The sequence below is a fragment of the Notolepis coatsorum genome, assembly GCF_963971535.1.
Source record: "Notolepis coatsorum genome assembly, chromosome: 1".
In the NCBI taxonomy this organism is placed as follows: Eukaryota; Metazoa; Chordata; class Actinopteri; order Aulopiformes; family Paralepididae; genus Notolepis; species Notolepis coatsorum.
Window position 1 is genome coordinate 246,317,386 of NC_140165.1, and position 144,179 is coordinate 246,461,564.

Below are 144,179 nucleotides of genomic sequence, written 5' to 3' on the forward strand. Positions count from 1 at the left end.
ACTTTAGCCTAAATTAGCATGTGGCATATGATCCCACGTGCTGGGATGAGACAGCCTACTTTAGCTTAGCATAGCTAAAAGTAGCCTGATGGATTATTCATTCTGAAAGCAATGAAAAGATGATGAAGCGATAAAAGATGGTAAATAGCTTTTATTTTCTGAATGCCTGCTCACAAGCAGGCCAGATTTTTCTAGCACCCTGTTCCACCCTGGGAGCCGTTCCAGGAGTCCAGACCACCTATCACCACGTGTGCCCACGAGGGGACGAGGCGGTGTGCCGGACGATGCAAGATGGCGAGCCAACCCACTGAACCTCTGATATAGCTCAAGGCTAATGCCAGCCTGATTCGAATACCCCTGTTGCCCAACTCCTGTTACCTCAACAGTCCGGTAGGATTGATCTGACTGAACTTGAATCATAAGAACTTCCACGGATTGAACTGACCTGAACACAAGTCCAAGGGCTTCGACCCTGTTCACCTTTTGTTAATTTGATATTGTATTTTGTATTTGATTTAATTTGATATATGGGTATTGATATTCTCCTATAAGAAGGGAGACTTAAAGGGTAATTACACCCAGTAAGATACTTGAACCACTGATGTTCTCCTACAAGAAGGGAGACTTAAAGGGTAAATACACCCAGTAAGTTATCTGAACTACTGATGTTCTCTTGTAAAGAGGATGAGTTAATGGGATTCTAGTGTACCCATTGATGACATTGATTATAGTTGAATCACTGATGGTTTTCCTGTAAAGAAAGAAGGTTTAAAGGGTAATTTCACCTAATAAGGTATTTGCATTCCCATAACCTAGAATATTCCATTTGGTACTTTTGTTGTGTTACACCTTCAAAGGAAGAGTTTAAAGGAGCATTTCACCTAGTAAGGTATTTGCGTTCCCTGCACATTTAAAGGTTTAAATTAATATGTTTAGACATTAGGAGCGGTTAGGTGGCGTAGCGGAGATTGCGTTCGTCACCAACCCCGGAGCTGTGAGCTGGATTCGCCTGTTCGAATCCAGCTCACAGCTCCGGGGTTGTCACCAGCTTGGCTGGCCGTTCACACGAATACAATTGGTTGTATTAGAGGGTGGGAGAAGCTGGTGGGGTGGGTCCGGGTCGTTGTAAACAGCGACTCCTACAGTTCGGTCGGGGCGCCTGCTAAGCGCGGATAGGACCTGAGTGGGATAGTGTGATCCTTCCACATGCTACGCCCTCTCAGGGAGGATCCGCGCTGCCAGGTGAAAAGAAGCGGTTGATTGGCTGGACGTGTGTCGGAGGAAGCACGTGATAGCCTCCACTCTCCCAGATGATCTGACTGTGGGGGGTAAGTGCGCAGCGACCAGGAAGGGGATTGGGAATTGGCATACGACTGGCATTGGGATGGGAGAAAATCGGAGGAAAAATGGAGGGGGAAAAAGATCAATACAAAAAAAATATATATATATATATGTTTAGACATTTACCCATTGAAATGATAAACTGAAATAGAGTTTACTGATGATAAAAGGATACATCCAATATCCAATCTTGAATCTAGCTTTTAGCTAGAGATAACCTCAGAGACGTCTGAACCAAACCTAATGTGTTGATCTAATCAATCTAGGACTTGATATCGAACTAACCCTCCTTAAAGGAGAGGTTATTGAAAGAACCTAAAAGGGATACTTCACCACTACCGTTTACGTCTGTATGTCTGTATGTCTAGCTAGCGCGCATTGAATAAACACTGGTTATTGTTATAATTCTGTCTCTGGTCCACTATTCTTAAATTGTGCATATTACTATTAGAGGAGGAAGAAGTCGCATGGAGCAGGAGCTCCGGAGATCCAGCATGCGGGATATAAACCCAGTTACAAGGCGGGTTATTTATAGAATATGCGATAGCTTGGCTTTCAGTTAGTGCTAAAGAGACTGTGTGAACGAAGAGGGAGACTGCTACTGCCGAGGAGTGCGGTCGATGTTGCACACGTTGCATTTATCTGAAGTATAGGACGTCAGAACAGGGGGTCGCCGTAGCCCGCAGCTTAGCTTCAGTTAGGCCTAGGGCACAGTAAAGAACACGCGTGTTGCTTCACCTCTCCAGCCGTGCAGTGGACTACCCAACGGACGTCACGGCACGACACGCACCTCCAGCAGTCACCTGTCCCACGTCTACCCAGCCCCGCCGCTTACTACCACGGGACCTCTCGACAGCCGTCTCACCACACGGACGGTCGGTGGTGGGAGCGGGCTGAGCTGTGGTTAAGTACTCTCCAGCCTGTTACCGTGAGCGCGCAGAGTGCTGGAACTGTATTGGTAGACTTTCTCTTCGTGCGGTGCGGGCCCTCTAAGGGCGAAGAGAAGCAGTACGTTGAACTGACGCTGGTAACAGTGTCTAGGGGCGCCCAGACGTTTATTATTTTGGGGAGCCGGCTATAGATAGGACTTTTGTTTTCAACGTGAGCCCACTGTCTTTTGGTTAACTGTGTATTGAAATGTGTTGTGTGATAGCCCAGCATTTCAACCCTTAAAGGGGAGCTAACAGGGTAGCTAAAGAGGCTAACAGGGGAGCTAACAGGGGAGCTAACAGCAGAAGCTAAAGAAGCTAACAGGGGAGCTAACGGCAGCAGCTAAAGAAGCTAACAGGGGAGCTAACGGCAGCAGCTAAAGAAGCTAACAGTGGAGCTAACAGCAGCAGCTAAAGAAGCTAACAGGGTAGCTAAAGAGGCTAACAGGGGAGCTAACAGGGGAGCTAACAGCAGAAGCTAAAGAAGCTAACAGGGGAGCTAACGGCAGCAGCTAAAGAAGCTAACAGGGGAGCTAACGGCAGCAGCTAAAGAAGCTAACAGGGGAGCTAACAGCAGCAGCTAAAGAAGCTAACAGGGGAGCTAACGGCAGCAGCTAAAGAAGCTAACAGGGGAGCTAACGGCAGCAGCTAAAGAAGCTAACAGGGGAGCTAACAGCAGCAGCTAAAGAAGCTAACAGGGGAGCTAACAGCAGCAGCTAAATAGGCTAACAGGGGAGCTAACAGCAGCAGCTAAAGAAGCTAACAGGGGAGCTAACAGCAGCAGCTAAAGAGGCTAACAGGGGAGCGGGAAGAGCTTTGGTTCTCTACCGTGGAGTGAGAGCACTAGGTGCCTGGCATTTCAACCCTTAAAGGGACAAGTTCCATTACTGTGTATTGACCGGTGTGGGAAGAGCTATGTTTATTGGGTTGTGTAAGCGGGAAGAGCTTTGCTCATTGTGTCTTGTGATAACAATATAATAGTTGTAGTTGTGTTAAGAACCATATTATTTCTTCAGTAAAGAACACTGAACACACAGACTGTGTGTGTCTGTTACTGAGTCTGTCGTATTAACCCCTTTCTGCCCGGGTAATGCATTTTATTGTTTAACCCTTTCCCCACCCCCTGCCTAGGCATCATTGGGACAGGTCTCTGCTCATCAGCAAGGAAAGGTACTGCTTTGGGGAGAAAGTATATCATCTATCACTACTGCCACCGGGTGTGGGAGGGTGCGGGTAGTATTAGGAGAAGTGTGGGTGTGTGGGGAATTACTGCGAGTCGCCCTGGAGGGCAAGAAGGACCAGCACACTAGTGTTGTCACGATACTGGAATTTCGACGTCGATACGATACCTTGAAAAGTATCGATACTTTCGATACTTTCAATACCAAAAAAAATAAATTATAATAATTTTTCTTTTATTATTATAATTTTTTTTTTTTTTTTTACAAATTTTGTTTTTGTTGCTGGTTGATTCTCCTCAGCTTCTCTCTGGTACTATACGAGAAGATAAATACACTTTTAAAACCCTTTGTTTATCTTTAGATCAGAGAGAGAAAGAGAGAGTGGCTGCTGGAGATTTTAGGTCTACTGAGCGCACCTTTCTAGTTATGACCGGAAAACAAGGGTACGAGAGAGAGAGAGAGAGAGAGAGAGAGAGAGAGAGAGAGAGAGAGAGAGAGAGAGAGAGAGAGAGAGATTTCTCCGGAGCTATGCTCGGAGCATTTATTAATGTTACATTTTCAACAACATTGCTGCTAATTGGACACTTCATGGAGGCGGGGTAACGTTGTGTCGGGTTCATGTGTGTACTGGTGTAGGATGGGCTCCGGCTCCGCTAGACCTAACGTTGGAAACGGGGTAGTTGTGTCGAGTTCATGCGTGTACTGGTGTAGTGGGCTCGGCTTGACGTTACTCCGTTTCCATGAAGTAATAGGTGGCCAGCTAGCTAGCATTAAGCTAACATTAGCTAACGTTAGCTAATAATAGCGTTGTTTACAAACTGAAGACAGGGCTGCGCTGCCCGGCTGTGGGAGGAGGCTGCAGCAGCTTGTGTCTGTTACTCTGAGCGAGGAGGAGGAGGAGGAGGCGGAAGGGCTAGGCTCTGGCAGCGCGTCTGTCTGTCAACAACTTGCGGGAGCAAGCCAGCTGGTACCGATACTGCAGAAAGTATCGGTACTTCGGGAAATGAGTATTGAAGCCGTTTTAAATATTCAGTATCGATATGTATCGATACTTCGATATTTTTGACAACACTACAGCACACTACCCCTAGGTTAGTAAATCCTAGGCCCCATCCACTCCCTCTGCTAAAGTTCCACTCTAATACTCGTCGGGATTCAGTTGGACTCAGATCTGCTGCGTTCCCACTACCTGGTGACAGTGTACATCTACTCTCATAAAGTACGGATAATCCACACTGCTACATTTGGCGTCACGAACAGGATCAACATCCTAACCTACTTCCTTGAACTTGACCAGTAAAGAGACCCAGGATGTCAGAGGAACAGACCCGCACCGCGCAGGAAATGGCGGCGAAATATGGGGCGCTTCAGGAGGAGTGCCAGGCCCAGGCGGCACTACTGAAGCAACAAACCGAAGCGATGAGAGACTTGACCGAGCAGACGCTCCAAGAGAGGTGCAATGCCCAGGCCGCCCTACGGGAGCAACAAAGAGCCCAGCACGCCTCCGCCGAGATCAAAGAGGAAGAAACCGAAGCGATGAAAAACCTGACCGCACAGGTGGAGGCTCTGGCGAACCGGGTCCACGACCATGCAGGCCTCCTGGACCGACAGGCGGCGGCCATAGAACAGGCCCAGGCCGTCCTCGACAGGAACGCCCGTGAACCCCGCACGACCCCCTCGACTGTGTACGTCCAACGGGACCGAAAATGCAGCGAGTTCGGGGGGGGGGGGGGGGGGGGGGGGGGGAAGGGAGGGGAGAGCCGCCAGTGGAGGATTGGATCCGGGAAATGAAGGCGCACTTCCGAACCAGCCAAGTGCCAGCCGAAGATCAGGCGGAGGCTTTACAACAACACCTGAAAGGCGAGGCTAAACGGACGGTGCGATTCGTGATGGAAGAGGCCTTCTCGGACCCGGACGCCATGTTCCGGGTGCTGGAAGAGACGTACGGAGACAAAACCCCGGTCAGTGTCCGTCTGAGGGAGTTCTGTGACCGCCGACAAACAGACGGCGAGACCGTGAGACAGTTTGCCTATGACTTACAAGAGAGGATTCAGCGTCTACAGCGTCGGGCACCCACCCGGGTCCCAGACATCGCCACCCTGCTGCAGGAGCAGTTCGCTCTAGGCCTAAGGGACGAAACGCTGCAACGGGAGATGAGAAAATATATAAGGGAGGACGGGACGCGGACGTTCCTCGAATTAATGCGGGCAGCGATCAACTGGTCCGAAGAGGAGCTGACACTGCCCACCGCTAGGATTTCCGCCCCGGGGCACGATACACGCTGTCGCCGCGGAGGGAAGCGAACCCCCTCTTAGCGTGGCCGCACTACAGGAGTCCATCTGACAGCTGGTCGTGGGCCAAGCACAGTTCCTCCAGGCCCTGCAGCAAGAGCGAGACGTGCCCCAAAGACGCTTCGCCGGAAGCCGACTTAGGGGAGACATGCCCTCTACCCCGCATAGACTCCCCTGCCGGAGCGAGGACGGGAGACTGATCTGTTACGCCTGTCAACAGCCCGGGCATATCGGTCGCAAGTGCCCATACGCGATGGGAGAATCGCGCCTGACGGAAGCACCGGGCCCCGAGGCTTCTCTCACGCAAGTACAGGGCGCCACCCACACAGCAGCCGGCGGGTTGCCCGACCGGGCGACCACCGGACGAAGGGCTGAGGTTGGCGGGGACAGGTCTCTGCTCATCAGCAAGGAAAGGTACTGCTTTGGGGAGAAAGTATATCATCTATCACTACTGCCACCGAGTGTGGGAGGGTGCGGGTAGTATTAGGAGTGTGGGTGTGTGGGGAATTACTGCGAGTCGCCCTGGAGGGCAAGAAGGACCAGCGCACTACCCCTAGGTTAGTAAATCCTAGGCCCCATCCACTCCCTCTGCTAAAGCTCCACTCTAATACTCCTGCACTAAAGTCGGGGATTCAGTTGGACTCAGATCTGCTGCATTCCCACTACCTGGTGACAGTGTACATCTACTCTCATAAAGTAGGGATAATCCACCCTGCTACACATATATTTAGCATTTAGCATTTTAGCATTTAGTTTTCTTTTTTCAGATTATATACTAGATTAGATTTAGATTATTGGACTATTAGATTATATATTGTAACTTTTTATTGTAGGGCAAATATAACTGACAACACCCTCATCTCGCACCTTGTTGCCCATATGCACATGTCCAGAGTTAATTATATTGTTTACACTGCTTTTTTACTACCTGTACCCCCCCCACCCCCCCTCTGGCTGCTATGATGCCTGAATTTCCCCAAGGGGATCAATAAAAGAATATCTTATCTTATACATATTGGTAGGTGTGAAACGGCTGCTATTACTATTAATGATGACTAATGATGTGGACGACAACGATGATATTATTATTATTATTATTATTATTATTATTATTATTATTATTATTAAAAGTATAATAATTATAATAATAATATCAATGACAATGTAATGTAAGGATGATGCATTAAGTAAACACTTAAACCAAATTTCACAGGGTAATAATAAATGACCCTGATGCAGTCTCTATGACCATGTGTTTGGTCTCATGGTGTCAAACAAACAGTCCATCGTGTAATGGAAAAATACAAGGCTGATCAAACACTGCTTCTCTCTCTCTCTATATATATATTTCTTTTTTAAGTTAGGTCACTCCAAAATTCGGACAACTTTCTCTCTCTCTCTCTCTCTCTCTCTCTCTCTCTCTCTCTCTCTCTCTCTCTCTCTCTCTCACTCCAAAATTCGGACAACTTTGATCTGGTATGAACAGACAACACAGTTGAGGTCCACTTGTAAGCATATCTCTCTCTCTCCCTGTCTCTCTCTCTTTCCCTCCATCCCTCTCTCTCTTTCTCTCTCTCTCTCTCTCTCTCTCTCTCTCTCTCTCTCTCTCTCTCTCTCTCTCTCTCTCTCTCTCTCTCTCTCTCTCTCTCTCTCTCTCTCTCTCTCTCTCTCTCTCTCTCTCTCTCTCTCTCTCTCTCTCTCTCTCTCTCTCTCTCTCTCTCTCTCTCTCTCTCTCTCTCTCTCCCTCCCTCCCTCCCTGTCGGTCTTATCTTCGATGTCCTCCATGCTTATCTGGCCTGCGTTGGCCACTGAGGCTGTATACCTTCTGTGTACACTTGTCCCCTTGCTCTGTCTGAGTAAAAGCAGAATGACTGGTGGAGAGAAGTCTTTATGACATCTGTCTGAACTACTACAATACAGGCATATATTTTCTTCTAACTAATTATATTTATCATATTTTCAACAATCATAAAAACCTCTATGTCTGTGGTCAAATAGCATTGCAGTGTTAATAGTAAGCCAGTGAATGAATACAGGTGCATTAAAAAGGTTAGGCCACAGTCCCTGTTCCGGCCGAAAGCTGTGTGAAAAACGCCACCTGTACTGGACACAAATGAGACACCTCAGACAACCGGCATGACCCCACTGGCTGTGCTGACAGTGAGGGACTATTAAACCTAGTGAATGCACCTACACAGAATTATACATTATCTCTTAAACATACCAAGCAGTTGATTATCACAACGTTGCAATAGACATTAGAACTCTGTTTTTGTGTACGTGCGTGTGTTTGTGTGTGTAAACCCAAATATTAGTACACTATTGATATTTACATTTACATTTAGTCATTTAGCTGACGCTTTTATCCAAAGCGACTTACAAGTTCTGTACGACAAGACAGCAAGAAGGGTACAACTCTATCAGCTGAGTAACAATGTTGTTTATCAAAGTGTTGCGTGTTACAGTGTAGGTTAGTTTATTAGGACAAGTGCATGACAGTAAGGTTAGTCAGGGTTATATTATATATATATATTTTTTTTTTATTTTTTTTTTATTATCATTCCAGATAATGGTTGAAGAAGGGAGTCTTTAGTCGACGGCGAAAGATTGGACGGGATTCGGCTGTCCTAACTGGGATGGGTAGTTCATTCCACCATTGTGGGGCAAGGACTGAGAATAGGCGGCTTCTCTTTGATGACCCTCCGGGAGCTTGGATAGGAGTAGGTCTGAGGCGGCCAGAAGATGCAGAGCGTAGGGGTCTTGAGGGTGTGTAGTTAGAGATCATTGACCGGAGGTAGGCGGGAGCGGTTCCCTTTGCCGCACGGTATGCTAGGTCGAGGGCCTTGAAGCGGATACGTGCAGCAATGGGGAGCCAGTGCAGGTCCCTAAAGTGGGGTGACATGGGCCGACTTTGGTAGGTTTGAGATCAGGCGGGCCGCTGCGTTTTGAATGAGTTGAAGAGGCTTGGTGGCAGTGGCCGGGAGGCCAGCTAGCAGTGCGTTGCAGTAGTCGAGGCGGGAGATGACTGTTGATTGGACGAGTAGTTGGGTGGCTTCTTTTGTCAGGAAGGGGTGTATCCTTCTGATGTTGCTCAGGAGGAATCTGCAGGTTCTGGATATGTCCATAATGTATTCATTTTCATTATGCATGGGGTATATTGTTTCAGATATCCTATCCTATACGTACTATACTGTAGTTGAGTGTATTTAAGTACCTTGCTTGTCTCAAAGGCTATATTCAGACTGCAGATGAAAGTGGCCCAAATCGGATTTCTTTGCTCATGTGACGAACACAAATCACATGAAAAATGATCTTTTCAATTTCGATTTAGGCCACTTCCATATAATAATAATAATAATAATAACTTTATTTGTATAGCACTTTTCATACAGAGGTTGCAGTTCAAAGTGCTTCACAACAGTAAAAAATACAGGCATAAAAAGATAGACAGGTAGAATCACAGTGTTTCACATTAGGATCTAGCATCCCAATAGGCTCTCCGCTTACAGTTTTCAGTAACACAAATAGTAGTTTAAAAATAGTAAAATAAAAATAAAATAAAATAAAATAAAAATTATAAAATAGAACGGACATAAAAAATACAGGCATGAGCGAGCATAGCAAGATATGGCAAGTGACAACAATGCATAACGTTTACAGACAATCCATGCTGATTGATCTGCCATAAGCAAGTGAAAGTTTACAGACAATCCATGCTGATTGATCTGCCATAAGCAAGTGAAGATTACAGTCTGTTCTAACAAACCAAACTGCCATGTATTAAAGTTTACAGACAATCCATGCTGATTGATCTGCCATAAGCATAAGATTACAGTCTGTTCTAACAAACCAAACTGCTACAGCCAGGACACAGTTAACCTAGTTCTACTAACAGCCAGGACACAGTTAACCTGGTTCTACTACAGCCAGGACACAGTTAACCTGGTTCTACAACAGCCAGGACACAGTTAACCTGGTTCTACTACAGCCAGGACACAGTTAACCTGGTTCTACTACAGCCAGGACACAGTTAACCTGGTTCTACAACAGCCAGGACACAGTTAACCTGGTTCTACTACAGCCAGGACACAGTTAACCTGGTTCTACAATGCTACAGCCAGGACACAGTTAACCTGGTTCTACTACTACAGCCAGGACACAGTTAACCTGGTTCTACTAACAGCATAGTGTTTCACATTAGGATCTAGCATCCTAATAGGCTCTCTATTCAGTAATTAAAAAGTGCACTAACCGACGGACATAAAAAAAAAATACAGACATGAGCGAGCATAGCAAATAATAAGAATAGTTTAAAATGATTCAGTTTAAAAATAGTCATCAGTAAGAAGTAAAAAGTGCAATAACCGACACATGAATTTGATAGGCAGTGTAAAAGAGTAGGCAGGGTAAGAATAAATACAAGTTGTGTCAGGATATCCCTGATGTTTCCTCTTGCCACTAGGTGGTAGCAGATATCTATCAGTGAAATGCCTGAGCAAAGAGATAGGTTTTAAGCTGTCTTTTAAAGATGTCTAGCGAGTTGGCTTCCCTGATGTTTTGGGGTAGTTTGTTCCATAGTTTTGGGGCATAGTTGATAAAGGCTGCATTACCGATCCTCTTTTGACTGCTTCTGGGAGCCTCTAGTAGTCCAGCAGCTGATGATCGCAGTGTTCTTGCTGCGATGTGACCAGGCATGGGCTTTGGGTACTTGTTGCATTTTTATTTTGAATAGGATTTCAAAGTAGGCCTACAGGTTCATACCTTTGAATTAACCTCTTAACAAGCGGACACATTTTTTAGAAAACGCCTGAAAATTGCATACCCAAAGTAATCTGAAATGTATTATACGTTATACTTATAGCACATGCATAAGTCTGGTTTCTTTTTAAATGAAATATTCAGAATTTTCACCCACAACAGGAATAATCACTGAGTGCTTTTTTAAAGTTTTATTTTCTTTTTTACTTCCATTTGAATTATCTTGCAAACAGAGGCCTCTTAAATCAAATCAAATCAAATCAAATTTATTTATAGGGCCCGACAACACACGTTAATGTCCCCATGGGCCGTACAGGTCTTCTTTAAACAAGTCAAGAAGAAAACATAACAATAAGTTAAGAACAGAACAAGAACACCTGTGAGGATTGGTTCTTTCCCCACCACAGGCTTCCTAAAGTACTGTGAGGTTTGGTCCGCTCCCCACCCACTCGCTCCGTTCCTTTAAGGTATTTTGTTAATTAATTGCATTCCCCGCCTCACGCTTCTTTCCTGTAAGATGCCGTGTTGATTGGTGCTCTCCCCACCACACGCTTCTGGAGCAATGATCAATTTCATCCCGCAGCTGTCACAGCTTGTCATTAGCGCCCCGTGGCTTTATATACCCTGATCTCCCTAATATCGATGTTGGATCGTTTTGAATATTCCCTGCATCTGCCTTTCTTTCCCGTCGCTGTCTGTTGCTCCCCAGGACTCTCGTGAAGTATCCCTGTTGGAGAACCTGATTCCCCGTACGAAGCTACGCCTCGTTTATCTGCCCGCTTTACGCGTTGCGCTCTGGTGAGTTTTTGGAAACAGTTCTTTTTGGATCACTCGTTTTTTGTGTGTTTGTGAAACATCGAAGAGATCCCGTTTTTGTAATACTGTTCTCACCTATTTTTTGTTGTTGGATTTACACCTTGGATTACCGTATTGTTTTTTCTCTGGACTCTGCTAACTGTGTGTATCACACCGAAGATCAAGTCACTTGGATATTTGTTTGGATCAGTCACCTCTCTGTTTCTGTTGTGCGCTGAGCTAACTGGGATTTCTCTCTCTCCCTCCGTTTCCACCTGGAGTGTATGCTGGGGGGATCTGCAGAGCGGCTCAGACGTCACAAGCAAACTCCTCACCATCACCTTCTGGGAGAATCTGCAGAGCCGCAAACATTCTTCACATGCCAGATTCCCCGTTTGTTCTGTTCTCCACCTAATTCAATCTTGTGACTCTGAGAATAAAGACGCCCTTGTTTTTGGCTAACTCTGAAACAACTCTCTCTGTGCCGTTGCGTTTGGGGTCGGTTACAAACCATAACAACACCATAAGGTCCAAACATTTTTAGATGAATGCAAATAAATGAAAGAATGCAAGCACTCCCAGACATACCCCACGCGAAGGTAAGGAAAAACTCACTAAAACCTAACAATAGGGAAAAAAGCTCCACAGGCAGTGTGGAGGAGAGAAACCTTAGAAGGGCCATTCAAGGGGGGATCTCCCTTCTTAGATGTTGGTGATAGTAGTGTTGCAGACGGACAGTTGATAAGCATGCACTCAAGTGTGTGGTGAAACACAGATGAGTGCATGCAATAGCAACTGTACATTTTGAAAAATTAAAGATAGAGCTAATAACGATAGCAACTGAACATTTTGAAAGATTAAAGATAGAGTTGATAGCGGATCTATTTGAGGCACAGGGGCGGCGCAAAGAGGGTCACGTCCTCCCCGTCTTAGTCACGGGACATTCAACACTCCGGTCGTTGCTCAGGGACAGCCGGAGACAGGGAGATAGGGGGTGGCGCAGAGAGGGTCGCGAACTCCCCGACATCATCGCGGGACATCCGGCACTCCGGTCACCACTACGAGACCTCCGGAGACAGGGGGGCACGTAGAGGGGGTCGCAATCTCCCGGCCTTCGTCACGGGACGTCCAACACTCCGGGACAGCAAGTCATAGGGAGACAGGGAGACGGGACAGGCGTTAGACAGCTCATGAGATTGTAGTAGGCGGACATAGCAATAGATACAAGTGGTAGGCATATATGTGAATGGAGTAGATATATGAAGTAAGCGTATTATGTGAATAGAATAGAAGTACTTAACCCAGCAATGAAACCGCGTTGACTGTTAATCTGTTAACAGTCTGTTAATACTGTTAATCAGTTGACAGGACCACGGACAGACGGCGGTGAATAACTGATCCAAGGCCTCTTACAGGTTCCAGCTGATAGGTATGACCTGGAAAACACAATGGGTCCATAGCCTAAAGCAGGGGTCAGGAACCTTTTTGACTGGGAGAGCCATAAAAGCCAAATATTTCTAAATATATTTCATTGAGAGCCATATAGTATTTTTAACGTATAATAAATTAAATATGTCTTACTTTTAATGCGACTTCTGGTGCTGCATGGTTTTGCTGATGGCCTTGTAATCTGGTTCATACGTGCTGAGGTTGAGCTTCATGCAGGCGTTGAGGCTTCCATCAGTTAAACGTGAGCGTAGGTTGGTCTTAATGTTCCTCATATGCGAGAATGACTGCCCATATGCATATGTAGAGCCAAACATGGTCAATACGGCAATACTCACGCTGCATTGTGTGGTATGTCACAGGAAGCTCGTTCCAAGTTTTAAGAATCAGCTGGTCTTCAGGTTGAAGATTTTTAATTTCTGTACACTTGTGTTCCCTCGCCAGCTCTGCTCGCTATATCTTCAGCTACAGATACTATTAGCTGTATCTTCAAAACTAATTTCTGTTTACTTTAAAATGACACAGTATTATTAAGAAATATCACAAGTATTAAAAAAACGAAAAAAGAAAAAAAAATGTTTTTTTTTTTTTTTTTTTTACTCAAAAATGTCTGGGAGCCATATGCTGTCACCAGAAGAGCCATATATGGCTCGCGAGCCATAGGTTCCCGACCCCTGGCCTAAAGCCTTATCTAGTACAGGTCAAAAGTTGATAATAATACCACAGAAAATGAGTGTTTTACACAACTTTTTATAATGGTATGTCTATGCGTTTTTCCAAAATGGCCATTTGGAGACCCTATGTCTCCAAGCGCTATAACTCTTGAACGCTTCAACTACAGTCAAAATCTTGGGCTCTAATGAAAGGTTACACATAGAGCTATCTTCAGATTCACTCTCAATATTACTGAAACAGAGTAAGTGAAGCATAAACATATTATGCTGCATTTTTTCATTGTACAAATCGGGCAGATACCGTTCAATCTATGCTTTATTAACCATGATAACCACAATAGCTCGTGTTGAGCCACATACCTTCAGAGACGTGGAGCTGTTTGCTGTCTTAACGAATAACTGCGTGTAGGACTACTTTATGTGGTCCTAAATCAGATACAGGTCAGATTATCTTCAGACCTCCGTCTGAATAGTGATTTGTACGTCACTCTAGATTGATGTTTGTCACACAATGCTTTTATTTATTGTTCATTTGCGCATGTGGGTCAGTTCAGGAACAGTGACCAGTTCACACTGGAATAATCTGATGTCGGCCACATAAAAAAAAGAAAAAGAAATGTGACCAGCCAAACAAAAAAGAATCAGATCTGAGAAATAAATTGAAATTGAGCACTACATTTATTTGTTGATTTGTATTTATTGTAAATAAAAGAAAATAGAAAAGAGACAGATGGTACATACATCACAGAAGTAAGGGAAATAATTAAAACACACATCAAACAAACAACCAAATTAAATTACAAAGGGGCATACATGAAGCAGAACAGACAAACCACAGTTAAAAGGCTGGGTGACAGTTGCAGGTGTGTGTGTAAACAACTTTGAGCTAGAGTCGTTAGGGGAATCAATTAGCTAAAGCTCACAGTGTGAACGCAGCCTAAGAAAAGTAACCCCCACATCTGACCTAACAGGCTTTGTTGTTGTTCTTGTTGTCAAGGAAGATGCTCTAAGAACAGACAGATGAAATACATACTGTATGTACAGTAGACATATGTTTAAAGAAACATATCACGCTGTGTCATATGTGGCTGATTGATATATTATAGGCCTTTCACTGATTCCATAGACTCGCGGCGTAGCGTGTGCACACACACACACACACACACTCACACACACACACACACACACACACACACACACACACACACACACACACACACACACACACACACACATGAACACAGACCCACCTGCATAGCTGCAAGCCGACATAATGTGAAAAAGGCGACAGACACAAAACCCCTCAGAAAGCACTCACTTTAAGTGCCCTAATTTGGGATGAAATAGGTGACTTAAAAGTGAGTAGTGTGCAGGTATGCACCTGAGATGCAGCCTACACATGGCTCCCCCCACGCAGACTTGACGTGTCACCCAACCACAGATAGAGGCAGCAGGGGTGACGGAGGTGGTATATAAGCCAGGGTCTGTTCAGGGCACACAGGACGGTACGACACCAGGTGAGGACACACACAAACACACGCGCACACACACACACACACACACACACACACACACACACACACACACACACACACACACACACACACACACACACACACACACACACACACACACACACACACACACACACACACACACACACACACACACACACACACACACACACACACACACACACACAGTGGGCAGGGACCGCTGCCAGCAGCTGGAGAACTAACGGCAGCAGAACTCGAGAACTAATAGGAACGTCTGATCACTAAGTTGTGTCTGACTCTCACCCAGTGGCGGCTCGTACTATCTTCTGTTGGTGGGTCGCAGACTCGCAGGGGGTTCACGTTAGGTCGAGTTGAAAATGTAACGTTAATAAATGCTCTGGAGCAATCTCTCTCTCTGTCTCTCGGATCAATCCAATAAAATAATTAACACATGTATATGTTGTCATTTTAAACAACTCACCATTCATTCATTCATTCATACATTATGCATCAGCAGCAGCAAAATTAATGTTATAGTTCACAACACAGCAGCGCGTTTCGAAGTGCTATTATCATCTCAGCAAGGCAGCACCGTCAATACTTTCCGTAGCCGCATTTCTCGGAGACACAGGATTGTGAGAGAGAGAGAGAGAGAGAGAGAGAGAGAGAGAGAGAGAGCGAGAGAGAGAGAGAGAGAGAGAGAGAGAGAGAGAGAGAGAGAGAGAGAGACCGAATTAACTCACTGTTTACGTGGTCGAGCAGGAGGGCTTGATAAAGTGTATAATGTCCACTGTTGTCCCCAGACTGTCTGCTAGAGAGAGAGAGCGAGAGCGAGAGCGAGAGAGAGAGAGAGAGAGAGAGAGAGAGAGAGAGAGAGACCGAATTAACTCACTGTTTACGTGGTCGAGCAGGAGGGCTTGATAAAGTGTATAATGTCCACTGTTGTCCCCAGACTGTCTGCTAGAGAGAGAGAGCGAGAGCGAGAGAGAGAGAGAGAGAGAGAGAGAGAGAGAGAGAGAGAGAGAGAGAGGGAGAGAGAGAGAGCGAGAGAGAGAGAGAGAGAGAGAGAGAGAGAGAGAGAGAGAGAGAGAGAGAGAGAGAGAGACCGAATTAACTCACTGTTTACGTGGTCGAGCAGGAGGGCTTGATAAAGTGTATAATGTCCACTGTTGTCCCCAGACTGTTGATGTATATCCAGTTATCCACTCTGTCCAGACTGCATCCAGATTAGCTTGTTAGCACAACACAACAGTACTGTGATGAATTCAATGAACGAGCTGTGTCTTTGCCCATTTCCGCGTCGAACAGCCTGCAAACTACCTGGCGTTCTATCACCATGCTCTAAAGGCCTCTGCATGCTACAGAAACTTCAGAGCAACTGCAACACAACATCGGCGCGATTTCAGCGCGGTTGTTTTAGAGGGTCTTGTAGACTGTGTTGCTTGGACGTTGCGTACATGTCCCTCAAATCTAACCTAAACAACCGTTGCGTTGATATTGCGTAGCAGTGATTGGTTGGTTAGCGAATGGGGGCGGGGCTGTCATAGAATAATATTAGTCCCGCAGAGAATCATCCTCCATTGTTGTTTCCAGCGTTGACGCTAAATAATTAGCGTCACATAGCTCGCCTTTTTCTGAAAACCCAAGCACATATTGTTCCATAGCATACGCCTTCAGTTGATCATGATAAATCCTCTCTTACCTTGACGATTAAAAAGCCTCCATAATTTAGTAAATAAAGCTGTAGCCAGCCAGCTAGCATTGGGTCTATTCAAAATGCTATCCACATTAGCTACATAGATAACCAACTAAATACAATGGTATCCTGAGGTAACGTTAAATACAACGTTTGCTAGTCGAAATGACTGGACACACACAGGGACAAGTTAAACATCAATCAATTAATTTATTCCAATAGGTAGTTTGAGCTGCATGTGAGCCGAGGTCCTCTCCATTGGAAACTAATGATGTTACGGTAACGTTAGCTCGAAAAGCACAGACAGTTAAGCTGCTAGCAACAGACACTATAACACTTCCGGTCGGGGGTTTTCAAAATAAAAGAGCGACGTCTAAAATCACCGGAAATACGTTTATTTTGTACATTATCTAATGTTAACACGAACCTAAACTAACTTTAGTTAAACTAACTTTGCGCATCGATGTTGCAGAAGCATAAAGGCAGAGTGTCTAAAACACTGTTGCTTTGTCGATGTTGTGTTGCAGTTGCTTTGAAGTTTCTGTAGCATGCAGAGGCCTTAAGACAAACTCTAACCTTAACCAACTTTGAAAGAGTGCCTAAGCTTAACCATTGAAAGAACTTGCCGTCACGCTCTAAGACAAACTCTAACGCTACCTCCTTAACCTACTTCGAAAGCTTAACCAGTGTAAACACTGGCGTCGGCCAATCAGAGAGCGTCTCCGCGAAATGCGGCTACGGAAAAAAAAACTGACGTCGGCCAATCAGAGAGTGTCTCCGCAAAATGCGGCTACGGAAATTCTAGACGGAAATTCTAAATGCTTGCCTAGACCGCTTCAAATCGCGCCCGGCTTCCATCATAAACATCATATTTCAATGCACAGCGCGTTACGCACTGATTGGCTGCGACGGATACAGCGATGAAACAGTGACGCGCACTCAGAGCGCGATTGCGTCTAGCCCGGGCCGAGAAATACGGCTAGGAGAAATGCGGCAGGAGAAATGCGGCAGGAGTGAGTCACTTCCTGTTCAGGAAAACTATTATTTTTTTATTTGATATATTAACGTTATATTGTGCATTGGAAACACAAACATACTTAAAATGAGTAAATATTATTCATTTTAAACATGTTTATATTATTTATAGGGCTATAAAACAAAAAACAAAAAAAATATGTCTTGTTCTTCTCTCATTTTAACCAGGGTTCATCAGGGGGGTCGGCGCCCGAGCGCCCCTAGTGGCGAGCCGCCACTGCTCTCACCTTAACTGCACGGACTACAACGTATAACGTATGACATATATAGGGATGGGTACCGAATCCGGTACTTTTAAGGGTATCGACCGAATCACCTATGAAGTGTGCCGCACGTTCACGTGACACACACAATACACGCTTACCCAGGATTTGACTTGATTCAACAACAAAGCAGTCGGGGCAATGGCAAGCCGAAAAACGGTCGCAAGTGTGGTTACACTTTACAAAGCTAGATGCAGACAACACTCGCTGCAATATTATATATTACATATATATATATTAACAAATTGTTCTAAATAAATAAAGATAATAAATCATTTGAAGTTTGGACACATTTTTTACAACTGAGATTAGATAGGTAGATTACATTTTTTGAGACTAAAGTACAGAAAAAATGTACCGTTGGGTACCGGTATCGATTCACAGGTACCGGTACCGGTATCGGTTCAAATGTGAACGGTACCCAACCCTAGTAGACGTATATCATGCCAGTTAGGGTACCTTATGTATACTGCATCTGTGTATACTGTATACTTTACTTACTCATAGTGTTGTGAAGGGCCAGATTAAACCGAATATATATATTTATTTATATATATATATTTAATTGTATTTGTATATTCTCTAATATTCCCTGATATCCCTTGTATATTCCTTGTACAATATGCATTGAATATCCATGCTAGCCTACTGAACATCCCATAATAGTCTCCATTCTACTATTGGTCGAGACCTTGGTGCCAGGCTGCCATACCCCTCAGACCCAGTTCAAACGTATCTGGATTCAGGTTCACCTGCCGCATCTCAAGCCATTACTTGTATGCTGCTGCTATAGACCACCCAATTCCGACGCTGCATATTTTGAAAAAATCTGTACAATGCTTCAAAATGTTTCGGACACTGACAGAGAAATTTATTTTGTAGGTGACCTAAACATAGACTGGCTATCTAATACCTGCTCTATGAGAAGAAAGCTTAATGACATAGCCACGGTATGCAACTTGTCCCAAATGGTAAACCTACCGACTAGAATAAACTTCAACAAATCAGGTGTATTATCCTCAACTTGTATAGATCATATTTTTACTAATTCAGCAGATAAATGTTCAAAAGTTGTTTCAGTGCCAATTGGATTCAGTGATCATAACATGATTGCTATGGCAAGAAAAGTCAAAGTCCCCAAAGCAGGTCCTAAAATCATACATAAAAGAATCTATAAACATTTCTGTGAGAATTTATTTATTCAAGACGTGCACAACATAAAGTGGGACAGTGTATTTGAGTGTATTCATACTGAAGAAGCCCTAGGAGAATTTATGAAGTTATTTTCCTCGGTCTGTGACAAGCATGTGCCCATAAAAAAACGTACTGTAAGATCTATCAAAGCACCTTGGCTAGACACTGACCTAAGGAGCAACATGAAAGAAAGAGATAGACTGAAAATAATCGCTCTAAATTCACGGAATTCAGAAGATTGGTTAGCATATCGCTCTTTAAGAAATAAAGCGACAAAATTAAATAAACTGAAAAAAAGGCTATACTACCAATCCAGAATTGAAGAAACAAAATATGATGGTAAAAAACTATGGAGTACTCTGAATCAAATCATGGGTAGAGACAAAATGGGTAAAATACCATCATTTATTGAATCAGGGGATGGTTTCATCACTAAGCCCTTGGATATTGCAAATTATTTCAATGACTATTTCACAAATAAAGTAAATACTATAAGAGACAACATGCCACCTGTAAAGGGTAACTTATCAGATTCAATTATAAAAAGTCAGATCATGAAGGACAAAGAATGTGAATGTGAATTTTTGGTCACAAATCTTTCAGAAATTGAAAAGTTATTGTCTGAATTGAAATGTGACAAACCCTCTGGTCACGACAATCTGGACAGTAGACTTGTGAAGCTATCAGCTGGAAGTATTGCTGGTCCGATATGTCATATATTCAATTTGAGTCTTAAGGAAGGAATTTATCCGCAAATATGGAAGGTAGCTAAGGTCACTCCTCTACCAAAAAATAGAAAAGAATCATTCACTGGACCAAATAGTAGGCCAATCAGTATTTTACCTGTTTTAGGTATACTTATGGAAAGAATTGCATTCAAACAAATTCAAAATTATTTCTCCCTTAATAACATAAATTCTGACTTTCAACATGCTTACAAACCAGGCTATTCAACATGCACAGCACTTACACAATTGGCTGATGATTGGCTAAGAAATATTGACTGTAAATTATTAGTTGGTACAGTACTGTTAGATTTTAGCGCAGCTTTTGATCTCATTGATCATGAACTGCTGCTTACAAAACTAGCTGATTATGGTTTCAAACACTCAGCTACTAACTGGATGAAAAGTTATTTATTCATGAGACAACAATGTGTCCTGTTTAATGGAACTTTATCAAGCTTTAAAACGCTACAATGTGGCATTCCTCAAGGAAGTTGCCTTGGACCATTATTATATTCAATATTTGTAAATGATATGCCACAAAGTTTAAGAAATGCAAGCAGTTCCATTTATGCAGATGACACTACAATATATGCTTCGGCAAGCAATGCCAAAGACCTCAGCAGTCTTCTTCAAAGCGAGTTAATGCAGATTTCTGAATGGGTCACGGTAAATAAGCTGAAACTAAATGCATCCAAAACAAAATGTCTAATTATTTGTTCAAAGCATGCTCAGAGAGAGAATCACAGATTAAATATTTCTTTGCAGGGTGCAGATATTGAGCAAGTTAAGGAGGCCAGATTGCTTGGAGTTATAATAGATGAAACACTCTCTTGGTCAACTCACATTAACAATATTGTAACAAAAATGAGCAGAAGTATTTCAATTATTAGACGGAATGCCTATTTTTTAACAGACACAGCTACCAAGCAAGTCATACAATCACTAGTTTTGTCACATCTGGACTACTGTCCAGCAATCTGGTCAAATGCATCCAAACAAGATTTAAATAAAATACAGCTTACTCAAAATAGAGCTGCAAGACTTGCATTGCATAGCTCAATTAGAAACAGTGTTGAGAAAATGCACAAGGAACTGTCATGGATGAGAGTCAATGAGAGACTAGTGTGTAGTCTTATTTTGTTTATGAGAAATATTTATACTTTGCATAAACCTGTGTGCCTCTTTTTGCAGCTGGTGCTTATTAGTGATGGTCATGGCTATGGCACTAGACAAGCCTTGAAGGGTAGGTTCGCCCTGCCGAGACCCAGAACTGAAGCCTTAAAGAAAACTGTAATGTACAGGGCAATGTCCTACTGGAATAGACTTCCACAATATTTGGTTTCAATTACCAGTAAGGTGGGATTCAAGAGGAGACTACGAGTGGCTGTAATGCAGAAAGAGGTTGATTTTGGTTAGGTCTAATCTGTGTCTAATGAATGGGTTCTTGTGTTGGGTTATGTGTTGTTTTGGAATGTGTTTGTCTAGTGGTTATGAGTATTAGAGTATGAGTGTATGGAATGTTGTGCTGTTTTTGAGCACATTTTAGTTTGCTCTGAGATGTCTTTGTTGTTTTATTGATATTTGTTGTTTTATTGATATTTGTTATTGTTGTCTTTGTTGTCTTTGTTGTTTTATTGATATTTGTTGTTTTATTGATATTTGTTTTTGTTCTATATTAGAAAATTTGGCATACATATTTGGTTGTTTGTATATTTTATTGGTGTTTTATTGATATTTGTTTTGTTTTTATGTTGTTTATTGATTATTCTTGTTTAATTTTATATGTTTGGATCCAGACCCCAGGAAGAATAGTTGCTGCTGAGGCAGTGACTAATGGGGATCTGAAATAAAGAAATAAAGAAATAAAGTACCGCTCGACATGTACGAACAAGTCCTAGTTCCGCGTAGGAATTTGGCTACCGCACCACTAATGGGACTATTTGTTCATAGTGCGTATATATACTGCGCTACTAAAGTAGGACTTTCTTTTTCAGTCCAGTTTCTTACCCTCCAATAGAGTCACAGACGTAAAGCCTCCCCGCGACGCCACGTGTGGGAGTAAGGCCAAGTTCGCCTACCATCGGTATTGAGACATCGTGTATATTAATATTTGAATAGTCATATTTGGCACTATATCGTCGAGTTGGACGTAGTCTATTAAGCTAATAATAGTCTGTTAATATATAGTGCTTCGTGCGGTGAGAATACTACCGTGGTCAGTACCCCATCGTTTCGGGCAGAGAACTGGCTGCTTACCCAGGGTGGTTGACCCTATGTGAAGCTGCACCCGAGGAGCCCCAGAGCCGACGAGCGAGTGGACCTGTATAACGGATTATTCTACCGACGACAGCCCGCCTTCCCAGGCACGGATTATGCTTTGGATACTTTGATTATTCCATGGATAAAGACCCCCGACACTGCCGTGTGTTGGAACCCCCCCCCCCTGGAGAGGACGCAAGGTGAGGAGACGCTCTGCAAGACGAGGTCTCTTCACGTCTCTCCCCCGTGGACCGGAGAGAGCCGGCCCACAAAGAGTCCACCTGCTTTCATCTGTGGTCCAAGGATCGCCGGCGCATTGAACGGCACTACAGTGGGTTCACCTGGGATACCCTTGGCCGGACGAGGCAGCCGGATTCTACCCCCCCCCCCCCTCCTACTCCTGTCGGCTTACAAGCGACCGGATTAACCCCCTCTAGTGTATCTAGTATAATCATTAAAGTATCATTGCTGTTATTCCTTAACTATTCCAGGTCGTATATTTACCACCTGCGCCTTCAGAGATTGGACATTCTCTATTGATATACCGACGAATACTCCTTGCCATAAAAGTGCATACTATTTCAATTCATAAATGTAATTAAGTGATTAAGTGCTTATTCTACACACCATCGCTGTGTAGGAAATAAAGACCTGTTTCTAATTCGTACATTTGTGTTGGATCCGTTTCATCTACGTGAGAGTGTTCATGATAATATATTTATGCCGTGTACTGGGTGGCCGAATATTAAGTACAAAGGTAGTGGTAGTAAGTATCATATCTAGTAATACAGTCAGGGAATTGTACCCCTCAGTTACAATTGGTCCTTCGAGCCGGAGGGTAATCAGTGTAATATTAATATAGTGTTATTAATATTGAAATGGCCTATGATGAACACTCCACGAAACGATCCTCCTAACCAACGCCCGCAGCGCGAACGACGGCTCCCTCAGTACTTAGAGGCTTACGCTGTCAGTCAACAACCTAGTCTTCTACTAACAGTAAACGCGGTAAAACTAGAAAGTAAAAGTATGTCTAACCCCAACGCCCAGACTACCCCGACCATAGAGGCCCCTACGGGCTCTAATGTAACTGACCAAGTTCACGGTGGGGACCAGTGGGAACCAGACATGACTTCACACCCCGCCAGTACTGAAGAAGTAGTCCCCGATGAGTCCCGGGAGGAATACAACGCTACCGAGAGAGAACTCGGCACGGAAGAAGACGGGGAGAGCACCGTGGAGATAGAACTCCAAGGCTCCGCAAGGAGTACCCCGAGGGAAGGCTCCCCTATACAACCGCCTTCTCCCAGCGAGGCAGAGAGGACACTACAGCAGGCATTCCTCGTCAGCCTGAAAGCCTCTACTGAACGCGATAGACTCCAGGGTGAACGCAATCGATTGCAGATACAGCAACGGAGCGAAGAAGAGCACATACGCCTGGAAATAAGACGCATTCAGATGGAAGAGAATGTGGCCCGAGACCGAGCAGACAGCCAGCGAGCAACTGCTGGTGCTCTACGGGACGCAGAGCGCGACAGACAGCAAGCGCAACTAATAGAACAGCTGATCAGACGGACAACACCCTCTCCCTCCGCCAGAGGCTCCAGGAACTCGTCTAGACACACCTCCAGGGCGGCATCCCCTAGCCGAGTAAACAACCCTGAACTTGACCAACAGACGAGGTCTATACCCCCCACAGACCACCTCCCCCCACCGGTCCAAGCGAGACCTAGCAACCGGGAAGGAGCAGCATATCCTGTGGAGAGGCTAAACCAGAGACTACAAGCACTGGATGACCTAACTGAAGACGAAGAGGAAGAGGAGGAGAACCACGCCCGAAGACAGCACAGTACTCTACCGGACCAGGAGGTCCGGTACAGCCCAGGCTATACTCCCGCGGAGCTGCGCTACAGACCCCCGACTCTATACACGGGTGAGCACGACGCACGACCCGCACCGAGGAACAGCACCTGGACAAGCGGGCCATGGTACACTGCCGGTACCAGCCCATACCAAGGAGCGGGAGGAGACTCGCCTAGGAGGCCTCTCCCCCAACGCTCGCCGATGTATCCACAGTCAGCGTCATACATTGGCACGCCTATGGTACCCGACTTCACCCAAGAGAACCGGGCCCAGTATACAGAACTCCGCATGTGTCTGGAGACCATGTTGGTGGATGTATTGGATGAACGCCACAAATACGCCATCCTACTGCAGCACTTAAAGGTGCCCCGCGCACATAATATAGCGCTCGCCTACGCGACTTCCACCACCCCATACACAGCAGCGCTGGTAGCACTGGACCAGAGGTATGGGCGCATATGGGATTACGTGATCCAGGAGATCCGACACATCGACCGCTTACCCCCAGCAATAGACAATCGAGCACTGGACGACCTGTCCATCAGAGTGCAGTCCCTGGTAGGGATGTTGGGAGCGCAAAGAGAGAAGGGGAGGCATGAACTTTACGCCAACTCAAATGTGGAAAGGATTCTGGAGAAGCTGCCGCCGGCTCGTCAGGAGCGCTTTAGGCGGCAGAGGGACCACAGAGACCCGAATGGCCCCGAACCGAACCTCCTCGATCTAGCAGACTTCCTGGCGAGAGAAGTCAGCAGCCTACGGCTAGATACATTCGGACGGAGCACCCCTGGCTCCAGAGAAGGAACCAGACGACTAAATGATGGAAGAAGATCGGTGACTGTGATGCACCAATCGGAGTCAGTACCGAGCAGCAGGAGCCACAGTACCCCCTCCAGAACGGAGAAGTGGAAGATAGTGTGCCCCTACTGTGAGAAAGAACACTGGCTAGCGCAATGTGACTCCTTCCCCAAGCTGAACGCGGAGGAAGCAGGTCAATGGATAAAGTCCAACAAGCGCTGTTTTCGCTGTGCGCGCTCACACATGGCAGCCGAATGCCGCTTAAAGAAAAGGTGCACCAAGTGCGATGGAGCCCATCTGGACATACTTCACGACAGTAACAGACGGCGCCCTTCACCTGCACCATCCAGCCGCAAAGCGAGCGCCATGTACATCGATCCCGCCAGCAGCAGTGGAGCCCGAGTACTCCTAAAAGTAGTGCGTGTGACACTAAGCTACCAGAATAAAGTCCTGGACACTTACGCCGTCCTCGATGACGGGTCAGAGAAGACCCTGCTGCTCGCCTCCGCTGCGGCCCAGCTAGGGCTGCGGGGAAGCGAAACCCAAATGACAATTCGGACAATAAGACGAGATTTGAAGACGATAAAGGGCGAGAATGTCTCATTCTCTATCGCAGCAAGCGGCCAGCCTGAGCGACGGTACCAGATTGCAGACGCTTTCACCAGCCAAGAAATAGGACTGTCGCGGTACACATACCCCGTCGCCAAGCTGATGGAGAAATATGCACATCTGCGCAAGTTACCGATCCCGCTCATAGACAATGCTATGCCGACCCTGTTGATAGGCTCCGACCATGCAGACCTCATTGTCCCGATAGACCGGGTTCATACCGGACCCCGAGGCTGTCCTGCAGCAGTCGAGACCCGTTTGGGATGGACTCTCCAAGGCCCGCTCGCCAAATCTCTCAACCGAAGTACAGCCACTAGATGTCTCCACTCCCGAGTCACAGAGGGAGAAACCGCACTCCTGCAACACGTAGAGCGGCTATGGACCCTGGAACAAATGCCCTTTAAGAACGGAAAGAAAGACATTCGCTCTAAAGATGACATTTACGCCATTCACCTCCTCGAGACAGGGACCAAGAGAGTCCCGGTCAACGGCGTGTTGAGATACGCCACGCCACTCCTGCGGCGAGAAGGAATGCCTACCTTCCACGCCAAGACAGACGCCACAGAACGGTACCTGCTGAACACGGAGCGGCGCTTAGCCAAGAACCCCGCCCAAGAGAGTGTATACCGCGCTGAGATTGAGAAGCTCATCACAGCGGGACACGTCACAAAGATGGACATTAAAGAGGCTGACCAGACCACTGAATCGTGGTACGTGCCCCACCACAAGGTCCATCACAACGGTAAAGACCGCATAGTATTTAACTGCAGCTACCAGATCGGATCCCAAAATCTGAATAAAGAGTTACTGCCCGGTCCCACACTCGGCCCCTCCCTACTCGGCGTTCTACTCCGCTTCCGCCAGGAAAAGGTGGCCATCAGCGGGGACATTAAAGGAATGTTCCTGCAGGTGAGATTAGTAGAGGCGGACAAGCCCCTGTTACGGTTCCTATGGAGAGAGAAGCCAGGAGATGAGCACCCAGCCATCTACCAATGGGAAGTCCTCCCCTTCGGAACGACGTGCAGCCCCTGCTGTGCGACATTTGCACTACAGAAACATGTAGCAGAGGACCCAGCAGCGGACGAAGAGGTCCGACACAGCGTAAAGAACAGCTTCTACGTAGACAACTGTCTACAAAGCCTTTCAACCCAGGAAGAAGCCGAGGCTCTCCTGATTAAACTCCGCGCCTCATTGATCAAAGGCGGCTTTGATCTCAGGCAGTGGGCCAGCAGCGATCCGCAAGTACTGCGCAGCCTCTCCTCCGAGGACAAGGCAGCCAGCAGCGAGACCTGGATGGCTACAATCCCGGGAGAAGCCCAGGAGATGACCCTGGGATTGGTGTGGCGATTCAAAACAGATTCGCTTCACTACAGACACAAGCCCCTGACTACGGAGCAGGGAAGGCCGGCGGCGGCGCCGACCACCAGACGGAGTGTGTACACAACACTCGCCCGACAATATGACCCGCTAGGATGTATTCTACCGTACACTACCAGGGCAAAAATGATTGTACGAGCATTGTGGGACAAGGACCAGGGCTGGGACGACCCCATTCCCGCACACCTTGCATCCACCTGGAGAGAGTGGGAGATGGAGCTCCACTCACTCCCAGGCGTTAATATGCGCCGAAGCTACTTCCCACCCACGGTGAGGCCAGAGACATGTAAAATGGACTTACACGTCTTCAGTGACGCCTCAGAGGTCGCATACGGATCAGTAGCCTACTTGCGGGCCCAAGACCAGGGGGGAGAGATCTACACAGCATTTGTCCTCGCCCGCTCGAGAATAGCCCCACGCAAGCAACAATCTATCCCACGTCTAGAGCTCTGCGCAGCCCTAGCCGGAGCGCACCTAGCCACGCTCATCCAACGTGAGCTCACCATACCGGTGTCTAGAACAATCCTGTGGTCAGATTCCACGACGGTACTCGCCTGGATCAAATCGGACTGCAAGTACAAAGTCTTCGTGGGAGTCAGAGTCACCGAGATTCAAGACTTAACCGAAGAGTTAACCGGAGAAACAGAGTGGCGCTACGTTGATACAAAACAGAACCCTGCTGACGTCATCACCCGGGGGATGCCCCTGGATGACCTCACCCGTCGCAATGTCTACGGTGACGGCCCCGCATTCCTAAGACTCCCGGAAGGACAGTGGCCCATGCCTATCCCGAGGGAAGCAAGTCCAGAGGAGGTGGAAATTAAGAAGTCTGTGTTCTGTGGATTGAGCACCGTAGCCTCCACCGACCCTAACATAGACGATTGCACGTCCATAGAGAGTGCACAACAAAGAACATTCCTGCGGTACCACCCGGAGTGCAAGTCCCCCGCTGATATGTCAGCAGCTAACTACGAGGAAGCAGAATTGCTTCTACTGCAGCGAGCCCAGAGAGACTCGTTCCCCGATGAATTGGCCTGTCTACAGGGAGGAAAGCCCGTCCCATCCGACAGCAGATTAATTCACCTGGCCCCCGAGAGCGACGCTCATACCCTCATCAGAGTGGGTGGTCGCCTACGCAGAGCCCCCAATCTACCGGATGACATTAAATACCCGATCGTATTGAACTCTAAGCCCCTCGGATATGTCTCCAGTGATGTGGCGGATATCGACCCAGTTACCCCCAACACACTCCTGATGGGGCGGCTAGATCCTGCATTACCCCAGACAATGTACCGGCCTGAAGAAGCGAACGGCCGACGAATGTGGAGGTACAGCCAAGTATTAGCCGACAAGTTTTGGAACAGTTTCCTACTGCACTACCTACCGTCTCTACAGACCCGCCAGAAGTGGGTAAAGGAGAGAGACAATTTGACAGAAGGAACAGTCGTCATGATTATTGATCAATCACTGCCCAGAGCTATGTGGCCGGCCGGCCGCGTAAGCAAAGTGATCACCGGTGCCGACGGCAAGGTCCGAGCAGCTGAAGTGCTCGTCCAGGGTCGCACTTACACCCGTCCCGTGGCAAGGCTCATAGAACTGCCTCGACTCCCAGACACAATCGATGATGACCATGACCCTACAACCCTATGACTTTGTGAAGTTGACTGACCCCTACAGCAAACCCTTATGTGTAAATAGACAACGCGATTAATCTGTCTCTGTTTAACTGATTAGGTCTGGGACCTATTCAGGGGGTGGCTGTTGTGAAGGGCCAGATTAAACCGAATATATATATTTATTTATATATATATATTTAATTGTATTTGTATATTCTCTAATATTCCCTGATATCCCTTGTATATTCCTTGTACAATATGCATTGAATATCCATGCTAGCCTACTGAACATCCCATAATAGTCTCCATTCTACTATTGGTCGAGACCTTGGTGCCAGGCTGCCATACCCCTCAGACCCAGTTCAAACGTACCGCTCGACATGTACGAACAAGTCCTAGTTCCGCGTAGGAATTTGGCTACCGCACCACTAATGGGACTATTTGTTCATAGTGCGTATATATACTGCGCTACTAAAGTAGGACTTTCTTTTTCAGTCCAGTTTCTTACCCTCCAATAGAGTCACAGACGTAAAGCCTCCCCGCGACGCCACGTGTGGGAGTAAGGCCAAGTTCGCCTACCATCGGTATTGAGACATCGTGTATATTAATATTTGAATAGTCATATTTGGCACTATATCGTCGAGTTGGACGTAGTCTATTAAGCTAATAATAGTCTGTTAATATATAGTGCTTCGTGCGGTGAGAATACTACCGTGGTCAGTACCCCATCGTTTCGGGCAGAGAACTGGCTGCTTACCCAGGGTGGTTGACCCTATGTGAAGCTGCACCCGAGGAGCCCCAGAGCCGACGAGCGAGTGGACCTGTATAACGGATTATTCTACCGACGACAGCCCGCCTTCCCAGGCACGGATTATGCTTTGGATACTTTGATTATTCCATGGATAAAGACCCCCGACACTGCCGTGTGTTGGAACCCCCCCCCCCTGGAGAGGACGCAAGGTGAGGAGACGCTCTGCAAGACGAGGTCTCTTCACGTCTCTCCCCCGTGGACCGGAGAGAGCCGGCCCACAAAGAGTCCACCTGCTTTCATCTGTGGTCCAAGGATCGCCGGCGCATTGAACGGCACTACAGTGGGTTCACCTGGGATACCCTTGGCCGGACGAGGCAGCCGGATTCTACCCCCCCCCCCTCCTACTCCTGTCGGCTTACAAGCGACCAGATTAACCCCCTCTAGTGTATCTAGTATAATCATTAAAGTATCATTGCTGTTATTCCTTAACTATTCCAGGTCGTATATTTACCACCTGCGCCTTCAGAGATTGGACATTCTCTATTGATATACCGACGAATACTCCTTGCCATAAAAGTGCATACTATTTCAATTCATAAATGTAATTAAGTGATTAAGTGCTTATTCTACACACCATCGCTGTGTAGGAAATAAAGACCTGTTTCTAATTCGTACATTTGTGTTGGATCCGTTTCATCTACGTGAGAGTGTTCATGATAATATATTTATGCCGTGTACTGGGTGGCCGAATATTAAGTACAAAGGTAGTGGTAGTAAGTATCATATCTAGTAATACAGTCAGGGAATTGTACCCCTCAGTTACACATAGTATATATTCAGATTCTAAGTGTTTATTGCCCATATTTATTGTAACGTATAATATAACCGATAGGGCATACAGACCCCCTGCACCTGCTCATTATTCATATATTCAGAGTTAATTATATTGTTTACACTGCTTATTTTTATCTTAATATTGTTGTATTGCCTGTATGTCCTCTACTGCTACTACCATGCCCGTACCTGTACCTCCCCTCCCCCTCCCCCGTGCTTCTATGATGCCCAAATTTCCCCCAAGGGGATCGATAAAGGAATATCTTATCTTATCCCGGCTACCTAGATCTCCCGTCAAGATGAAGAGCTCCGCGGTCCTGTGCGCTCTCCTCCTCTCCCTCGTCACTCGGGCTCTTGCCGACGTCGTGGCCAACTTCCAGGTCGGTGCCTTTTCCGTCAATCGATCTCAAACTTGCATCAGTCATCAATACTCAGAGACGCCGAGCGTTGAACGCTGCGCCTGAAGCAGGTGGTCAGCCTCCTCTCCTCCCGGGGGCGACACTCATCACGTAGCCGGCGTTGTGTTCTGTTTCTCCAGGACGTACCAGAGTGCATGGAGTACTTCTACCAGGGCAAGGTGCCAGTGTGGGGGGAAGCCACGCCCGGCGCTGCCCGTCTCTGCCAGCGCTTCCGCAACAGGTACCGCCTCTTCCTCTTGGGATGCGGCAGGCAGGGTATTTTTCTTTTTTTTTTTTTTTTTTTTTTTACTTACATTTTTATTAACATTTATAGACAAACAACACTTACACAAAAATGTAACTAACAACACAATAAGAAAGAATGCAGTGCACATAAATGGTTACATGGTTAGCATGGTTAGTTACCTGGTTCCACTTCAGTTGTTTTTCAAATCAAATCAAATCAAATTTATTTATAGGGCCCGACAACACACGTTAATGTCCCCATGGGCCGTACAGATCTTCTTTAAACAAGTCAAGAAGAAAACATAACAATAAGTCAAGAACAGAACAAGAACACCATAAGGTCCAAACATTTTTAGATGAATGCAAATAAATGAAAGAATGCAAGCACTCCCAGACATACCCCACGCGAAGGTAAGGAAAAACTCACTAAAACCTAACAATAGGGAAAAAAGAGAGAGAGGAGAGAAACCTTAGAAGGGCCATTCAAGGGGGGATCTCCCTTCTTAGATGTTGGTGATAGTAGTGTTGCAGACGGACAGTTGGTAAGCATGCACTCATGTGTGTAGTGGAACACAGATGAGTGCATGCAATAGCAACTGTACATTTTGAAAAATTAAAGATAGAGCTAATAGCGATAGCAACTGAACATTTTGAAAGATAGAGCTGATAGCGAATCTATTGATAGCGAATCGCAAAGAGGGTCACGTCCACCCCGTCTTAGTCAAGGGACATTGAACACTCCGGTCGTTGCTCAGGGACAGCCGGAGACAGGGAGATAGGGGTGGCGCAGAGAGGGTCGCGAACTCCCCGACATCATCGCGGGACATCCGGCACTCCGGTCACCACTACGAGACCTCCGGAGACAGGGGGGCACGCAGAGGGGGTCGCAACCTCCCGGCCTTCGTCACGGGACGTCCAACACTCCGGTCAACACTCCAGGACAGCAAGTCATAGGGAGACAGGGAGACGGGACAGGCGTTAGACAGCTCATGAGATTGTAGTAGGCGGACATAGCAATAGATACAAGTGGTAGGCATATATGTGAATGGAGTAGATATATGAAGTAGGCGTATTATGTGAATAGAATAGAAGTACTTAACCCAGCAATGAAACCGCATTGACTGTTAATCTGTTAACAGTCTGTTAATACTGTTAATCAGTTGACAGGACCACGGACAGACGGCGGTGAATAACTGATCCAAGGCCTCGGAGGTGCATGTAGAGCAGTCACTACAATCTTGGCCAAGACCCCGAGGCATCCATCACCTTAGTCAGCGCCAGGAGACGGGCACTCAGAGAGAAGGGGGAGGGGGGGGGGGGAAGGGGGGGGGGAGAGGGGGGGGGGAAGAGTTAGAGAGTTCCCATGTTTGTGGTGCTGCAAAGGAGCAGACATGTAGTACCCTGTAGTGCCATGTAGTACCATGTAGTACCCCGTAGTGCCATGTAGTACCCTATAGTACCCTGTAGTGCCATGTAGTACCCTGTAGTACCCTGTAGTACCCTGTAGTGTCATGTAGTACCCTGTAGTGCCCTGTGGTACCCTGTAGTGCCATGTAGTGCCACGTAGAGCCATGTAGAGCCATGTAGTACCCTGTAGTGCCATGTAGTACCATGTAGTACCATGTAGTACCCTGTACCCTAACTAAACTACCCTGTAGTAAACTACCCAGTGGTACCATGTAGTACCCTGTACCATAACTAAACTACACAGATTAATCTAAAGGTCAGTCCCCGACCAGGTGAGATCAGGGTAGGTTGAAGGAGAGAGAGAAAAGATGAGTCTTAAGCAGGGATTTAAAAGCTTCGACAGAGCAGGCGCCCCTGATGACGGCAGGTAATTTGTTCCACAGGTAGGGACCGCGGTAGACAAAGGCTCTGTGGCCGGCGGATTTCTTTTTAACCCTAGGGGTCGATAGAAGCCCCGCATTTTGTGAGCGCAGAGCACGAGCGGGCGAGTATCGGGAGATGAGATCGGATAGATAGAGCGGTGCAAGCCCATTTAAAATTTTGTAGGTGAGGAGTAGCACTTTAAAGTCAGAACGGGCTTGGATAGGAAGCCAGTGTAGGGCGGACAAAACTGGTGTGATGTGATCAAATTTTCTAGTTCTAGTTAGTATCCGTGCAGCCGCATTTTGCATGAGTTGAAGATTTTTGATGCTTGAATTAGGTAGGCCTGAAAAAAGTGCATTACAGTAGTCCAGACGTGATGAGACAAAAGCATGAATCAGGGTTTCAGCATCAGCCAGAGTTAAAATGGGGCGTATTTTTGCGATATTACGAAGATGGAAGAATGCAATTTTGGTGAAATTTTTTATATGTGCATTAAATGAGAGGGAGGAATCAAAAATGACTCAGAGGTTTTTTATGGTGGAGCTCTGGGATACATGACAGGTATCAAAGTTGAGGGAGATGTCCTGAAACAGGCCTCTGTGGTTTGGGGGGCCAACAATTAACATCTCAGTTTTATCTGCATTAAGGAGTAGAAAGTTTTGCGACATCCATTTTTTGACGGCAAGCAAGCAGGCCTCAAGGTTTTGTAGTTGGGAGGAATCGTTTGGCTTAATAGGTATATATAATTGGGTGTCATCAGCGTAAAAATGAAAGTTTATGCCAAATTTGCGTATGATATCGCCGAGGGGTAGCATGTAAATCGAAAATAGCAAAGGGCCCAGGACAGAGCCTTGTGGGACACCACATTGCACTGGGAGGGTCTCAGATGTTAAATCATTATAGACCACGCAGTGTGTTCTATCAGTTAAATAGGATTTAAACCAAGCTAGTGCGAGACCCCGAATGCCAACATGATTCTCAAGCCGACCTAGAAGAATCGAGTGATCGATAGTGTCAAAGGCTGCACTGAGATCAAGCAATAAGAGCACAGAAGTGAGGTTTGAGTCAAGAGAGAGCAGTAAGTCATTTGTGACTTTGGTAACCGCCGTTTCGGTGGAGTGTAAGGCTCTAAAGCCAGATTGAAATGATTCATTAAGATTATTGTTTGATAAATGGTCAGTAAGTTGCGTTGCGACGATCCGTTCTAACACTTTGGATAGGAATGGAAGATTGGAGATAGGTCTGTAATTTTTCAAGATTAGAGGGTCGAGGTTCGGTTTTTTAAGTAGTGGTTTAATGACTGCTGATTTAAAGGCCAGGGGCACCACGCCAGTAGACAAAGAGGTGTTGAAGATATTGAGTAGGGCAGGGCCTAGAGTTGGGAAGAGTTTTTTGATGAGAGTTGCTGGGAGAGGGTCAAACAGACAGGTTGAAGGTTTAGCCGCGCCAACCAGTTTAGAGAGGGCACTAAGTGAGACGTTTTCAAGGCAGCATAGCGTATGACTGGAATCAAAGTCAGGGGGAATGCCCGTCAAAGGTTGGGAGGGACTCTGATTGTTGAGTAAAGCAACAATTTCATCTCTAATGAGGTCAATTTTCTTGGTAAAAAATTTCATGAATTCGTTAGCCGAGAACGCATGGTTTAGGGCACTTGGTTGTTTCTGCGTAAGTTTTGCAACTGTGTCAAACAGAAACTTTGAGTTGTTTTTGTTTTCATTTATGAGCCTGGAAAAATAAGAGGTTTTGGCAAGTGAGAGTGCCTTTTTGTAGTTACGTAAACTATCATTCCAGGCGAGGCGGAATACTTCGAGTTTGGTCGAAGTTTGCGACAAGCCTTTTTAAAGGAGCGCGTTTCCTCCGTAAACCAGGGAGTTAGTTTTTGCGGAGCACGTTTAATTTTAGGTTTAAGGGGAGCGACAATGTCGAGCGTGCTACGAAGGGCGGCATTAAGTTTGTCTGTAAAGAGATCAAGGGGGCCAGAGTAAGAGAGGAAGGGAGAGAGGGTGTCTGGTAGGCAGTTAACTAGAATTGGGACAGTTGAGGCGTTAATACGACGGCTCATGTAGGATTCTACACTGTCTGGGCGAGAAACCGTCAGATCAATTTGAAATTTGATGAGGTAGTGGTCTGAGAGAGCAGGAACATAGGGGGAGACGGTCAAATTTGACACAGTGAGACCGCGGGCTAGGACTAGGTCAAGGGTGTTCCCACCACTGTGAGTGGGTTGGTCAACGATTTGAATGAGACCGACAGAGTCAATGATGTCGGTAAAAGCCTTATTTAGGGGATCTAGAGTTTTATTGGAATGAATGTTAAAATCACCAACAATTAAAATGTTATCTGAGCGCATAACAAGCTCAGAGATGAAAGTTGAAAATTCATCTAGGAAGAGGGTGTAAGGGCCTGGGGGGCGGTATAGGACAGCCATTACAAAGGATGCAGTGGAGGTAGGAATCAGACCGCCACACTTTCTGTTGGGTGGAGAGGGATGCAACAGGAGCACCTCAAACGAGGAAAACTTACAGTTTGCGTCGGATGTAAAGTTGTGCTTAGAGTCATAAATTAGAGCAACTCCGCCTCCTTTCTTGGAGGTGCGTGCGATGTGGGAGCTACTAAAATTAGGGGGTGAGGCCTCGTTTAAGGGCAGAAAGTAATTAGGTTTAAGCCAGGTACTTAATACAAAGACTGATTGTGTACCGCCCTTAAACAGGTATACAAATATAATACCTACTCAAAAAAATAAATACTGACTAAGGCATACATGTGTGATATGGGTCCAGAGACCCACCTTGAACTTCTTTCTTCCCTTATCCTTCGCCTTTTTTTTTTTTATTAAATTTCTCTTTGCCTTTTGATTCACCCATATACAAACCACATCATCCATGAGTATTAATACAACACTGTTAAACAGACATAAATAATAAAGTACAAAAAACATAAAACAATTGTAATACCCAAATTAAATTAGAAAATACTAACTAAAGCAAAAGTGTGTGACATGGGTTCAGAGACCCTTCTTGAACTTCTTTCCTCCTTTACCCTTCGCCCTCTTGTGTTGCATTTGGTTCTTCCTCTGTGATGTCGTTTTCGTTCCCTTTATAATCCTCCCACTTTACCCATCTTTCCCCAAATTTCTCTTCCTGTAGCCTCAGCATGTTTGTTATCCTCTCCATATCCTGTATCTCCTCTACTATTCCTACCCATTGTGCTATTGTCGGTGGGTCTTCCTTGTACCACAGTCTCGTTATTGCTTTTCTGGCCGGTATCAACATTATCTTGATTAAATACTTGTCCCCCCCCTGTATTCCCTCGTGTGTCAGGTCCCCTAAGTAAAGCACCAGTCCCGTTTGTGGTAATCCGTATCCTAATATTCTGATCATTGCCTCCCCTATCTCCTCCCAATACCCCTTCAGCTTCTGACATCCCCAGAATATGTGCGTGTGATTTGCCCCCTCCTTCCCACACATCCTCCAGCATGCTCTTTGTGTTGGTGCATATTTTCCCTTCAACTCTGGGGTTATAAAGAATCTGATTATGTTTTTCCATCCAAACTCTTTCCATATCCTCGATCCTGTTGTTGAATGTTGCACCTCGCATATGTTACCCCATTCCTTCCCTGTTATTCCTATCTCTAGTTCTCTCTCCCATTTCTCCCTTATGTAGTCTGTCGTGTGTCCCTTGCTGGTCATTATAGCCCGGTACAGTGCTGATATTACCCTTCCTTTCCCTCCTTCGTATGCCCTTACTATCATCCTAATTATTCCATTCTGTTCTTCGTCCTTGTCCCCTCTTATTTCTTTATTATAGTAATCTCTAATCTGTAGATATCTGAAGTGGTCCCTGTTTTCTAGTCCAAATTTCTCCTTTAGTTTTTGTAACGTTTGCATTTCCCCCTTCTCTATCATTTTGCATATCGCTGTTGCCCCCCCCCCCCCCCCCCCTCTCCCACCTCCTGAATCCGTGGTCCAACCTCCCTGGCTTGAATCTCTTGTCATGTGCTACCCATCTCAGAACCCCTGTCTGTTTCTCCAATTTGTGTGTTTTTACTACTCTGTTCCATATGGTCAAGGTGCATTTGGTGATTGGATCTAACAGTCCCTCCTTTTCTTTGAATAGTTCCCTATCTCCCACCAGAGCTTGTATCTTGTATCCCTCCCCTTCTTTTTCAATGTCTTTCCATCTTGCCTCATATCTGTCGTTACACCAGCACGTCACTGCTCTCAGTTGTGCTGCATAATAATAATCTTGTAGGCTGGGTACTGCCATCCCTCCCTCTTCCTTTGGTAGTTGTAGTGTTTTATATCTGACCCGTGGTCTTCTCCCCGCCCATATGAACCTCGATATCAGTCTGTCCCACTCCCTGAATTGATTCTATGGTATTTGTATCGGTAGCGACTGGAACAGGTACAGTAATCTTGATAGTATGTTCATTTTAATGACCTCTATTCTTGAATTGAAGTCCAAGGGCATTACTGTCCATCTCTCTAAGTCTCTCTTGATGTTCTGATTTATCTGTGTATAGTTCGCCTCAAACAGTTTCCCCACCCCTCTCGTGATGTTCACCCCTAAGTATTTAATCTTGTCCATGTCCCATCTTATCCCGTACTGTTCCCTAATTTCCGTCGTTGGGGTATAGTTCCATGCTAAGGTCTGTGTCTTTGTCACGTTTAGTTTGTATCCTGAGTAGTGGCCATATTCCTTCAGTAGATCCATCAGTGCCGGGAAGCTCTTGTCTGGTTGTCTCATGTATACTATCACGTCGTCCGCAAATAGGCCTAGTTTATATTCCGTTCCCTTTATCCTTACTCCCTTGATGTCCTCGTTCTGTCTGATCAGTTGTGCCAGTGGTTCTATGAAAACTGCGAAGAGCGTTGGTGATAGACAACATCCCTGTCTGGTAGCCCTCTCTAATCTGATTCTATCCGTCAGGCTGCCATTCACCTTAACCCTCGCTGTCGGTTCTTGATATAGCGCCTTGATCATCTTCATTGCCCTCCCATTCAGTCCGAATCTCATCAATGTTTTATATAAAAATGTCCAACTCACACTGTCGAATGCTTTTTCTGCATCTAGGCTAATCAATACCGCACTACCTCCTTGTTTTTGTATCTCCTCCACTATGTGTAATGTCTTTCTCACGTTGTCCTGTGTCTGTCTCCCTTTAATAAATCCAGTTTGATCTTCATCTATAATGTCTGGCATAAACGTCTCGAATCTTTTTGATATTATTGATGTATACATCTTGTAATCCACATTGAGTATGGACACAGGTCTGAAACTACTACATAATTCTCTATCCTTCCCTTCCTTCGGTATCGTGGTGATTATGGCTTCCTTCCACGAGGGGGGCATTTTGCCCTCTTCCATCGTGTGTCTGAATGCCGCCCCTAATATGGGTGCTAATTCTGTTTTAAATGTCTTGTAGAATTCCGATGGGAATCCGTCGCTCCCTGGAGATTTGTTGTTTTTAGCTCTACTAATTGCCTCTTCCATTTCTCGTTCCGTAATTATTTTATTTAATTCTTCATTCTGTTCTTTCCCTATCGATGGTAACTCTAGCTTCTCCAGATAAGCTTCTATTTCCTCTTCTCCCGCTGCCTTTGGCTGTGTGTATAGCTTCTCATAGTATTCTCTAAATGTCCTCTCTATTTCAGCTGGGTCCCTCAATACTTCATTAGTCTTTGTATCCCTTATTGTGTGTATCGTGTTTAGCTTCTGTTGCGTCCTAATTCTCCTAGCCAACAGTCTGGTCGCTTTTGGTCCCCCTTCATAGTACATTTGTTTCATGAACCTCGCTTTCTTTTCTATTTCCGTCAATAATTCCCTATTTATCCTGGCCTTTACTTCCTTGATTTCTCCGAGCGTTTCTTGTTCTTTTGATATCTGGTGTCTCCTCTCTAGATCCTTCAGCTTCCCTATCAGATTGTGATATGTCTCCGTTCTGGCCTTCTTCAGCATTGCTGTCTTCTCCATCAATTTCCCCCTTATCACCACCTTCAGTGTGTCCCATAGAATGTTCGGGTCTACCTCCCCGTTGTCATTTTCCTCCTTATACCTGGCTATCTCCTCCTTGATCTGACTCACCACCCCCTTGTTATTTAGTATTCCTACAGATCGTGTTCCTCCGTCTCCCTTCTAGATCTACTGTCAGATATATGGCACTGTGATCCGATATGTCCGCTACTCCTATTCTATTCTCCCGTACCCTATAACTGTCCCCCGTCGTCATCAAAAAATTGTCTATTCTCGCATATGTCACGTGTGGGTGTGAGTAATGTGTGTATTCCCTGTCCATGGCGTGCATCCCCCTCCAAACGTCCGTAATTCCCATTTCTGTCATTTGAATATTCATATATCTGCTGATTTGTGTCCGTCTCTTGTTAGTACTCGTGGTGTCTATGTCGTGATTCAGTACCACATTAAAATCTCCCGCGCATATCAATATCCCTTCTAGTTCCATCACTATCATATCAAAAATTTTCTCATATAGCTCCCTCTCACTCTCCGGTGGTGCATACACATTCACTAACGTTACCATTTGACCCTCCATTTTCCCCTTCACCAGAACAAATCTTCCCTCCTTGTCTCTTACTTCCTTGATCAATTCAAATTTGACTGTGTTTTTGATTAACGTAATTACTCCTCTCCTCAGGGTCCGTTTAAAGGAACTATAGTATGCATTTTCATATCCAAATCTTTTCAGTTTCTCATGATCCTGTGTTATCAAATGTGTCTCCTGCAAAAAAATCACTTCCATCTCACTTTTTTTTACACTTCAACATCACTTTGCCCCTCTTTATCGTATTATTCATTCCATTAACGTTTAACGACATCATTTTTATCCCTTTAACCTTTGTCATCTTTCTTCTTCTTTCGTCTGTTAGTCCCCCCCATGTCACAGTTATTCCCCCCTCCGGTTGTAGCCTCCGCTCTCTTCACCGAATACATATAATGATTAACATAAATAAAAAACATAAACTTTACATAAAGTGCTCCCAAGGCGTTCGGGGGGGTCCCTTTGTCCCCCCCTGTCCCCTGCTGGTGGGTGAGGAGTAACTGCTCTCCTAGTGAGAGGCCTCCTCCTGACGGCTTGGGGGTCTGAAACCCTTGCCCCCATCCGCTCGTCATATTTGTCCAGCCTTCTTACTGTTTTTAGTGCTGTCGAGCTCCTGGTCAAAAGCGCTCTGTCTTTCATTCTGTTCAAAGATCCCCATTTCCTAGGTCCCTCTCAATGTGGCTCATATGTTCCAATGTCTCTCCTTCCTCCTAAACACGTGTGTGGTGTCCTCTGTGTACCCCTCTTACTTTCTTTTCCTCCCCTCTATTTTCTATGTGATGTTTATTTATCCCCTTAATTCCTTCCAACTGTGTCACTCGCAGCGTGTGTCTATGTATTTGTTTCAATATGTTCTGCGTTCCGTCTATTATACCTAATTATATTTCCATTTATTTCCTTCATCAGTATGTGTATTATGTGTCCATGTTTATGTTATGTTTGTTCCTATATCCTGCCTCTACCTGGGAATGTGTGTTCATGTATATGTTATTTCAGTTTCTATATTTTGTCTCTATTTGGATAGTTTTTTCAATCTCTTGTGCGTGTACTCATCCGTTCGTCTCCTCCCGCCTCCTCTCCCCTCCTTCTCCGTCTCTGGCCTCCTCGTCTGTCTCCGCCTTCGGTCTGTCACGTCTCACCTCGGCCTTCTCCTCTCTCCTCCCTCCTCTCCCGGGTTTCGGTCTCCTACTCTGGACCACCTGCGTGCTTTCTCCAATCTCTGCTGCAGGCTCAGCATCTGGTCCTCCTGTCTCCTTCCTTCTCCGTCCTCCGCCATCTGCATCCCCCGTCGCCTCATCTCCCCCGCCGCCTCCCGCGCCGTCGCGTATGTCACCGTCCCTTCCTTCCAGTGAATCCTTAGCGAGGTCATGGGTGATTGGAATTTCATTCCGTTTTCTTTCAGAATTCTCTTCAGTCCCGCGTAAGATCTGCGTGTTATTGCCACCGCTGTCGAGTAATCGTGGTCAAACGACAGTCTTTTCCCCTCGATTTCTATCTTCTTGGTCCACGCGGTTCTGAGTACCAATTCCTTAACCTCGAATCTCAGAAAGTTAATAATCACCGCCCTCGGTGGTCTGTCCGGTTGTGGTCTCGGAGCCAACGCCCTGTGGGCCCTCTGTATCTCCATTTTTTCCAGTCCCGTCTCCTTCAGTTGTTCTTTGATAAGCTTTTCCACATATTGGGTCACCGATTCCCCTTCGACTCCTTCTTTCAATCCCCATATTCTGATGTTATTTCTCCGTGACCTCCCCTCCATGTCCGACATCTTTGTCTCCATCTTTTCTTGTTGTTGAATCGCACTTGTTAATACCTCGTGTATCTCTGTGTTCCATTCTTCTGCTTGCGCCATTCTTGTTTGTAACTCGGTTACGTTTCTGTCCTGCTCCGCCATCTTCCCCTCCACCATTTTGAGTTCTGCATTTATTTCACCTCTGAAGTCCTCCTGTTCCTTCCTCAATTCCTCCCGTAACTTCCCAATATTGTTCCTTATCGTGTCCGTGTTCAGTTTTATGGTCGCTGTTATGGTCGCCAATATCCCGGCCTGCATGACCACGGCCCATCCTGGCATTCCCGTGTTTGTCCCAGCCGACCCTCCTCCTTCCTCCGCCTGTCCCTTCTCGGTCTCGCTTCGGGGGCTCTGCTCCATCAAACTCTCCTCTTCCCGTGAGTCTTCCATTTCTCTCTCCTTCACAATTGTTTTTTCCTCCTTCCTTCTCGTTTGCATCTTCATTTTTATTCACTTTTCGGGTCCCTTTTTATCCGTTTTTCACTCTTTTGACCAGGAGCTCCACCGCATGCGTGTTACCCGTCTGCTCTCATACCGGAAGTCTTTTATTTATTTTTTTAAGGGATTTTTGGTTCTGTGGAATGTGTGCAATGGAGAAGGACAGAGCATGTGGGAGGACGGAGAGATAGAGGAATGTATGTGTGTGTGTGTGTGTGTGTGCGTGCGTGCGTGCGTGCGTGTGTGTGTGTGTGTGTGTGTGTGTGTTGGGAGGAGGGGGGGGGGGTGTAGTAAGTATAAAGTAAGTATACTATAGTTATGATCTATAGTATGCATATGTGGTACATGCATGTATCCTTGAGCAACTGTTATACAGCATGAGCACCCAGTGACCTGAACTGTCTGTGACCTGAACTGTCTGTGACCTGACCTGTCTGTGACCTGAACTGTCTGTGACCTGACCTGTCTGTGACCTGACCTGTCTGTGACCTGAACTGTCTGTGACCTGAACTGTCTGTGACCTGAACTGTCTGTGACCTGAACTGTCTGTGACCTGACCTGTCTGTGACCTGACCTGTCTGTGACCTGACCTGTCTGTGACTTGAACTGTCTGTGACCTGACCTGTCTGTGACTTGAACTGTCTGTGACCTGACCTGTCTGTGACTTGAACTGTCTGTGACCTGACCTGTCTGTGACTTGAACTGTCTGTGACCTGACCTGTCTGTGACCTGAACTGTCTGTGACCTGACCTGTCTGTGACCTGAACTGTCTGTGACCTGACCTGTCTGTGACTTGAACTGTCTGTGACCTGAACTGTCTGTGACTTGAACTGTCTGTGACCTGAACTGTCTGTGACCTGACCTGTCTGTGACTCTACCTGTCTGTGTGTTGAACTGTCCCAGTGTGTTGAACTGTCCCAGTGTGTTGAACTGTCCCAGGCTGCAGGAAGGGGGAAATAAACTGGAGTTACTGTTTACACCAGTTTATTCTAGTACATGGACTGTAGATACATTATGACTACAGAATGTGTTCAGTCATTTGAATAATGTAGCTAAACCTGACCTGTGACCATCTTTCTTTTTTACAATCTATACAACTTTCTGCAAAATGTGTACATAAATTATCCAGTGCAATAACTTGTGCAATAATGAATTTGTGGATAAGAGCAACGTGCTAATCTACTGTACAATTAATATGCAATCTACAATTAACATGCAATCTACAATTACCGTGGCAATCTACAATTAAGGTGCAATCTATCATTAACATGCAATCTACAGTTAACGTGCAATCTACCATTAACATGCAATCTACAATTAACGTGCAATCTACAGTTAACGTGCAATCTACCATTAACGTGCAATCTACAATTAACGTGCAATCTACAGTTAAGGTAATCTACTCCAGCACTATCATTTAGAATGTGAGATGATTGCTGTATAACCTGACATATAAATCCTCCTAACCACACCACCAGGTACCACTTTGCCACGCTGTACGACACCAACCACTGCATCGCTGTCTACTCTGCCTACCACTTCCAGGACAGCCAGGGCGGCGGCAGGGAGAAGCGCTGGTTCGTTGAGCCTCAGGTCAGTACCACCTGTCAGCCAGGAGCGCAAAGTCACCTCATTTTTTTTTTTGATCCACTTTTTCTCCCATTTTTCTATATTTTCTCCCATTCCAATTTCGTATCATCCAATTCAACCCTCCCCTGTCACGAACGCTGTTTCTTGCCTCCCACAAGCCGGCTGCAATGTGGACTAAGTCATACATAGCACAAGTCCCCTCCGGTACTTGAGGTAACAGCAGTCGCATCTTTTCACCTGCGCAGCTCGATCTCTCAGTGTCGAGGAGTAACGCGTGGGAGGCTCACGCTGCCCCCGACACTTCCTGATTCTACTGCGCAGGCGCACCAACCGACTTGTAGGAGTCGCTTGTTCACAACGTTCGATCCCCACCCTTCAGTTTTCCCTCCCCGTAATACGGCCAATGTGTATTACTGCGGACGACCAGCTAAACTGAAAACAATGTGGAGAGCTGGATTCGAACACGCGAATCCTAGCGTCTCCACACTGGTGGCGAGTGCCTTGCCCACTACACCACCTAGCCGCCCTGCAAAGTCACCTCATTTTAGCTTTTCTTGCATAATTTTTTTTTTGCATTTTGTACTTTAGGTTGTACTTTAGTATGTATGTATATAACCTAGTTATATGAGTACTGGCTGAGCGTCCTGCTCTTCGCCATCGAGATATACCTCATCTCCAGTACCTAGTGTACTCCATCAACGAATAAAAAACAATACACCCAGCACCTGCCAGGCCCCGCCCTAGTGACGTACTATATAGCACTAGGCGTGGTCACCACTCGCTCTTCCTTGGAAAAAAACGTTTCCAAAGAAAAGTTTCCCCAAGGGACCTCAGGGCAAGCTAAGAGCAGGACGCTCAGCCAATACTCATATAACTAGGTTATATACATTTAATCGTTATATTAGTCGTACTGGCGAATCGCGTCCTGCTCTTCGCCATCGAGATATGGGGACAGAGCAGACGCGAGGACCGACAAATGCACCCCCTGAGGACCCGAAAGCCCACATCAGGGGGGAGGGGAGTCCCGTCACCCCATCCTTCCTAATGAAGAGGGGGCAGCAGTCAACTCCACCCGAGTGCAAACAAGAGGGAACTAGAACCTCTTGAACGCACAGCACAGGCGGAACCGCATGTGACACAACACATTGTGGCCCACACCCACACACTCCTGCTACCCCACCATAGGACGGGATGCAGGAGAGGTCCCAGACCTCAGAACCGTCTGGGAGACAGAACCCCCGGTCATGTCCATGAGGTAAAACCTTACGAAGGGACCCGGTGAGGACCATGAAGCCGCAGCACAGATGTCCTCCACCGAGGCCCCACCCAGTAGGGCGGCAGAGGCCGCCACCCCACGAGTGGAGTGCGCCCTGACGCCCCCAGGGGGAGCCAGCCCGGCCAACATGTAGCAAAGGGCAATGCCCATGCACAACCAATGGGACAGGCGCTGTTTCGACAGTGCCTTACCAGCACGAGAGCCACTGTAACAGACAAAGAGCTGATCGGTAGCCCTGAGGCCCTGAGTACCCTCACCGTCGAAGCCAACAGTCTATCAAGGAGAGACTGAAGGAAAATGGGACAGCATCCAGGGGGCAGGACACCGGGTCCCTGCCCCCCACCTTACACCACTCTTGGAACCAGGGATTAAAGCAAAAAAAAATCTCCTGACTGAACTTTTTTTCTGGCCAAGTCATATTCTTATTTTAACCTCTACTGTATTTTTTTTAATAGTGTTAGCGTTTTAAGGGAGCCTACTTGTAGAGCGAGCCTACTGTCCTGACTGTGACTATAGACCCTACTGTTGTGTGCTGGAGAGCGTGAATGCAAGTCTTGTGGCTAGCTTCTGATTGATGGCGAGCTAGCACCTCTCCCCACTTTGAACCATGAACTAAACGGCTTGTTATCATACAAACAAGGGACTAAACACGTTTCGCAATTATGCCACAACAACAATGGACAGTCTCCTCCCCACCGTTTGTATATATTTATTTACCACCCACTCACTCACCCCCTCCTAATGTACAGTCTCCTCCTCATCATATGTATATATTTACTGTTAGGATCTCTGGGTAACAGTACTGTATATTTGCATATCGTATATGTGACAAAATGTAACAGTACTATTACTATATACCTGTAAGGCATGTATGTCCCTATGTCATAAATGTCATGTATGTTGTGTATGTCATAAATGTCACTATGAATTGAAAATGGGGGACCCTGATGATGTAAACAAGACAAACGCCTTTCTCTGGTCTACATCCCCTTAACAATTGTGTGTATTGCTACTGGATTTACAAGATCCAGAGTGAATGAATGAATGAAAACTTTATTTAATACACGAGACCCTCTTATTGGGACCAAGTAAGGTTGTCGATAATCCAATGTATAGTTACAACCCCCCCCCATCCCACCCAACCACATCCAATGTACAGTTTCTTCGTCAAATGTATATACTCTTTTTAGACTATTTTTGTATCACAAACAATAGGCTACTGTATTTGTAAATCTGGTATGTCATAAATGTATAGATGTAGCAGTATTGTCTATCTGTATGTCATGTGTGTCATATATGTTATGATGAACTGAAAATGGGGGACCCTGATGTAAACAAGACGAAAGTCTTTCTCTGGTCTGCATCCCCTTAACAATTGTGTGTATTGAGCTGTACTGTACCCATTCTGCAATCTGTTAATAACAATCAATCAATATTTAACAGATTGCAGAATGGGTACAATACAGTACAGCTCAATACACACAATTGTTAAGGGGATGCAGACCAGAGAAAGACGTTCGTCTTGTTTACATCAGGGTCCCCCGTTTTCAATTCATAGTGACATACATGACATACAGGTATATAGTAATGTTACATTTGTGACATATATGATATGCAAATATACAGTACTGTTACCCAGAGATCTCCCGGACAAATGGGAGAAAGACGTTTATTGAGCTTAAAAACAATTGATAACGCAAATAACGTTCTGATTAACAAAGTCATTCGTTTTGTGGCATTAACGTTATCTAGATTTATCAACATTCATACATTTATCAGAAAGCGAGCGGCGCAAGCACACACACGAAACACCACCAACAACAACAACAACAACAACAACACACTGCTTGTCGCGTAAATAACGTTCTGATTAACAAAAGGCATTCGTTTTGTGGCATTCACGTTACCTATATGTATCAATAGCAATAGTAATATATATGTTTCTTTAGACTAGAATAAGTCAAATGAACTTACGGTCTCGTAAAAGTTGCCGCATGTTGTTGATGAGTCAAGTTTACTCGCGAGTAGAGCTAGACGCTAGAGAGTCTCAAAATGGGCGCTTCCCATTGGTGCTGAGCACAGCGGAGGCGGGTGAAAGGGCTGTAAACTCAGAACAATCTCGCCTTCTGGTTGGTTGCATTTGCCTGAGAATTTGCCGATTGCTCGCAAATGACTGTTTGGTGCGGCCGCGGTAGGGGAAAAAAGGATATTTGACGCCTCTGATTGGCTCAGGTTAAAATCCGTCACGACTCCGAATCAAATGACGGAATCTCCAAATCAAATGGACGGATATCCGTCCCAAGACGGAACGCTTTAATGCCTGTGGAACATACGCCACCTACCCGCGTAAATCGCGATAGTGGAGGGAGCATGCGCATTCCGGATGGTGTCAACCACAGAAGGGTCCATCCTCTCCAGACTCACCCTCTCACCAGCCAAACCATCAGAGGTTGGCGCATCACCGGGGGCTGAAACAGCGACCCGTACGCTTGAGAGAGGGCCCTCGCCGACCAAGGAACAGGCCACGGCGGGGCTACCAGTAGCTGGATCAGGACCGGGAACCACACAGCTGTGCCCCGGTCCGGCGCAACCAGGATCACGGTCCTGCGCCCGCTCCGTACCCGCTCCAACAACTGACTCAACATGGGGGGGAAAGGCGTACAGAAGCCCGGGCGGCCATGGATACATCGAGAAGGCATCCACCCCCAAGGGAGGATTGTCTTCCCGACTGACCGAGAACCACAAGGGGCACTTGTGAGATTGTCTGCTCGCAAACAGATCCACTGAAGCTTCCCCGAAGCGATCCCAGATCTGCCTGACTATGTCTTGGCGCAGTTCCCACTCGTCGCAACGAGGACCGCCCCGAGACATCATATCCGCGCCCACATTCTCCTTGCCAGAGATGTGGAGCGCCGTCAGACTGCGCAGACTGCGAGATGCCCATAGCCAGAGTTCGACCGCCGCCCGGTGCAGACTGGTGGAGCGTGTTCCACCCTGCCTGTTGATATACGCCGCTGCCGTCATACTGTTTGTTCTGACCATAACGTGCTCGCCTACCACCAGGTGGGCGAGCCGTCTGAGGACCAGGAGGACCGCCCTCAATTCCAACACATTGATGTGCAGGGTAGACCAGGCAGCATGGATCGTCCAGCTGCCCCCCACTGCGTCGGTCCGACACGTCCCTCCCCAACCCGTGAGGGAAGCGTCGGTGAAGACCGTGACGTGTGAACGCCTGCTGCCCATGGGGACCCCATTGGTGAGGATACCAGGCCTCCTCCAATGGGCGAGATCCCCCCATATTGACAAAGGAACCGTCAACCGTTTCCATTTGTCCCTCACCGAGTCTATTCTCATACTGGAGAACCACCTCTGTATCCTCCTCATGAAGAGGAGGCCAAGAGGGACCACCGCGTGAGCAGATGCCATCATACCGAGCAGGCGCATCACTTGCAGCGCCGTGACCGTCTTTCCAGGACGGAAACCCCTGAGCGCGTGGAGGATAGACACCCTCCGTTGCTCCGAGAGGGTTACAATCATGGGTCTTGACCTCAGAGTCAAGCCCAAGTACTCCACCTGTTGACTGGGAAGAGGCGTACTCTTCTTCCAGTTCACAGCAAAACCCAGCTTGGTGAGGAATTCCACCACCAGCCTGGTATGAGACCTGGCGACCTCCTCCGACCGGCTGAGGAGCAGAATGTCGTCGAGATAGAATAGAATTCGTATCCCCTGATGACGTAGAGGCTCCAGCGCAGTCTCTACGCACTTGGTGAATGTGCGGGGAGCCAGAGAATAGCCGAACGGCAACCTCTGGTATTCGTACGCTACGCCCTGAAACAGGAACCGTAGGTATTTCCTGTGAGGAGGGAAAATCGGGATGTGAAAATACGCATCCTTCAGGTCTATGGAGGTGAACCAGTCTCCCACTCTGACAGCAAGTAGCAGGTGTTTGACGGTCAACATTCTGAATGGGCTCGCCACAATCAGACGATTGAACGTGGACAGATCCAGTATAGGTCTGATCCCTCCCGTTTTTTTGGGCACCAAAAAATAACGGGAGTAGATGCCTGACATCGCGTCCTCTCTCGGGACCACGACTACGGCCTGCTTCGCCAACAGAGATTGGATCTCGACGGCCAGAGCTGTCACTGCTGCTGACCCTGACAATAGGGTCTGCACCAAACCTGAGAACGGAGAGTTGGGTTGTGCGAACTGCAAAACAAGCCCCAGCCTCAACGTTCTCTCTACCCATCTCAACAAACGGCATTCTTGTCGCCATATGTGATAATAATCCCAGAGCGCACCCGCCGTCAACTGACGCTGGGCCGCAAGGAACAGCAGATAGGTGGCCCGGTCCCTCCCGCTGTGCGTAGCCTCTGAACCCGCCAAAGCGGACAGGGCGGTCGCACCCAAGGGGGGACCCCGACAGAAAGGGCCGGTTTGATACGGGAGAAGCTGCCATCAAACTAGTTGACACACGCTCCCCCACTGAACACCCCTCTAGAGCATGCTGAGGAGTTGTTCCGCAGCCAGACATGCAAGGCGTGAGGACCCCATGGGTTCCTACACACCGTAGCCCTGCAGTGATATTGCTACCACCCAAATCACACGTGCCTCTTCTTTGCAGACCACTGCCGATCTCGCGGGAGTGGGAGGCATCAACGTGATACCCCGCCTGGCGAAGGCGAGGTCGGGGTAACCCGTGCTGAGCATTCATACGAAGAGGCCTCGAGTCCCCCTGCTGACCACTGTAAATAGTGGCAGCCGTAACACCAGGCTCACCAATCACACAACGTGTGGCGCGGGAGCCACGTGACAGCACAACATTCTCACGGACAGACCCAGGCTCAGCCATCAACTGAGTGTCAGCCCCTGTCCCCATGAGAAGCGAAACGTGGGGCTGCATGCACTTCAAAGAAGGTTCGCGGCCCGCAGCCAAAGGAAAACGATCAGAGCCCCTCTTCCGCTGGTGACGGAGAAAGGAGTGATCGGGGAGCGGGCTGTTTGCGGCAGAATGGCGACGGTTTGTATATTCCAAGCCGAGTACATCCAACATGGCCGATCCCTCGGTTGCCAAGGCTGTCGGCCTTGTGGACCCCTGTTGACTCTCCGCCCAGGGTACCACTGGCGGGGGAAACATGGCCGCCTGTCGAGGGCCTCGCCACAGTCGCTGACGAGGCCGTGCTCCAACCTCTGGCTGCATAGCGTGAGGCGGTGTGGGACCTAGGTCAACAACCGCCTGCGTCTCCGCAGAACAACCAAAGAGTCCCTCTGTGGAAAAAGGAGCCGTGAGGAGAGAAAACCTTTCTTCTTCCCCAAGAGGAGATTGCTCCAACCAGAAATGCCTATTAACAAGCGTTGATAGCATCCTAATCCTCCCCGCAGTTATAGCTTGTGACTGATTCAAGATCTCTATAACACCAAAAACATGCAAAATGTTTTCAGCGTCGGCTGGTCCTGTAGCCCCACTACCCGACGCTAATGTGGACAGAAAAACAGTCAGCTGAGCCACAACACTGGCCGCCGCTAAATTCCATCCTGTAGCAGTATAACTCTCATCAGTCCATACTGCCACCCGCCGGGCCGACTCGCTCTCAAGCGTCGGCTTCCGGGTGGGACACCGTTCAACCCCGCCAGGGCACAGGATCGATGCTACCTGGCTACCTAGCCACGGCACACCCGCCCTGCACCCTGTTGTCAACCCATTCACCCGTAAAAAGGGTAAATAGGACTCAGCAAAACCGCCCACATTAGCTACCGACTGACCTTCATCAATGAACCGGTTGAGAGGAGGGAAAAGCGGCAACATCCCACAGCGGGGAACATTAGAACAGTGACCCAGCATTATAGCATTAGTGTTAGCAGCGCGCTCCAGGATCGCCTGGAAAACGTCCACTTCAGGGGAACGTTCACCAAAACATCCCGCCCCTGGCGCCGACACACAACTCGGTTGTGTAACAAAACAACCAGCATTACTAACACTAGCATTAATGCCTGATGACACAGGGCCTACCTGTGTACGAGCCGGCTCGATAGCCAAACCTCGCACGCTGTCCCTCGATCTGCTGCCACAAGACGAGGAAACATCAGGATAGACCCGACGTTGGAACATGCCGCGAAGATTCCAGGGGTAGGCAAATCTCCGGTAAGCACTCAATATTACGCAATTTCTCTAAACTTTTCATGACAACTAGTTGCATAGGGTTCACGCATCCGCTATGATGGAAACGAAAATAGAGGAAGGGCGAGTGGTGATCACGCTTCGTGCTATATAGTACGTCACTAGGGCGGGGCCTGGCAGGTGCTGGGTGTATTGTTTTTTATTCGTTGATGGAGTACACTAGGTACTGGAGATGAGGTATATCTCGATGGCGAAGAGCAGGACGCGATTCGCTAGTACGACTAATATAACTGGGGTATATTATGTACTATACACATACAAGTTCAACAAGCCTCGGCAATGGGGGGGGGGGGTCGGCTGCTGATGGAGGCGCAGTGTTCAGGGTAACAGAGCATGAGGTGAGGCGGACCTTTAAAAAAGTGAATATCAGGAAGGCAGCAGGTCCGGACGGCATCCCCGGCCGCGTCCTAAAAGTCTGTGCCGACCAACTGGCCCCAGTATTCACTGACATATTTAACCTGTCCTTAGAACAGGCTGTCATCCCCACCTGCCTGAAGAAGTCCACTATTATCCCTGTACCCAAAAAATCCAAGCCTGCTTGCCTCAACGACTACCGCCCTGTAGCTCTCACCTCCATAGCCATGAAGTGCTTTGAGAAGCTAGTAAAGGGCTACATCTGCTCCTCCCTCCCCATCAACATGGACCCCCTGCAATTTGCATACCGCCCCAACAGGTCCACGGAGGACGCCATATCCCATGTGCTGCACACAGCAGCATCACACCTGGACAAGAGGCAGGGGAACTATGTGAGAATGCTATTCATCGACTACAGCTCGGCATTCAATACCATAGTCCCCTCCATACTCATAGCCAAGCTCAGGGACCTGGGCTTGGGCTATGACCTCTGCCAGTGGGTCTTGGACTTCCTGACTGGCAGACCCCAGGTGGTGAGAGCAGGCAACTGCACCTCCTCATCCATCACCCTCAACATAGGGGCCCCCCAGGGCTGTGTTCTGAGTCCCCTCCTCTACTCCCTGTACACACACGACTGTGTGGCTCAGCGGAGTAGCAATACAATCGTCAAATTTGCTGACGACACAGTGGTGGTGGGCCTGATCTCTGCCAACGACGAGAGGGCCTACCTGGAAGAGGTCAAGGTCCTGGCGGGATGGTGCCAGGAAAACAGCCTCTCCCTGAACGTCAGCAAAACAAAGGAGATGATTGTGGACTTCAGGAGGTCGGGGGTCAAGGACTACAGCCCCCTCAGCATCGACGGGGCACCGGTTGAGAGAGTCAACAGCTTCAAGTACCTCGGAGCCCACATATCCGAGGACTTGAAATGGACCATACACATTAACAGTGTGGTGAAGAAGGCACGACAACGCCTCTACTTCCTCAGGCGCCTAAGGAAGTTCCAAGTCAGCCAGAAGATCCTTAAGAACTTCTACTCATGTACAATAGAGAGCATCTTGACCGGCAACATCACCTCCTGGTTTGGGAATAGCACTGCAAAAGACCAAAGCAGACTACAAAGAGTGACACGTTCAGCCGAACGCACAATCGGAGGGGGGCTCCCCACCCTCCAGAACATTTACTACAAGCGTTGCAAGGGGAAGGCTAAGAGAATTATTAAGGACTCGAGCCACCCGAACAACTGCCTCTTTGAACTGCTGCCGTCAGGCAAGCGATACAGGAGTCTCAAGGCGAGCACAGAAAGACTCAGAAGTAGCTTCTATCCCCAGGCCATCAGGCTGCTAAACGAACAATGAATGAACACTACACAACAACAACCACCAAACACACATAGCACACACATCCACACGCACACACTCACTTTAAACAAACACACTGTAGCACCCACTACACACACTTTATAGCACACACCCACTTTAAACAAACACACTGTAGCACCCACTCCCCACACTTTATATTTATGGATGAAGGATTGCACTACAACTCGTACACCTTACTGTAAATTGTACCTAAAATTGTACCTCATCCCATTTCTGCTTTGCACTAGATAGTACTGTACATTAGTACACTGCATAGTTGTGTATTGTATATTATATGGTAACTCAGAACATTGTACATATGTCTATACCGAACAACTGTGACCTCATTTTCTTCTTCTAAATTCATGCTATATTATGTTATTATGTTATTTGATACTATCTTGTCTAGCACAGTCTCTGGAGCGTAACAGTAAGAAGCATTTTGTATGAAAGTATTCTGTACTTCTGTATGACAACTATTAAAGAACTTGAACTTGTATTTGTGCTTGTTTAATGTTGTGTAATCTCAGATGCCGTTTACTACTGCCATGGTTTATTGTATAGGCTGCTTAAGTTCAATGAAGGGGCAGGGCGTAGGGGGTGGGACTTAATCGGGAACTTTTATCGGGAATGTACATGTACAGTTATATGGGAATTATTGATTTATTTTACTTCTTCCACCACTGGTGCGTACAGTATATATATGTATGCATTCATGTTTGTGGTCCAAATATTATAATTTCTGTATGAGCAATACCACAACTATCACCATCAGTGTCAGTGGAAACCAGTTTAGCTTATAGGTGAGTTGAAGACTTCTATTAAAGAGTTGAAGACCGCCAGTAACTCAGGAGGTTGAGCGGGTTCCCAAAGTCGGGGGCCGAGAGCTGCCGTGTCGGATGGTGGCGCCCGTGGCAGCCTCCCGTACGTGAGGGACGCGAGTGACGTGGAGGGAGGTACGCAAGGGGAGTTGCTTGCCTTGTTCCCTGAGCTCATGGCAGCCACTGCCAGCACCTGTTCCTGATGACATGAATCTCTGGCAATGTCGTCCTGTGAGAGAGACGGGCGTTGTCTACCCATTCTTCCCATCAATGGAGGCCTAGTGAAACAGGGACAGGTAATCTCCCGCATTGTTGGCCTTACCCCCGCCTACGTGCCAGTCACGCGGGTGGCGGGTTTGGTCCAGGGGCTAAAGGACGGGGTGCCTCGGCTTGATAGCCTGAAGTATATAAACACGGGTGACGTTTAAGTTTATTTGGATCCCCATTAGCCACAGCAGTGCTGGGGCTATTCTTCCTGGGGTCCATAACACATAAAATACAGTTACAGACTTATACACTCACAACATTTACATGTCATACAGACAATTAAAACAACAATAAAAACCCTTATACACTCATAACATTTACATGTCATACAGACAATTAAAACAACAATAAAAACCCTTATACACTCACAACATTTACATGTCATACAGACAATTAAAACAACAATAAAAACCCTAATCAAATTCATAATACAATATAAAAATATATACTCCTTATGAATGAATTCATAATACAATACAATAATACCTACTCATAATTAATTCATAATACAATACAGCATAATATACTATTTAGCTTTTACATACATTATCTATGTTCATATCAGCCAATTATACAATATTTTAATAATATATCCCTATCAGACACATGCCTTTTCATCCATATATACCTATCTCTTTATCAGACATATACATTTTCATTTAAGTACACACTATCTATTAGGGAATGTCAATTTCTTTGGTTGAAAATGTTGTTTTACCACGATTTTGAAACGACATTTACTATTCTCCTGCTTAACATGTCTCGGAAGAGAGTTCCATTCCTGCATACCACGGAACATGACAGTTCGCTTCATTGCATTCGACCTCACTTTTGGAAGTGTAAAACCTTGTGCAGAAGCATGTCTGGTGGAATGGTTGTGTCTGTCAAGACTTATTGATAAATTGTTATATAAAATTGAGGGGATCTTTGTAACAAGAATATTCCTAGTGAATACAAGGAGTGAGCAGAGTAATTTATGTTTGACAAGTAACCAAGTTAAACAACTGTGCATCGCTGCAACATTAGTTCTGTACTCACAGCGAAGCGCTATACGTGCTGCTTTGTTTTGTACCATTTGTAATTTTTTCAGTTTATTCGTTGTTACATTCGACCATACTGCAGGACAATAGTCAAGATTTGACAAAACCAGAGCTTGAATTACCTGTTTGATAGAATTTAGTGGTAACAAATGAGCACATCTTTTAACAACAGAAATCCCTCTTCCCATTTTCACTACTATATTGTTTATATGGTGTGACCATGACAATTTACTGTCTAATGTTACCCCTAGGAGTTTAGTCTCCTGGACTTGATTAATTACCACATCACTTATCAAAAGTTTCAAGACTGGGTTCGTTCTTAGAGTATGGTTTGAACCGAAAATGATGCTACTTGTCTTTGATATGTTTAGAACTAGTTTGTTATTCTTTATCCATTCCATCACTGATTGCAACTCTGCCTTTAGGACCGTATTTAATTCATTGGCTGTTGAGGCTGATGTGTAAATCGTTGAATCATCCGCATACATAGAAATATAGGACTTATTTAGGACAAGAGGCATGTCATTTGTAAATATGGTGTAGAGCAAAGGCCCAAGGCAACTTCCTTGGGGTACTCCACACCTTACCGTTTTAACTTCTGAGTAACTCCCATTAAAAAAAACGATTTGTTTCCGGTTTGCTAAATAAGTTTGCATCCAAGATAGTGCAGATGAGGAGAAACCGTAACATTCAAGTTTTTTAAGTAAGAATTTGTGATCTATGATGTCGAATGCTGCAGTAAAATCAAGCAAGACAGCTCCAACCATTTTCTTTGTATCTATCTCTTTCAGCCAATCATCCGTCATTTGGGTTAATGCAGTCGCTGTTGAATGTCCTTCACGATATGCATGTTGAAAATCAGTGGTCAATGTGTTAAAAGAAAAGTAGCTTTTAATCTGTTCACTTACTATTCTTTCCATCAGTTTACTTAAAACTGGCAGTAAACTTATGGGACGACTATTAGATCCTGAGAATGGCAATTTCAAATTTTTTGGCAGTGGTATTACTTTGGCAGTTTTCCACTGTTGCGGATACAAACATTCACTAAAGGATTGATTTATAATATGACAGATAGCAGGGGCAATTAAATCAGGGACCAATTTCAGAAGTTTCCCGTCAAGACCGTCAACACCTGGTGGTTTGTTTTTAGTGGTACTTAACATATGTTCTACATTACTTATAGTCACACTATCAAAATTAAATTGACAATTTTTATCTTTCATTATTTTATTCTTTATTAATAAATAAGATTTTTCATGATCTATTGTTTGCATATTATTCCTTAAATTATCTACTTTTCCAATAAAATAATTGTTAATATGATTAGCAATCTCAACTGGTTTGGTGAGGAATTTTCCTTCTGTTTCTAGAAAGGATGGGGTAGGTTTCTTATTCCTGCCCATTATTTCATTTAGAGTATTCCATAATAATTTACTGTAATTTTTTATATAATTAAACCTATTTTCATAATACAATTTCTTCTTCTTTTTATTACATTTTGTAACAACATTTCTTAATTTACAATATACCTTCCAGTCTGATTTATAACCTGATGTATTTGCTATTAATTTAGCTCGATTACGTTCTATCATATATTCTTTTAGTTCATCATCCAACCATCAAATACGTGTTCGCACATGAGCCTAAAGCCTTGTATAAAAACCTGTTTTTCGCAAACGAGTTATCGTCTGTGGCTAGCATGCAAATGGTTGAGCTTATCCTAGTGGACGCTTTTCATGTAGCATGCTAGGTAAACTGGTATCATCGCTGCTTGTTTGTTTTCATCGTATCCGGGGTATGGGGCCATAAGGGGGTGAACTGATAAACCCCTCCCCCCTTTTTCTGATTGGCCAGGGGGTTGGACATCCTGTTCTTCGGTCTTCCTGTCACGCTGTTGGGTCAGCGCGTCACAGGGTAGGGAGAGGGGGGGGGGGGGGGGGGGGGGGGAGTTCCCTGGTCCCACGCCATATTTGGGCAGGTGGGTCACGGAATTTCCCCGGCCATAGAATACGTCACTGGGTGCGTTTCTATTGGTTGTGAGGCTTCCGTGAGTTTTTTTCAGGCTCCATGTTGTGGACCGCTGTCATTGTCAAGATTGAGTTATGCGGTGCGTTGGAAACTGTTTGTTTTCTGCTCTGCTCTCTATTTGCATATGTGTTGAGCTTTTGGTCACGTGGCTCAATGTTTACATATATCTTTTCAATTATAAGATTTCATTTCAACCTTTATTTAAAATCGTAAGCATCTGAGGTTTCCCTCATTTACAGAAACGACGATTGTACAGTACATAATAAAAACAATATTCACAGAAATTTAAACACCAGAGTAAAACAAATTAAAAACGTTTAAAAATAATTTTAAAATATCAACTAAAACAGTTACAGGTAGTCACACAATGGTCTGAAATCATACATTTAAACATTCCAAGGGAAGGGAGAACCTCCAATTTTAGCGTGAGTTGAAGGACATTCCATGAGTTAGAGGCATCAAAGGAAAAGGCTGACTTCCCTAGCTCAGAACAAATCTGAGGAACCCTAAGAACCATCCAGTCATTCGATCGAGTTGAATAGGTTCCAATATTCCAATTTAACAGTGAGGAGATATAAACAGGTTGTTTACCAATAAGGGCTTTAAAAATAAATAAATACCAGTGTTTGTTGCGCCTTTCTGCAAGAGAAGGCCAACCCACCCTATCATACAGGACACAATGGTGAGTATCATATCTGTCACCAGTTATAAATCTGAGAGCTGAGTGATATGCAGAATCCAGAGGTTTAAGAGTTGATGCCGCAGCATGCCTATAAATTACATCACCATAGTCCAAAACTGATAAGAAGACTGATTCCACAATTCTTTTTCTACTAAATAGAGGAAAATTGGATCTGTTTCTGTACAGGAAACCAATTTTCTGTCGCAGTTTAGTGGCAAGATTTTCCACATGGAACTTAAATGTTAATTTCTCGTCAAGCCACAGGCCAAGATATTTATACTCAGTGACTCTCTCTATACAAGAGCCACTGACAGTAGATATCCTCACATCATCAAGGTTAATATTCCTTGCTCTTGAAAACAACATAAACTTTGTCTTACTAGCATTAAGAACCAATTTAAGACTAGTAAGGGCATCCTGTAGAGCATAAAAGGAAAGTTGCAATTTCTCAAAGGCCAGCTGTACAGAGTCTGCAATACAGTACACAATTGTGTCATCAGCATACAGATGGGCATGACATCCATACAAAGAAGAAACAATATCATTAATATAAATTGTAAAAAGGACAGGACCCAAAACTGAACCTTGTGGCACACCTTTAGTCATAGCCAAGAATTCAGATTGTGCTTGACCTAACTTCACACACTGCCGCCTAGAAGATAGATAATCCTGAAACCAGACACAGGCATTATCATCCAACCCAATGTTAGATAGTTTCTTTAGAAGTAAGTAGTGATCAACTGTGTCAAATGCTTTTGATAAGTCAACAAAGAGGGCAGCACAATGTTTCTTCTTATCTAATGCTGAAATAATGTCATTTGTAACCAAAGTGATGGCTGATGTTGTACTATGTTTGGCTCTAAAACCAGATTGTTGAGAGCTAAGTATGGAGTTAGTTGAAAGGTAATATTTGAGTTGTTTACTTACTAGTGTTTCCAGGACTTTAGCTAAGCAAGGTAGCCTGGAGATAGGACGATAATTATCTAAGTTATCCCTATCACCTCCCTTATGTAAAGGAATCACCCGTGCAGATTTCCAAACTAGAGGAAATCTACCTGATGAGATAGAGAGATTCAAAATATAAGTAATCTGTTCAGCGATAACTGGTGCAGCCAACTTAATAAAAAAAGACTCTAAGTTATCCTCACCTGTAGAACACTTTGCATCAATTGATTGCAAAGCATCAAATACAGCTGACTGTGTAAAAGGTTGAAAGGAGAAATGGGAAGTGACGCCCACAGGGTACAAACAATCAGAATCAACAGGACAAGGTCCATTATAGTTCCTATTAAATAAATTACCAGCCTCCGCAAAATGCCTATTGAAGGCAACACAAATTTCACTCTGCTCAGAGATCACACAGTTTTCAACTTTAATATGAGAGGGTAAAGAATTAGATGATTTTATTTTGTTCACCTTCACTGCACTCCAAAATTTTGCCGGATTAGAGTATGAGTTTGTAACCAACTCCAGATAGTAATCAGTTTTAGATTTTCTTACTACTGCAGTACATTTGTTCCTAATTTGCCTAAAAGAAAGCCAATGTTGAGGGTCTCCAGAACGCCTTGCCCGAGACCATGCAGCATTTCTGTCTTTAATTAGGGTTGACAATTCCTGAGAAAACCAGGGTATTACTCTATCTTTAATACGGACTTTTTTAAAAGGAGCATGTTTGTCAACTAATAAATTAAATGTATTTACAAAGGAGTCCAGGGCTAACTGAACATCAATTTCAGTGTTACAATGAGTATCAGAAAGAACAAGATCATCTAAAAATGATTCGTTATTAAAAGATTTAAAATTCCTCCTTAAAACTGTGTGAGATCTTGTTTTTGGCAGTCTCGTGCTTCTTACACAGACTGTGGGGCAATGGTCACTTATGCCTAAGTCAAAAACCCCACAAGCTGAGATCCTGTCATATTTATTCACAAAAATCAAATCAATAAGGGTAGACCTAGAGTCATTTTTAAGGTTTGGTCTGGTGGGCTCAGTAATTAACTGGGAAAGACTGAGGTTACCACTGATTTCTTTAAGGTGCTTTGCAGCACCACTCAACCAGTCAATATTAAAATCACCCATGACAATCATCTCAGAATCAATATATTGTGAAAGGAGCTCAGCTAATTTATCTAAAGAGCTAGCATCAGCAGAAGGGGGTCTGTAGACACCAATTACATATATAAAATTGTTGATCCCCAACTCGACCTTTAAAACAAGTACTTCAAAACACATTGGGATAGTGACAGCATAAACAACAGACGCCGAAAAACAAGATTTAACATAAATAACTACCCCACCACCCCTACCTACCCTATCAATTCTAAACACATTAAAATCATGTAGATCTATTGTGGAGTCAGAATCAGATTTCTTCAACCAGGACTCAGATATGACCAATATATCTGGATCAGCCTGTGCTACCAGTATTCTAAGATGGTCCAACTTCTGGTGCTGAAGGAGACTTCTAATGTTCAGGTGAATCAATCCCAACCCTTTCCTTTCTCTAAAGGTATGTGGATTATTTAGAGAAAGTGGTGTGGAATCTGACTCACGTGATAAAGAAATAGAAGACTGTAAAGTGACCGATATTAAGTTGGAGTGATTTACAGTATGCCAATGTGTTGGGTAATGATCATGAACCCTATCAGAAATCATGACTTCTATATTCAAAGTAATAGGTGGTAGAGGGAGATCAGACAGAGTAAAAGCAGACAACATAATAACAGACGTGTTGGAGAAGGAGTGTTCAGCAGGACCCATTATAGGATGCTCCTCAAAATGACCAGGAGAAGATTCTAGTGCAGGGTCATGCTGAGGTGTATATCAATCTGAGTTAAAAGCAATGTACTGGATATAATTCCGTGTAAGCTGTTGAATGCCCTTTAGACTGGGATGCTGGCCATCCAGTTTATAGAGGTCATTTCTGGTCCAAAAGTAATCAAAGTTACTAATAAATCCATGTGCTGTTGCAGTATAAAATGATTTTAGCCATTCGTGAAGACTAAAAATACGACTAAAATGTTCTGGACTTTTTGAGGGAGCTGGGATAGGACCAGAGAACACACAGGTTCTACCCAGGCTCTGTATCGTCATTGCAAGAGAATCCAGCTGGTCACGGAGATCAACAGATTGACCATGCATGACATTATTAGTACCAACATGGATAATCAGTGTGTGAGCTGAGGGATGGAGGTCAGTTAACACTGGAATCAATTCTCTAATATCAGAAACCTTACTGCCTGGGAGACAGAAAGTGACAGCACCTGGAAGTTCAACAGATCTAACAATAGAGTCGCCAATGATCAAAATTTCAGGTTGGCCATTCCTGCAGCCCCCCATGTAAACAGAGAGTTTGGGGTGAAGAAGAGCCTGACTGTTAGCTACACCAGCCACCAGGGCGGTGTCTGGAGCAGTAGTTGTATGCGGTTCACCTGGGCAGGAAGACGGCCGCGAATCATCACATGTGATGTCATCATCACTGGCCACAGTATCCAGAGGTGTGTTGTGTTGAAGAGAGGAACGTTGAAGGCCGGCAGGAGAGATCCCAGAGTGGAAGACAACAGGAGGAGAGCAGCGCCGACGGCGCTTCCCGATGGACACAGGGGACGTCGGGGAAAACCGTCTCTTCCTCACCGAGCTGGAGAAGTTCGCTCCAGAGAAACCCACTGCAGGCTGCTCCAAAAAAGCCGGACAGACAGTCGACGCGCCTGTGGAAGCTAGCTCTGTTAGCCCTTCAAGTGGAGCATACTGGTTGTATAGCTGAAACGGGTCATCATCCATGTTTGGGGAGAACAGGGGGAGCGATACGATAAGATAAGATAAGATATAAGAGGTTCCCTGTCTCCTCTCTTTATACAGAGCAGTGTTGACAGGGTTTCTTTCCCTCAGACGCGTCATATGGGGCCCATATCTGTGTCTTTTGGCCAGCTTCCTACCACTCGTCCCAGGCGGCATGGAGGGAACGTTATCTGGGTTCTTGTTAGAATTACCATTGATGTGTTTTGGGTCTCGACATGTACATAGCGCTGGCCCTGGGTGCTTCAGTGTGGAACCACGCATGGGCTGGCGCGCCTTGGTTGCTCATTATAGAAACGGCATTTTTTGTAGAGCAACTGGGATGGAGATTTTATCTCTTCCGAGCGCCAGTGTACTAGATTAGTCTCGACGAATTCTCACTCATCTCTGGGGGGAGATGATGGAGTAGATCGAAACATTGGTGGAGGGGTCTCACGCCCATGGGGTGGGCCACCGGGCACGGTGCGTTCATGTTCTGACCGTCTTGGTGGCGCCCTCTGTGATGTTTTAGATCGACACACGTACCTACCCCCCTCTTAGGACTGGGGATGGTGGCGTGATTAGGACATGGGACTGGTTCTGGTCGCGCCGGACCAGGTCAGTTAACCCGTTGTCCGCCGGGGCGCAGATCTGCTGTTCTGGTACCCTGAAGGACTTTGTGCTTTTTTCGGGGGGAAAATGCCGGGTTGGTCCGGGCGTTGCGGGGTTTGATGTTATGGAGGTGTGTTCGTGATTACGTCACTACGAGTTATCCTTCGCAGTTGCTTGGTCCATATTGTATTGTACCTTGTGCTGTGCTAAGGAGCCTGGTCCTTCTCCATTCTTTTTCGCCCCTCCCTTCCCCTGCTTGGCGGGGCTGGGAGGGGGCTGTCGAGGTGGTTCTATTGTACCCCTCTGGCATCTCTTTGTACGTCCCGGTCCGCCGGGCCCAGGTCCGGACTCGTTCTCGTCGACCTGTTGGCCTGGGTTAACCCCTTCTTGAAAACTGAAACACTTGTACTGCCTGTATAGCCGGTGTATGCGCGCAGTTGTGTTTCGGAGTTTTTTCTTGGGGGGGTTAAGGGAACAACCGCCTCCTGTTAAACTAAACATAGGGGGGTGGTTGGTTCCCCGGTGTGTTGGTAGCGGAGTCGACTCTCGGGTTTAGGCCGGGCTTGACCCTGTCTGCCTGCGAGTGTGCCCCCGCACTTTTCATGACGTCTGCCAATCGTGTCAGCCTTCTCTACCTCGGCCTCTCTAGGGGGTCGGGTTTTGTGGAGGCTGCGACATGGTGCACAGCATACCGAACGCCCCTTCCGCCGGGGTGCTCTTCACAGTAGACCCCTTAGGCGCCTGTCTAGTCCGCAGTGCTCCGGGCACAGGTCGCGTTACGCTCTTGACCTGTTGCCAGGATTGAGGGATCAACCTCTTTGGGGGTTGTCTCCCCGGTGCGCCAACTGGCCCCACAGTGTTGTGGGGGTGTAGCCTCTGTAGGGTGCTTCAGGGCGGCGTGCTGTAGGGGGGAAGGGCCTGCTCTTGGATTGGGCCCTGTCCGATACGCTGGCGATGTGGGGGGTGGTGTCACTAGTGACCGTCTGGTGGGGTCTCGATGCTACGGCATCGTTGGCCTCACCAGGCCCCCTTTCCGGGGGGTCCTGACCCTCAGGCTGTTCCTGGGGCTGGGTCCTCCTCCGCGCTCCGCTGCTATGGCCTTGCCACAGGGTTGGGTTCTTGACCTTTGACCCCGTGGTGTTAGGGGCTGTAACCGTTTTTTTTTCTTCCCGTTCGTTCCCTAGTGGCATGTGGGATGCGCGCCTGAGTAGTCGCGGGTCCTTCTGTGTGAAGGTAAGTCCCACGATCTGCTCACCCTGTGCGTTTGAGTTGCTAAACCCTCTTCGCACAGTCGGATCCGATTCCCTCCCGTCCCCCTCTAGGGGGGTCCGGGGGCTTGGGTCCTTCCCGGTTCTGATGGTTGTGTGGGGCCTCAGCGGGTACATTTGTCGAGCTTCCGCTCTGCTCCTGTGTTCCACCAGAGTGCAGAGCATAAGCTATACGATATATAACATACGGTTATCCTACTATAACCATAGTTATATGAGTACCGTGGTCTTCACCTTCGGTGGTGAAAGACTTGGGAAGGAGCTGTTAGTATGGCCACGTCCCCGCTTATGTAGAGGAGCGGATGTGGGTGTGACCAGGCGGATGGGTGTGTACATGTGAATAAATGTATTCAGTATTAGATTGATAAGGGATAGGGTTCCACCAGAGTGCAGAGCGCTCGCTATACTCATATAACTATGGTTATAGGATAACCATATGTTCCAATTGTCTAACATGCTTTGCACCCTTGCCAGTCCTGTTTACCCACGTCGCGCTAAAAACATTACAGTACAGTACTCCAACTAAGCTAACCTGCTAACGCTAACTACTGCTAACGCTATCACTGAGAACGCTCAAAAGCATAGTGAGGGAAGGAGGGGGTTGAGAATCTCTATCTCTCTGTGTCTCTCTGTGTGTGTGTGTGTGTGTCTCGCTCTCTCCCTCTCCCTCTCTCTACATCTCTCCTGAACCTATTTCATTCAAAAGGAAGATATTGATGGACAGTAGCTATAGTATATAGCTCAGTAGCTGTAACAGAATAATTTTATTAACACTTTGATCGCCGGGGTTAAATTCATAATTTACCATCCCTCGCCAGCCCTATTTAACATGGAGAAGTTCCCCTTCTTTGCAGGGCTATAACTTTTTAAATTGTATTGCTAAATTGACATTACTATGGCCCATTCAACGTCCTATATCTATTGTTCAGGGTGTAGCAACGTTATACTTTTTCATTCACATATTCATACTAAAATACGGTCTAAAGTATAAGTATGTTTTTAATCGTTTTCTGCAGCTTTCTCCAGAACTTGATTTATAGCCCTAAATGCATTATATTGATGATCAAATACAGTTTGGTAGGAATCTGTGCGAGATAAAAAAATTTCAACTGGACGTGCTTCTAGGAGTAACTACGTATGATCTGATGTTGACCGGATGGGCGGGGGGTCGTTTATAATTCCGTGGGCAACGTTATATCATTCATCTAGTGTGGGTGATATGATCATCAGAGCAGTTTATATGGAACACGTTGAATCTTACCGTAGCTTCCTCATAGCGTTGGGCGATGAGCGTGGAGCAGAGATATTCCTATTATGGGATGTAGAAATACCCGATCCATTTCCAGGTTGTATAATAGTATATACGTCCAAATCATGTTGTTTATCGAGTTATTTGCAACCGATCGACATCCATTGTGTCAAGATGGATGATAGCGAGTGCCCGGACGAAATATGGGTGAGCACCACTTCATCCGCATCACTTCCTGTTTGGGCGAGCGGCCGATCGGCCACCAGATGGCGCTCTTGAACCGTTGGAGAATTGAGAGGGGCTCACCAGTACATATAATGTCTCCGGGGGAGAAATATGATTTCGATCACAGATTTTTTAAATATTGATATCAAAGACGATTTCCAGCGTCTTCGGCAGAATAAGCATGGCGGGGAATTACTTAATTACTAACTATTAATTAATTACTATTAACTATTATTCAATAGCGTTTAAATTATAATGAATTAAATAATTGTATAAAGAATTGTCCATGTTCTGTCATCTAATAATATATTCCATTACTGTTGTGTATGGACGTACCACGCTGTTATGTGGTTACGTCATAGGAGCTGACGCTGGGCGCTCACTCCAGAGTTTGCAGACTGAGAGTAAGTCGAGTACTGGAGCACGAGAACGGATGATGCAATAAAAGACTATTGTTTAAATACTGAGTCGTTCTTAAATGAAGAGATACTAAATATCTAACAATGGCGACGAGGATAAACTCCGAAGAGTAGAGTTATCACGGTGTTGAGAAGAGAACATGGACAACGTGCCGAAGTTTGAATGCTACAATGAGCCTGCTACACTGGGACCGAGGTGGACCAGATGGCTAATGGCGTTTGAGCTGTACGCTGACGGGAAAGGGATGATTCTGTCTGTCGGTGTGGACGCCACAGTGAGACAGAGAAGAAGGGCTATGCTCTTACATCATGCAGGTACAGACGTACAAGATATATTCGCTACATTGCCCGACGGGGGAGGACCGACGGACTATGCTAAAGCTGTTAAGGCGCTAAATGACTACTTTGTGCCGCAGGTAAACACTGCGTTTGCGCGCCAGGCTTTCTACCAAGTATCACAGAAACCAGGTGAAACTGTACAGCAGTTTGTGACGAGGCTTCGTCAGGCTGCCAGAGACTGTGCGTTTGCTGCGGACATTAGCAATCAAATAAGGGATGCGGTGCTGAGCAGGGGCACGTCGGACTATGTACGGAGAAAGTTACTGGATGAACCACAACTTACGCTGCCGCGCGCTTTGGAGATAGCGTCACAGTGTGAAAGAGTGGAGCTGCAAATGGCGGCGATGAAGATGAGTGACGGCGCTGAGGGGAGAGAGACGGTGAACCGTGTCTTCAAGAAAGAGGGCCAATTCCAGAAGTGGAAACCATCGCCTCGTGGAGATCGTGGAGAAGGAAAAGAGAAATCCTAATCCGATAAAGTGTGCTACAGATGTGGACACGGGAATCATCTGGCCAACGATTCTGCATGCCCTGCAAAAGGACAGACATGCAGGAAGTGTAATGGAAAAGGCCATTATGCAAAAGTCTGTAAATCAAAAGGTAAAGAAAGACAGACTGTGAGATGTGTTGAAACTGAGGACCAGAACACTGGGAACAGAGACTATGCATTTGTGGTTGAAGATGATTCAAATACTGAGAGGGTCACATTTGATGTTGGGGGAGTAGATCTACTTATGTTAATCGATTCAGGTGCATCAAGTAACATTGTAGATGAGAACACATGGAAAATGCTTAAGAGTAAAAATATTAAGTGTGTTTCTACCAAGGCAGCTAACAAACCGCTGTATACATACTCTTCCAAGGTGCCTCTTCCAGTAATGGGTATATTCAAATGTCATGTTAAGGTGGGAAAGTGTGACACTGAGGCAGAGTTCACTGTAATACAGGGACAGGGGGAGCCACTGCTAGGCAGGAAGACTGCTATTGAGCTAGGTGTACTGAGGGTAGGCACAAACATAGCAGCAGTGACAGATGCTAAATCTGAAATACAGAGGCAATACCCCAAACTGTTTAAAGGTGTTGGTAAACTAAACACAAAGCAAATCAGTTTGCATATTGATGAGAGTGTAACACCAGTGGCACAACCCCTGAGGAGGGTGCCATTTCACCTAAGGGAAGCAGTAGAGAAGAAAGTAAATCAGCTGCTAGACATGGACATTATTGAGAAGGTTGAGGGACCTACACCGTGGGTGAACCCTGTTGTAGTTGCACCAAAAGCAAATAAGGACAACATTGCAGATCCACTGTCGCGACTGCTGGGAGAAAGCACGACAGACGGAAACCACAAGCACGGAGCGGAGGAATACGTGCGGTTTGTAGCCACACACGCTACGCCACGAGCACTGACTACCAGGGAGGTAGAGGAAGCCTCTGCAACCGATGAGGAACTCAGTGACCTGAGAAGTGCAATACAAAGTGGATGTTTTGACAAATGCCAAGTGTATCCACGCATTGCATATGAACTATGTGTAATTTGACAGTTGGTGTTGAGAGGGACACGCATTGTACTGCCACATGCACTCAGAGACAGAGCCCTGGAGTTGGCTCATGAGGGACACTTGGGGGTTGTCGGTACGAAGCAGCACCTCAGGAGTAAAGTGTGGTGGCCAGGTATAGATAAGGCAGCAGAGAAGTATGTGAGGTCATGTCACGGATGCCAAATAGTGTCGAGGCCTGATGTGCCTGAACCTTTGAGACCTACAACACTTCCAGATGGGCCGTGGCAGGACTTAGCCACTGACCTACTGGGTCCATTACCAACAGGACACTCGATATTAGTTGTAATAGACTACTACAGCCGGTATTACGAGTACGATATCCTGCAGTCGACCACTGCTGAAAAGGTCATTAACAGCCTGGAGAATATCTTCAGCAGACATGGACTACCTATTTCCATACGGTCAGACTGTGGACCACAGTATATGTCTGCCCAGTTTCAAGCATTCTGCCAGGAGAATGGAATTGAGCATGTGAAAACCACACCCAAGTGGGCACAAGCCAATGGGGAGGTGGAGAGACAAAACGCTTCACTGATGAAGAGGATTCGCATCGCACAGTCCGAGGGGCTGGACTGGAAGAAGGAGCTACGCAAGTATGTGACTATCTACCGGTCTATTGATCACTCCACAACAGGGAAAAGTCCTGCAGAGCTCCTGTTCAAGAGAAAGATCAGAGGAAAGCTCCCGGACATCATGACACCACAAAGAGACCTGGAGGTCAGAGACACTGACGCCGAGAGAAAAGGAAAGTCAAAACTGTACACTGACAACAAGAACAGAGCAAAATACTCTGAGGTGTCAGTGGGAGACCAAGTCTTACTCAAACAAGACAAAACAGACAAGTTTACAACAGCCTTTGACAAGACACCACACAAGGTTATCAGTAAAGATGGGAACAATGTGGTTGTCCAATCACCAAGTGGAGCGACCTATTCCAGGAACACTACGTTCGTCAAAAGGTACTACACAGAGGATCCTGCTCCACAATCGTCCAGCAAGACGTAATTAACATGGACTGAGGGTGAGGAGAAAGAAAACACACCTGACACAGAGTCCGATGCAGAGACTCACACTAGGGTGTCCACACCCAAAGCCACAGCGCCTATGGCTAGGTATGAGAGACCCCACAGGCAGACCAAAATGCCTCAGAGATTGATGGATTTTGTCATTAAGTAAAATGAGCCTGTCTGGCACAAAAAAAAAGAAAAAAAAAAAAAAAAAGAGTGGGTGCCAGATATTGTTATGCATTATTATTCATGTTCAATGATATTTACATGCATTCACTAATTTCAAGGTGGAGTTTTGTTCATGGTGAACCTTTGTTTATTTTTGATAACAGGTTTAACAGAATTGAAGTGTATTCTGTAAGTGAAAAAAAAAAGTAATTGAATTCACACATATTTCTGTATGGTACCTTGGAGTTTATGTCCTAGTAAGGAGGGGATGTTGTGTATGGACGTACCACGCTGTTACGTGGTTACGTCATAGGAGCTGACGCTGGGCGTTCACTCCAGAGTTTGCAGACTGAGAGTAAGTCGAGTGCTGGAGCACGAGAACGGATGATGCAATAAAAGACTATTGTTTAAATACTGAGTCGTTCTTAAATGAAGAGATACTAAATATCTAACAATGGTGACAACATTACAACATACAAAAGCAGTTTGACAACCGATATCCTTTGCGTCTAGTAGGCATGGGCCAATGTGTGATTTTTTTTTTCATATATTTTTATTTCATTTTTGGAAGAAAAGGCACAGGTACAGGCATACAATGCACATAAAACATAATTTGAGGGGAGCTCCCGTAGCTCACCGCATATCTCTGTGCTATTTCTGCGTCGGGGAAAACCGTGCTCGTCACGGATCTGGGGGACACGAGTTCGATTCCCGGACTCGCCGTCATTTCTCAGAATGTCTTCCCCTGCTCTACATCCCATTTCAACCTGTTTCTGTCGGTCATGCTTGACCAGAAAAGCGATAAACGCAAAAAAAAAAAAAAAAAAAAAAAAAAAAAAAACATAATTTGAATTATTTGCCAATTACACGCATTGGCTTGCCCCTTGCCTCATTTAAAATAAAATAAATCCTAACCCCTGCACCAACCACCGTTGACAAAAAAAAAGAATACTAATAATAATAACCCCCCCCCCCCCCCCAACCCACCCCGTCATAGGCCTGAGAAGAAAAAGAATTGAGCAAAGATTTCAACAAAGACCAAAAAAAATTAAGGGAATTATACAGATATAATTAGTTATGTCCTGCTAGTTATATAGTAGAGGTCCTAACTTGATAGAGAATATGGTTCCAGCTATTTATTGTTTGATAGCTTGCACCATTTAATCTAGCTGTAGAAAGCTCCATTGTTACAACATCAGCTAATAACTGTTTCCAGTGATTAAAGGGCAGAGAATGTGGAGCTTGCAGCAGTACTTCCTGCCAGCCAAAATCGTCTCTGAACAATACTTAAAGCTAAAGAATCATCATCATTAAGGAGAAGTAATTTGGGACAACAGGGAATATGTTTTTGTAATACTTTAGATAGATAATTAGTTATCTGTTCCCAGAAACATTTGACCGTGGGGCATTCCCACATCATATGTGTAAAAGTACCAGTAGTATTTAGAGAACAACGTGTACAGTTTGGTGAAATAGCACGTCTCATTCTATAAGCTTTCTGGGGGGTTAAATATGTTTTATGGACAAAATTGAAATTAATCTGCTGATGATTTGGGTTTCGTGATGCCATAGTAATATTTCCCCAAACTCTGGTCCAATTGATAGATTGATGGTGTTCTAATCCCAATTCTGTGCTCCACGATTGGATAACAGGTATTAACAAAGTACATCTTTGTGATAGATCTTTATAAATTATAGAGACTTGACCTTTGGACAGACCTGCAGTTTTTTTAGAGAACGTAACTAAGGGGTGAGCAGGGCCGTAGCCAGGGTTTAGAAATTAGGGAGGTCCATTTTTTTTTTGGCCCAGACCGGCCCACTATAATCGGTCGGACACCACCCAGCCAGGGTTTAGAAATTATGGAGGTCCATTTCTGGCTTGACTAGACATTAAGGAGAGAGAGATGATTACAATGAACTGGTACATTCAGGTCCAGAATTGTTGGAATTCCCTGACAAATATGTGCAAAAAGCTGTACAATTTAAACAATACCATACTGGTAATGAGCAAATAGTTGTTTATTCAATTAATGCATGGAGCTGTTCCATTTTATACTAACTTCATTCATTCATTCATTTGGTACTAACTACTCAGTTCATACAGATTTCAAGTATCCAAATATCAATGATGAATATTGCATAAGGTTTACACAGTTATCACCTGTTTGTTTTATATTCATGCTCAGAGAGGAGTAAGTTAGATCTTTGTATGCGAGTTATATGGCAATTAAATCAATGGTGTGCTTGTTTGTTACAGCTGGCCACTAGGGGGCAGCGGCTCATTAGAAGTGCTGATCAGCTTAGATGTGACGGTCACTGACAGTAACCTGGGCTTATTTTAGCCAACGCGATGCTCACCAAATAACGTTATAATTAATATTATTATCGACATCACCATGGCAGAGAGAGATGGCACACACAAACTACCTCAGGTTCCTCCAGCTCACCGTCCCTCCTCTGCCCTTCTGCCTGGCTGGCTACTTGAGGCTGTGTTGAACTTGTTGCTGCACCGGCTGCACTAGTATTATTGTGGATGACGACGTTGAAGCAGCAAACATGTCTGTTATTTTATTATATTTGTCAGCATCCACGACCACCTCTAGTTTTCAGATTTTTTCCGCCGGCAATTTCTCCATGTTCTGTTTCTCCATTTTTCCTGTTTCCGCATCTGTTCTTCTAACACAAGAAACAGGTGAGAGAGGGGGGGGGGCTTATTAAGAGATGTGATTGGGCCGCAGCACGCATAATGGGCCGCTGTTCCCAGCCTATTGGGGGGGGGGGGCTTATTAAGAGATGTGATTGGGCCGCAGCACGCATAATGGGCCGCTGTTCCCAGCCTAGTGGGGGAGGGGCTTAGTAAGAGATGTGATTATTGGGCCGGCCCCGGTCGTTGACCAAACGGCCCACTCGCAAATAGTTACCGAGGTCCGGACCTCGGTGACCTCATAGCTGGCTACGGCCATGGGGGTGAGTAGTTGGTTTGGTCCATGGAACTCCATAGGCTCGCATAGCCGAACGGAGCTGTAAATATAAAAAAGGAGGTGCCAGGTAAGTTATATGACTCTTTCAGATCTGAGAATGATCTTAGACCATTGTCCTCCATAACATCGGCAAGTACATGAATGCCACAATTGGACCATGATTGAGCTACAAAACTGCGGCCTCCGCTAAGCAAAAAAGGGTTATGGAATAAGGGAGTCTGTTCATGCCACTTAGTATCCCATTTAAGTAACTTTTCATATTTGCGCCATAAAGATATGGCATGCACTATTATCGGACCATAACGTAATCTACACTGCTTTAGTGAAATATCTGTGAAGACAATGTCTTGTAAACGAATCGCCGCCACAATATGTTTTTCAATATTAAGCCAGGGGGCCTCAGAATTTAAATTAAACCAACTCAACAGAGGACGAAATGATAACGCTTGAAAATATAACTTAAAATTTGGCACAGTTAAACCACCAGATTGCCGCTCATTTTGTAATGTGTGATTTTGATGGTATGTGCTATTTGCACAGATGTTTGTCCCTTAGTATGCACATGCACAGTATAATGTGGGGCGGCGTGGCTCAGGGGTAGAGCGGGTTGTCCAATGATCCAAGGGTAGGTGGTTCGAATCCCGCTCAAGCCCATGTCCATCCCACTGCCGTTGTGTCCTTGGGCAAGACACTTAACCTACTTGCCTCGTATGAATGTGTATGCATGTGAATGAATGTTGGTGGTGGTCGGAGGGGCCGTAGGCGTTGATTATTCGCCACGCTTCCGTGAGTCTGCCTCAGGGCAGCTCTGGCTGCAATTGTAGCTTACCACCACCGGTATGACTGTGTATGAACGAATAATGGACTCTGTGAAGCGCTCTGGGTCAGTGAAGAGCGCTATATAAATCCAAGTCATTATTTATTATTATGTAATAAATAGTTTGTTAATAAACTCTGTTACTTGAAAAATGTTCACTGTGCTCCTAAATTTCTTTGTGTGCTCCTAATTTTTATTTTATTTAGGAGCACATGTGCTCCCTGGGAAAAAGGTTAGCGTAGAGCCCTGTATATAGTAATAATAATTACACATGGCGATATGCTAAAAAGCTATTTCAAATTTTTGGCTGGTAAAAAAATCTGCCTGGCTGGTCGTTTTTTTTAAGTACATTTTGTTCCCTGGGTGGTAGGGAGGGATAAGGGGTAGTAGGGAGGGATGAGGGGTGGTAGGGAGGGATGAGGGTGGTAGGGAGGGATGAGGGGTGTAAGGGAGGGATGCGGGTGGTAGAGGGATGAGGGGTGGTAGGGAGGGATGAGGGGTGGTAGGGAGGGATGAGGGTGGTAGGGAGGGATGAGGGGTGTAAGGGAGGGATGAGGGTGGTAGAGGGATGAGGGGTGGTAGGGAGGGATGAGGGGTGGTAGGGAGGGGATGAGGGGTACAGCGGGGCATCGTCCGTGTGTCTTTTTTTTATCTACTTTTTTCTCCCATTTTCTATTTTTCTCCCATCCCAATTTCGTATCGTCCAAATCTACCCTCCCCTATCTCGAACGCTGTTAGGCCATGCCTCCCACAAGCCGGCTGCAATGTGGACGAAGCCTTACATCACGTGTCCCCTCCGGTACTCGAGGAAGCAGCCGTTGCATCTTTTCACCTGCACAGCGCAATCTCTCAGCGGCGGGGGTCTGCGTGGGAGGGACACGCCGCCCCCGTCGCTTACTGATTCTGCTGCGCAGGCGCACCAACCGACCTGTAGGAGTCGCTGTCCACAACGTCCGATCCCCACCCATCAGCTTTCCCACCCCTAACACTGCCAATTGTGTTAGTATGAACGACCAGCCAAGCTGATAACAATGCGGAGAGCTGGGCTCGAACCCAGCGTCTCCTGCATTGGTGGCGAGCGCCTTGCCCACTACACCACCTAGCCACCCATCGTCCATGTGTCTTCACGGTACATTGTGTCTTCAATCAGTCTACAAGTACAGTGTGTTTGTTCGAATAATTGGGTGTCTCCAATTTGTTTGTATATATGTTTTGTTCAAGTAATTGTTGTCTTCAATTTGATTGTACATGTATGTTTGTTCAAATGATTTGGAAAATTCTTTAAAAAAAAAAAGAACACTTGAAGAACGTCTTTCTGCCATGATGTCACTCAGAATTGGAATGCAGGATGTAACAGCACTGAACCCTCGCAGCAGCCTCCCTGTGGTGCTGATCACTGAGCATGTTTGTCGTGTCCATTTGTCCCACAGCTGGTGGAGTTGTCATGGCAGGCAGAGATGAAGGACGGCTACTGGCTGGGGGTGGACAACCCTGGGGTCTACCTGGGTGAGAGACAGGCTCTGAACGAGGACTACACCCACTCAGGCTTCGACCGTGGACACCTCAATCCCAACGGGCACCACGCAGGTAGCTAGGGGGACCCTCTCGTTCTCTCAATCATTCCTCTCTTGCCTCCCCCAAACCTTTTACTGTTACTCCTCCTCCTTAAATAAACCGACTCAGATGGACCCCTAAAATGTATGATAGCATGTACAATAGGGCTGTATATATACATATATTTATATTTACAGCATATATATATATACATATATATATATATACCTGAATATAATATAATCCTTCTATATACCTACTTATACACCTGCATATAACCCATATAACTCTGTATGATAGCATGTACAATATATATATATATATATATATATATATATATATATATATATATATATATATATATATATATATATATATATATATTCATCCACATCTGTCTGTACATATCCACATATAATCCATTTTACATATCTGTTGATACTATATCTATATCTGTATTACTCTTACAGTACTAGTGCTACCATAGTGTTTTTATACCTGTATCACGGTACATAGAAATACTACAACTCTGTACATACATCTGATTAGCACTATTACTCAGTAGTACTAATTTACTATATACATTAGTATATTTATATATTTTATACCCAGTTTAATCACCTGTACATTGTATATTACTACTGCACTTTACGGCTACATTTGCACTCTGGTTGCACGTCAAACAAACATATTTTTACTGTACTTGTACTGCGCTCTCTCGCTCTCTCTCTCTCTCTTGGGGCTTTATTGACATGGGAAACATACGTTTACATTGCCAAAGCCAGTGTTAAAACAAACAAAGCAAAACAGACACTCTCTCTCCCTCCCTCCCTCTCTCTCAGTCCCTAGCCGCAATGCTACCTTCACCCTGACCAACGTGGTCCCCATGAACCGCAAGCTGAACCAGGATGCCTGGAGGATCCACGAGTCGCAGCTCACGGACCTGTTCCGGGCCAAGTGCTCCAAGGCCTACGTCCTGGTCGGTGCCGTTCCATCCGCCGACAACTGGATCGTCAAGAACAACGTGAGGCGGGTCAACATTCCGGACTACCTGTGGAACGCCTACTGTTGCCTGGACAACAACGGCAGGCCCATCCAGAGCGGCGCCGGTACCGCCAGGAACACAGAGGAGAACCATGTGGAGAAGCACACTGTGGACGAGCTGGGGCAGTTTCTCCAGCAGTTCACCAACCAGCCAGTAGGGGAGCTGTTCCACAACAACTGCAAGGCATAGCGGGGTCACGCGGGGAATAGCATCGACAATTCATTGCCCTTTAAAAGAGACCACATGAAGTGAACATTGCCTTGTTAACCCTGTTGTCTGTACAGCATGAAAAGAAATTGATACAAATAAAAAAAGTGTTGTATTAATGCATAATTGTATACCATTCTTCTTTATTCCTGGAAAATAACATGTTATGCGTCCTGCTCTTTGTGGAATACATACAAGTGTCACCTCTATGATCATGGATTTTAAAACAATCCCACTCCCCTGATTCACCACCACGAAGATTATTCATATTGGTCCTCAATAGAGGACCGACGGAAAACATCAATGTTTCCATAATGTTGTGATTCTTGGTAAATTAATAAAATCAAATCCCTCCTGCTGGGAGGTCCTGCCCTAATGTCCTGCTTTTGAGTGAAAGCAAATTGCCTATCAATACTTATCTACTGCCTTCACTTGCCTTACTCTGTAATCATAACTAGCTACCTGCACCTATAGTATATCCATATAAAACTGTATGATGATGCTATATACAATAACACTGTATATACATTTATCTGTATCAATATGAATATATCTGCATATATCCCCGTTTACATACCTGTACATACCGACTCTGTGCTGTATATACCTATATCTGTATATAGTATCCCATACCACTGGCTATTATGGCTTACCACCATAGTGTATGCACTTTACTGTTACCTTGCACTCTGGTTAGATGGCAATTAATTTAGGTAGTACTGTACTTGTGCTGTACGATGACAATACATTAAAATCTAATCTAATGTTGTGCTGTACAACGACGATACATTTGAATCTAATCTAGTGCTGTACGATGACAATACATTAGAATCTAATCTAATAAAATGTTGTGCTGTACGATGACAATACATGCAAATCTAATCTAATCTAGTTCTGTACGATGACAGTACACGTATCCGTACCGAACTGTGTCAGTACGGCGGTGTACCGAACAAATACAACGGTATGTTAACCACTAACGACCGCCCACCAGGGGCTGTTTTTTTCACAATCTAATATAATACTTTATTTTACATTTTTTTACAAGTCGATTATTAATTTCAATATAGAATATTCGTTGACAGCCCTACAAGTACAATTAATTACTGCACACTACATCACCCCTGACTGGAACATGGAAAGCCAAATTTTCCCCCACTGTACCGAAAACCCGTACCGAACCGTACGTACCGAACCGTTACACCCCTAATATATATATTTTTTGTATCCTCTTTTTCTCCGCCAGATTTATTTTTTCCCTCCCCATCCCAATTTTGTCGTTATGCCAATTCCCCCCCTCCCCTACCTGGTTGTTGTGCGCATGTTCCTCCTACTGGTCGTACAAGGGAACCCTGAAGTCCACCACATGCTTCCTCCGACACATGTGGAGACAGCCAGTGGCTCTCTTCTCACCTGGCAGCGAGGACTCTCATTGGTGAAGCGTAACGCGTGGGAGGTCACGCTGCCTTCACCATTTCCTGCCTTTTGCTGAGTAGGCGCCCAGACCTGACCTGTAGGCGTCGCTGTCCACAACGCCAGATTACCACCCACGGCTTCCCTCCCCCTAACTCAGCCAAACGAGTTAGTATGACGACCGGCCCAAGCCGCAGGGCAATGCTGACTCCGGGAGTCGAGACCGCAGCCTCTTGCATTGGTGACGAGCGCAATCTCCGCTACGCCACCCGACCGCCCCTACACCCTAATTCTAATCTAATCTTCAATAAACAGACCGTTTATTATATTAAATATTGTTCCATCTTATGACAGACAGTTTATTATGTAAAATATTGTTCCATCTTATTACAGACAGTTTATTATATTAAATATTGTTCCATCTTATGACAGTTTATTATATTAAACATTGTTCCATCTTATGACAGACAGTTTATTATATTAAATATTGTTCCATCTTATGACCTACAGTTTATTCAAGAAGTTATTCAATCCAGACTCATAACAGTAGTAGTAGTACTCATAACAAACATTTTATTTTGCAAATACTTTATTATTTTGCAATTTGTATACAATCTAATCATGTAACAACACAAAATTGGATAACCAAGAAATGTACATTACTGACACTGTGTGTCAATAGCAGTGGTAGAATCACTCTTACAATGGAAAATTACAGATTCCCCATCACCAAAAACCCTGTCCCACTTGGATCCCCTTCGATGGATTTGCTAAAAGCCCAGTGTTGTCTCTACCGTATATACTGTATATCTCTCTCTTGTCTCTCTTCCTTCATCCATACTGGACCATGGGGTGGTCCACCCAGGCAGGCAGGCTGGACAGGTTCTCCTCAGTAGCTGGCTCTATAGGCCAGCCCCAGGCCTTGAAGAAGTCCACCAGGTTCCTCCCTACAGCCTTGGAGAAGGTCTCTGCGTACAGGTTCATCTTGCCCTTGTTGCCGTTGGGGATGTCTGTCATGTTGCGGTAGGCAGCAAACACCTTCTTAAAGGACTCCCAGCCAAACTCCTCCTTGAGCTGTGAGGGGGGGGGCAAGTTAGACTTTTAAGAGGTATTGTTAACTATTATTGTTGTGAACTTAACAAAGTTTACAAATAAAATCTACAGTATATGATAAATACATTGTATTGCAACAAGGAAATTGTAGAAAAGTTTAATTAGCACCAAAACCACTACTACTACTACTACTACTACTACTACTACTACTACTACTACTACTACTACTACTACTATAACTACTACTACTACTACTACTAATGGAACAACTACTACTACTAATACAACTACTACTACTAATACAACTACTACTACTACTAATAGAACAACTACTACTAATAATACAACTACTACTACTATTACAACTACAACTTATACCACTGCTACTATTCGTGTCCATTTAGTGTTTAATTGTATAAAGTATAGTCTCTGTGGTGTCAACGTCTATTTTAATATATCTGACCACTTTCTGGACACTGTGGCTTTGCCTAGTTGAGATTGAAGCCTGTTTGGCCAGAACACCGTAGTCACCAGCTTGCTTGAGTTTAAACAGAAAATCAAAAAGAGGGTCCTGATTGTAAAGGTAGGTCAAACCCATACTGTTAAAGGTAGATCTGACCCATACTGTTAAAGGTAGGTCTGACCCTTACTGTTAAAGGTAGGTCTGACCCTTACTGTTGTGAAGGATCAGATTAAACCGAATATATATATTTATTTATGGATATATATTTAATAGTATTTGTATATCGTTTGATATCCCTTGTATATTCCTTGTACATATACACTGAATATCCCTTTAGTCTACTAACAGCCCATAATAGTTTCATTCTCTCATTGGACAAGAACTTGGCGCCAGCAGCCAAGCCCCTTGGTTCAAGTTCAATCGTGCCGACGAACATGTCGTTACTAGCCCGGTTCCGCGTAGGAATACGTCTGGCGAAATACGAATGGTACTATTTGTTCACAGCGCATATATATATGGCGCAAGTAAAGTAGAACTTTCTTTTAGTCCCTTAGCCCTTAGTTCTTTACCCTCCAACCTAGTGGCAAGACGTTAAGCCTCACCCACGATACACGTGTGGTGCAGTATGGTCAACTTGGCCTCAGAATGGCATTGAGACATCGTGTGGATTAATAGTTGAATTGTCATAGTTTGGCACTATACCGTCGAGTGGGACGTATTTCTATTAAGTTAATAATAGTCTATTATGTATGGTGCATCGTTCGGTTAGAGTTATACAGTGAGTAGTACCCCCATCGTTTCCTCGCGTTATCTAGAGTCTTAACCAGGCTGGGCAGACCACGTGTGGTGCTTTCATCCGAGGAGTTCTGGGCTAGGACGAGTGGACCTGCACATTGGATTACCTTACCCGGACGACGGCGAGCCCTACACGGCTTGGATTATCTACTTGCTTTGGGTGCTTTGATTTATGCCATGGATAACAGCCAACACTGGTGAGTGTTGGAACTACCCCCCGAGAGGAGTCCAGGTGAGACGGCGCTCTACCCCGAGTGAGGTCGCCTCACGTCTCTTCGTTGTGGACCGGCAGCTACCGTCTACAAGAGGGCCCAACTGTATTCATCTGTGGACCAAGGTTCTGTGGGCACCGTGTTCAGCACTCTGAATTCTCCCAAGAAATCGTTGGCCAGATGGGATATCGCCGGCGGCTCTCCTAACCCCCCCCCCCCTACTGACTTACAACCAGCAGGACCCCCCTTTAGTATATCCAGCTATAATCATTAAGTACCATCGCTATAGTTCCCTAAAGAACCAGGTTGTATACTTGCTTCCTGCGTAACCAGAGATTGGACATTCAATGTTGATTTGCCTACGAATACTCATTTGCCTTACAAGTGCATTCAAATCATAAATGTCATTAAGTGAACGTTGTATATACCCTTTGCTATATATTAAATATTCGACTTATACATTTGTGTGGACTTGGTTTCATGGTGGGAAAGTGTTCATCATATCTATATCATGTACTGTGTGGCCAGTAGTTAAAGTACATAAAGCGGTAGTGGTTTAATGATACCATACTTATCAATACAGTCAGGGAATTGTACCCCTCAGTTACAATTGGTCCTTCGAGCCGGAGGGTAACTAGTGTAATATTAATATAGTGTTATTAATATTGAAATGGCCTATGATGAACACTCCACGAAACGGTCCTCCTAACGTAGAACGCCCGCGGCGCAGACAACAGACACCTCAGTACTTAGAGGATTACGCTGTCAGTCAACTACCTAGCCTTCGACAAACGGTAAACGCGGTAAAAGTAGAAAGTTAAATTATGTCTGACCTTAACGACCAGGTTACCCCGACCACAGAGGCCCTAGTGGGTTCTAATGTAACTGACCAAGCTCACGGTGGGGACCAGGAGGGAGCTGACATGCCTTTACCCCCCGCCAATACCGAAGAAGTAGTCCCCGACCAGCCCCGGGAGGAAGACAACCCTACAGAGAGAGAACTCTGCACGGAACAAGATGAGGAGAGCGCCGAGGAGATAGAGCTCCAGGACTCCCCAACGAGTACAGCCAGGAGCGGCTCACCTCTACAACCGTCTTCCCCCAGCGAAGCGGAGAGGATGCTATCACAGGCGTTCCTCGTCAGCCTGACAGCCTCTACCGAACGCGATCGACTCCAGGGTGAACGCGATCGACTTCAGGGTGAACGCGATCGACTCCAGACGCAGCAACGGAGCGAAGAAGAGCGCATACACCTGGAGATGAGACGCCTTCAGACGGAAGAGAATATGGCAAGAGACCGAGCAGACACCCAGCGCGCCGCTGACGGTGCCCAAAGAGAGGCAGAGCGCGACCTCGCTCTCATCCAGCGCGAAACCGAGCGCGACAGACTACAGGGCGAGCGCGACAGACTACAAGCGCAGCTAATGGAGCAGCTGATCACCAAGGCAACACCCTCTCCCTCCGCCAGGGGTTCAAGGAACTCGTCGAGACAACAGTCAAGGGCAGCATCCCCTAACCGAGCAAGCGACCCTGAACTTGACCAACAGACCAAGCCTATACCCCCCGCAGACCCCCTTCCCCGACCGGTCCAAGCGAGACCCAGCTACAAGGAAGGAGCGGCATACACTGCGGAGAAGCTAAATAAACGACTACAGGATCTAGAGGACCTGATAGAAGAAGAAGAGGGAGAGGAGGAGAACCAAGCCCGACGACAGCACAGTACTCCACCGGACCAGGAGGTCCAGTACAGCCCAGGCTATACCCCCGCGGCGCTGCGCTACATGACGCACGACCAGCCCCGAGGAATAGCACCTGGACCAGCGGGCCATGGTACCCTGCCGGTACCAGCCCACAGAGAGGCGCAAGAGGAGACTCGCCTAGGAGGCCTCTCCCCCAACGCTCGCCGATGTATCAGCCATCCACGGCGTCATACATTGGCACACCGACGTTTCCAGACTTCACCTATGAGAATCGAGCACAGTACACGGAGCTCCGGATGTGCTTAGAGACAATGATGGTGGATGTCGCTGATGAACGCCACAAGTATGCAATATTACTGAAGCACCTGAAAGTACCCCGAGCGCACAATATAGCGCTAGCCTATGCCACCTCTACGACCCCATACACACGCGGCTCTAGCAACGCTGGACCAGAGATATGGACGTATATGGGATTACGTAATCCAAGAGATAAGGCATATTGACCGCCTACCCCCAGCAACAGACAATCGCTCATTAGACGACCTGTCTATAAAAGTGCAGTCCCTGGTAGGGATGCTGGGAGCGCAACGAGAAAAGGGTATGCACGAGCTATACGCCAACTCTAACGTCGAGAGGATTTTAGAGAAGCTGCCACCCGCCAGACAAGAGCGCTTCAGGCGGCAGAGAGACCACCGTGATCCTAACAGTCCCGAACCATCCCTCCTCGATCTAGCCGACTTCCTGGCGAGAGAAGTCAGCAGCCTACGACTGGATACGTTCGTGCGGAGCACACCAAGCTCCAGAGAGGGACCCAGGAGAATAAACGATGGAAGAAGATCGGTGACTGTCATGCACCAATCAGAATCAGTACCGAGCAGTAAGAACCACAGTACCCCCTCGAGAAAAGAGAAGTGGAAGATGGTGTGCCCGTACTGCGAGAAGGAACACTGGCTGTCACAATGTGACCTGTTCACAAAGATGAATGCAGAAGAAGTGAGTCAATGGATAAAGTCCAACAGGCGCTGTTACCGATGTGCGCGCAGTCACATGGCAGCCGAGTGCCGCCTAAAGAAGAGGTGCAGTCGGTGTGACGGAGCCCACCTAGATGTCCTACACGACAGTAACAGAAGAAAGCCTGCACCTGCACCATCGAGCAGCACAAAGGCAAGTGTCATGTACATTGACCCCGCCAGCAGCAGCGGAGCCCAAGTGCTCTTAAAGGTAGTCCGTGTAACATTGAGCTACCAAGATAAAGTCATGGACACTTACGCCGTCCTTGATGACGGGTCAGAGAAGACCCTTCTGCTCGCGTCCGCTGCGGCCCAGCTGGGACTGCGGGGGAGCGAGAACCAAATGACGATTCGGACAATAAGAAGAGATTTAAAGACGATAAAAGGCGAGAATGTCTCCTTCACTATCGCAGCAAGCGGGCAGCCAGAGCGACGGTATAGGATTACAAATGCTTTCACCAGCCAAGAAATAGGACTATCACAGTACACCTACCCCATCGCCAAACTGATGGATAAATATGTGCACCTGCGTCAACTACCTATCCCGCTCATAGACGGCGCCACCCCGACCCTGCTGATAGGCTCCGACCATGCAGACCTCATAGTCCCGATAGACCGGGTCCATACAGGACCCAGAGGCTGTCCTGCAGCAGTCGAGACCCGCCTAGGATGGACATTACAAGGCCCCCTCGCTAAATCTCTTAACCGAACAGCAGCCACTAGCTGCCTCCACTCCAGAGTGACAGAAGAAGACACCACTCTCCTGCAGCATGTCGAGAGGCTATGGACACTAGAGACAATGCCCTTTAAGAACGAAAAGAAAGACATTCGTTCTAAAGAAGACATTTACGCCATAAACCTCCTCGAGCAGGGGACAAAGAGAGTCACAGTCAGCGGAGTGATGAGATACGCAACTCCACTCCTGAGGCGGGAGGGAATGCCCACCTTTCACGCAAAGAAAGACGCTACGGAGCGGTATCTATTGAACACAGAGCGGCGCCTAGCCAAAGACCCCGCTCAAGAGAGTGTGTACCGCGCTGAGATTGAGAAGCTAATCACAGCGGGACACGTAACGAAGATTGACTGGCGACGCCGTGCGTTGCTCCGCGCCTCTCTGATCAAAGACGGCTTTGATCTCCGGCAGCAGGCCAGCAGCGACCCCCCAGTATTACGCAGCCTCTCCCCAGAGGAGAAGCCCTTGCTGCGGTTACCATGGAGAGAGAGGATCGGAGATGAGCACCCAGCCATCTACCAATGGGAAGTCCTCCCCTTCGGAACCACATGCAGCCCGTGCTGTGCTACATTTGCACTGCAGAAACACGTCGCAGAGGACCCAGCAGCAGATGAAGAGGTCCGACACAGTGTGAAGAACAGTTTCTACGTGGACAACTGTTTACAAAGCGTTTCAACCCAAGAAGAAGCCGAGGCTCTCCTACTCAAGCTACGCGCCTCCCTGATCAAAGGCGGCTTTGATCTCAGGCAGTGGGCCAGCAGCGACCCGCAAGTATTGCGCAGCCTCTCCCCCGCGGACAAGGCAGCCAGTAGCGAGACCTGGATGGCGACCATCCCAGGAGAAGCCCAAGAAATGACACTAGGACTAGTCTGGCGCTTCAAAACAGACTCGCTCCACTATAGACACAAACCCCTGACCACGGAGCAGGGAAGGTCGACGGCGATACCGACCACCAGACGGAGTGTGTACAGAACACTCGCCAGACAATATGACCCGTTGGGATGTATTCTACCTTACACCACCAGGGCAAAGATGATTGTACGAGCACTATGGGACAAGGACCAGGGCTGGGACGACCCAATACCCGCACCCCTTGCCTCCACATGGAGAGAGTGGGAGACGGAACTCCGCTCACTCCCAGGCGTCAATATACGCCGCAGCTACTTCCCACCCACAGTGAGGCCAGAGACATGCAAGATGGATCTACACGTCTTCAGCGACGCCTCCGAAGTAGCCTATGGATCAGTGGCCTACTTGCGTGCCCAAGTGAAGGGAGGAGAGATACACACCGCCTTCATCCTGGCTCGCTCAAGAATAGCCCCACGAAAGCAACAATCTATCTCGCGTCTAGAGCTCTGCGCAGCCCTAGCAGGAGCGCATCTAGCCACGTTAATCCAACGTGAACTCACCATTCCGGTGCACAGAACAATCTTGTGGTCAGATTCCACGACAGTACTCACATGGATCAAGTCTGATTCATGCAGATACAAGGTCTTCGTGGGAGTCAGAGTCACAGAGATTCAAGAGTTAACAGAAGCAGCGAGCTGGCGGTATGTGGACACCAAACACAACCCAGCTGACGTCATCACCCGGGGAATGTCCCTAGATGACCTCACCCGTCACAACATCTACAGTGACGGACCAGAGTTCCTCAAGCTCCCGGAAGGAGAGTGGTCTACGCCCACCCCACGGGAGGCGAGTAAAGAGGAGGCTGAGAACAAGAAACCTATGTTCTGTGGACTGAGCACAGTCGCCTCCACAGACCCCAACATAGATGATTGCCTCACCCTACAGAGTGCGCAACTAAAGACATTTCTGTGGCACCACCCAGAGATTCAGCCCACTGCCGACATTTCAGCAGCTGACTACGAAGAAGCAGAACTTCTTCTACTACAACGAGCCCAGAGAGACTCGTTCCCCGACGAGCTAGACTGTCTACAGGGAGGAAAGCCCGTCCCATCAGACAGCAGATTGCTCCACCTGGCACCCGAGAGCGACGCCCATAATCTCATCAGAGTGGGTGGTCGTCTGTGGAGGGCCCCCAATCTACCGGATGACGTTAAGTACCCGATAGTCTTGAACAGCCGACACAAGGTCACAGAGCTGATCATGAAGAAATACGACGAGGATGTACACCACGCAGGAGCAGAGAGAGTCTTCGCGGAGATCAGACGTCGCTATTGGATACTTCAAGGAAGAGAAGCAGTGCGACGCTTCCAGCGAACCTGTCTAGACTGCCGAAAGTGGCGCGCGCAGCCCAGCATACCCCGGATGGCTGACCTACCTCCCTGTCGCCTCCGACTCGGCGACAAACCATTCCACTCCACAGGCATGGACTGTTTTGGCCCGTTGTATATAAAGAAAGGAAGAGGAACCGAGAAGCGGTGGGGTATTGTATTCAAATGCATGACCACCAGAGCGATACATATCGAACTCCTTCCAACCATGAGCACAGACTCATTCCTTATGGCCTTCCGAAGATTCACATCACGGAAAGGAAAACCGTCTACATTGTTGTCTGATCACAGGACAAACTTCAAAGGCGGAGAAAGAGAGCTGAGAGAGAGCTTCCAAGCTATGGGCCCAGAACTTAAGACCCACCTCGCTCCATCCCAGATTGACTTCCAGTTTAATCCCCCGAACGCACCCCACTTCGGTGGAACCTGGGAACGAGAAGTACGTTCTATAAAGACAGCCCTGTACGCCGTGCTTGGGGCCCAGACTGTAGCGGAAGAAGTCCTAATGACAGTCCTCACGGAGATCGAGGGAGTATTGAACCCCAAGCCCCTCGGCTACGTCTCCAGTGATATAGCAGATGTCGACCCAGTCACCCCCAACACACTCTTGATGGGGCGGCTGGACCCCGCGCTACCCCAGACAATGTACAGGCCTGAAGAAGCGAACGGCCGAAGAATGTGGAGGTACAGTCAAGTACTAGCTGACAAGTTTTGGAACAGCTTTCTACTCCACTACCTACCGTCTCTACAGACCCGCCAGAAGTGGGTAAAAGAGAGAGACAATTTGACAGAAGGAACAGTCGTCATGATTATCGACCAGTCACTACCCAGAGCTATGTGGCCGGCTGGCCGCGTAAGCAAAGTGATCACCGGTGCCGATGGCAAGGTCCGAGCAGCTGAGGTGCTTGTCCAAGGGCGAACTTACACACGACCCGTGGCGAGGCTAATAGAACTGCCCAGACTCCCAGACACTATCGATGACGACCATGACCCCACGACTTTGTGAGTTGACTGACCCTTACAGCGGACCTTGAGTGGTAGACAGTGCGGTTAATCTGTCTCTGCTTAGCTAATTAGGTGGGACTAATTAGGGGGCGGCTGTTGTGAAGGATCAGATTAAACCGAATATATATATTTATTTATGGATATATATTTAATAGTATTTGTATATCGTTTGATATCCCTTGTATATTCCTTGTACATATACACTGAATATCCCTTTAGTCTACTAACAGCCCATAATAGTTTCATTCTCTCATTGGACAAGAACTTGGCGCCAGCAGCCAAGCCCCTTGGTTCAAGTTCAATCGTGCCGACGAACATGTCGTTACTAGCCCGGTTCCGCGTAGGAATACGTCTGGCGAAATACGAATGGTACTATTTGTTCACAGCGCATATATATATGGCGCAAGTAAAGTAGAACTTTCTTTTAGTCCCTTAGCCCTTAGTTCTTTACCCTCCAACCTAGTGGCAAGACGTTAAGCCTCACCCACGATACACGTGTGGTGCAGTATGGTCAACTTGGCCTCAGAATGGCATTGAGACATCGTGTGGATTAATAGTTGAATTGTCATAGTTTGGCACTATACCGTCAAGTGGGACGTATTTCTATTAAGTTAATAATAGTCTATTATGTATGGTGCATCGTTCGGTTAGAGTTATACAGTGAGTAGTACCCCCATCGTTTCCTCGCGTTATCTAGAGTCTTAACCAGGCTGGGCAGACCACGTGTGGTGCTTTCATCCGAGGAGTTCTGGGCTAGGACGAGTGGACCTGCACATTGGATTACCTTACCCGGACGACGGCGAGCCCTACACGGCTTGGATTATCTACTTGCTTTGGGTGCTTTGATTTATGCCATGGATAACAGCCAACACTGGTGAGTGTTGGAACTACCCCCCGAGAGGAGTCCAGGTGAGACGGCGCTCTACCCCGAGTGAGGTCGCCTCACGTCTCTTCGTTGTGGACCGGCAGCTACCGTCTACAAGAGGGCCCAACTGTATTCATCTGTGGACCAAGGTTCTGTGGGCACCGTGTTCAGCACTCTGAATTCTCCCAAGAAATCGTTGGCCAGATGGGATATCGCCGGCGGCTCTCCTAACCCCCCCCCCTACTGACTTACAACCAGCAGGACCCCCCTTTAGTATATCCAGCTATAATCATTAAGTACCATCGCTATAGTTCCCTAAAGAACCAGGTTGTATACTTGTTTCCTGCGTAACCAGAGATTGGACATTCAATGTTGATTTGCCTACGAATACTCATTTGCCTTACAAGTGCATTCAAATCATAAATGTCATTAAGTGAACGTTGTATATACCCTTTGCTATATATTAAATATTCGACTTATACATTTGTGTGGACTTGGTTTCATGGTGGGAAAGTGTTCATCATATCTATATCATGTACTGTGTGGCCAGTAGTTAAAGTACATAAAGCGGTAGTGGTTTAATGATACCATACTTATCAATACAGTCAGGGAATTGTACCCCTCAGTTACACTTACTGTTAAAGGTAGGTCTGATCCTTACTGTTAAAGGTAGGTCTGATCCTTACTGTTAAAGGTAGGTCTGACCCATACTGTTAAAGGTAGGTCTGACCTTACTGTTAAAGGTAGGTCTGACCCATACTGTTAAAGGTAGGTCTGACCCATACTGTTAAAGGTAGGTCTGACCCATACTGTTAAAGGTAGGTCTGACCCATACTGTTAAAGGTAGGTCTGACCCTTACTGTTAAAGGTAGGTCTGACCCATACTGTTAAAGGTAGGTCTGACCCATACTGTTAAAGGTAGGTCTGACCCTTACTGTTAAAGGTAGGTCTGACCCTTACTGTTAAAGGTAGGTCTGATCCTTACTGTTAAAGGTAGGTCTGATCCTTACTGTTAAAGGTAGATCTGACCCATACTGTTAAAGGTAGGTCTGACCCATACTGTTAAAGGTAGGTCTGACCCTTACTGTTAAAGCTAGGTCTGACCCTTACTGTTAAAGGTAGGTTCCTGGTTCTTTAGCTTAAAGGGATAGTTCTGATTGGTGGAACGCTAGCCCTATTTCCTACTTACCAATGATGTTGTCGATGGTAGAATCCTTTCCCAGCATGATCCATGCTCATACAAGTTTTGGCTAGTTAGCCAAACTAATACAAAGTCAATGGGGTCAAGCTCTGTCAACTGAAATGTACTGCACAATGCACACAAAGTAGAGTTCAGTGAGCTCCAGTCCGCTTATACAGACAGAAGCTTGACCCCATCGACATTATACAGACATTATCTAGTATACAGCTAGATTAAAAAGATCTGAACTATCCCTCTAACCATAGAACTAAGCCTACTTTCTCTTCCCCTTCAGAATGTACAGTAGGACAACTTTTGATCACCTGCAGGTAGGTCTCCAGGGCCGTCCACACACTCCAGCTGGCAAGGTTCCTGCCTCCCTTCACATACTCCTCGGTTCGGTTCTTCCTCTCCTCCGGCTTCAAGCATTCATGTGCCTGTGTTGCACACATCACATTCACCATGACGTAAAATGGATAAAGACAGAGTGAGAGTTAATAAACAGAGTTAATAAACATTAACGTTTATTAATCTCAGCCACTACTGTAGTTATAAATTATATAGTATCTTCCCTTGACAAAAGAAACATTCTGCTGCCCTGTTTGTAGATCTGTCAAAGGCGTTTGACACAATGAGCATCCTCTTCTTTTACAAACATTATGCTGTATTGGCTTTGATTAAAATGCTTCAGAGCTACTCATCTGAGAGACTTCAAAGTGAAAATACTGTTAAAGGTGGGGGACACCTTTTGTAATGGATAGAAACTCTTACTGACCCCTAGGGGCAAGGGTGGCCCTGTAGGGACAGATATGGGTGTTGAGAAGGTGGTGGAATAGTGATAGCGATAGCGCCACATGCTGTAAGGCACTCACGTCGTCTACACAGCATAGAGGGTGTGGGCATGGGAGGGGCTTGCAGGGAAAATATATATAGCAAACCTGAAATGACAGTATGGAATGAACTGCAAGTCATGCCATAGTATAATATAAAAATGCCAAAACCCGAGGGGAATGAGCTTTCGGGAAAACCCAAGGGGAATGTCTGTGTACAGAAAACTCCTGGTTTCCCTTTCGTTTTTCAGATTCCTGGGACCATGGACCGACAGCGAGCGGGGAGACCACCGACGAGGCGGAGTCCGGCAATCACAGGGGGTGTTGCTCAGGGGAGGACGAGGCAGACGGGACGAGGCTTTCCTAAAGAGACAGTTTTGAGGCATTAGGAACAGAGACCATGGGCGTGTTTATTGTTGAATCATGGACAAACAGGGACTTTCTTTCAGAGTCAATCAAGAGATCGAGAGTATATATAGATATATAAGATATATATAGAAGGTATATAGGGGGTATGTTAATATAGTCCTTTCGGGACTGATAAACCATTTCTCCACCAGGATCCAGGGAGGGGGGGGGGGGGGGGGGGGTTTATCTTGGGACCACAAAGAAGCGAGGGTTTTCTATCCGAAGAGACAATTCCCATAGGGGAAACCGCATTGTAAGATGGACATTGCAATGGGTGGGTAAAAACAACAAGATAGGACAAGATAGAATTATTGGGAGCAGACAAAGGAGCCCTAATTGTTATGAGTAGTTGGTTGTTGTTGGTTTGGGTGGTCTGTTTCGGTTTTCCTTTGTGCACGAGGGGAAGCGCAAACAGACATCAAACAGCAAGATCACTGGGTTTGACCGTATGCCGTCTTCATTTCTTGTGCACGAGAGATGAAGTAGTATGCGTCAAAACAACAGTCTAATTAATTGAAAAACCAAGTAGTTTGTTGATTCTGAAGGTTAATTAAGATTCAAAGGGAGGATTGAAAGAATGGCCCTGTTTTTCAGTGTATATAATGTAAATATCTGCAGATGACGGCATCTACTCGTAGATATTCGTTTTAAGAGGACAGTATCAGTCACTATGTGTGTCTCCAGTCAGATGAGGGCCTTTTATCAGCGAGCCAAGGTCATTGTCTGCAGCAGCACTGGGCTCGTCACATAGCAGTGTAACCACAGCGTTTAGTGGGTCAAAGATGACCAAAAGTGCTGTTGCCATGGTATCGTGTCACTTAGTAATGAGAAAAGGGGGCGGGGCCCCCGTTGCTAGGGGAAAGACGTTATGAGCTGTGAGTTCTTCAGAAGACAAATTAGACTAGGACACGAGGCGGAGACGAGCAGACGCGTTGACAGAGACTTTGAAACGATCCCTCCTCCCCTCGGGGGTGGGGGAAGGGAATGCCATGACATCGCTAGCTTTGGCTAACAGGGAAGGCCTTTTGGACAGATAGGCCGCACGACCACCGAGCGGGGTAACAGAAGAGAGATTGTTAGAATAATGAATTTAGTTTCTTCAAAGGCTTTTCAAGGACATTTCAGAACTGTTTTCCATCTGGTGCAGAGGCTGTTTACGGAATAAACAACATTTTCCAAGAAAGGTACCACATTTGCCAGTGTCGAATTCTTATGAGACGGATTGCATGGACGGGGTTGATGTGTGTGACATGAGATAACCAAGTATCGATGACAAACGCAGAGGAAAGTCACGGAGCAGCAGGTGACGAGCTGATTAGAGGCTGAAGAACACTGTAATCTTTCAGCATTTAAAGGTCACGCAGGTCTATCGGAAACAGAAGTAGAAAATGATCTGAAAACCCCATTGAACCCCGTTTTCATGTGGTATGAAACCAAACTAGAGGCTATTAACTGTATTCCAGACTGTTTTCATGTGGTATGATACCAAACTAGAGGCTATTAACTGTATTCCAGACTGTTTTCAGTTGGACAGCTTTACTCCACCTTTGCACCGTCGATCCCCAGCACCTCTTCATTCACATACACAGACCACAGGTTGCATGTGCACTCTGTGGTGTTTGGTTGGAACTCCCAGCAGCCTCTCTGTTGGTTGTGTCCGAGCTCATGGTAGAAGCCCCATTGGCCAGAGCGCCGGGTCGTCTCAACGTCGACCAGCTCATTGGCTATGGTGGAATGCATCATAATAGGGTAGCCTGCATGCAGCCAACCTGGTAGGAGTTAAGAGAGAGAGAAAGAGAGAGAGAGAGAGATAGAGAGAGAGATAGAGAGAGAGAGACAGAGACAGAGAGAGATGGGGGAGAGAGAGAGACAGAGATAGAGAGAGAGTGGGGGGGAAGACAGATATATATATATAGAGAGAGGAGAGAGGAGAGAGGAGAGAGGAGAGAGAGAGAGAGAGAGAGAGAGAGAGAGTGACTATATGGTTACAAGTGGACCTCAACTTGATCTGTTCAAAGCAGATCAAAGTTCTCTGAATATTGGAGTGAGCTCATAAAAAAAAAAAAAAAAACATATATTATTTTCAGATTTGAATGCATCAGACATTTACACAGTTTGGAAGAGATGAGACTATGACACGATTAAAAAGAAACATGACCATAGAAAGCTGTTATATTACATGTTTGTTACTCATTCTATGTCTGCACTTTATGCATTGCTTTTATTTATTTATTTTGCACGGTTCCCAATACAAGGGGCCTCAGACCATGGAGTGGGAGGGACCTGTGCAGGAAGCCCTCTTGGGGTTGGACATTTTAACATCTATCACAATTTTATTTTTTTTTATCCACTTTTTCTCCTTATTTTCTATTTGTTTCTCCCATCCCAATTTCGCTGTTTCAAATGATCCCCTCCCGTCTTTAACGTTGCTCGCATATGCCCCCCACAGGTCGGTCGTAGGGAGGATAGAAGCCTTGCATCACGTGTCCCCTCCGGTACACAAGGAGGCAGCCTGTCACATCTTTTCACCTGCCAGCGCGGACTCTCATTGGCGAGGTGTAACATGTGGGAGGCTCACACTACCCCCGCTATTTCCTGTCTCTGCTGTGCAGGCGTCCCCCAACCGACCTGTAGGAGTGGCTGTCCACAACTACCAGATTACCACCCATCGACTTCCACCCGCTGACTCTGCCAATTGAGCCAGTATGACGGCCGCCCAAGCCGGAGGCGAACCCGGTGTCTCTTGCGTTGGTGACGAGCGCAATGTCTGCTGCGCCACCCAGCCGCTACTATCACAATCCTTTTTATAGATTTGAATGATTTTAATATTTTAATATTACAATATTTTCAAAAAATAAATCTCATTATTTTTCATCGAATATTTAATGACTTGGGCGGCTAGGTGGTGTAGTGGGCAAGGCACTCGCCACCAGTGTGGAGACGCTAGGATTCGCGTGTTCGAATCCAGCTCTCCACATTGTTTTCAGTTTAGCTGGTCGTCCGCAGTAATACACATTGGCCGTATTACGGGGAGGGAAAACTGAAGGGTGGGGATCGAACGTTGTGAACAAGCGACTCCTACAAGTCGGTTGGTGCGCCTGCGCAGTAGAATCAGGAAGTGTCGGGGGCAGCGTGAGCCTCCCACGCGTTACTCCTCGACACTGAGAGATCGAGCTGCGCAGGTGAAAAGATGCGACTGCTGTTACCTCAAGTACCGGAGGGGACTTGTGCTATGTATGACTTAGTCCACATTGCAGCCGGCTTGTGGGAGGCAAGAAACAGCGTTCGTGACAGGGGAGGGTTGAATTGGATGATACGAAATTGGGATGGGAGAAAATATAGAAAAATGGGAGAAAAAGTGGATCAAAAAAAAAGAATATTTAATGACTTTTCATTTAATGAATATTTTAATGTCAATTCTCTGCTCATTTTATGCCTGTCTATAAATGTGCCAACTTTATGCCAATGTTATGCCTATGTCTATTTTGTGTCTATATCACTGCTGTGAAGCACTTTGGGCTGCAATTCTTGTATGAAAGGTGCAATATAAATAACGTGCATTATTATTATATTTATTACATTTCCACAGCATGTAATTATAGTTTTTTGCAGTTGGCAGCCTAAAATTGGAGAAATGAATGGATACAGAATGGCAGCAATGCTTTGATTCCCCATTCCCCAGTTTTTCAGAAACTAAAACTCTGCTCTGAAAACGTTGTGGGGCGTACATCACTACTTTTACACATGAGGATATAGTACTATTATATTTTCAGATATCACCAAGCCCTGGAGGGAACAAGAATGAAGACTCACCCGCGGAGATTTGGACATCTGCAACAATGCGCTCTTTGCGCTGGAACTTATGGGCTGCCAGGTCATAGACGGCCTTCATGACATCGTCCCAAAGTGACGCAACCTGATCAGGATGATCCAGACCCCGGACTTCTTTTGACGGCAAGGTAAGGACGATATTTTCAAACTCTAGCTCCGCCCAGGGGGAGGGGGCTGTACGCAGCGACAACCAATCAGCTGGTGTTGTCACACCTGGAGAAAGAGAGGCGGTCAAGGTCTCAGCAATAATTCATCTCTATTCTGATGATACCAAAGCTCTTTTGGGGGAAAATAACTCAGGGAATAAACAGGGATTCAGTGCTTTTGTTCATAAACTTGTTTATTAACTTTAGTACAAAACACAGGGATATAAATCATGCTGAAGACTATCAAGGTCCAGAAATAGTGATAGATTTAGAGATTAATAAGCGTAATATTGAATGTCCAGGTAGGGAAATTAGAAAATATCCTACAGCTGACTGGGGAAATGTAGGCATGCCTGAAAAAGTACAGCTGTAAATCTGTCTTTGATATTGTTGATCAGTGTTTCTCAAGCTCAGGCCTGCGTACCGGTACCAGTCCCTCTGAGCAGTCACTGGGATGTTACTGAGCAGTCACTGGGATGTTACTGAGCAGTCACTGGGATGTTACTGAGCAGAGCAGTCACTGGGATGTTACTGAGCAGTCACTGGGATGTTACTGAGCAGTCACTGGGATGTTACTGAGCAGTCACTGGGATGTTACTGAGCAGTCACTGGGATGTTACTGAGCAGTCACTGGGTGGGATGTTACTGAGCAGTTACTGGGATGTTACTGAGCAGTCACTGGCAGGGGCGGACATAGCCCATTTGGCGCCCTAGGCGAGATTCACCACTGCGCCGCAGTTTCCTCAACGTTCAATTCTATAAACACTTGACCGATACCCATCAATGCACAGCGCTCTAGCATGTTCTGACTGTGAACACCTAAAGCTGAGGCTCAGACCGACCGACCGTTTTAGATTTTTGGCTCATTTTCCCTTATGTTAGAATTTTTTTAATGTAAAAATAATGGTTGCATTGGGGGAGCTCCAGTAGCTCACCACGTACCGCGAGTGCTATTTCAGCGCCGTGGACAACCGCGCTCGCGCGGATCTGGGGCTGAGCGCGTTCGAATCCCGGACGGCAGCCGTGCCTTTCCCAGAGTGTCTTTCCCCCCCATCTGAACCCTTTCAGCCTGCTTCTGTCGGTCGAACTTGACCAAGTATGAGTGCGATGAAAAAGCGATAATTGCTAAAAAGAACCAGCTGACTGGTCAAAGTTTAAAAAAAATAATAATAATGGTTGCAGATATAGAGGGGGGCGCCAAAACTGCACAGAAAAAAAATATATATATAGCCCCCGAACATCAATTAAGGGGGGCAAAAAAAGCCCTTGAATTTTTTTTTTATTTCTAACCCTGTACTGAGCAGACCCTGGGATGTTACTGAGCAGACTGTGGGATGTTATCATGTTACTGAGCAGACCCTGGGATGTTATCATGTTACTGAGCAGACTGTGGGATGTTACTGAGCAGACCCTGGGATGTTACTGAGCAGACTGTGGGATGTTACTGAGCAGTTACTGAGCCAGTCATCATCATTACAGGGCAACAACTAGAACAAACATGTGCATAAGGTGCTGAATTATGCATTAAAACCCTCGAGGCACCTTAGTGTCAAAACTGGACAAAAAGCCTTTTTTTTTGTTTGTGGATAGCGTTGGCTAGATTTTATGTATATGTCAAAGAAGTAGCTCAGTATCACATCTTGCACTCACATTACAATAATAATCCATGTTTGTTTTTTAAAAACAATCACTATTAAGCCTGTGAACAACAAGTGTCACACTTTCACCCTAGTGTCAGGACTGGACATGTTGACTCCCATGTTAAACACATATTTTGAAATCAAAGCCTGTACAGTTTAAAATTAGAATCATTCATAAATAACATCATACAATGATGGTTCACAGCTCCATGAGCTAGTGTGTGCATTTCCCCCCCAGATGATGGCACCATTGCTCCATGTAAGCGACCCTATCTGCTCTTTCCACCAGAGTAGGCTGTCAAAGGCCACGAGCCAGGCGGCAATCAGCGCACCTGCACATGCAAAGAAAGTAAACAATAGACGGGGGGCCGGGGGGTACCAGGCCGCGTGAATACTTTTCGGCAGCCCACTTGTCCTTCCGCGTTGCTCTGATTGGCCGAGCGCGCGCATGCACATGAGCTGCGACAAGCTCCTCAGAAAGGCAGGAATAATAAGCTCCCATTAACGCAATTTATACAAATGGAAGTATTGATTTCGCCGTAACTAATAATTAAAAAAATATACCGTTAACTGGAATATGTTTTAATTTCTAACCCTGTACTGAGCAGACCCTGGGATGTTACTGAGCAGACTGTGGGATGTTATCATGTTACTGAGCAGACCCTGGGATGTTATCATGTTACTGAGCAGACTGTGGGATGTTACTGAGCAGACCCTGGGATGTTACTGAGCAGACTGTGGGATGTTACTGAGCAGTTACTGAGCCAGTCATCATCATTACAGGGCAACAACTAGAACAAACATGTGCATAAGGTGCTGAATTATGCATTAAAACCCTCGAGGCACCTTAGTGTCAAAACTGGACAAAAAGCCTTTTTTTTGTTTGTGGATAGCGTTGGCTAGATTTTATGTATATGTCAAAGAAGTAGCTCAGTATCACATCTTGCACTCACATTACAATAATAATCCATGTTTGTTTTTTAAAAACAATCACTATTAAGCCCGTGAACAACAAGTGTCACACTTTCACCCTAGTGTCAGGACTGGACATGTTGACTCCCATGTTAAACACATATTTTGAAATCAAAGCCTGTACAGTTTAAAATTAGAATCATTCATAAATAACATCATACAATGATGGTTCACAGCTCCATGAGCTAGTGTGTGCATTTCCCCCCCAGATGATGGCACCATTGCTCCATGTAAGCGACCCTATCTGCTCTTTCCACCAGAGTAGGCTGTCAAAGGCCACGAGCCAGGCGGCAATCAGCGCACCTGCACATGCAAAGAAAGTAAACAATAGACGGGGGGCCGGGGGGTACCAGGCCGCGTGAATACTTTTCGGCAGCCCACTTGTCCTTCCGCGTTGCTCTGATTGGCCGAGCGCGCGCATGCACATGAGCTGCGACAAGCTCCTCAGAAAGGCAGGAATAATAAGCTCCCATTAACGCAATTTATACAAATGGAAGTATTGATTTCGCCGTAACTAATAATTAAAAAAATATACCGTTAACTGGAATATGTTGTGCCTTTACACATATGTTGGATTATGTAATTGGTTTGTCATGACAAACCAATAAAAAATCACGAATTAACCGGTGGCTACAACAACACACAGTAACTTGATAGTTTTAATTCATTGATCTGTTGTCAATATCTGTACACTGACGTCAGATGTCTCTGTGTAGACACAGGCCGCCCCAAGAAACGGTCTCTGTGTAAACAGATGGGCCCCCTTTGAAACAGTCTGGACAACAGGTGCATGATGATATCAGGAGCATGCACAAGCCTACACACACACCGGCACACACACTTTAACACACTCTGCGGACACATCACGCAGACACTAATGCACACACATAGAGAGAGATACACACCCCCCCCCCTTTTTTTGTTCAAGAGTGACACCTAGACATGCAAACTCATGTCTCTCAATTTAACACACACACATGCACACACACAAATTATATGCCGTCATCTCAGACATCAATGCACACACATAGAGAGACATACACACCCCCACTTTAGCACACACACACACTCTAACACACCAACACACACACACACACACACACACTCTAGCACACTAACACACATGAACACACAGAAAAGCATCTGATAAGGAGAGCGGAGGAATCAGCCCCTCCTTTCCCCCATCTAAGCAAACACCAGCACACACACACACACACACACACACACACCACACAGACACCAATGCATACACACCGAGAGAAATACACACACCATCTGATAAGGAGAGTGGAGGAATACAGCCCCTCCTTCACCCCATCTAAGCAAACACCAACACACACACACACACACACACACACACACCACACACACATTCATGGATACACACCGAGAGATATACACACACCATTCTGACGAGAAATGTATAAATGATGTGACGATGTATTGACGATACCACCACTTGGCACTGGCTCGCTCTGTGTGCGGAGGTGCGTGGTCCGGATTGAAGAGCTATCCTTCCTGTGTTCTCTGTGTACTTGAGATAAAAACCTTGGCGGCACCAGACTTCAGACTCAACTTGTCTCACTGCTTCATTCAATAAAAGAACTATAAGGGTATTTCCTAACAAATGGGGGCTCGTCTCGGGATTGGATTGATCGCGGTGAACCAGTTGTCGTCTGGAGTCCCAACCAAGGTGTCTCGTCTTCAGTGACAAAACAAGCGCTAAAAAATTTAAAAGGTGAGCAGGTTACACCTATTTAACTGAAATTCCTGCACATTGAAAACTCTAAATTTATGATTTGTTCTGAATATTGGTATATGTGAGAGCACAGGAATAATTGATCATAATCTGTATTTTTTTTTTTATTTTTTTTTTTGTTGTTGTTTGTCTTCTTGTCCGTGTCGTGCATTTCGTCCCGGGACTGACTGACGAGTCATAAACGGTTGAGTGCATTGGTCCAGGTCGAAACGAGAGCCGGTGCTTTTTCTTCAAATGACGAGGTGAGCTGAAAACCCATTACTAAATGTTCAGCAAATTGGCAAATTCCAAATTTAGAATAGGTTTGTCATTTGAATGAAATATGCCTGCATAGGATTTCGTGCAGTTGTTGTTTTCTTTATCGAGTGGAGGTCTGATATATGGTTAGGGGGGTTAGAGTCCCCGGGTTAAAGTTCCCTGGTTAGGGGGGTTAGAGTCCCCGGGTTAAAGTTCCCTGGTTAGGGGTTAGAGTCCCCGGGTTAAAGTCCCTGGTTAGGGGTTAGCACCTTTCCAACGTGGCCCCCGTCGTCACGGTCACTATTAGTTAGAAGGAAAGTGGTACGAAAAAGTTCTGATATGTGTGTTGAATTAATAATGTGGAACACATGTATGAAGTTCCATATGATGAGTGAAGCCATGTCTCCAGTCGAGTCAAGTGGATATATGAATATTCATCACGGGATACAAAACCGGTGCGTTATGTTGTTGATAAGGAGGCCATTATCATTATATTTTAATGAATAGTGGTAGGGAGGCCAACCTATTATTATTAGAATAAATAACCTATTACTATTGGAATAAATATCGTCCATATTGCATTAGTGTGCTGCTCTGTGGTAGAGGGATGCGGCCGCGGCGCGAGGGAACGGCTCTCTCTCCACATTGCAGTTTCAGACTATGCATTGACAACCTAGTTGATTAAAAATAGGTGGGTATATATGCTCCGGGTCTGAGAAGGAGCGGGTGTTATATTATATGCAGTTGTGGTTAGTTTATAACCGCTCTGAACAAACACCGCCGTGCGCTCTGCGGTGGGACCGGCGCTTTGCTTTCGCTCGCGCGGCTTGAGGGGTGGAAGCGGTTGTGTGGTCGCATGGTTGGATTCAGAGGCGTGCATGTTCACAGAAATACGGTATAGTGCTGTTAAGGGGATGTTTTATTGGAGCGACGCGCGCTCGGCCGAATTCTACTCCCTCCTCGAGAACTTTCTCTCTCTCTCTCTCTCGTTCTCTCTCTCTCTCTCTCCTTCTCTTTCTCACTCTCTCTCTCGTTCCTTCTCTCTCTCCCCGCTCTCTCTCTCTCTTTCGCTCGCGCGCCCCGGACTGGCACTTTTCCTCACGCGCTCTCTCTCTGGCTACAACAACACGGCTGAACACTTTCTCTCTCTCTCTCGTTCTCTCTCTCTCTCTCCTTCTCTTTCTCACCCTCTCTCTCGTTCCTTCTCTCTCTCTTTCTCTCTCTCTCTCTTTCGCGTTCCCCCTCTCTCTCTCTGATAGGTTTTTCAGTTCATTGATGACGAATATCCTCTATATATCTAAAGGCCGTCTCTCCTCCCCCTACATCATGTAGCAGAACATGCAAAATCCTAGTTCACTCTCTCTCTCTGGCAGTTATACATGCAAAATCCTTCCTTTCAGCACACACGCACACACACACACACACGCACACACACACCACTCACTCACTCACTCACTCACTCACTCACTCACACACACACTCTCACACACACACACACACACACACACACACACACACACACACACACACACACACACACACACACACACACACACACACACACATATATACATGCACATACACACACATAACCACGCACATATACATAAAACACACATACATACATATACATACAAACACAGTCAATCAACCACACAGGAGGCTTTTAAAGCAGACCAATTTGATCAATCTTAGAAAATGTCTGGGCACTTTAACTCCTAAATCAGGGGAGACTGGTTGAATATATATGTTTGTTTTTCTCTCTCTGGTTTAATCAGACTGATTGTATTCAAACTTCCGCTCTTCTTGTTTTATGCTTTTTATTGTATTTAAAATACCCGCAGGGGGAGTTTTATTTCTAAAGATTTCTAATTTTATTTCCTCTCAATTCGTTGTTTCTATGGCGTGACGAGCTATCATTCTACGTACCGATCCAGACTGAAAAGCCAGTCGATCCTCAACTCTTTGCGCGCTTTCCCCACGTGGACCGTCTGGTCGGTCACGACTCTAAAAAATCATAATCTCCATCATCACTTTAATCCTGATGTAATTAGACGATACCAAAATACATAACAAAGTTGTTTTGTTACAGAGACTACATACACTGCAAGGGGAAGAGAATCCTCAACGTTCTCATGGTGTAACTAATAACAACTCTGACCAGGAAATATAATACAATTATATAAATAATACTGTCACGGTGTCCGATGAGCAGACTAGTATGAATGGAATCCAAGTGTGTTTCAAGTTGTTCTAATTACACTGAAAATACAGAAATGGAGGGGATGCTGGGTACCAGATGATGGTGAATGGAGGGGAGGCTGGGTGTGTAGGTGATGGAGAGGGTGGTATGTATGGTATGGACGAGTTGGAGGCCCTGTTGATGGATGGAGAGGATGCCCACGAGGCGAGTGCAGGATCCGTGCTCAAGGCACCGGCCTATGAGGAGCCCTTGGAGGATGCGCCGGCCGGCTCTCCTCCCCGTCTCTTTCCTGTCCAGCTGGGGTCCCCCGTGTCTGAGCCACCGGACTCTGCTGACATGATGGCATCCGGGGATGAGGATGTGGGGGAACCAACTGCAAGTTTCTATGAGGTCGTGGTAGGGTTGTGAGAATGGGGACAAGATATATATTTTTTTTCTTTCTTTTCTTTTTGTCATATACTCATTAGAATATTGTCTACTCATGGGATATTGTATACTCTTATGTGGGACAATGTGTGTTTTGTTTTGATTTATGTGAATTTTAGTCTGATTTTCTAATGATCCTTCGGCATAGAGATTGCAACCATTGAAAATCATTGCATTATTTTTTCTTCTTTTTCATTTGTGAGTTTGGGTGATGGTGACGGAGTATGACGCTGATATGCCGGAACTCGGAATCTGGAAGTTGAGTGGTTCTTTACGCATTTTTTTATGTATTTCAATCAATGGGTTTTCTCATAAATAAGTCTGGATGCATTGTACTGGTTGTTGAGTAAGCTGTGTGGTGTTCTGTGTGCTTTGATTCTTCCAACAGGCTATCGGGTTGGGGAGAGGCTGAGCGACCATGGACGCGATGGGGAACGGTCAGCTGTCATCCGCTTCATTAGGGACGCTGTGGTCATGCTGAGAACCGTACCGAGGCCCTTCTCCGCCGGTGGTGGGGTGGAAATACAACCCCGACGATGTCACGAGCTGTTGCTCGCTGCTCGCCTGAAAATATAGGGCTGGTGCCGGATTGAGGGGGAGGGGCCGGCAACAGGACTTCGGCCTGAATTCAGTATGATGCAGTGTCCTCTGGGGGTGATGGCTGACTGACGGTGTCGGTCGCCCCTCTCTGCCTGATGGCCTGCGGTGTTTGGACTCTGTGTGGACTCCACACAGCAACTGAATAAATTGAACTGAATTGGACTCCACACAACAACTGAATAAATTGAACTGAATTGGACACAACAACTGAATAAATTAATAATAGATGAGAAAGTATAAATTGATTGAAATTATGCGAAATGTGACTGAACTGAAACTGAACTGTCTTGAGATATGGTTGATATTGTGCAAAAGAAAACTGACCTGGCTGAACTGTCTTACATAGTATTTTAGGCATGTACATTGTATGAAAGCGGTCAAGCATCATTTCCATATTTTACAGGTCCTGGTTAAGGTTATATCAACGTCAGTTTGTTGTTATTTTTTTTGTGTTTTCATTCCTTTATGAATATACAGTGAATCTTGATGAGTGTATCCTCGTGTTAGTTGTGGGTTATATTGGGTAATTGTAATTAGTATTTTCACGTGTTTGATCTATGGCCTGCCCATCTACGGCCCTGACGACACTGGACGCTACTGGATGACCACTGGACCATCTAATTGTCACATGTCTCTGCTATTCCATGCGCCTCTGGGCCCCCCGTATAGTTAAGCTTCACGCTTCTATGATATACACGCCCTCTTGGATTAAGTGCAGGTCTGATGTATTGATGGCAGTATTGGTGGTCATCCGATATGTAGGTATATGTCAAAGCGATGTACTCTATTTGTTCCTGACCTTGGCCTAGGGAGGGGATTAGGCACCCCGAACCTCTAGGCCAAAACAGGCGGCAGTGGGCTCGCAAGAGTCTGGGCGCACGTTAAACAGGAACTATAGTGCAAGGGAGTGACTGAAGGCCCTCGTGTGTAACGAGGTATGAATTAACATACCACTGTGGTACCGTCTAGTCGGCCCAGGAAACGTCGCACGTAAGTTGGTGTGGGCACTGGGTGGTACGTGGACGACAGTTCACACCTAGGAGCAGGGCGGTGCACCGGAGGGGGCACAGCGCCTGCCGTGAACAGGCAAGGCTGGCGAAAACGGTCAATATTTCCATGCCCAGAGCAAGCGGGGTGGGGACAAGACCGTCGGTTTCTAAACTGAGTGGCTGATAGGTACTACGGACAGTCAGCCGCTTGGGGTCCTGACTTGATGACGGACTATGAGGTCGCTATCGACTGGGTCGCCAGCCGGTTGGGAGAGCGTTATGACCCTGTTTATAGTCACAGAAACGTGGGATGTGACCGTGAGTGACTGGACAACAGTGGCATAAATGCACCTGGCTCAATGTACAGTCAGGCCACAGTAACCTTACTAGCCGATACAGGGTTAGTAGGCGAGCTGTGCTTCTGTGATCAGTGTTTTTGAAAAGAAAATGCTGGGAAGCAGAGGGATGGGGGTGTCAATTCAGAGGAATCTGAATTGTCTCTCCTAAGATTGGAAAGGGACCCAGCCTTAAACTGCACCTGAAGGTAAAATAAGGGGACTTCTTCTGTTCATGTGAGGAGACCTTGGCCTGGAAGTGGAGGCCTGTATCCTTGGTTGGGTGAGAAGGGGTCCAGTGTAGGCGGCGATGCGGCCCTGTAGGGCCGGTCTCCCCACACGTGGCATCTCCTGATCCTGGCGGGGAGAGGTGCATCTAAGTAGGGCAAGCAGTGCGTCCGAACGGGAGGAGGGTACTCTTAACTGGAAGGAGGTTAAAAGGGTCAAAGTGTTTTGACAGGTCCATGCTTAGTGTATGTCTTGGTGATTGATGGTTGTGTCATATTGTTGGGTGCACAATGAATTGTTGTGTTGACATATGGATTTATATGTCAAAAGGGGGATTGATAGTTTTAATTCATTGATCTGTTGTCAATATCTGTACACTGACGTCAGATGTCTCTGTGTAGACACAGGCCGCCCCAAGAAACGGTCTCTGTGTAAACAGATGGGCCCCCTTTGAAACAGTCTGGACAACAGGTGCATGATGATATCAGGAGCATGCACAAGCCTACACACACACCGGCACACACACTTTAACACACTCTGCGGACACATCACGCAGACACTAATGCACACACATAGAGAGAGATACACACCCCCCCCCCTTTTTTTGTTCAAGAGTGACACCTAGACATGCAAACTCATGTCTCTCAATTTAACACACACACATGCACACACACAAATTATATGCCGTCATCTCAGACATCAATGCACACACATAGAGAGACATACACACCCCCACTTTAGCACACACACACACTCTAACACACCAACACACACACACACACACTCTAGCACACTAACACACATGAACACACAGAAAAGCATCTGATAAGGAGAGCGGAGGAATCAGCCCCTCCTTTCCCCCATCTAAGCAAACACCAGCACACACACACACACACACACACACACCACACAGACACCAATGCATACACACCGAGAGAAATACACACACCATCTGATAAGGAGAGTGGAGGAATACAGCCCCTCCTTCACCCCATCTAAGCAAACACCAACACACACACACACACACACACACACCACACACACATTCATGGATACACACCGAGAGATATACACACACCATTCTGACGAGAAATGTATAAATGATGTGACGATGTATTGACGATACCACCACTTGGCACTGGCTCGCTCTGTGTGCGGAGGTGCGTGGTCCGGATTGAAGAGCTATCCTTCCTGTGTTCTCTGTGTACTTGAGATAAAAACCTTGGCGGCACCAGACTTCAGACTCAACTTGTCTCACTGCTTCATTCAATAAAAGAACTATAAGGGTATTTCCTAACAACTACATGCATCATTGGTTACTGTTTGTTGTTGTAGCCACCGGTTAAAGGCCCAGCAGCGTATGGCCCCCCAAAGCTCATACTCTGTCAGCGCCAGGCAGGAGGTACTGCAGTGCACACGTACCATGAATCTAAACAATTTGACTAAGTGTCAAAAAAAAATATATATATTTTTACTGTCATACTCTGAAAGTCCGAAATATGTGGAAATACACATTATATGAAAATGTATGAAAAAAATATATAATTGTAATATTTTTTTATTAAAATCCTAAAAATGAATGAATATTCGATATGTATGGTGAGGACTGAAGTTAATAATGATATTCATGAAATAAAATTGGAACAATACATGAAAATTATATGTTTTTAATGAGATGTCAGTTTTGGTCACTAGTAGGGACACAGGTAGTGCATTTTTTGAAGGGTGACTCGAGGGTTAAGAACATAGTATAAATGCTACATTTAAAGGTCAATACTCCCAGATCATGTGAACAAACCTTCCCCAATGCAAGGCAAGGTCAAATATACTATGTGAGATTCTTCAAGGTCAAAGATACTATCTGAGATTCTTCAAGGTCAAATATACGATGTGATATTCTTCAAGGTCAAAGATACTATGTGAGATTCTTCTGTATCATCAAGCACCTATTTGATGATACTAAATGAGAGCCTTCTATGGAGATGCAGCATTTAATGGACAGTAACAAATCACCACGACATCCCTACTGTATCCCCTACATCCTTATCCCCTACATCCTTATCCACTACATCCCTATCCCATACATCCTTATTCACTACATCCTTATCCCCTACATCCTTATCCCATACATCCTTATCCACTACATCCTTATCCCCTTCATCCCTATCCACTACATCCTTATTCACTACAGTATAGACCACACACTATATTCCCTTCACTAACCTCATGGGTGCATGCCTGCATGCCCACACACACACACTCACTCACTCACTCACTCACCAGACTTGTAGTATGGTGCACGTACGGCCTTCTCCACCATGACCTCTGACCCCTCCAGCTGTGTTCTGGGTGGAGCCACCAGGTAGATCAGGCCGCCCCACAGGTTCGACACCTGCACCTTTTCCGCATTGACAGGAAAACGCACATCGACAGTCGCTGCCCTCTTCAGCTCTTTTGTATTGCAAAGATTGTCACTCTGACAGCCAATCTGGACCTGAGCGACACACAGAGTGAACTACGTTACTTTGTGAGTTGTGACATTTCCCAGAATGATGGAGGTGTCCTTGGTGCCTGGACGGTCAAAACAGAGTAATCACACTAATCAGAGTCATCAGTTCCACAAAGGCAGCCAGTAAAACAAGCTCTTAGGATATATCAAATCATCAAATCAATCAAGCGATATAAGAACAGATTTCGTTCTTAACTAGCATGTCCTCTTATTTTGTTCTTACCTGGGATTCAGCAATGTTTTCTTATTGTTGCTTTTCTCTCAGGCAAGACCAAATTCTAAGAGTGGTCGAGAGCACTCTTACCCAGATAAGAAACTCTTACCCAGATGAGAAACATTTAAAAAAGCCTACCATTCCTAATAATAATAATACATCAGATTTATATAGCGCTTTTCCTAATGCTCAAAGACACTTTACAAAACAAACAATACAATACAGTTTTAGTAGATACAATAAAAATATATCTTATCTTATCTTACAGACCTGGGTAAGAACAGATTTGGACGTTAAGAACGGCTTGATAAATGTGGCGGTGGCTTTTCTTATTGTTCTCTTAACAGACCAGTAAGCAAGAATATAAGAAAGATAATAAGGGAGTATTGTTGAATGAGGCCCAATTGAGCTTAAGCAGAGAAAGGGGTGCATGCCGTAGCCCCTGGCCTCTCACTTAGGTGTGAACTAAGCTATTGTTTGGGGCAACCAAAAGGATTCCTCGACAACATTCATACAACGCTGAACCCTGTGTCCGTGGGTATTTAGTAGGGATGAGCCCGAATCCCAACATGAATTTGGGAAAGCAGAGATAATGAGATGGACACAGATGTTTTCATTACATAGATATTAATATTATTATCCAGATAAATGTATGTTTATGTTATGAGCTCCATTGGTGCAACACACTCCTACCCACCACCATCATGTTCGCCATCAAAAACTAGCTGTAGGACTGATTGAAACATCATCACTCTCAACTATCAACTTACATTAAACATCTGTAGACCAGCAGAACCGTCACTAATCTGTTACTATTTGTCATTCAAACTCCGTTAGTATAAATGACTTCCGGTCTCCGTCAATACGTCAACATGTAAACACGACGTAAGGCATCACTGTTCCTATTGGGTCTGGGTCTATGACTGACATCTGGGGTCATAGAATAACCTGCTGTAAAAGTATATACAGGAAGTGACTCAGCCTCAACATCCTCACTGAAGAAGGTTGATACTGGGAGACAGATGAGGAACCTTTTCACACCATGGTTTGTCTCAAATTAATTTCAAACGGCTTCACTGACTTATCCACGTTTTATCACTGTTGAGAATAACAGGAAATTGTTTTACATTCTGTGTTCTGGGGAGAAATGTAACCAATTTTTAAGCATGCAACGATGGACCGTGGCTTTGGATCGATGAGTATTCCTTCAAGCTGGATATTTCAGATTCAAACTGAGTGGAATCCTATGAGCAGATCATGTGACCTTGAATTACCAATTAGCACAATCAATGCAGCTAGAAGAGAAATGATTGAGACGAGTGGAAAACATCAGAAAATAACATGTTATCATGTGCCTTCCATCCCTTATAATGAGTGGAAAACCTCAGTAAATAACATGTTATCATGCACCTTCCATCCCTTATAATGAGTGAAAACCTCAGTAAATAACATGTTATCATGTACCTTCCATCCCTTATAATGAGTGAAAACCTCAGTAAATAACATGTTATCATGTACCTTCCATCCCTTATAATGAGTGGAAAACCTCAGTAAATAACATGTTATCATGTACCTTCCATCCCTTATAATGAGTGGAAAACCTCAGTAAATAACATGTTATCATGTACCTTCCATCCCTTATAATGAGTGGAAAACCTCAGTAAATAACATGTTATCATGTACCTTCCATCCCTTATTGATCATCTCAGGCGGCATCGTCATGGTGGTCTGCAAACCAGGTGAGAGATAGAGACCTGTGCTGATCCACTCCTCTTGTTCTGACACACACACACACACACACACACACACACACACACACACACACACACACACACACACACACACACACACACACACACACACAGAGAGCAGAAGTTGGACAACAGCAAACTATATACACTGTATATATTTAAGCAATAGCTCACAGCTTAGGGGAGCTGTTCATACGACACGCTGGAATGAGCTATTGCTTTATAAAACGTCACCAAGTATGACAATATGAAAGTTATAGATACATTCTAATTTAAACAGTTTTTATTATAAATGTAATACATAATTTATAACTATAAGATAAATACATCCTCCTGGCTACACATAGTGTGAGGTGGTTGCTGTGCAACTCGTTTATTTATCTCTAGCCGCGCGAGTGACAGAAGATACATGTCATTATGACACTATAGACCTCTGACACGTAGATGTCATTATGACACTATAGACCTCTGACACGTAGATGTCATTATGACACTATAGACCTCTCACACGTAGATGTCATTATGACACTATAGACCTCTGACACGTACATGTCATTATGACACTATAGACCTCCGACACGTACATGTCATTATGACACTATAGACCTCTCAATGTCATTATGACACTATAGACCTCTGACACGTACATGTCATTATGACACTATAGACCTCTCACACGTCATTATGACACCATAGACCTCTCACATGTCATTATGACACTATAGACCTCTCACATGTCATTATGACACAATATACCTCTCACATGTCATTGATACTATAGACCTCTCACATGTCATTATGACACTATAGACCTCTCACATGTCATTATGACACTATAGACCTCTCACATGTCATTGATACTATAGACCTCTCACATGACATTATGACACTATAGACCTCTCACATGTCATTGACAGTATAGACCTCTCACATGACATTATGACACTATAGACCTCTCACATGTCATTGACAGTATAGACCTCTCACATGTCATTATGACACTATAGACCTCTCACATGTCATTGACAGTATAGACCTCTCACATGTCATTATGACACTAGACCTATAGGTCTATTAATAGTCCATTCATTTTCCTAGAGCTGCAGCAAAGACTGGAGACTCTGGAGAAACCAGAAAATACTTGACCTATGAGAGCTCTAATATGAGTAGCAGCTGCTAACTTAGCATTAGAAGCTCTTAATAAATTATAGAGTCAGAACTGTTCAGAGTGCATTCAGACCAGGCTGCCAATGAAACATGTTCTCAGTGTTAGGACAACCTCTCATTCTGTAAAACATGCAAAATACAGGAAAAGGATATTATCACAATAGGGCCCCTTTTTTAATGTTAACACTATATAGAGTACCATGTAGACTCGACCACATAATATGGTTGTTTGTATGTATATATAGAGTATATCCAGGTCTCCATCTTGTCTTCATGGGGAATAATGAGGTCTTACCTGCTGTGTTGACATTAATATTGACCGTGCTGTTATAGACAGCGGGCATCTCAGGAATGTCCTTGATGAGGTAAGGTAGGAGGGCTTTGGGGTCTGGACACACCTTGTACACCTCTGTTCCCACACAGAGGAGCAAACGGTCCTGAGGACTCGTCACCGGGCAAGTGGGACACACCTGGGTGTAAGACAAGAGGACATCACAGAGAGAATGAGTAGGCATGTTGGCATTAGAAGAAGTGTCCATGGTTACGTAAACTTCTGTCTGTTGGTACTATTGAGAAGAATGGACACTCTGTACATCATGACTAGAGCTGAACTGGGATTAGTGGGGGGAGGGGGGTTACAGTGATTTTTGATGATTTTAAATGAGGGCAGTTTAGACTCAACCACTTACAATGATCTTCCAATCACAGCTGTACATATTTTGACTATAACGTGTCTAGGACATAATCATATGTGGTTGAGTCTGCACGGAACTCATTTCAGAACTTCTAAAACATTAGTTAGTGCCTTTAAGGCATTGCAAAACATTAAGAATCACAATATTATTGCATCAAGTATTGTGATATTACTGTATCAGGAGTTGTCTGGTGATCCACACCTCCAACTGGGACGCAAGTGATTTTAAATAGAACTCCTAAAAAAAACACAAACACCACTGCAACACTGGACTGTCATCCCCTGCCCACCTGTGGGAATGCCTTCTTCGATACGTCCGTGAGGGCGGACAGGACCAGTGTATATGATGAAGAATCATAAGTCTTCATCTGCAGGAAGCTGGCACAGTCCCTGCCCAACTTCTTGCAACACTCCTCTTCCTGCTGGGTAAGCTCCTCCCCCCGGATCACATGACCGGCGAACCTTTGCAGCAGGTGGCGGAAGAGGTAGCCATCCTCACAGGTCCTGCCAGGGACAGGGGCCTTGTAGCAGCCTGGCGTTGCTGTATTCCCCATGATGCTCAGACCCATCTTGTTCAGAATGTGGTTCCCTGGAACACAGTTGAAAATAAGTGATTTATTGAGCAGATGCATTGTATGGTAGAGTCCATTATCATATACAGTCAGACAAAAGTATTTATTCCCATTGTTCTCAATGTTCCCATCCAACATGTATTCCCTACAGCTAGAATGCTGACGTAATATACAAAATAGGAGGATATTTTTAGAATAATACTTATGCCGCAAACATGTTTTATTTATCACGTAGCACAGTGTATGCAGTGGTATTGTATATATCAAGTTATACACAAAGTTGTTGGTTATGCCTGTGGCATGTCATAGCTGGATACAATGTAATATCAGTGCACATGTGAATAGGTGGTGAGGAGCGTTTGATCAATTTCTTGCAAAATGGTTTAGCGGGTTGTGGTCTGATTTGGCATAGTGTATGGTACCTGGGTCTTACCTGGGTAGTCAGTCAGTGCGTTTTCCCCATGGTAACTATATGTCCAGTGCCATGCGTGCCCTCCTACGATAAGACCTCCTCCTTCAGCCACAAAGGCCTGGATCTCTTCCTTATGTGCGTCAGAGTATGACTGACAGACATATACACTCAAGTCCTTTCTGAAGTCTGTCTTCTCACACTTCAGTCCTGCTTCGCTGAACAAGAAGTGGGCACCGCCTAGCGCTGGTAAAACACCAACCACCCCCTTACGTCCCTGGTCCAACCATTGAATGGCGTTGTTCCAAAATGTCTGCAGCTCCTGGAGAGGACAGTTCATCAGATAGTATTAAAAATATGAAGATCATTCTGCTCATCATCACATGTATGTATCATAGTATGACATGCTGATACATGCTGATGTCAGTACTGTCTCTGAGATGTGCTCTATTCACCACCCAAATCCTACACCTCATTATGCAGTCACAGGCTGAGTAGCAGCACCAAACACTGAGGGGTCCACTTGTCTGGTTTACCTCTGAGGCTATTTGCATTTGCCACCAGAAAAAAGCCATTGGTTTTGTAACAAACAACAAAAATACATACAAATTATATTGTTTTCATTGCCTCACTGTTCTTCAGTCCATGTAAAGTTTCAATATAGTGTATGATTTCTATTTTGAATTCTTTCTTTTTCGTTCATTTGCATTTCTGAATTCATTATTTCCACTATAAAGGTTGAAAATAAACATTATTTTACATTCAATATCATTCTTGTTCATATCAATCATATCCAATACAACAGTAGCAAGTGATCAAATAGAGGCCTTGATGGAACGTTTGTGTAGTTTTCTCTCTTCCAATATGGCTGCCTGGAACCATTGGTAACCACTTTCAAAAGAAAATACCTAATTTCTGTGCAGGTAAAGTAGGTAAAACACTGGAAAAGTCTACGACTTGTTTACAAGGTCCAGAAAATATTATCTATTTCTCATATATCAACACATAGCAACCATTGCTTTGCACATACAGTAGCAACCGGTGTATCTTCATTTGCCATGTACAAAACAATGGTTGCTATGTTACAGGCAGCCATACTGGAAAAACGAGAACTTCACAAACATTCCATGCAAGGCCTCCATTACCATGCTGTGACAGATGCTGCCTTCAAATGGAACTCGTGAGTTTGTGGTCTCGACATGGGAAGTCAAGTACATGATATGCTTGGCACTCAAGTGGTTAAAGGGCACCATTGCTAGGCAACTGGGCAATGCATCTTGAAGACAGAGACCAACGATTTAGCTAACTAAATGCAACGCCATAATGACAGAGGAAAGAGACCATTGGGAATATCAACATTTCTTCAGACATAGTATTCATTTACTAAGAAAGACGATATTTAAAATACTTTTTAAATATTGTCACCATGTCACAAATTGGGAATTCTGAACTTTCAGAATATTTTCACTTAACATAGTCATGACTCAAAATAGTGAGTCGTTCATATGGACTCTTCTCTTGGACACGTTAAACACAACCCCATTTGAAGGCATGACCTTTTCTCTGACCTTGACCATTTCAGTGGAATGTTTCATGTGTTGCTAGGCAACAGCTGAAACAACAGACTTTGATTTCCTGTTTATACAACTGACAGTAAATCAACTGTAGTCAGTTCTGGAACACTTGGCTTGTGTTTGTTTCTGTTGTCAAGTGGAAACCAGCTGTAAGTTATTCACACCACACCTTATTTCCAAGGAAGCTCTCGTGTGAGATCACAATGACTCTGCCCTGTCCGTAGTACGCCCCGGCCACAAAGGCCTGTCTGTTGGAGGTGGTAGCGATGGGGAAGGCCAGCGGGCCATGGACCAGAATCTCTGAAAAACATGCTGAGCCACTGATATCAAACTCCGACACACCCCGGACCAGCAACTCTAAGTCGTCCTTGAAATCCTTTCCCATTCTAGAAGGAGAGATGGAGGACAAGATAGATAAGTGGGTCATTATACAATGGCATGCAAGTTTCTTGATTCTGATTGGCTGAAACAGTCAAGTTAGACGTTGTTATTTCGTATAACACACTCCACGTGACCCCAGATCCCTCCAACAACCGAATAACTTTTTTTTTTCTGTCTGAATGAATCTGCCATAGATAGACAAGTGGAAGTATGAATAGCCTTTGAACGAATCCTTTGGATTATGTAATTGGTTTGTCATGACCCATTGTGAAACTAAAGAAAAATGGCCGTTGATCTTTTTTTATTTTTTTTTGTCAGACCATTGGATTTGATTGATTGATTGAACATTTTATTAACAGATTGCAGAATGGGTACAATACAGTATGGCTCAATACACACAATTGTTAAGGGGATGCAGACCAGAGAAAGACTTTTGTCTTGTTTACATCAGGGTCCCCCATTTGCAATTCATCATAACATTTACATGACATACAGATAGACAGTACTGCTACATCTATACATTTATGACATATCAGATTTACAAATACAGTACCGTTTGTGATACAAAAGAAAAGTCTAAAAAAGAGAGTATATACATTTGACAAAGAAACTGTACATTGGAGGAGGTTGGGTAGGTGGGGTGGAGGGGGGGTTGGGTAGGTGGGGTGGGGAAACTATACATTGGAGGTGGTTGGGTGGGGGGGGGGGGGGGGGTTGGGTAGGCGGGGGGGGGGGTAACTGTACATTGGATTATCGACAAAACCTTACTTGGTCCCAAGAAGAGGGTCTCGTGTATTATTGGGTTAGGACATTTACTGTACATTGGAGGGGGTTGGGTTAGGACATTTACAGGGGCCAGTTTCGAATTGCAGTCTCCCGTGGCGTAGGTGCTCTTTGAGAGTGGTTTTGAAAGTGGGTAGTGATTCACATTCCTTTACAGCTGTGGGTAGGGCGTTCCACATTGATGTGGCATCATTTCGAAACGTGTTTAGTCCCTTGTTTGAGCCGAATCTGAGTTTAACATGGTTTGTGGAGCTCCCTCTGGTGTCTACTAGTGGATCTACTATTGGATCTACGTTCTCTGTGGATGGTTTTGTGAATAAATATCCATTATGCTTCAATTACTGTGTGTTTATTGTATAGGAATAAGGTTGGGTGAATTGGGCGTCGGGCCTAACAACCACCCCTAGGCGTGATGAGTATAACACTCCTGCGCGTGATGTAATGCTTAAATATTGCTGTAAGGTGCTTTTACATTTTACATTACATACAGCATTATTTGGCTCTTTAGATACATTACCTAAATATTTACAATTTTCTATCACTTCTACAGACTGAGTTTATTGTAACTGGTTGGCTTGGATGGAGCTACTTTTGCAGCTGATAGTCAGCTCTTTGGTTTTACTAGTATTTATGACCAGTGTGCTGTCTGTACACCAGTCGATCAGCTCACCAATCTGTCTAAAATATGACTCTTCACTCTTGATGTCAGATCAATGCCATATCATCAGCATGTTTGTATAACTGGAATGTAGAATATCTGAGTTGCATTTCATTGGTATAGATAGAAAATAATATTGGTGATAAAACACAGCCTTGAGGAGCAGCACCGGTGTTTAGAACGGTCTGCTCTGACAAGGTGCCATTAACAGAGACTTTCTGAGGTCGATCAGTGAGAAAGTCTTTGATCCATAATATAAGTCCACCATTAGTACCAATATTTAGAAGCCTTTGCAGTAAGATGTGTTGTCATTGCGTTAAATGCTGAACTAAAATCTATAAATAAAACTTTTAGACAGCTTTGCCACAGTTGTTTACCAGAATGCGTATATTTTAATCTGTTTATAAGGAATTACAAGTTAATACAGTGATAAGAATGTTAAATGTCAGAGTTACTTTAATGTTAATTTTACAGCATACAATATCATACAAGAAGACACTGTATCCTGTTTCAAGTTGTAAAATACAACAGCTGAGGGGTCATCTGTTATTTCAGTGACAGGAAAATAAGCTATGAGCAAACTGCCCTTTCCTTTTAAATTAAGGTAACAGGAAACTAAAAACTAAGTTTAGAGGGAGAGGTAAGTTAGCTAAGTAAGTTAGTTGGTTAAAATGTAATTAAATGCAAATGAGAGAAGGCTGGATGTGAGCCCTGAGTGGACAAGGATTTAGGGAAGTATTATTAATTAGACCAATCAGTATTGTTAAAGGAGTGGTTATTTTCTAGTTTATAATGCTGTTATGTAGAGAGAGAGGGCCTCTTGCTCTTCTACTCTTCTACCATTCTGTAGGCTACTGTGATGATCTGACATTGTGTGTGTGTGTTAGGAGGACGAAGCCTCAGGAGAATCGTGACTTAACTTTGTCAATTGAACCCATTTTGTAATAAAGCATCATTGAAACTTAGAAGTGAACCAAACTCGTATTTCCTACAACGGTATTTGACCATCTCATCGATTGAACCAAAGAGACCACACATTTTTAAGGACAGTCCTGCTATGAATATGGGCCCAGAGAGCCTAGTCCAGTAGGACATGTGGCCCACGCTGCCATCTAGAGGCAGCTGTTAGTCACTGAGCAATATTCCCTGTACTTGGCTGGACCCTCAAGGGTCTATATTCTTTGTTCATATAGTACTGACTGATAAATAAGGAGCAAATAAATAATGGCACCAGTGATGTAGTGGGACTATGAAATAAACTATGACCTCCCTTCAGTAGATCACTGTAAAAACACCATGAATCACTAATATACAAAGAAATACATATTTCTTTCTGAATAGTATTGATTTGTTGTATTTCCTCAAAAATAGGATATTCTGGAGGACATATCTGTTACTACTTACTAAAACATATAATATAAAATTTAAACCATGAAAATTTTTACAGTATATGAACCTAAACCTAAACAGTTTTACAAATAGAAAGGTGGGTAAACTGAGTTTAGATGATGACCCTTCACTACATAGGATATGTGGCAGTAGAGGGTCAACTGACCTAGAATCAGTTTACACCTTTTTAGTAGTAAAAATAGTTTAAAAAAATAATAATAATAATAATACTAAACTAGAATGACAATCAGAAAATACGAAGTACACTGAGGAAAGTATATTTATTGTGTAGTCCTCCTCACATTAACCTCACTGGAGCCCCATCTTGTTCCTTTATTAAGATATAGACCAATAGTTTCACCATATTTAACTTAATTAAAATAATTATAAATGCTCATTACACCCATTAATCATCCTACAGAAAAGAGCTATGCGCATCATTCACAAGGTTGGATATCTGGAACATACTCATTCACTTTTCTTACAGTCAAAATTATAAAGATTTACTGATATTGTAATGTATCAAACTGTACAAATAATGTACAAAGCAAAAAATAATAAACTCCCAGGAAATATTCAAAGATTGTTCAACGTGCAAGATGGGGGTTACAATTTAAGGGGAACATTTCATTTAAAGGTGCTATGCATTATAAATGTCATTTTTCAGTCTCTAGCATTGTATTATAGTAATAGGAGTTCGTATCAATGTGTTTTTGGGCCTAAATACTATATTGGCAAATTCCTCAGCTACAGCCCATCCCCTCTTTGCCTCTAGTAAATCAGGTCATGTTGATTTGACGACCTGGTGCACGTCACAGGGCGCTGTTTATAGCGCACGGTGATGTGATTGGCTCTGTGGTTTTAGTAATGCCCGCCTCCATTCTTGCTACCTGCAGGGTGGAAGGCTTGTCCAGAAGATCACTAATCAGCTGAAGCCTGATGCGGTTCCCTCGGTCTTCGACAGACAGACCGGCGTTAGCTCTCGGGACTCGGGAGCGATCGCTAGCTACTTAGCACCAGCCGGGGCCGGCGTTAGCAACCGGGAGCGTCGTTGAGCATTCAGCCTGCTGGCTACCTAGATCCACTTCAACCAGCGTCGCGGAGCATTCAGCCTGCTGGCTACACAGCTTGTCGGTGTGCTAATAGCCTCTGCAAGCTAACGGTAGCTGGCTCCAGGCTATTAGCACATCGACAAGCTGCTGGAGCTCCCGACGCTCGGCTGGTTGAAGTGGATCTAGGTAGCCAGCAGGCTGAATGCTCCGCGACGCTCCCGGTTGCTATCATGTGCAGGTCCTCTACTCAGACCTGTGTGGCAAAGCACTGCACACGCATCATGCAAGCTACACATCGCTGCATGTTGATCAATGGTGGCCCACTCGGTGCATCACAGTGGGCTACTATTGTGCTAACAACAACCGCGGTGTCCGGCTTGTCGGCCGGCATGAGTGCTCGATTTGGGGTGGTTCTCTCCTCCTTGTGTGCCCCCGTTCTCGCGGGTGTCCTGCCGGGGAGCTTGTGGACGCGACAACAGCGGCGGCCGTAGCGTTAGTTAGCTCATAGCTATTGTGTACCACTAGCGTTACGGCGGGCTCGAGCACCCTACGGCTGCCGCCGTTGTCGCGTCCATGGGCTCCCCGGCAGGGTACCCGTGGGGACGGGGGTGTACAGAGAGGAGAGAACCATTTTGTGTCTGGCGTGCATGCCGGCCAGCGAGCCGGACGTCGGGATATGTTGTTAGCACAATAGCTACCAAGCTAAGCTATGTTAGCTTCTAACGGTGTATACACAATATGTACAACGACACAATGATTTACATTATTACAAATATGGTAACGTGGTTGTGGCTTTTACAAATAGTGGTAACATATATATAGATAGACAGTACTGCTACATCTCTATATTTATGACATACCATATTTGTATGTAACCTGAAACCTAATCTCTGACGGGGAGATGGGCGGAGCTATTTGGTGGGTGGCTGTCACTCAAAGCATTCTGCTAGTATGGTTGGAGCCAAGCCAATAATAGCCTGCTTTCATGAGGCTGAAAAATGCTGGTTTTGAGTACAAGATTAGAAATATAAAACAATGATTATTTTTGGAATAAAAATTACAGATGTGTTACATAGACTCACAGGAAGTGTGTAAAGTTGCCCAAATAGTGCTAGGAATAGCAGTGCATAACCCCTTTAAAAAGATACAGTTTTCAAACGACCATGAAGAGTCTTTGTATTTCAATTTACAGAGTAAAATTATGGAACAGTCTGATTGTGGAGTTAAAGCAATAAAACTGTTTAAAATAAAATACAGTCAAATGTTTTTCCAGAGGTACAGAGATGAAGAAGGGGTTTGATAACTGGCAGTATGTATGTGTATGTATGTATATATAAATGTGCATATGTAGGTAATGGTATATAGTTGTATATATGTATGAAAAATGGCTAGAGGAACTATACAGGGTAACATACAGTTTTGGCAAATATTAACAAGGTATTATTAAAAAATTTAAAAATGTATTGTTAACCAAGTAATTTCTTTTCAATATAAGTCTAGTAATGTATGCATTAGTCAATATAATATAGTATGTTATGATGGGTAAATAGGGGTGGGATTAAATAAGTGTATGCTTCTTCACACTCCTTTTCAAATATGTAAATGACAAAAAAAAATTATTGAGTTTAACTTTTTTGTTTGTTCTTTGTTATTTAAAAATGTGTTATACATTTATTATTTTAACGGCTTAAGGCTATATATGTACTTGATGTTTGTTTGTTATGTTGCATATTTGAAATAAACTTCAATCTATCAATGGTTAAGACTTCAAATGTGCTGACTGTCAGCCTAGCATCCACCAAGTTTGAACAGATAAGAAATATGAAGGTTACTGCGCTCCTCGTCCTAGTCTGGCGTTGACGCCTTGAGAGCGCTCATGTCACGCGGTTTGAGCCTGATTGGTAAATTCTCCACGGAGGAACCTAGTTTTTTTTTTCTTTTTGACGGTGAGCAGTCCCCGTTTAATCAACGCAAGTATCACAGGGGCTATATAAGACCTCTCGGAACACCGCACCCGCCTTTTGCAGAAATCTCCAGAGTCAGCGGTCTTCAAAAACACAGCTCCCCGGGAAATGTAGCCCCAGCGACGTGACCGAAACAACGGTGTAAGTACTCTTATAGGCGGCAGTTCTGCATATTATAGCATTTGTTAAGTTTCTGACAGTCTATAGTGTTTGTGAGATGTTTTTCCAGAGATTTTGGTAATATTTTCGACTTCAAAGGCTTGTTTCTATACTACCGACGCTGAGTGGAAAAATACCCAGCCTAGAGTCCTTTGTTTCTGTCTTCGTGCCCCGAGTGACAATTGACGTATATATTTAGCTAATGCAATATTTTTAAATAGCCACATTGCTGTATTTAGTTTATTCATTACTGGGTAATATTCTATATATAATATATATAAAAAATTCAACCCAGAACGGACGATGAGTTTGACGGGTTGACCCGCCCCACCTAGCCAGAGATGAATGCCTACTCTCTGCATGTTTTCATTAGCTCAGCTAGCTCCCCGGTTAGCTGCCGCCAATGTCAAGCTAGCCCAGACCCAGACCCAGAGGGCACTGCTGCTAACCCAGGGAAGATGCTTGTAGAGAGGCAGAGGGCATAGAGGAAGACAAGGCTCAAGGAAGAGAACGGGGTAAGTTTGAATACAAATTTTAACACACACATTGAATAATTTTATGAATAATTTGTAATCTTTTTTTATTTTCTTTTATTAGATTTAGTTTCATTAATTCATTCATAACTTTTGAACAATAGATGCTATTCCTAATCTGTCAGCTGTTCTATATTGCCAACACGATTGTCTACATTCCAAACACTCTAATTTGTCTGTTACCAAGTAAGGAAAGTACTTGAAAATAAATTTGTATCTTCAAGTTCAATTTCTACAAGTTCAAGTGCAACTACATATGAAGAATAATAACAATAATAATGATGATAATCACACAATTATTTTATATAATTGGAAAGCCCTAGTTGTTAGCTTCAAAATGGTACCAAATATGAGGTACTTTGACATACCCAGTAACTAATAATCTATCACAAACCGATTTTCTAACTGGGCCAGTAGTCACAGGAGGGTTAATTAATTAATTACGGACGGACAGATAGTGTGCTTCACACATGGGTGTAATAAGTGTGTAATAAGTGTGTACTCACGCCACAGCCAGGTAGGAAGATGGGATCTGAGTGGTGACGGGGAGACACTCCCACTTCCCGTAGTGATCTGTGAAGTAGATGCCTGCCACACTGGACACCTTGTTCCCTGGGAAGCTCAGGAGTACATTCTCCTTAGGGTTCAGCGAAGCCCAGTGCCACGCCTGGCCAGCTATCAGCACGCCTCCTCCAGCCTTCAGATACTCCACAAGGCCCTTAGCATACACGCCAACGCTATAGGCATCAGTCACGTACACTCCGACCCCCAGATTCTCATGGAAGCCCCCCACCTCTTTGGCTTGGAAGCTGGATCTGCTGAGGTTCTGAGCCACTGACCTGGAGTTCTGGTGGACCCCGACCAGCAGGTTGTCTGATCCAGACCCCCTCAGCCAGGTGAGGGCATTCTCTACCAGGGCAGGGAAGGTAGTCAGGTACGCCTCATGGCCCAGGACCACTATCCTTCCACGGCCATACCGGGAGGCTGCCATCAGGACCTGGCCTTGGGTGTTCATGGCTAGAGGGAAGGCGTCATCCCCAATCAGGACCAAGGGACAGGGGACAGGGGGGCCCTGCAGGTCCAGCTCTGTCAGGCCTTTCATCAAGGAGCTGTAGGCCTCCTCATGGTAGGATGGAGCAGGAGTGGCAGACATGATAGTGGTGGAGTGAGACTCTGCAAGTGGAGAGTGTGGAGGCAGGATGGAAGAGACAAGTACAATGTAAGGATTAGGGTTGGGCATCGTTTGGATTTGAACGATTACGGTTCCGATTCCGATTCTCCATATCGATTCCTGTTCTGAACGATTCTCGATTCCGATTCTTTGAGGTGCAGGTCACAGCTTATTTCGCAGGAGAATTTTTTATTTTTTGAAAATAAAAAAAAAGTGTCATACTATTCACATTTTCAGTTGACTTGATACAGTTTAATTTGGTTGCTGTACTGTAACTAGGGTATTAATTAACAGAATCGAAATGCAGATATGTTACTTCCAGAACCGGAAGTTAGGAACCGGTTCCTAATTAGAACCGGTTTTCTGTGCCCAACCCTAGTAAGGATGTAGGGGTGTAGTCACCTGGGTGTCACCTTAGGGTGGATTAAAGTCTAGAGTGACCTTGATCCAAATAGATACCAAATAAAGACAAAGACAAACTGAGAATATGGTTTCTATTAGGATAGGCCTCCTTCAGGGGTCCGACAGGGAGAACATTCAGTGTGGAGGCCTGCTCTCTTCCTTACTGCCTCCTGAGATCAACGTGGTTCAACCCTGACCCCCTCATCTCTGTGTTACATTTAGTGGCCTAGTTTGTTGTTCTTTTTTTATTTATTATTATGTTTTTGGTAGATTTCTTTTTTATTATTCCTTTGTACTACCGGGCAGTCCGGTAGAGAAAGAGAGAGAGAGGAAGAACGGGAGAGAGAGTGGGGGGAAGACATTCGGCAAAGGACGCCGGGTCCGGGAATCAAACCCGGGTGGGCCCCTTCGCGACGCAGCGCGTTACATGGGTCGCCACTTGGGTGCCCCTAGTTTGTTCTTCTGTATAACGGTAACCTTAGTTACTTTTAGTTTGCAGTTGTAAACGATAAGTTATGTAGATAACCTAGTTATATTAGTATTGGCTGAGCGTCCCGCTCTGAGCCTTATGAGATATCCTTATCTCCTATGATACCTATTGTATCTCCCACGAACAAAAAACGACATGCACCCCACCTGTATGGGGCTCCGCCCCCATGGTGGCACCGCCCATATAGCAGTGACTCTGGTCACCAAACATCCTTCCTCGCCAAAACCCGTCCCAGGAAAAGATTCCTCAAGAGGGAACTCAGGGCCGCGCAGAGCGGGACGCTCAGCCAATACTAATATAACTTCGTTATATATCGTTATATGCCGTATTTGCTTTCGCGTCCCGCTCTGAGCCTTATGAGATATGGGGAAGAGCGGACGCGAAGCCCGACAAATGTACTCCCTGAGGACCCATAAGCCCACATCAAGGGGTGCGGGGAGCCCTGTCACCCCATCCTTCCTAACAAAGGGGGGGCGCAGTCAACTCCACCTGAATGCGAACAAGAGGGAACTAGAACCCCTTGAACACACCGTACAGGCGGAACCACGTGTGACCCAACACACTGTGGCCCATACCCATACACTCCTGCTACCCGACCAAAGGACAGGAAGCAGGAAAGGCCACAGACCCCAGAACTGCCTGGGAGACAGAACCCCCGGTCATGTCCATGAGGTAAAACCTTACAAAGGGGCCCGGGGAGGACCATGAAGCTGCAGCACAGATGTCCTCCACCGAGGCCCCACCCAGGAGAGCGGCAGAAGCAGCCACCCCACGAATGGAGTGCGCCCTGACGCCCCCAGGGGGATCCTGCCCAGCCAACGTGTAGCAGAGGGTAATGCCCTCGCACAACCAATGGGACAGGCGCTGCTCCGACAGTGCCTCACCAGCACGAGAGCCACTGTAACAGACAAAGCTGGTCGGTAACCCTGAAGTCCTGAGTACGGCTGAGATAAATCCCCAAGCACGGACTGGACATGACAGGTGAAGGCCCGCATCTAACTCACTAGTGTGAGGAGGAGGACGAAACGCCTGAACCACAATATCCCGGGAGCGGAAGGAACTCCGGATATTCTTAGGCACGAAAGCAGGATTAGGTCGCAGAGTGACACCGCAATCGGTCCGAAAAGACAGGCACTCTGGACGTACCGAGAGAGCACAGAGCTCACCTACGCGTTTAGCGGAAGTGACAGCCAGTAGGAACGCGGTCTTGAAGGACAGCTGTCCCAACGGCGCCTGCTCGAGCGGCTCAAACGGGGCCAAGGACAACCGACCGAGGACCAATTGAAGATCCCAAGTCGGAGCCAAGGAGCGTTGCACCGGCTTAACGCGTCGAGCGCCAAGCAGGAAACGCTTCACAAGAGGGTGGCTGAACAAGACATCCCCTCAAACCCCTCATGATAGGAGGATATAGCCGCCGCATATACCCTCACCGTCGAAGCCGACAGTCTATCAAGGAGAGACTGGAGGTAACTAAGGACAGCATCCAGGGGGCAGGAGACCCGGCCCCCCGCCTTACACCACACTTGGAACATACGTCATCTGCCCGCGTAAGCGCGACAGTGGAGGGAGCATGCGCATTCCAGATGGTAACACCATCAGGATCAAGAACCTGCGCCCCTCAACGTACCCGTCCCAACAACTGACCTGACAGATGTATGGGGAAGAATCCCTGGCGGCACGGCATCAGTCCCAGACCTGCCTGGCCATGTCCAGACGTAATCCTCACCCGTCAGGATGAGGACCGCCCCGCGACAGTACCTCTGCACCCACATTCTCCCTGCCGGGGATGTGGGGAGCCCTCAGGCCGCGCAGATGGAGGACGCCCATAGCCAGCCGCCCGCCGCCTGGTGCAGACAGGGGGAGCGTACTCCTCCCTGTCTGTCGATACACAACACTGACGTCGTATCGTCCGTCCTGATCAACACCATTTGTGGACCAGAAGGACCGCTTTCATTACCAACACATTGAACGTAGCGCAGACCGGGCAGCATGGTTTGCCAGCTGCCCCCTACTGCGTTGGCCCGACGCGTCACCAGCGAGGGAGGCGTTGGTGAAAACGCGACGTGAGACAGCGCCGTAACCGTCCTAGGACGGTATGCCCATAGCCCTCCAACCGTTGACTGGGAAGAGGAGTACTCTACATCCAGTCTACAGCAACCCCAGGCTGGTAGAGACCCGCCTGGTACGAGACCTGACGATCCACCTTGACCGCGAAAGACCAGAACGTCATCAGGGCAGAACACTCCGTAACCCCGGACGACGCAGAGGCCCCAGTGCGGCCTCCACGCACTTGGTGAAGATGCGGGGAGCCAGAGAAAACCGAACGGCAGCATACGCTAACCCTGCAAAGGAAGCGTAGGTAAGCCCTAGGATGGAAGATCGGGGATGCGCATACGCATCCTACAGGTCTATGGAGGAGAACCAGACCCCCACCTGACAGTGTCCAACAGGTAGGAGACGATCCAAAAAATGCTGAACCTTCCCATGGGACAGGTCCAGCCTGGGTCTTACACCCCTCCCTCCCGACTTCTCGGGCAGAGAACACCGGGAGGAGAACGCCACGACGATGGCTTGCTTCGTCCACAGAGATTGGATCTCGTTGACCAGAGCTGTCCCTGGTTGTGTAAACACAAGTCCTTGCCTCAGCGTTCTCTCCATCCACCTCGACATATGGTACTGCCGTAGTCATATGTGACGACACTCCCAACGCACCCGCCGTCACGTGGCGCAGGTCCGCCAGGAACTGTAGATAGTTGGCCCGGTCCCCCCGCTGTGCGTAGACAACCCTGGAACCGTGCGAGGAGCGCGTTCCGTGTCGGAACACCTGACCCTGACACCACCCACGAGGCAATCGCACCCAAGGGGGAACCCCGACAGAAAGGGCCGGTCTGATACGGGGGGCTTCCGATGAAAAAAGCCCCCCCACTGAACACCCCTCCAGAACATGCTGAAGGAGTTGTTCTGCAGCCGGACATGCAAGGTGTAAGGCCCCCATGGGTTCCTACACACCGTAGCCCTGCAGTGATATTACTACCACCCCAAATCATGTGAGCTGCGACCACTTGCCAATATTTCAGGAGTGGGAGGCACCAACATGATACCTGGCCTGGCGAAGGCGAGGCCGGGGAAGCCCGCACTGTGTGCCTCAAAAGGTTTCGAGCCCCCCTGCTGACAACACTTAAGTTGACAGACGTAACACCAGGCTCAACCAACACAGTTCAAGGTGTGGGAGCCGCTTGACAGCACAACATTCTCACGGACAGACCCAGGCTCAGCCATCAACTGGGTGTCAGCCCCTGTCCCCATGAGAAGCGAAAAGGGGGGCCGCCCGCGCATCAACGAAGGCACGCGGCCCGCAGCCAAAGGAAACAATCAGAGCCCACTTCTTCCGCTGGTGTTGGGGAAGGGAGTGATCGGAGAGCGGGCTGCTCGCGGCAGGACGGTGACGGCTTGTTTGTTCAAGCCGAACCCATCCTACATGGCCGATCCCTCGGCCGCCAAGGCTGTCGGCCTTGTGGACACCTGTCGAATCAACGCCCAGGATACCTCTGGCGGGGGAAAAACATGGCCGCCTGTCGAGGGCCCCGTCATCGCCGCTGACGAGGCCGTGCTCTCTCTTCTTCTGGCTGCGCGGTGTGAGGCGGTGTAGGGCCTAGGACAATACCGCCCGCGCTCCAGCAGAAGACCAAAATCCCCTGCGGAGAGGGGAACCCTGAGCGGTTATAGCTTGCGGCTGGGTCAAAGCTAATAACGTCAACAACCTCGCGCGATGTGTCGACGTCGGCTGGCCCTCAAGGCCCCTCCACCAGACACCATTTTTTTAATAGAAAAAAACAGCAATTCGAACACAGTTCTAATCGTTGCCAATTCCATACCGTGGCGGTACAAGCCTTAACAGCCCACCAGCCACTCGCCAGGCCGACCCACCCATGGTGTCGGCCGGGCGGGGCATTGTTTCAATATATCAAAAACAAAGGACTGATGTTAACACGGAGCACCAGTGGTGATTGCAAACAGCACCCTCCACTGTGGTGTGCACCATGAAAGGGTTAAATGAATAAAAGAGCTAAACCACAAAATACTGTAGAATGAGCAAACCCATACACACAAAGTTAAGGGGAGACGGACCAGTCCCGCCTTCATTCAAAATATTCACAACAGGACACCAGCCCTAGTTTAGCCCATTTACCAAAAAAGGTAAACAAAGCCCCCCCCCCGCACTACTCCCCCAGTATACCGATTGACCGTCAGTATGAATGGTTGAGAGGAGAGAAAACTGTAGCAAGACAGACCTTCTCATAGCAGAGTGACAAAACGAAACAATAGCCCCCTACACAGGGCCGCCTCAGGGGGTGGGGGGCCTCGCGTCTAAAAACGCACAGGGCCTCACATTTCTCCCAGGCGGCCCTGCCCTTATACTACTGCAGCTTAGCGCGAGGCGATGTGGGACCCAAAATAACAATTGCCTGCGCACAGACACGCAACATGTTTACCATGTCGGCTGGACCCATAGCCCCACTACCCGACGCCAACCCAGATGGGAACACCGTTCAACAAACCCCGCCGGAACACAAGGTAAAATACCTGGCTAGGCAACCTAGCCACGGCCTACCCTGTTGTCAACCCATTTACCCGAAAAAGGTAAATAGGACTCAGCAAAAAAAAACACAACAGCTACCGACTGACCTTCATTGATGAACCGGGCAAGAGGAGGAAGAGTGACAACATCTCACGGCGGAGACATTAAAACAGCATAGCAATTAGCAGTAGTAATAGCATGCGGCATTAGCGATAGCATGTAGCATAGCATTAGATGTTTTAGCAGCACGCCCAAGACAGCTTGGAAACCGTTCCCTGCAGAGAACGTTCACCAAACCATCCTGCCCCCGGCGCCAACACACAACATGGTTGTGTAACAAAACAAACCAGCATTACTAACACTAATACCCATGCCTGAAGACACAGGGCCTACCTGAGTACAAGCTGGCCCGACAGCCAGTCTTGTACAGCTGAACCTCGATGTGCTGTCATCAAACGAGGAACATCAACACAGGCCCGTCGTGTCGCCGAAAACATGCGTCGAAGATGCCAGGGGCCAGCAACCTCCGGTAAGCTTTCAAACATTATGACTCTGATCTTTTCATCCTACTAGTTATCGTATGGTGCACGCAACCAAGTACGCTGGGACGAAAATAGAGGAAGGATGTTTGGTGACCAGAGTCACTGCTATATGGGCGGTGCCACCATGGGGGCGGAGCCCCATACAGGTGGGGTGCATGTAGTTTTTTGTTCGTGGGAGATACAATAGGTATCATAGGAGATAAGGATATCTCATAAGGCTCAGAGCGGGACGCGAAAGCAAATACGGCATATAACTACCAAGTTTGCACTAGATACCTAGTGATAAGTATTATGGACAATTATATGTTCACCCTCTTACTGCTTTGTTAAACCTTTACTCCAATTCATATGTTACTCCATTTATGAGAAATCAGCTTACTATTGAACGCTGACATTCTCTTACTGTATAAAATTTGCTCAGGGTAACCCATGACTCTGGGCTCACTTCTCAGCCAGAAAATGTCTTGCTACCTTGGAACTTCTGACATAGCTAGAGAAATAGCCAGACACCGTCTCATCACTGTGCATTTCCACAGTTTCTCTTAGAAATGCCTGACATGACCAGCATTTTTAACCTTGCGTGTCTTACACTATAAAGCTCAGAGTTATTAAACACTCTGGGCTCCCTTCTCAGATTGTCTTGTACACTCTGCTTTGAACTGAGACTCTGTGCACAGAATAAACTATTTTCGGTAACACTTTATAATAACACTCAGTTATAAGACCTTTATAAGGTATTTGTAGATAATGAACTAATCATGAACAAATCATTTATATACATTCGTAAAATTATTATTAAATCATTTATAACAATATTTGTATAACATTTACATATTAGTTCTAGATTATTTATAACTCATTATCAACATTATTTGTACTTGATTTGTTCATCATTAAATAATGTTGTTTAATGTGTATGTGACAGGGTCCTTTTTCTCCCTCGCCAAACTCACACAAATGATGGCGTAGTCGGAATCAAAGGTGTTGAGGTTGCTTTTATTGCCGGCCATCCACGGTGCAGAGGTGACATTTCCAAAACAATGACTTAATCAAAATAACAAAAATACTATACTACCTGCAGTCTATCAGATGCGTTCCACAATAACGTCATCATGACAGACAACACTTACTGTGTGGCGTTTCCCTAGTTACCCATTTTGCAACCGTTATCTGGTGAAGCCCCACACAGAGACAAACAGACTAACAATCACTCACGGCGCTTCCCTCAGTCACCTTCATCGTAACTGATGCAGGGCCAGAACCCCAAATCTTGGGCACGCAGCCCTCATGAACACCTGGACTCCTCCCCCTCCACAGGTGCCACACATAATTAATTAACATTACTAAACAGGTGCTACACATCAATTGATTTGCTGTTTCCTAAACACATTATATCAAAACAACCTCCAACACCAATACCCTCACAACAACCCAATAAATAAATATATATACACAACCCAATAAATAAATATGTGTATGAATGGATATATGAATGTATAGTAATATGTATGAATGCATGTACGATAAGATTAATGAATATGTATGCATGTTTGATTATACATAATAATATGATGAGTGAATGTATGTATGTATGATAAGATGAATGTAGGTGTATATGATAATGTCTGAAGGTATATGATAATATGAAATTAATGAAGGGGGGGGGGGGGGGGGGGTTGCAGTTCTCAGTCCAATCAGATTTTAGTCCAATGATGAATGTTTGGTGTGTGTATGTGTGCGTGCGTGCTGCTCTGAGTCAGTGACGGAGCCGCTCTGTCACAGTGTAGTAACACATTTGTAGATGCTTTGAAAAATGGATATGAAAAAACTACTATACTGTACCTCCATTTATTTGTTCATGTTCAACAAATGATTTGTTAAGCCATTCATAAAACATCTATAAATCATTTGCAGATGCTATTGTGTGCCCTAATCTGAAGTGAAGCCTATTCATCATTAACAAATGTCTAATAGTTAATTATTTGTTTACTTTTTCATCACCTGTTACAAATGTTGTAGACAGCTTTCGGATACACCCTTCTTTGTGACATCAAACAGTGACAGAATTAGGAGGACTATAGATAAATGCAATTTTATTAACATGTAAAATACATGTGCATGACATATAGTGTAACGTGGGTGGGCACTCTAGGACCCAGGAGTACCCTGGCCAGGGTGTAGACGGAAGTCTCATGCGAGGGAGACTTGACTTCATGTTTGTTGCCGTCTGTTTGAATGGAAGCACGATATATTAGCAGAGCCAAGTTATTCGTGCTGCCCCACGCTTTTATTAGTTAACACTTTGAGTGCCGGGACACGTCTTCTCACGTCTTTGCTGGCCATGCTAAAGTTGCCGGGGGACGCTGTACAGCGTCCTTATATCAATATTTCAAAAATCTGCGATCGGATTCATAATGTCCCTCCGCTGGCCTGAGATCCACCAGCAGGACCCACTGAGCTCTCTGGCGGTTCAGGAGCGCCATCTGGTGGCCGATCGGCGCAACCGCTTAACAGGAAGCGCAGTAGAGGTTTTGCTGGTCGGCCATATTACTTCCGGGCACTCGGTATAGGTTCCGGCACTCTAGCTCGTCACACTACATAGCGATCGATTGCCAATAACTCGATAAACAACATGATTTGGACGTATATACCATTATACAAGCTGGAGATGGACCGGGTAATAATATATCCAATAATGATAAAATTTCTACTCGACGATGATCGCCCAACGGCGCGCGGAGACTGGGGTGAGTTTCAGCGTGTAACGTTACCGTCTTCGATAATAACTGATATTATCAACATTTGACCCACATTAGATGATTGGTATAACGCTGCCCACGGAATTATAAACGCCCCCTCGCCCATCCGGTCAACATCAGATGACGTGTAGTAACTTCTAGAAGTACGTCTAGTTGGAATTTTTTATATCGCGCTGATTGCCATCAAACTGTATTTCATCATCAATATAATGCATTTGGGGCTATATATCACGTTCTGGAGAAAGCTGCAGAAAGAGATGAAAACATACTTATACATTAGACCATATTTTAGTATGAATATGTGAATGAAAACGTTTAACGTTGCTACACAATGAACAATACATATAGGACTTTGAATGGGCCCTAATAATGGCAATGTAGCAATAGAATTTAAAAAGTTATAGCCCTGCAAAGAAGGGGACTTTCTCCATAGACAAATAGCGCTGGCAATCTATGGTATATCATTAATTTAACCTTAGGCAACCAAAGTGTTAAGGTATGAGCAGGCTAAACACCTTTTTTGTTGGTAAATCTATTCCATCATTTCCGACCTACAACTCTTATATTTTGTGTAGACGTACTTGATGTGGTGGCCGCTAACTTTACATTTGAAAATGTAGGCGCCTATACAGCCTGAAAATAAAAATAATTATTACCCTTGTGTGTCGTGTCATCATCACATACCGCAATATACTGAGCACACATTAGGAACAAACACATTTTCGAATGTAACGTTAGCGGCCACCACATTAAGTACGTCTACACAAAATATAAGAGTTGTAGGTCGGAAATTATGGAATAGATTTACCAACAAAAAAGGTGTTTAGCCTGCTCATACCTTAATAAAAGCGTGGGGCAGCACGAATAACTTGGCTCTGCTAATATATCGTGCTTCCATTCAAACAGACGGCAACAAACATGAAGTCAAGTCTCACTCCTGGGTCCTAGTGCCCACCCACGTTACACTATATGTCATGCACATGTATTTTATGTTAATAAAATTGCATTTATCTATAGTCCTCCTAATTCTGTCACTGTTTGATGTCACAAAGAAAGGTGTATCCGAAAGCTGTCTACAACATTTGTAACAGGTGATGAAAAAGTAAACAAATAATTAACTATTAGACATTTGTTAATGTCACTTCAGATTAGGGCACACAATAGCATCTGCAAATTATTTATAGATGTTTTATGAATGTCTTAACAAATCATTTGTTGAACATGAACACATAAATGGAGGTACAGTATAGTCATTTTTTCATATCCATTTTTCAAAGCATCTACAAATGTGTTACTACACATTAAACAACATTATTTAATGATGAACAAATCAAGTACAAACAATGTTGATAATGAGTTATAAATAATGTAGAACTAATTTGTAAATGTTATACAAATATAGTTATAAATGATTTAATACTAATTTACGAATGTATATAAATGATTTGTTCATGATTAGTTCATTATCTACAAATTAAAGTGTTATTATAAAGTGTTACCCTATTTTCTTTCTCATCCTTTTGACTGGATCTCAATTTCTCTTAAAAGAACACGCCAACATTTTGGGAAATTAGCTTACCGTCTAATTTCAAGACAAGAAGATAGATACCACTTTTCTATGTGTGTTCAGTAGAAAGCTATCTGGCTGCACGTTAGCCTAGCTTAGCACAATGAATGGAAGCGGACATGGCCAGTTAGCCTAGGCATTGTCCAACTAACACCTCTCCCGAAGGCTAACCGGCCGCGTGAATGCCTTCTACAACGCTGTTCCAGTTCCGCATTGCCGTTTTGTGCTCTGATTGGCCGAGCGCGCGCATGTGAATGAGCCGCGACGCGCTCCTCAGCCAGCTCCTCAGCCAGGCTCCGCTTAAAGCAATTTATACAAATGGAAGTATTGATTACGCCGTAACGAATCATTAAAAAAATATACCTTTAACTGGAATATGTTGTGCCTTTACACATATGTTGGATTATGTAATTGGTTTGTCATGACAAACCAATAAAAAATCATGAATTAACCGGTGGCTACAACACACAGTAACTACATGCATCATTGTTTACAACTGGACACAGATGTGTTAAACTAACCTAAAGTTAGTTGTTCACCAACAATCTACAGACACAAACAAACACAGAACCGGACTGTTATATTAAAATAATTGATTGCTGTTTAACGCGTCCGTGTCCTGTTGTAAACAATGATGCATGTAGTTACTGTGTGTTGTTGTAGCCATCGGTTAATTCGCGATTTTTTATTGGTTTGTCATGACAAACCAATTACATAATCCAACATATGTGTAAAGGCACAACATATTCCAGTTAAGGGTATATATTTTTAATCATTCGTTACGGCGTAATCAATACTTCCATTTGTATAAAATGCCTTAAGCGGAGCCTGGCTGAGGAGCTGGCTGAGGAGCGCGTCGCGGCTCATGCGCGCGCTCGGCCAATCAGAGCGCAAAACGGCAACGCGGAACTGGAACAGCGTTGTAGAAGGCATTCACGCCGACCGGCCATGTCCGCCTCCATTCATTGTGCTAAGCTAGGCTAACATTTAAGCAAATTTCCCCAAATGTTGGTGTGTTCTTTTAAGCTCACCAGACTACTTGATAAAACAAATTTATTTAAATCATATCCAAGTAAATTTCTAACCCAGTAACGTATTACGAATAACCTTGTAGGCAAAACACCAATTTAACCTGTTTGAGATGTAACTACATCATAGCTGTTGGAACAGAATACTCACATACGAGGAAGGAGTCAAAGAAAGTCTTTTGAGGATACAGAAGAATACAAATTTGATCAAAAAGATCAGACAGAAAATTAGTCTTCAAAAAGCAGGAAGCACAAGGTCCAAGTGTGTGTGCTACAACACAGTGCCAGATACACACATGTCCTCTAGTTCTAACCAAAGGGCTTTTATACGTTTCCAAATCCTATAGGATTGCAGGGTTTTTCTGTTGAGTCAGGAATGGCAGGACTAACCACATTTTGCAGGCGGAATGTAGTGCTGAGGAGCAGGGATGCGTTGCTCATGGGACGTGAACACAGGAATGTGCTGCACTCGACTGATGCGCGAACTCCCTAAGTACCCACCTGGCTACTTTGCATATCAATAGCGCCGGTCATCAGGTGTTACATTCCATTCTTAAGGCAATTAGGCACTGTCTTTAGTCTGTTCTTATGCGAGGGAACATTTATGCCATGGGCGGGAGCGCGAGCATGTGGCGTCATTAGCGTGCGTGCAACCAGTGTTGATATGAGCAACCTGCTGAGGAGATACCTTTGTAAGACCAAACTGGGAAGCGGGAGACCACAATGAGTTATTTTATTTTTAGTTCTTATTTTATTTAAGAAGATACTTAAGAAAACCTCTGCACCCCCGAAATTGGCCATTTTAGTTTTAGTTTTTGAGGACTGCATACTTTTTTTGCAAAGCAAAACAACATACTTTATACTTATAGCACATGCATGAGCCTGGTCTCTTTTGAAAGATGACATTCTGAAGTTTCTGATTCCAGAAAGAAAATTCACTTTTAGTGCTAATGGAATAGAGTAAACAAATAAAAAAAATTATTTAACCTTTATTTAACCAGGAAGTCCCATTTAGATACGATCTCTTTTGCAAGGGAGACCTGGCCAAGATGACAGCAATAACATTTGCAAATATCAGACAGCAATAAAATGTGCGGTACATCACACAACATAATAAAAGTGCATGTATACAATATACAATACATCACATGTAAACACAAAAACACAAAACAGAATAGTCTACATAATAGTAAAAGTGTACGACAGTAAAATACAGGGTAATACAGTAATTTTGCAGTTGGGACCGGACTAGAGAAAGCAGCAACATTCTTCTTGTAGGAAGTTATGTAATACAGATTTAAATTCGCAGAGGGGGACCAGGGTATCTAAGTGGTGGTCCTGTAGCCCATTCCATGCCCAAGGTGAGAAGCTTGAAAAAGCTGTTCTTCCTAGTTCAGTGTTTATTCTTGGGTTTTTTAAAAGTAGCCATCTTGTGGACCTGGTATAGTAGCTGCTAGAGGCAAAGCTAATTAGGTTGGAAAGATATAGGGGAAGCTTCCCTATGATGGCCTTATATATAAAAACAAACATGTGGGATTTCCTCCGTACGTACAGAGAGGTCCATCCTACCATTTGGTAAAGCACACAATGGTGAGTAAGCCCTTTGGCACTAGTGATGAAGCGCAGAGAAGCATGATACACACTGTCTAGCTTTTTTAGCATTGAAGAGGCAGCATGCATATATATTATGTCACCATAGTCAATTACAGACAGGAATGTGGCTTGAACAAGTTTCTTTCTGGCCTCAAAAGAAAAGCATTGTTTGTTGCCAAAGAAAAAAACAAGTTTTAGTTTAAGTTTCTTTGTGAGGTTTCCAATATGCGCTTTAAAAGATAGCTTTTCATCCAGCCATAGCCCAAGATACTTGTAGGATGAAACATTTTCTATGGTTGCTCCCTTTAGCGTAACGATATGAACATGATTCATTGGCTGTGAGCGAGCCCTTGTGAACATCATGGATTTAGTTTTCTTTGCATTTAAAACTAGTTTAAGATCAAAAAGGGAGGTTTGAAAACAATTAAACGCAGCCTGGAGGTTCTCAATCACCTGAGTAAGGGAGGGAGCACTTGTATACAGGACTGTATCGTCCGCATAAAGATGCATCTTGGCTGTCATTTATAAAAATAGAGAATAAAACCGGAGCTAAAATAGACCCTTGGGGAACACCTTTGTTGATTTCTAAAAAACTTGATTTGTAGTTCTCTGCTAATATACATTGTGTTCTGTCTGAGAGGTGATTTCTGAACTCAATTTCAATTTACCGCTTCCTGTCCAATGCCAATGTTGTCCAGTCTATCCAGTAATAGTTTGTGGTCTACGGAGTCAAATGCTTTTGATAAATCAACAAACAATGCTGCACAATGTTGTTTATTGTCAAGTGTGTTGATTATGTCATTAGCCACTAGCATAGCTGCAGTTATGGTACCATGTCCAGACCTGAAGAATGACTGAACCTCACTTAGGATGTTCTTTTCTAATAGGAATTGCTTTAGTTGAATGTTCACAAAGGATTCAAAAACTTTGGCCAGGACAGGGAGCTTAGAAATGGGGCAATAATTATTAACATCTGAGGGATCCCCACTTTTTAATAATGGAAGGACAAAAGCAGACTTCCACACTTTGGGGATGGTACTAGTCACAAAACTAAGATAAAAAATTGAGGCAATGGGCTCAGCAATAAAATCAGCAGCTGTCTTTAGGAGGACTGGGTGTAGGTTGTCCGGACCTGCTGACTTTTTACAGTCTATATCTTTCAAGCCTTTACAGACTTCAGTGACAGTGATAGGCTTAAAGTGGAAAGGATTCACAACAGAGCTTACAGCCGGGGGCACCATTGGGCATCCCACCGAGGTGTAGGGCACAGTATCAGAATTATTCAAAACGGACCCAGCAGAGATAAAATGTTCATTAAAAATCCTTACAATGTTACTTTTATCTTTGATCTCACTGCCATCTGTCTTAAGGTGGTCTGGAAGGCTGGCGCAATCACTTGTACCAGCTACAGATTTAACCAATTTCCAAAATTTTGTTGGATTATTCAGATTTTCAGTGACTGCTTTCAAATAGAATTCTGATTTTGATGTTCTAATCAAACGTGTACACTTATTTCTGAGAGATCTAAAAGAGGTCCAGTCTGCAGGGGCATTCGATATCCTAGCTTTTGCCCATGCAGCATCTCTTTGTCTCAGAGAAGTTAATATATTATCTGAAAACCAAGGATTATCTCTTCCGCTGATCCTATACTTTTTGATGGGGGCATGCTTATCACAAATAGACATAAATGTCATCAGAAAATAATCCCAAGCAGCATCAACATCAGACATGAGGGAAACTTTCTCAATGTCGCTATGATATAAATCATGCAAGAAAGCTTGTTCTTCAATGTTTTTAAAAAGTCTTTTAAATATAAAGCGTGGTTTGGTTTTAGGAAGCTTGGTATTGGGTACACACACAATTGCACAATGATCGCTCACCTCATTACAAAAAAATCCCTGTGGCGTTGTATTTGTGTGGACAGTTTGTTATAATAATGTCCAATAGTGTGGATTTTTGCGGCGCTTTGTGGTTGGGTCGAGTTGGGACGGAAATCAATTGTGTAAGATTTAAGGAATCACATATGTCTTTAAAAGGTTCAGAGGCCGAACTTGGTCTGAACTTGAGTTGTAGAAAAACGTATTACTCAAGTTTTTCTCTAGTAGTTAGTAGTGTATGGCTTAAGAAACTCCCGAGATCCATAGCCTGAAGCCTTATGTAGTACATGTCCAAATTTCATAAAGATCCATTCAGAAATGAGTGATTAGGAGTGATTTTGGTAAACTGTGTACTCAGTTTCTCAGACTTCAATTCATTCGGCTGTTTTTCTCTTCCTGTTTTCGCTCGTTAGTTTTTCACCAGATCCCTGATTCATACATCCCCAGGTGGGGTATCATTGGAAAGCCACACTCATTGGAAAGCCACCTCCACAATCATTTTCGAGATCAGATCTAGATTGACGGAACTACTGCGCCAAGAGTGGTATTTTGCGCAATACCGTGTACTTTGCACAAGCCTCAAATAGCGGGATGTAACTCGAGAACCGCTGAATGGATTTTGTTGGTATCGACAGGCAACAAATAAACCTTCAATTCGATATATATAATGTATTACAAAATATGCACACCTGAGCCACTAGGGGTCGCCAAAGTTCCGGTGGGAAAATCGTAAAATGTTTGAGAATGAGGTCCATTGTTCCTTTGCTGTCATTGTAGGCCAAAGCCCTAAATGGCTCTCTCTCTAGCTGCATGTCATGCACAGACTGCCCCCGCCCCTCCCTAGATGCTTATGGCTGAATGACAGTTCCAAAGATTTATAGGGCCCCTGGAGGCAGCCCTCAGCCCCTCCCTAGATGCCTATGGCGGAGTGACAGTTCCAAAGATTTATAGGGCCCCTGGAGGTAGCCCTCAGCCCCTCCCTAGATGCCTATGGCTGAGTGATAGTTCCAAAGATTTATAGGGCCCCTGGAGGAGGCCCCCAGCCTCTCCCTAGATGCCTATGGCTGAGTGACAGTTCCAATCATTTATAGGGTCCCTCAGCCCCTCTCTAGATGCCGATGACTGAGCAGACATTAAATATCTAGCCCAGGGACTACAATAGAAAACCCTGCTAATGTTGGCATATTTACTGTTTTTAATTTGTATTAATTTATAAATTTATAAACTGTTGATTGATATGCACTGTCCCTGATCAAATAAACTGAGTAAACTAAACACTGCCAATAATTCATGCAGGGCAGAACTTGGCCAATAACCTCTAATTATTAACTTGTTCCACCCCACGGGGACGGTACCGACCCCTTTTGACATTATTATCATATATTAATATTTGTATGAGTGATGCAATAAATTAAAGTTTTTAAAATCAAACGTTTTCAAGTATTATTATCACTACTATGTCACAAATACATGTAGAATGTAAAACGTTAGGTTGGCAATAGTTTAGCAATAGGTTAAAAGTGCATTTATATCATTTTAAGTTTTTTTTTTCCACTCGTGTTTTGACCCGGAAGCGGAAATGGAAATATTGAACCATGGGAATTGGAATCTTTTTGCGGCCATTTTGAAGAGGGGATCGCTGGCTATCGTTCAGTGTCAGAATTTCTCCGTTATACACTTCCTGTGGTCCAATATGGTGTTTCAAAGTTCAGCGTTCTGAATGAATCATATCAATAATTGTTATGATTCGCGATAAGCTACAAAAGGTAACGTTTTTGACAAATATTGAAACGCAGTCAGTTTCTCCACACTATTGTAATCATGTAGGAATAATTAGATCTGAAATTAGTTACAAAATGATTACACTGTGGGAGAAATAAAAAAGTACAGTCGATTACATTAAATATCAGTATATGTTATTATGCACGCCTGGTGATACTATATCCAAATTGAACTCGGCCATTTGAAAGATACTATATGTATATATATATAAATGTGCGAATTGGCTATAATAAGGTAATGTATAAGCATATATTCTATATTCTATAATAATATTTCAAATTGCATTGGTCCGGATGGGAGAATTCAGTACTGTATATACAAAACCTTCAATTTGATCATCTTCCCTTTATTAATTTCCTTAGATCCTTTGTACACATGATCTCAAGAGGGTACTGAATGAGCTCAGTGGCAGTTTTTTAAGTTTGGTCATTATTATCATGGTTTTATTCACTGTCAAAGATGAAAAGAAAAATCATAATTCATATTTTCCTTTGTTTCATCAGAATTTAAGCAAGCCTAGTAATAGACACAATATTTCTGACACTGAGAATACATTCATTGAGGTCCATAGATGTTCCTAGATACCAAGAATATGCAAATAGCCCTTGTAGAAGTGGAGCAATATTCCATTTACCTAGGTATACATTTTATGCAGATTTTCACCTGGGGTGGAACAACACTTTCCGTGCCGCGGGTCCGGTACCCCGGAACCCTGTTGCGTGCCAACGCCCACTTCAATGATAGAGCTCTCATATTTGCGAACACATAAACTATATCTTAAATTATGGCTATGTGTATAATATGGCCGTCGCTTATCAATGACTTGTTTGCAGTCAACATTGTCTAAACGGATTTTTTTTATTTTTTTTATTTAATCGGTTCATTTCCGTTTTATACCATTTTGAAAAACTCTAGTTTTTTGAAAGTTTCAGGAAAATATAAAGATTCTGTGATAATCGCCCTTTTACTGGAATATACTGGAATACATAAAAAACGTTGTAATTTTTCGGCCTATTTATGAATCGTTTTCAAATAAACGCTAGATTATCGATAGTATATGTGTACTTATGCACGCTATAGAAGCAGGCTGAAAAATAAATTATCCATTTCCTGATCAGCACACACACACACACAGGGCCCACATTGATATATCTGTGAAAAAAAGCTCTGATTATCCTAAGACTGGTAAAATTGATTCCTTACCTCAGATCAGATGTTCTCCAAAAAGATTATTCCAATTCCTGATCGCCATTCCAAATATCGATCGCGTTTATTGATCCAACGCTGGGTGGTCGAAACACCGATTCCACGCTGTTCTGATGGTCCACAATGAATCAGATCGGCTCGAGTTACATGCCTGAGAAGTAAAATGTGGAAGCAGGATTTTCCCCCCCCCCATGCGTTTCATTCAATCCAATCCAAAGGGGTGCAGTACCACAGGGAGAGACGATAGGGGGCGGTATTTTCCCAATGGAGCTCAGAGAGAGTTTGCAGTGGTAACGTGAGGCTAGATTGATGAAATATGAATGGAAATCGCTAATAAAAAAAACGAGATCTCTCGTCGTTGGCACTCAACGGTCGGCATGAACTAACGAGAAATGTCGTCGCTGGCACTCAAAGTGTTAAAATGCAAAAGCTCAAATATTGGAACAAATCACAAAGTAAATTAGAATTCTATTTGACCCTAAACAGAGAGGACACAGTGGCACCTGACCCTAAACAGAGAGGACACAGTGGCACCTGACCCTAAACAGAGAGGACACAGTGGCACCTGACCCAGGGGCGTAACTCACGCGGGGGACATTGGAATGTGTCCCCCGCATTTTTTCAGAATGCAGTTATGTCCCCCCCCTTCTGACTACCTGTCCTATTATTATGCAAAGAGGAGTAGATGGGGGTCGCATTCTTGCCCTGCACGGGCCAAGTACCCACTCGCTAAAGTACTCGTCTTTGCATAATAATAGCTCGGGTCGTCCCCTCAGCCGAGATGTGTGTTAAAATACGTCATCACATACGGTATAAAGAGAGATAAGATAAGACATTCAGTCAGTGCTATGTCCGACTCCTACCTGCGTGATTGCAACAACGAGATGGCACCGTCGCCCAAGAGGAGAAAGCTACTTCTTCAAAGCAAACTAAGTTTTGCTACGCTGTCGCCTAGAGCTAAACCAGCAGCAGTGACGACACCACCACGAAACAGGAGGGCAAGTAACAGCATTTTAGCAGATTTTCTTTTTTTAATATAGGCCTAATGTATTTGTCCAGATTGACTATATAGCTATAGCTATTTGCCTGTTTGTTTCTCTTGAAAATAATCGTGGTTCATAAGTCCATGATTGATTGATTGATTGAAAAGTTTATTAACAGATTGCAGAATGGGTACAGTACAGTACAGCTCAATACATAAATTGTTAAGAGGATGCAGACCTGAGAAAGACTTTCGTCTTGTTTCCATCAGGGTCCCCCATTTTCAATTCATCATATGACACACACGACATACAGATAGACAGTACTGCTACATCTATACATTTATGACATACCAGATTTTCAAATACAGTACTGTTTGTGATACTAAAAAAAAATCCAGAAAAAGAGTGTATACATTTGACATAGAAACTGTGCATTGGAGGAGGTTGGGTAGGTGGGGTGGGGCTGTACATGGGGGGGGAGGGGGGGTTGGGTAGGATACAAACCCATTGTAACCATCCTGACTAATAATGATGAATTGAAAATGGGGGACCTTGATGTAAACAAGACTAAAGTCTTTCTCTGGTCTGCATCCCCTTAACAATTGTGTGTATTGAGCTGTACTGTATTGTACCCATTCTGCAATCTGTTAATACAATTTCCAATCAATCAATAATGGGAATGGAACACTGGTGCATTAATGTTTTATTAATGTACGCTGTCCCCATGGTTCAAATAAATAAAGTTAGTAAACCTATATGTGTTCTAATGGTTTCTCTCTTTTTGTGTTTGTTTATTCTGCAGGAGGATGCAAATACGCCGTCTGGTTTGTTATATAACTTATGTACCAGTGCATAAGAGTGATTTATGTTAATGTTTTGTACCTGTAATTAAATTTGATTAAAAGTGATTGGTGATAGATAAAGGTGATAGATACATTAAGAGCTAAAATTGTATATTGTATAGTAGTGTTTCTCAGGAACCTAGCATGTATTTTTTTTGTATCATGCATATCTTGTATTACTGTGTTCATAATTGCTAATTGAAGCACCATATAATAAACGTTCTTTCACCATAAACCTTTCAAATTTGTTTATTATTTGTCACAACAATACTTGTTTCTGTATGAGCTCAAAAAAAGTCAACCAACGAACTAGATTCTTGTACCGGATCTCCTCTCTGGTAAACAAGAATACCCTGAAGACTCTGGCAGGAGCACTCATTCAAGGGTACTATGACTATGCGTGCACCTCATGGTACCAAAGCACCTCAAAGGCGCTTAAAACGTTTATGTCACAAATGTATCAGTACTAAATACCTATATGTCCCTATGCCATAAATGTCATGTATGTTGTGTATGTCATAAATGTCTATATGAATTGAAAATGGGGGACCCTGATGGAAACAAGACAAACGTCTTTCTCAGGTCTGCATCCCCTTAACAATTGTGTAGCTTACCACCACCGGTATGACTGTGTATGAACGAATAATGGACTCTGTAAGCGCTCTGGGGTCTCTGGGGTGTCACGAAGAGCGCTATATAAATCCAATCCATTATTATTATTATTATGTATTGAGCCGTACTGTATTGTACCCATTCTGCAATCTGTTAAATAAAGTTTTCATTCATTCATTCACTCAGTGTGTCGTTTACATGGAGAAATGGCGCCACCCCCTTGGAAAATGCGGTATTGCACCCCTGGTATTTATATATAAAAAAAGAAAAAAAAAACTCTAGGTAGACGCCCCCCCCCCCATCGCCGTCACTCGCCACGCCCCCAAATCTGTCCCCCGCACACATTGAGAGAGTTACGCCACTGACCTGACCCTAAACAGAGAGGACACAGTGGCACCTGACCCTAAACAGTCAGGTTTTAAATAAGGTAAAGACGACTTTAAACTGTTAAACAGAACTATTTTATTGCACTGTAAAAAAAACTGTGGTTTTATATGTCTGCACTTTATTTTTTAAGATTTATTTTTGCATTTTTCCAGCTTTTTCTGGTCAGACATGACCGACAGAGGAGAGGGTGAACGGGAGAAGAGTGGAGAAGACATGCGACAAATTATCCCCCAAGAGCGGGAGGCGAACCCGGGACGGCCGCATAGGTGTGCACTGTGCGAGGCACTATGGTATGCGCCACGAGGGTGCCCCATGTCTGCACTTTATGTGCTCATTTTATGTCTATTCTATTCTACTACTTATTGCACTGCACTATTGCACTATTTTACTCTGTCTATTCTATCTTACTCTTTTTATTATTGTCTATTTTTAAAACGGATTCAAACAACAAACAAGGTGGCCTGTTGGGATGTTAGATCCTAATGTTGTGAAAAACTGTGATTTTATGTCTGCACTTTATGTGCTCATTTTATGCCTGTCTTTTTTCTGTTTATGTTTATTTGGATCCCCATTAGCTGTTACAAATAGCAACAGCTACTCTTCCTTGGGTCCACAGAAAATAACAAATACAAACATAATTAAAAATAAAACCAACAATAACAAACATACGAACATAATCAAACAACACCCCCCCCACACCCATCCAACCCAACTCATAACATTAGCATTATATCAAAATATTACAAAATGTAAAATAATAAAATGTTATATGTCAAGCATTGTTCCTGTACCCAAAAGTAACCTCTTTAATTGCTTTTTTTTTATCTACTTTTTCTCCCATTTTCTATTTTTCTCCCATCCCAATTTCGTATCGTCCAACTCTACCCTCCCCTGTCTCGAACGCTGTTAGGCCATGCCTCCCACAAGCCGGCTGCAATGTGGACTAAGCCTTACATCACGTGTCCCCTCCGGTACTCGAGGAAGCAGCAGTCGCATCTTTTCACCTGCACAGCGCGATCTCTCAGCGTCGGGGGTCTGCGTTTGGAGGGCACGCCGCCCCCGTCGCTTCCTGATTCTGCTGCGCAGGCGCACCAACCGACCTGTAGGAGTCGCTGTCCACAACGTCCGATCCCCACCCATAAGCTTCCCACCCCCTAATACTGCCAATTGTATTAGTATGAACGACCAGCCAAGCTGATAGCAATGCGGAGAGCTGGGCTCTAACCCAGCGTCTCCTGCATTGGTGGTGAGCGCCTTGCCCACTGCACCACCTAGCCGCCCCTCTTTAATTGCTTTTTAAAGCTTTCTTTGCTTGTTGCTTGAGTAATTGCATATGGCAACTATATTCCACTGTGAGATGGCCCTATACATAGCAGTTATTTTCATTGCATTTGATCTAGGTAGAGGAATTGAAACATGACCCCTGGTAACTTGTCTTGTCCTGTGTTCATGTCTGTCTTGGGGAAAGGTTATTTTTTAGTACAGGCAGCTTGGTTGTTTAGACAGTTATATTTCTGAATAGTGTTAGTAGGCTGCGTGTCGTCTGTCCTCTACTTTCAACCACGCAAGATCCCTATGCATTTGGTCTACACCTGTTCTCGTAGAACACCCGTGTGCAAGACGAGCTGCTCTATTCTGCACAATCTGATGTTTGTTGAGATCTTTTTTTGCTGCACTTGACCAGATTGCTGGGCAGTAGTCAAGGTGTGATAACACCAAGGTTTGAATAACCTGTAAGAGGGTAAGTGGCGTTAATAAAGAGGAGTATCTTCTTATCATGGATATTCCTTTCCCCATTTTACTAGTCACCTTGTCAATGTGATTCTGCCACGTTAGCTGATGATCAAGCAGGACTCCTAGAAGTTTAGCCTCAGTAACCTGTTCTATACAGTTGCCTTTGATGGATAATTTTAATTGGTTCTGATGCCTCAATACATGGTTTGAGCCAAAAATTATACATTTAGTCTTTCCTACTGTCATGGGGATATCCCATGGCCCATGCCCTATAAGTAGGGATGCACATGGGCCTTAATTGGTTTGACCTGTTCCCCACATGTGGTCATGCGGCTAAACATTTAGTTTAGGCCTTTGGCCTAGTTTGCTTTGTTATGTTGTTTTGTAATACAGACAAGCATAACATGTTATGTAGAATTAAAGTACATACATTTGTTTATAAATACCGTTTGTCTGTGCTCCAACTTGGTTCCTTGTAGGATCTCTGGCTGCCCAACCAGTACTGGGAGAGGCCAGGGCCTATTCTGGAGGGGAGATTTGGAAGGAACCAAGTGTGGTAGAGTACAGGGGGGGGGGGGGGGGGATTTTCATAATGAGCTTATGAAGCGCCCTAAACACTGTTTAGTGTTTTGTGATGATAGATCATGATGGAGTGATGTATCTCATGTTGTCCAGAGTTATTGGATGTGTAAATTGATGTCTGTATTGATTAATTGATTGTTGTGTTTTTGGTTTGTCCCTGTAGGAGGAGCTTCCAGCATAAAGCCAGGGATGGAGGCTCCTCTCAGGGAGAAGTAGAGGCAGGCTGGGAAGCGAGACACAGCCGTGCTAGAACTAGTTCCCTTAGCCAAGGGCTTAGTTGTTGATATTTGTTAACACGTTCAATGCCCAAAACGACATAACACGTGTTATCAGCCCAATGCCTGAATGCTAGTGATGGCGAGATGAAGCTTCATGAAGCATTGAGGCTTTCCATCCAATAGTACCACACATGTGTTGAAGCTTCATGGTGCATTTGCTCTACTATGCCATCAAGTGGACAATAAATGTAGAACAGGCAGAGTGATGATGATGCCAATAAACAAATAATAATGTGTCTGTTTTTCTAACAGAATGATGGCAGGGACAGAGGAGAAAGTGCTTGTGTTACTACAACATTCTATAATTTAATATAGTGTGTTTTTCTAACAGAATGATGGCAGGGACAAGTGCTTGCTTCATTCATTTTTATTCAGAAAAAGCAACTCAAAATCGACATGCCATCCTGCATTTGGATCATACAGATGTGATCAGATTAGGCACAGCAAGTTAGACATTACAGCAAGTTTATATTTAACGGATATATTCACACCGAAGATATTATCACTTGGATTATTATTGGGACTTCGCTCACTGTGTGTATCCACACCGAAGATATTATCACTTGGATTAGTATTGGGACTTCGCTCAGTGTGTATAGCACCGAAGATTCATCACGTGGATTGTTGTTGGGACTTTGCTCACAGTGTGTTTTACACCGAAGATCCAGTCACTAGGATTATCTGTTTGGGACAAGTCACTTCTCCTGTCACCTGCTCTGTTCCCAACTGTACTCTGAGCTAACCCGCTCTCTCTCTCCCTCTCTGTTCCCGTGACCACCTCGGAGAGCTGCCGAGAGGATTCTGCAGAGCGGCTCTGACGTCACTGTCAGATTCCTCAGACGAACCTTCCCGGGAGAAGCTGCAGAGCAGCATCATTCTTCTAATGCTCTTATCCCAGGCTTTGTCTGTTTTCTCTGTCCCCAGCCCGCCTCCGCGGGCCTCTGTCCCTTTTCCCCTCTCTAGTCCTCCTAGTCCTCCCTGTCCAGTCCTCCTAGTCCTCCCTGTCCAGTCCTCCTAGTCCTCCCTGTTCCAGTCCGTTAGCCTTCCCTAGCCTTCCCCTCAGCCAGCTCGCCTCTTAAAGGCACTGGTCCTTTTCCCTATTCTTGTTTTCCCTGTAATTTGTGTTCTCCCTTAAAGGGACAGTGCCGTTTTCTTTGTGTTTTCAATAAATGCCCAGTTCTTGGCTTACTCTCATACCTGTCTTGTGTTGTGCGATTGGGGTCGGTTACAAACCATAACACTAGACCTCTGGGTGGCATGACTCTACCTAACTTCAGAGCCTACTATTGGGCAGCCAATCTCAGAATCATACAGCAATGGCTACAGTCAGACAAACCTCTGGTGTGCCCTATGTGGGTTGACATCGAAGCCTCATCCGTCAAACCTGCCTCACTAACCGGTCTTATACATGCCCCCAGTGGTTTTCCAATGGCCCCCTACTTCAAAAATATTATCGTTAAAACTACATTCAGAATTTGGAATCAATTCAGACGTCTGTAGCATTAACCCTATATTTCCCAACCTTCCAGAGGTAACACCCATCAACTCTGTAACTGAGGGGTACAATTCCCTGACTGTATTGAGAGTATGGTATATTAAACCACTACTTAGTTATGTACTTTAATTACTGGCCATACAGTACATGAATATATATGGTGAACACCCACACAAGAATACGGCAATGACACATAAAGTTCTATTTAGAGGGTATTTATTATTATCAGAGCAAGCAACGTAAGGTTACAGATTGAGAATTATACTCGCGCTTGTAAGGCGAAGAACACACGTAAAGTAGGTCAAGAGCGTAAGTCAATGAGAATAGTAAGATGGGTCTAAACTGACGCCACCTGTAGCATAGCAATTACATAAGGCACACTAGTACCAGCTGGAGACACTGGGGGGTTCCCTCCGGGTGTAGGCCGGCAGGGTAGAGGAATGTTCGGGTGCAAAGTCTGGGTCAACGAGGAATAACAAGGTTCCAGATACAGGAACCAGTGCAGTACTCCCTTGATCGGTAGACAAAGCAACAGCTATAATCCAGTATGCTCGACAGCATGGATGAAAGCTAGCCAGCCTCCTCCTAGAGGCGGGCTCGAGGGATGCTCCTCACTGGGGGTAGATGGTTCTCTGCTCCAGCAGTCACGGTACCAAAGCAATATAATCCAACCAGAAAAGGTTCTGCAGTCGCCGGTGTAGGTTCTCCGGTGTACATATCCAACGGTTCTCGTCTAGGACTCCTCGGGTGGGGGCACGAGTTTAGGCCGCCCAGCCTGGATAAGTGCACTAGCTATATACACGACGAACCGGTGGTAATGCTGGTCACTGAAGAACGGTAGCCGCACGATACACTATAAATGATAGACTATTACTTCACATTAGAATAAGTCGAACTCAACAGTACTGCGTTAAACTCTGACACTTTAGCAATCTATTCGCACGCGGTTCTCAAGGCTCTATTCAGGGGCAAAGTTGCCCACTTCACTACACGTTGTCTCGTGGTGAAGGCATCAACGTTTTAGTGCTAAGTGCTGCTGTATCCACCTGCGCCGTATTTATACGTAAGGTGAATTATCTAGTGCCAACCTCAGTTCTGTCTCGTATTACTGCGCAAACCTGGACATGTTGAGACATGCCTTGGCGTTGCCTTTGAACTTGCCATTGGGGGTATGGTCGTTGGCGCCTA

The 144,179-nt window shown here is 45.2% G+C and overlaps 2 protein-coding genes across 2 annotated transcripts; one reads left to right on the top strand and one right to left on the bottom strand.

The window, feature by feature from the left end:
• Nucleotides 1-30,230: 30,230 nt before the first annotated feature.
• LOC311224583 (endonuclease domain-containing 1 protein) lies at nt 30,231-73,985 on the top strand (the record flags this gene model as incomplete). The annotated part of the gene is made up of 5 exons (XM_084309618.1): nt 30,231-30,311; nt 30,470-30,570; nt 42,664-42,778; nt 72,628-72,784; nt 73,594-73,985. 5 exons carry the CDS (start codon nt 30,231-30,233, stop codon nt 73,983-73,985), a joined length of 846 nt encoding a protein of 281 aa, XP_084165744.1.
• Nucleotides 73,986-76,247: 2,262 nt separating this feature from the next.
• Nucleotides 76,248-118,235, bottom strand: LOC311224593 (TRPM8 channel-associated factor homolog; the record flags this gene model as incomplete). The annotated part of the gene is made up of 11 exons (XM_084309629.1): nt 76,248-76,490; nt 86,993-87,106; nt 89,453-89,676; nt 91,721-91,951; nt 103,554-103,767; nt 105,680-105,774; nt 107,210-107,384; nt 107,899-108,197; nt 108,614-108,911; nt 110,333-110,549; nt 117,589-118,235. The coding sequence occupies 11 exons, from the start codon at nt 118,233-118,235 to the stop codon at nt 76,248-76,250; spliced, it is 2,757 nt and encodes a 918-aa protein (XP_084165755.1).
• Between the last annotated feature and the right edge of the window lie 25,944 nt (nt 118,236-144,179).